The following is a 101,457-nucleotide window of genomic DNA, read 5'->3' on the forward strand; positions in this document are numbered from 1 at the left end:
CGGAGCCTGAAACAAGGAGCGAGGATGGCACATCAAAAAGATAAATTAATTCTTGGGCTGGAATTTCTCTCTGATTTTTCTGTGTAAAGACCAAAGAGGTTGAGACGAAAGGGGTGCTAGAGCCTGGTCAGAGCCTGCCTGAAGACAGGTGTTTGCAGTGCTGCCTTCACTGCATAAGGACTGAACCTGACCAACCCAGCACCAGAAACAGGCTGTTTACCTTGCTTAGGTCCTCCCCTTAGCACACCTCCCCTCTACTCTCAGAGCCAAGCCTGCCTTTTCCATTTCTGTCTTCTGTTTCACTTTCCCTGGGCCTCCAAAGCTCTGGACATCACATCCCTCCCCCGGAAAGAGGATAGAAAAATACTGGGAGGTTGCTGCTCTATTATAACTTGGCAGCTGCTAGCTCTGTGCGTCCATCTTCCTCCACTCCTCTCTCCCCCACTGTTAGATTTGATTTCATAAATAAATACCCTGCATATTGACGTCAGTGTAGGCCTTGAGAAATAATACTCCTGCCGCTTTCCTCGCTAAGCATGGGGAACGGAGGGGAGCGGGAGGAGGAACAGAAGCAACAACGTCTTGGAAGATGAAGTCTTAATATTCTCTTAATTGCCTCCCTCCCTTTGCAGCTATGCCCCAGCTGTGAAGAAAACAAAGATTACCATTATCGGTGTGCCCTTCTGGCTTGAGACAGGAAAATCAAGCGTCTAGAATTCCTGTTCCTGGTGGGGTGGGGTTTTTTCAGTGAGGGAGGGTGATGCGGAGATACTCTGTCCTAGACGTTGGAGGCGTACTCTTAGAGGTCCCTGTGCTGCTCACCTGGAACTCAAGAAAATTTTACCTAAAATGCTGGCAGAGCTTGGGTTAGTACCTTGTTGAAATGAAAGAGACAGCTCCTCCATCCAGGGAGAGAAGGCAAAAGACAGGGCTGTCATTAGAACAGGTGCCATCACGTCTGGCTTCATCTGGTCATTAGGAGATGTTTTCTAGCCACCAGAAGTGGTAAGACAGCCTTGGCCTGCCAGTAGAGGCAATGAGACAAGAAATCTGGATGCTTTGGGGAAGATCTCTATTAATAAACTATTTACATTTTTTTTATAATGTTTGTTTGGGATAACAAGCTTTATATCAAGGGCCCTGGGTCTTGACTGCCTTCCTAAATCAGTTCCTTTCGAGTTTGACATAGCTGAGGCATGTGGTCTTGCACAGGAGCATGGCCTTCATCTAAACAGACCGGTGGGAGGACAAGGAGGCACTTTTCCCATGGAAAAGCAGGGAAATACTTTGCTTTACATTGTAGTAATTGATATTATTTCATCTCACTGCCCTATAATCATGAGCTATGCTCTTTCTACAGCTGGCCAACAAAGCAGCACAAACACATCCCTGAAACAGGTGAGAGCTTTGAAAAACCAGTACAAACTGAATTTCTCTCTAGTCATTTTGAAAAGCGAGGGGTGTGTTTTATTGCTGGTGAAAGGGTGCGAGTTCTGCACTGATCTCTGTGGCTGCTACCTGTGAATTACTCAGATATTTGAATAGTGTCTTTTTTCCATCCAAAACTGTGGTCTGCTTAATCCCTTCTGGCCAGTGCTGTCCTTTGGAGAACGCCCACGGAGATGGATGCTCTACCTGGGTGCTCACCTCCAGTCACTGCTGCGGGCTGAGCTTGTCCTAGAAACCCAAACCCAGAGCTGCGAGCAGCCAGCTCGAGACCAGCCCACTTTGAGTGTCAACTTCAACCTCCCATGCTGACTGAGCCAAAAACCACCCTAGTTCAGAGATTTCCTGCCCGGAGGCTATTGCTGGTGGCTGAGCCAGTGCCCGGCAGGTTGGAAACCTCAGTCTAGTGTAGGCAGATACAAGGAGAAGGCAGGGAAAGAGGTTCTCGCAGGGCGCTCTGCAAACGCTGACATGATTTTAATGAGCAAGTGCATTCCCTGGGATGTGCGCCGCTGGAAGCGCAGCAGTGAAGCGGGCTGAGACTCCTGCCAAGACCCGTGCCTTTCCAGCAGGTTGAAGTCATGTCTGCCACAGCGTGCTGCCCACTGACAGCCAGAGCATCCTTCAGCACCCTGGGGGGTGACTGCCACCCCTAGCCCCTCAGTGGCAAGGACAGACCCCTTCTAGGACACGCCATCTTTTTGTCCTTGCAAACCAGGGGTCTCCCTTCTCCTGCACTGGGAGCTCTGGAATTGCTGTTCTACCCCGTGCTTGGGGTATTTTACAGCTCACCTGCTGTTTAAATAAAGTGGGTGGAAAAAAAAAAGCTATCAGATGCCAAGAGGTGGTTATGACTGCTTTGCTTTATTGATACTACGTTACAAATGAGAAGTACAATAGGTGCAGAAATTGCCTGAGTCTTGCCCACCACTGAGTGCATGCAAGTGAAATAAGCCACGTTACATCAGCACCTTTCCCAGGCCTCCCACAGCCACGTGAAATGTCAGTGGACGGTAATACATGCAACAAGGGAATCAGGTATATTTTGAAAAATAACAAACACAGTTCTTCCCTCCATCTAGTGTGGCTAGGTACATCACTAAAAGACCGAGCTTTTGAGAGCAGGCAGAATGGAAGGGGTGAAGCTGCTGTGAGATACAGAGGTAGAGCAACCAGGAGGCTCAGTCCATCCCGATGGCACTAGTACAACTCACTGAAAGCTAGGAAAACAGCTCAGCTGCTTTCTGGATAAAAAAAAAAAAAAAAAAAAAAGCTAAGAAATTATGCAGAAGGGAGAAAAAAGGGTGGAAAGTATATGGTGGTTAGTGGTTTTTTTCCCCCTGTATCTCCCTTTATCCGAAGCCAGAGACATTAATTTACATACCTTGCGAAGACTGTGGCAACTGCCATACAGCAAGTTGCACCTTCCCTCTTTCCCAGTATCCCTGTGTGTTTCCCAGACACACTGGTAAAGTGCCCTCTGAAGAGATGCTTTATGCAAAAACCATTTGCCCTTTGCTTCCTGCAGAGCTGCGCGATAATACTGTGACCCAGGGTCCAGAGCTGGAGTTGGGCTAGAGTGCCTTTCCCCATCCTTCCCACGGCTCTAAGCAGCATTTAAGACTTCTCTGCTGAAACAATCCTTTGCCTCCCCACCCTCTTGCACGTCAGCAGAGCAGCAGGTGGAGGTCCCTGGACCAGCTGGTCTAGACATGGAGGCATGCTGGGTGCCCAGACCTGCCGGTTGTCCCTCCCCAGGGATCCCAGCCGGTCACTGGTGCAGCCTCCTGTGTGGCTGTAATCCAGCAGCTGAGCACTTGGCACTGTGTCGGCATGAGAGGCACCACAACAAAAATCGGAGTCAATTCTGCCCATCCATCTGAGCAAACACGGCATCCTGGGTTTGTTCTCAAGCCTGCAGCCTGAGATTTCTAGGCTAAGCCTGTGATCTACCTACCAACCTGCAAAGAGGCTTCGCAGGCAATACAAGAAACAGGAGCTGAAGCAAAGGTCCGGTTCAATCCAGCCTCCCACCCACTGGCCAGGACCGGGGTCGGAGGTCCCTGTGGATGCTTGGGTCTCCTCACAAGCGAAAGCAGTCCTTGCCAAGCCAAAAGGCAGGATGGCACATTTTGAACAGTCTGCTGTTATCTAAAAACCTACTGAGCTGTGCTGGTCTGGCCTCATGGTGGCCCATGACAGGATAAGGCAGAAAGGAGGGTCAAAGCTGAGCTGTGCTTGGAAAGAGTACCATCACCCTTACGGTACTTCCAGCATTGCTGCTTTGCTCTCCAAGGGATGCAGGCAAGAGGTTTAGCTGAAGTGTTGCTTGGTTCTTAATCATCTCTAAATGTCCCCCATGATAGCGGTTTACACAGCAAAGAACAGAAAGGGACCAAAGCTGCCAAAGGCAGAATTTCCAGCAGTGGCCACCAGAAGCACTGACAAATCCAGTCCTTGCTGGGCACTTTTTAGCACAAAGCCAGCCAGACGTCTGCAGCAGGCGGTGGGACAGGGACACCCTCTCTCCACCTGCAAAAAAGGACATGTCCAAAGGAAGCATCCAGCCCTGTGTCTGTACAAAAACCCTCCTGACCAACCACAAAAATCCCACGAGGAAAAACTCTCTGAAATTTTTTGTTTGTTTGTTTTACTGCAAAACTTAAAAAAAAAACCCACCTGGTTTAAAACATGCATTGAGTGCCTAAACCAGCAACTGCGCTTTTGAGGTAGAAAATCTTTTCCAGGCCAAGTTGTCTGGGGCCGGTGGATGGGCTCAGCGAGGTCCGTGCTCAGGTCCCCGACCCCACAGAGAGCCAGAGGTGCTGGCTGTGCCAGTGGGACCGCGCCGGCAGTGCCCTGTCCTGCTGCCTGCGGGGGTCAGGCACCCTGGGGCACTGGTTTGCCCAGCAGCCGCTCTACCATCAAACTGGAAGTGTAGTTTTTTACCTCCCATTTGCACTGGTGCACAATGGTAATATGTGATGAAAAGCAGCTGATCAGGATCCCTAAAATCTTAGGAGAGGCCAAACCTACCCCCAGAAACCAGAGAAGCACCATCTACCAGGAAACCTACCCCGAATACTTTTTTTTTTTTCTTTTTGCTGTTGGTTGGTGCATTTTCAGCTCCCATCCAGCTTTCAGGTCTCTGGGTACAGCCCAAACCAGTACAAGCTAAGCAAATCCCAGCAGCCGCTGGGACGCACCCCCAAATCTTGCCTGGACATACTTTTCCTGGTGTGTTTTGGGGGCACCTGCCACAGGATCAAGGTTTCATGATCCTGTTTAAGGGCACCTCACCCCCTTTGCAGGTTTGGGCCCCAAAAAGAGGAGCTGCAATGTACTTTGTTCTTCCATGAAGAGTGGCACTTGGCATGGCCTTCTTTCCACCCAGCTCTCACCCCAGGAGCAAAAATAAATGAAAAGTAAAAGAAAAAGTCAGGCTTCATATTCTGGATGGATATTTATTTGCTTAACAGATTTTCTTTTCTTTTCTTTTCTTTTTTTTTTTTTCATTTTTTACTTTTTTGGTACAAAGCATCCAGGAAAGCTTTTACTTCTCTTTTTAAAAAATAAAACCTAGGTTTCTTTTAAAAAAAGACACATGAAAAGGAAAAAAAAAGTCAATTATCTGCAATTGCTCTGTTTTTATTCTGCCTTCCCCACCCCACCCACTTCCCTTCCCCATACCCCTTAATTTGGACCAATTTTCATTCTTTTCCATATATATTTAATAAAATAAATAAAGGATTTTCTTTGTTGTGTATTGCAGTGCCATTTTTTTTTTAAACAAAGGCTTCATGGCTCAACATTGCAAGGTAATAACAAACAAAAAGATTATACATTAAAATCCTCCCCCTCTCAAGACTCCCCCTAGCCCTCCCCTTCAAACCACGAAATAGAATACAATTCAAGTAGTCTTTTTTTTTTTATGTTTTAAATGTATGGATATATAAGACAAAGCAAGTACAGAACTGGTTAACAGAGTGTCCCCATTTTATTAGCAAGTGAGAGTATATTAGGGAGATGTAATTGATTCCCCCCCTTTTTACGGTTCCTAGACAGATAATATATATTATTTTAAAACCAACCTATTTTACAGCCCTCTGCCCACCTCTCAAACCCATCCGCTCACCGAGTCCCGAGCCTCAAGCCAGAGACTTGCCGTCCCCCATCCCATGCGGCAGTCCCAGCCCTGACCCCCCCGGGGTGCAGCCCCCCTCCTCCGCAGCCCAGGGCGGGGGCGAGGGCAGGAGGGTGCGGGACAGGGAGGGGGGTCCAGCGAGAAGGATACAAAGGGCAAGAGAAGGAAAAGGAGCTGGTGGGGCGTGGAGCTGATGCTTCTGCAGGGGCTCGGCAGCGAGGGCCGCCCGCTCACCGGAGCGCAGTGTGAGTGAGGTGTCAGGATGGGGAGGGAGCAGCAGGTCCCCCGTGGCTCGGGACGCCAAGCTCCACCGGGGGTCTGTGCAGAAGCAGGGCCTCGAGTTGTAACTGGCAACACCTTCACCATTCAAAATGAGTTTGTCTCTAGAACAGTTCCCTTTTAGTCTAAATTGTGGTGGTTTTGTGTTGTTTTGTTTTTTTTTAAAAAAAAAAAAAAAAAAGGATGCGTGTGGATGTATTTCTGTGTGTGCGTGCATCTGTGTACATGAGTAACAGCCAACTAGCTCATATGGTCATGACCAAGCTATATTTCAGAAGAGAAAAGAAACACATTTATCACACTTTTCCTAAAACGAAAAGCTAAAATTTCAAGTTCAGTATTCGCTATCTTGTCCTTCCCTCCCCACCCTCCCTTGCTATTTCTGGGTTTCTTCCCTTCCAACTTACTTTAGCACCATAACACATTTTAAACATTACAATCCCTCTTCAGATACTACACAAAATGTCCCATAAAAATAGTGCTTTTTTTGCCAAAAAAGTTATATAATATATTATATATATAAATCAACTAAATCCGTGGCAAATGTGCAATGCAGACGCCTCCTCCATTTAAAGTGAGCATCAGCTCACTTTTTTCTTTTTTTTTTCTTTTTTCCCCTTTCCTTTTTCTTCTCTCTTTCTCGCTTTCTCTCTCCTCTTCCTCTCTTTCTCACGTCATCAATGATTTCAAAAAGGTGCAAGTCGATTTGAATCTTGTAATGAAGCACACACACAAAAATGCAGATGGGGGCTCCTCCTCAAAACTTCTTCTCAGGTATGTTTTTTCTTTTAAAGGTGCAACAGAAAGTTATAAACATAAGAAAACCACAAGAAAAAAAAAAGAAAAACAAAGAAGAAAAAAGTGGGGCGGGAATGAGGCGAAAAAAATATGTCCCTCAATATTTCTCCCCATTTTATTTTTTTTTTCACTTTATTGTCAAGAAAGACATGGAATGGACTCTTCTTCTCAAGAAAAAAAAAAAAAAAAGATTAAAAAAAAAATTAACTTCATATCCTTTTTCCCTCTTGCTCTTTCTTTTGTCTTCTGGCGTTGGCACCAGGGATGTCACGCAGCGCCCGGCAGCAAAAAGTTCAAGTGCCAAACTGTCCCTTTGCAAGTACAGGCTTGGAAATACTGGGGGCATGGGGGAATGAAACAGGCCTGGGACATGAAACAACCCTCCCCCCCCCCAAAGGACGATGCCGCGGGAGCGGCGCTGCTGGCTGCCGCCGCCGCCACCCCTCCTTGCTGTGTCTGTTGTTTGGTTGGGGCCGGAGCGGCATGAGGGTGCCCCGCCGCCCCGCTCCGCGGCTCGGGGGCCCCGGGGACGGAGGGGCTCAGGGGCCGGGTCTCACCAGTCCTCCCGCCCTCCCCCGGGAGATCAAAAATCGAGATGGCTGGTCATGGTTCATTTCTGGGGGCCAGCCGTTTCGGGGGAGGCTCGTGCCGCCAGGGGCCTCTGGCTGGGCAGGGAGATGAGGGGACGGTGCAGTGCCTTGGCCTCCTCGGCTGCTTGCAGCCCCTCTGCCTGCCACCGGTACTGGCGAGCCCGCAGGATGCCGGGCACCTCCCGCTGCAGCCGTTGGGAGTTCTTCTTCTGCCACACATCGTACTTGGAGTACTTGGCGTGCGAGGGCTTCTGGAAGCTCTCCTACAAGTGGATGGGACAGGAACATCAGCCTCACCACAAGCCTGCCCACCCTCCGAATGGGGGTTTCCCTCTCTGAGCTCCACCCATCCCACAGAAACCTCGCCCCATCCCTGGAAACATCCAAGGTCAGGCTGGACAGGGCTTTGAGCAACCTGGCCGAGTTGAAGCTGTCCCTGCTCACTGCAGGGGGGTTGGGCTAGATGACCTTTAATGGTCCCTTCCAACCCATTCTGTGATCCTACGATCCAGCCCACCTCAGTCCCCCACCTTCTTGCAGGGCACTTGGAACAAGTTGCCAATGGTGGCCATCCCTCAAAGGCTCTGCAGAATCAACAGACCCTGCAGCTGGGGTTTGTCCTCTCCTACCCATGGCCTTCCCATCTTTTCTCTTGTTATTTATTTGGTAAGGGGCCACCACCCTGGCGCAGCCCCCTACCTTGCTGAGCGCTGGCAGCCCTGCCAGGGAGGTGGCGGAGAGGTCACGCTCGGACTTGACGGACTTGGCGCAGTAGGTTTCCAGCAGAGCCAGGTCACAGCTCCGAAAGCAGCACTCCTCCACGATCCCCCGGTTGATCCGTCGGTTATTTCGTCCCACTGGTCTACCTGCAACAGCAAAGACCCCAGTGTTAGCCACCAACCTGGATGGGACCCTCTCCCCGCCTGCATGGCACCCATCCCCTTGCCAGCATCCCTCCACCAGCCACCAGAGACCGGTGATTCCCACACGCTTCAAAAATAGCAGCGATTCTCCCAAACAAGCTGACACGCGCCTGCAAACTGGCCGAGTTTCACGTTAAGACTTTCCCAGACAAATGCCGTTGACGCCAACAGGGCTCCCCGCATGTGTGCGGCACTAACTCCAGGTGTTTCTATGGCAGTGATTTACTCCCCTCCGATACCTCCCGTGTGGGCAGCCATTTCGGGCACAGCTAACGCGAGGAAGCTCGAGCCCAGCCTGGCCGCCAGCACTGCGCCAATTACTGCGACCGTCTCTGATGTTGATCCTGGCAAGTGAATTTTATTAGAAAGAAGCAGCGCGGCGTTGTGGCTGCCAACCTCCCTCTGTCAGGTCGACGCTCAGGCAGGTGAAGCAAACCAAGGCGGCTAAATTTTACCAGATGGGACAGCTCTGAGACAGCTGCAGAAAGAATACAGGCTCCCGCACCTGCCAAGAATAGCTATTAAACTTAATCTTTTAATAAGAGTTCCTCTCCTGTTTCTTCCTGCAGAAGGATGAGAAAGCCTGCGTCCAGTGCAGCAACAGCTGAGTGCATTTCATATCACCTCCTAACGATGGCCAAAGTGCTCTGAAGGAAAAGCTTACACCAGTTTTACTTGTTTTCCTCCCCCTCTTGACGTAAAAGAGATGGGGAAAATTTGAATTTCTGATGCAAAACAAATTTGCTTGGGAATTGTGACTTCCAAAGCGTAAACTGGCCCAAAATGAAAGGATTTTCTCCACGCTTTCACACACGGCACATTATGCGCTTCTGCTGACATGGGGTTTGCAGCCAGGGTTCCGCACGCTGCCCTGAGCAGCAATTCCGAGCGCGAGGTGCTTCGCGGGAGGGGAGCGGAGGCCAGCACCAGTGGGGCTTGCAAACAGTATCCAGAACGGCATCCTGCCCAGGACAATTTGGGCATGGGAAAAACCAAGAGCAAGCGGTGCAAGCACGATGCCTAATGTTGCTCGCCACGCCACGCCACGCCTCCACCTCCCAGCTGGCCTGTGGGAATGCACAAAATGGTCCACATTGGCCCCGTGCACAACCCGCGATCACCCCCCCACACGCCAGATGAAGCAGGCACTCCAAGTATTTGGCCTGGGTGAAGATATAAAGGCTCTGGCTTGCAAGGTGCTGTCCAATTTCCCCGAGGGGTATCCCATCTGGGTGCCCACCCAAAGTGCGTTGGGACAAACTGCAAAGCAGAGTTTTCCGTGCCCGCAGTGCAACCCCACATGTGCAACATAGACGTGCATGTGCAACGCAGCCCTGTCTGCGCAATGCTGGCATGGAAAGCCCCACAGCCATACCTCGCCATGGGCTCTGTAACAGCAAAGCCCCTGCAGCAGGGCACCTGCTCCCCGTTAAAATCAGCCATGCCCCTACCAGGGGGAAGCTGCTCCTCGTGCTGCTCCATGCCGGTGCATTGCCCCTGCAATGGTCATGAGAGCAAACACAGCATTGGGGTGCGGGGTGGTGGGGCAGCTGACTCACACCATGCAGCCCGCTTTCAGGAGTCATTTCAAATGCGCTGTTTTCCACATTCATCCCCTCTGTGCCACCACCCTCCTTTTTCTTTGGAAAAATTTCAGGCATGACCTCTAGCCAGCCCCACGGGAAGGTGAGAAGGACAGTTCCCTCCCACTCAGTGAAGGGAGCGCTGTTAAGCATTTATAGAGAGAAAATTAAACTCCTATGGCCAACAAGCATGCCGGATTGGGCCCTCCCTTTAAAGACAGTGCAGGTGTGCTGGGTGCCTGTACAAGTGATGCTGATGCAGGCAATCCAGGCAGCGATGCCCAAGGGAAGGGAGATGGGGGTGAGGAGCCAGACTGGGGGCAGGTGCGTGTATTCTTCTATATGTACAAGATGCCCAGCGAGGTCCACTGGAGATGTGCACTGCCACCGACACCCCACACCGTATACGGCCCCCGCTCTGCACCTATTTACCGCAGTGCCCACACCTGCATGCATAGCAGGTTGCTGAAGCATTAGGCTGCTCCAGATAGGCACCCTGAGCATGGGCAGAAGGAGAGTCTGGAAGGAAAAGAGAAAAAATTCAAGTCACCCCCTATTGCTAGCACATCCCCAGGGGGCTGCATTCACACTCCCGCAGAACAGAAGGTTGCACAAGTGACAACATGCACGGTTCAGGAAGAAGCTGAGGTTTTGAAAGGTTACATGTCTCCTCTCAAAAACAGAAGTTGCCCGCTTGCAGCTATGTGTTTGTTTGGAAAGCAGAGGCGAGGCAGGGGGGTGGGGAAACAACAGGCAAAGTGGGACCATTTTCACTGCCTCGCCATCCAGGGCACTTTCTGGCACGGGAGCATGCAGGAAGATCACGGCAGCACGTGTTTGTAAATGCCCAGGTGTGGCACAGCAGGGTGAGCTCCCCGCAGGGACCACTGCGGCGGCACAGCCCCTCCCGCACCTTCCCACCCCTGCCCAGCCAGCAGGCACACGCGTGGCCCCCAGCCCCGGCGCGCTGCCCCTTCTTCTCTTGCATAAAGCTGCTGCATGCCGTTCCCCTTGCGCCGCTGCCAGCTCTGCTGCGATGGCCTGATAGGGCACATTTCCCGTTACATAATTGCTCATACGGATCTCGCCAAATGCCAATACAATCCTCTGTGGGAGAGTTACTTTAGGAGGGGAAAAAAAAAAAAAAAAAAATCAAACATAAAACCCAGGAATTTAGTTGCAGAAAGTACCTGGAGACAACAACTCCAGGAAGAGCTGCCAGGACGTTGCTGGTTAACAGCAGTATCACTGCTGACCTGGATTGGGAAAAGCATTTGTTCCATAACATGATTTACACACAGACTAAAGGTTGAATTTCCTGACTTTTGCCCACTGGTGACATCTCACTTTGCCACCACTGCCAAACCCAGGGAGGGTTTTGCCATCCGTCCCTTGCCCGCAGGGGCGAGCTGTGCAGGCAGCAGGCTGTAGCACCACGGGGCGTGCGAGCCACTTCCCATCGCAGCGATGACTGCCTCCTCCCGAGGAAACGCGCTTCCTTGCGGCCTTCGATGAATGGCCACGCTCTCCTTCTCCCCACACTGTGCTCCACCAAAACCTCCCACCGCTCTTCCAAGGGGCCGAGCCCCACAATGTAAAGCCCAGTGATGCAAAGCCCTCCGGCTGCCTGGGGTTCCTCCAGTCCGGCAGCAGGCTATCCCGACAGGGAGAGCTGGGCATCCCAGTGGCGCTGCAAAGCCAAACCCGCTCCCAGGAGAAGCCGGAGGCTGCATACCTGCAGCTCAGCGATGCCTCTGGGCCAGAGGCAGCAGCATTGCCATGGCCATGGGGCGACAGGAGGGTCCCTTTCCCTGGCATCACCACCCTGCTGCTGCGGACTCCCCACCCTCGCTGGGGCTGCAGGGATGCTGCGGGGAGGGGTGCATGGTGCCGGTGCCACCCTGGCCGGGTCCCCTCTCCTCCGGTCAATCAGGCGGCAAGCCGAGTGGAAGGGGACTTTGGGTGTAAACAGTCCCCGCGCCCCTGTCGCAGGAATGTCGGGAGCAACAAGGGGGCCTTTGTGCGGCACCGGGCCCCGTCCCAGTGCCCCCGGCCTGGCCCTCCCCCACCCCGGCACCGCACTTTCCCCCCTGCTTTTTCCTAGTATTATTCGGAGGAGCGGCGGGCGCGCAAGAATGTGCCCCGTCAGCACAAGCGGCTGCAAAGAGCTAAATTCTTATCAGCTGTTGGAAAGGAGGAAACAGGAGCTGTTGTTTACAGAGAAGTCGGACGCCTCTCCCCCTGCAGCCCCTTCTCCCCTCCCTGCCAGCATTGCATGACAGCAACTTCATGGCCCGGGCTTCCTCTCGACCTGCCCCACTTTTTTCACTTGGGGCTGCACTCAGCATCCCTCCGAGCCAAGCTGCCATCCCCGGGGTGGGTGCCAGGGAGCAGGGAGAGGGGGTCCCAACCTTGCCGCCGAGCCACAGCAGGATGCCACCACCTTGCTGGCACCTGCAGGCCAGCCCCAAAAGCCTTGGAAGTCACGGAGGGTAGGAATCACAGCAGAGGTGGAGAGGAGCAAAGCACTCACGGCTCCAGCTGCAGCTCGCCCAGGCACCCCAGGGACATAGCGGGCTGGCGTGGTGTACATCATCATGCCCAGCCTGCATTCTATGGCCCGGTAACCCCGGCACTGCCGGATCCTGCCCTGTTGGCCCAGTTCTCTGGCAGCCCCAGCTCTCGGAGGAGGCTGCAACATCCCCAGCCCCAGGTGCCTGCCAGCCACAAGACCTCCAAGGGCACCTGGGTGCCGGGACTCACTCCTTGCGCCAGCGGGCAGATGGGCATCCTGGTTATCAGGGGGTGCACCCTCCTCAGTTTAGGTTGCATATGTCCCCATCACCAGGTGCCAGGTGAATGGAACACCATCAGTATGCTGCATCCCCTCACACGGATGAAAACTGCCATGTTTCAGAGCTAGCTTTGCTAGCCAAGTGCTACCTTGTAAGAATGCAGAGCATCATTTAAGTACTTTGATCACCACTGCAGCAGAAAACTGCTAACAGATTTTCATACCATTTTTGGTTTTTTTCAAGATTACCATTCGGATGCTTGCAACAAGCCCCATTCAGCAAGCAGAGCCCACCTGTACCTGTGGGACAAGGCTGCCCAAGGCATTTACCTCCTGTGCAAACAACTCCGTTAGCACAGGTTGCTCATCAGGTTGCATGTCCCATGCTGTGAAGTGCTCATGACAAACCCAAGCGTGATTTTAAGGCATAAACCTGCAATCATGCAACACAACAGTGTCCTGTTGAGCCTATACGGTGACGAGAGTGTAGCCATGAGGGTTTAGGAGTGAAGACAAATACGGCCAGGAGAAGTAATCACGTCATAAGGCCAACTGATGGAGGCAGAGGTTAAAAATGAAGCGAGCTGGCAATGTCCAACCCTTGATCAAGTAGAGCCATTGCCCAAACATCATCAGCCCTGCATAGCACAAGCTGGTTAAATGCTGAAGGGGTTAAAATACGGGACTAGGGGGGACTTTGCTTCATCCCCTGGCACCTGGGCTTTCCAGAAGTATTCAAAAAGAAGAAGGGGGAATGGGAGGGGACAAAATAAAAGGCAAGAATCCCCTTGCAACCACCAGACTGGCCACTTGGCACCAAGCAACTTGTCTGCCTTCAAAAGTGTTTTTATTTTGGCTTGGGAGGCTGGGTTATTTGAGGTGAAAGGAGGTCAGTTTGTCCGTAAAACAAAAGCCCCATTCCCTTTCATCCCCAGAGAGGGGGAGGAGGGAAGAGAAACCACGGAAGGGAGACGGATGCTCTTCTATATATAGAGGGAGAGGAAGAGGTGTGAGAGCAGGAGAGGAGCTCGCCTCGCCGGTAACGCCAGCCCCGGATCCGCTGCCGTGGCCAAGCTCCGGCGCGGGGCCCGCTGGCCAGGGGAAGGTGGAAGGGGGAGATGAGAAGAGGAAGGGCAGCTGACATGCAAACCCTCGCCACTCGGCTGGGTCAGAGGAAGGAAGCATGCCCAGGGTGTCCCCAAAAGCGCCGCCTGCCCGCAACACACGAGGGGGCCATGAAACCCCCCTGCTGCTCAGCCAGGACGGGGCAGGGAGATGGCCCCCAGCTAGCTGCAAAGCCCCCTGCAGCCCAGCTGCCAGCCCAGAATCACACAGCACAAACCCTGGCTGCTGCTGGATGTGGAAGCCCTGTGCCTCTCCCTGCCCAACCTCAGCAGACAGCATCAGCCAAGCCTGGCTGGGCATCCAGTTGGGAAGGACATCCCAGTTGGGAAGGGACATCCTAGGTCATCTCCTAACTTTGCAGCGCCCTGTTCCCTGCACAGGCAGACTGGGATAAAAGGGAGCCTGGCTCTGGACTCCACTGCTCCAAAAAACACCCTGTTACTTAAAAGTGACTTTTTAATTCCTTTTCCCAGGGCAGAGGCACAACTGCCAAATGCATGGCACCATGTACAGCTGGTATCTCCATCCCCTTCCCCCCACCTGGCTTTGCACCTTCACTGTAGTCAGTTCCTCTGCGGTTCAGTCCTCTGCATGCAGCAAGACACCAGGTCTTCCCTCTCCCAAGCAGAGCAGGGGACCGAAACACCAGAAGATGTCACACTCGAGGCACCTTCGCCCATAGACTACTGAGCATCCATCGCTACTGGTTTACTCCTCCTCCTCCCCGTTTACCAGCTAAGCTAGTGCCAGAGGTCCAAATCCCCAGAGCAGCCCGGCTGGAAAAGCCTGCTTCAGCCAACTGTCCTGAAGCCACCAGCACCCTGTGGACAACAGCAACGCTGCATTTTTTTGCACTAGATGTGCTTTGAAAGGGTAAGACATCACTCTTCAGCAACAGGTTCACCAGCAGGTAGCCAGGAGGCCACAGAGTATTTTGGGAGCAGCCTAGAAGCTGCTGCTAGACCCAAGCAAAGCCTGCTCGGAAAGGCTGGGCGCTCATCTCCCTGCCTGCTCTCAGGATGCAGCACTTGGGCAGCAAGGTTTAAAAATGAGCCAAGGCCCCAGCTCAGCAGAGAGCTGCCTGCAGACATCCTCGTTCTGCTAACGACTTGCCCACATCGCAGGTGAGCCAGCCACCTATGGCTCCCCAGCAACATTCAATCTTCCCAAGCATCAAATGCAGGATCCAGTTCCTCCATGGGGCTAGACAGTCCCCAACATCGGCGCGAGGTGGGTGCACGTCACCCCGAGCATGCCGCTTTTCTCGCCCCTCTCCTGCCACGTATGAGGCAATCATGAGAGCACCAGGCTGAGAAACCGGTCCTCTCCCTCCCAGCCCTGCTCCACCAAAGCAAGGCGTGGGGTGGGGGCAGCATCCCACCCGCTGCTGGCAGCTGCCTGGCACTTACTGAAGTAGAAGCCCCTGTCCCCGCAGACAAACTGCAGTGTGTCCACCAGCTCCCCGCCGCAGAGGGTCTCCGCCGTGCCGTATGCCGCGGCCGAATCCAGAGCATAGGCCAGGAAAGCCAGCAGCAGCAGCAGCATCCGCCTCGCCGCACACATCCTCTGCACCTGGGGACAGAGGCACAGCGTTAACATGAGAGACCCCTCTCTGCCACCTCCCACAGGCAATGCCCCCCGCCCACAGTGCGCCTGGGGTCTGATGCCCAGGCATGTCAGGATGCTGCAGGCAAGGACCGGCAGCACAGAGCCGGCCACCGGTGCAAGGCTGGCTCCCCGCGCTCGCCCCGCCGCTCTGATCGGGTAAGGTTTGCACTGAAGCAGTTTTTCCATTGGAAAATCCCACTTCAGCCTACCTCTGAAAGGTTTTTATTCCCCCTTTCTCTTTCAACCACATGATTGTTTTATTTTTTTCCCCCCTTTTATATGGGCAATCATTCAAACAATTATCAGGAGGTGTTTTTAATTTCATTTCCTATGACAGGCTTTCAGGCCCTACCTCAGCACACATTCCCCCGAAGCAGAAACAAGTGAAAGTTTCAATCTGTCCTCGAGCTGCTTTTGAGGAAAGCTGGATTTTGCCAGGAAGCGGCGGCCTTCAGCCCGCGCACGCAAGACACTGGCATGGCCGAGGCTCAGGCAATCAAAGGGCTGATTGCACAAGCCATGTTTGCTGACGAGAGTTGGGACCGAGAAGACATCCCTCAGGAGCAGAGCACTCCCACGGGAAATGCACCTGAGGCATCACCAAGGAGGGCCAAGGGGGTATCAGCCAGTGCAGAGGAATAAAAAAGAAACTCCCTGGATATTTTCTAACTAACCCCAAGATTTCCCCTGACTCGGCTCCAGCAAACAGCTTTACCTCCCTGTCAGCTTTGCAGGTGTAAAGCGAGGGTGCTATTGCCTCACTGGGTAAGGTGAAACCCATGGATGGCTCAAGGCGTTACAGCCCCCCAGTGATGAGCATCACTGTATAGATACAGCCAAATAATGATGGTGGCCAGACCGGCCAGCTCAAAATGAAGAGGAGAAGTGTGGCAAAACAGCAGCTGCTTTGGGGCAATGCTACATGTCAAGCAGAGCACCCCCTCTCCTTGCTAATGTTCAGCCAAGACGCTGGGGTTCACATCCAGCCTTCATCACCATAGCATCTGAGCAACTCGAGAATAATATCAGTTAATGAATATTACCTCACCCCCCCGGGATGCTCGGAGATGGAGCCGAAGCCCAGGATAGATTAAATGACTCGCCCAAGGTCACGGGGGAAGTCTGCAGCGCAGCCAGGAAATTAGCCCAGCTCCCCCGGGGCACCGCTACAGTCCTGCCAGCAATAAAGCCACCCTTGCTACCAATCTTTTACTAGCACATAGCTCAAATCGTCGCTGCTAGCAATGCACCATGCTTACAAGTTGTGAGCTCTTCTGAGCAGCAGGAGGGCAGGGATCAGTAGCAAGAAAAGCCAAAACAGAGGCTGCAAGGTCTGGGTAGGCTGAGGGAGGCATCCCCCCCCCCCGGCATGAGCTCCGAGGCCCATCCTATTGCTCAGTCTGTGCTGGCAGAGACCACCAAGGCTGGCAAAACCCCTCCAGAGCTCTGGACAGAGAGAGGCAGCAGCCCTGGGAACAAACTGCACTCAAACCAGCAAGTGATGGGACCCGGACCAGGTTTTCCCGTAGCACCAGTCCCTTCGGCATGGCTTTGGTCTATATCACACTAGGAGCAGGAGGTCAGCACCGGGTTATGACTGCACTGTGCTGCCAGGCTGCAGTGTTTTGCCACCGACACCTTTGCACCTTGATTTTTTTTATCAAGTGGCTGATGGGTGTTCTCCAGGCCCCCCGGCATGACTGCAGCATCACCCTCACTGCTTGATTCTTGCTGGCCCTGGTGCAGCAGCATCAGCTGCCAGATCTCCACCTGGTGAGAGACCAATGATCCCACTCCCTTTCCTCCCCGCCCCCACAGGCCCTTTTCATCTTTTTGTACATGCAGCTCCTGATTGCTGGTGTCCCATGGGCACAGGTAGCACCAGCAGCTCGTTGCCGGGGTGGCAGATGTGTGCCAGCCAGCTCCGCCATCAAAGCTGCTGACGCGGGACTTCAGGACACCCAAATAATCCCCCATCCCTGATTAGGCTCATGCTGGCTGTGAGCACTGTGGCTAATGAGCAGGCTGTGTGCTGAACACCCCCAAGCCAGAGCCAGCTCCCCAGAAGGGACTTGCTTGGTGGCATGGGTGACAATCACAGTCTTTCCTCCACATTCAGTCTAAAGGAAGGGGTGAGATGCTCTGAAGCAAAAGGAGAGTGAAGTTTTGTCAGCGAGGCGATATCTGATGCTGGGGAGAACTGATACCTTCTGTGGAAAAAAACCTGTGCTCCTCAGAAAATACCTGCCCCTGCACAACCCGCACCGCAAGCCCAAGGCAGCCTCCGGCAGCCTTCCCTGCCTCCACTGAGAGCTATTTTAGGGTGCCCACACACCCCATAACTCTGGCCAGGAAGCCCCCCTGAAGCCACGAGGACAGGAACGGCCCTGACGCTGCCAACCAGAGCTGGGCTAACGTGGAGGTGCGCGATGCAATGAAGTGCCCCTGTGCCCAAAAATCAAGTGCCGGCCCTTTTCACCGGTGTCACCTTGGTGTCTCCTCACTGCCTCCAGCAGCCATGTAATGAGAAACCAGGCAGCAAAGCAAAAAGCATCTTTATTTACTACCCGATGCAGCAGTTCCTCTCCAGCTTGATGGAGCTGCAACCCAACCCAACCCCACAAGCCCTTCCCTCTTGCTTTGGCCCTACTGACTTGCAGAGAAAAGCCCCCAGGCTTCACCCAAAGGCTAGACAGGCTCCCAGGGTGCCATCACCAGCTCGGTGTATCCCGATGACCTTTCAGTCAATCCTTCGCCCCTCCTGGTCCTCCTTAGCAGGGATGAGCAGCACCCATGCAGGAGAGCTCACACCTGCCCCACCGCAGCTGCCGGAGACAGCACTGCTCCCTGGAATGAGGTGGCACAGCGTGGCTGGGTACCCACAGCCCGTGACCCGGCACAAGCACAGGTTGCACATGGCTTCACCAAAGCCAGCTCAGCAACGTGAGGCAAAGCCCTGGGAACCGCTCCTAGCCTTCACTGGAGACGTGGGACAGCACTGCTTTTGGTTTCTAGTCCAAGCATCAGGGCAGGGACAGCCCCCTCAGCTGTGAGACAGGAGTAAATTCACACCAACAGCTGGAAGAACCTTCAGTATTTACTAGAAAGCCTCTCTCACAAGATGTCAAAGGGATAAGGCAGCAAGAGGTAAGTGAGGCGCTTTCCTAAAGGACAAGATCCCATCTCTGCTGAGAGAGACGCTACGCCCACCACAGTTTCCTTCTTGCCAAAGCAGGTTGAATCAGCCGTGCCGGCTGCTGTTCCCCCTCACGTGCCTGCAGAGAGCCCGAATGCCTCGGGATGCTGCTGTAACCAGGGCTGGTAGGAACGGCAGCGCCAGACGTGCCAGGTGCCCAACAACCCAACCACCAGATTCCTCCTAACGAGGGCTCAGACCCCACGCAGTGTGCACCAGGGTGATGCAAGAGGAATTTCTCGGTTGCACAGGTGCCCTGTACCATTCTGGGAATTGCACCTGAATCTCCCCTGAATAATCCACCCCTGAGAGCAACCTTCTGGGTGCAGGAGTGGCTCAGAGGAGCCATCAGAGCCTGCTGCTGGCCTTTCCTTGCCTGGAGAGAGTCTGCTTTGCTCTCCATGCTTTGTGTACCTCTCCTGACTTCTCCGGTCCCCCTGCAAAGCCAGGCTGCTGCTGGAGCCAGCTTGCTGCATGCGGGATGCTGCTGCTGCCCTGGGGCTCCTGTGTATCCCCACCTCGCAGCAGGTGCTGCTGCACCCATGGCCGGGGACACCCAAACCCCTCTCAGCAGCCCCCAGCCAGTGGGGATGCACCAGCAGAGGGTGTCCTCTCGGGCTGGCTGCGGAGACAGCCCGAAGGCAGGTCTGCAGGGAAACCACCCTCCCACCCGAGACCATTATAGGATTTTTTTCAGGATTTCCTGCAGAATCAGCTATCCAGATTCCTGCAGATCTCTGTCCAGCTGCCGGGGAGCTGGGGGCCAAGAGGCCACAATGCGCTACAAGGCCCAGTTGCCAATCTCAGAGGACAGCTTAAGCATCCCTTGCATCCAGGCTTGCACTGACCCAACGAAACCACAGTGCCTCTCTTGGGCAACAAACATCTCCCCAAAAATGGAGACTAAACCTCCTGTCTGACCTAATTCCTCCTTCAGTCTGGCCTTCATTACAATTTAATACGAACAGAACAACGTAGGAGGGAATTGACAGATGGCCCAGTCTGCAAAATTTGGATTTGGACAGCAAAAAGAAAAAAAACCCCAAAAACAAAAACCAAAAAACTTGCTTCTTTGTGGAGCAGTGCAGCGTTTGAAAGGGAGCAGGGCAAAAATTCACTGGCCCAAACCCAGTGGCATGCACAGGAGGGGAAAACCCCAGTTTGCACATCCCAGCCTCCATCACCCTCCGCCCCTCCAAAAAGAAGCGGGCACGCTGCTGCTTCACTGCTCCGGTGATCGCCTGTGAGAGACACTGAGCATCCCTCCCTCCGCGTTACTCCTCGGTGGGCAGCCCCGGTGGCGTGGGGAGCTGACCCGGTGTGGAGCACAGCTCTCCCGAGAGGCAGGACATGGGTGCGTGCCAGCCTCACACGTGCTGAGCGAATGCCACCCCTGCCCACGGGCAACCTTGCGTGGGGCACCGGGCCACCGTGCCCCAAGGTGCCAAGCAGCACAGGGCCAGCAGGGAGAGGCAGGTGCCTTGGCAGCCAAAACCCACCCAGGGGCTGCACCTCGGGCAGAGGCGCAGGGCTGAGGCACTCAGCGATACCCGAAGGGAGAGGAGCCACCGCGTGCTGTGCCGCAGAAGAGCCTCCCTTTTCATCTTAAAAAGAAAGGAGGAGATTTCCAGCCCACGGCTTGGAAGAAGCAAGCTTCAAAACACAAAACTTTCGACTGCCGAGCTGTCAGGCGAATAAAAGCGACCCAGGACCAGGGGTTTTGCTGTTTAGCTCAGGCTTGAAAAAGATAAAACCCTCGTGGTTCCTGGCACCTGGCTCGCATGACATTCATATGGCTGAGGTTGTCAATGCTGCTACTATTTTTAGCCCTCGCTTTTTTGTCTTCACTGCTGGTCCCCATCGCCCACTCTGCCCCATGCCGGGGGTCACCTTCCCACCTCCCACCCTGCGAGCAGGGAGAGACACCTGCCTCCTGTGCCCGCGGACAGGGGCTGGGGAGCGCTGCCCGCGCCCCCGTCTCTACGTGCCACAGCAAGAACTACCATAGCTGTGGAAAATCAAGCTGAAAAAGGTGAATGGGGTATTCAGTACCATTTACTCACCCCACTGGGGAGTAAGGGTGTATTGCACAAATTTTGGTATGCAGCCCAGAAACGTTTGATTTATTGCATAAAAAAAAGGAAATGCAATCTTGCTTAACTCTTCTAAAGACAGCTGGCAGGACCCAGCGAAGGGATTTAAGTCCATTTTAGTAGCCTCACTTAACTCCTCTCTTTATTGTTCCTCTCTCCCTTCTGTGTTCCCATCCAAAACCTAGAGTGTATCAGGGAAAGTTAACAGCAAGTTAAGCTGTTAAATCAGAAATTGTGGTGACTGGAGTCTACTGGCAAGTGATATTCCCACAACACGTTGAACTTGCTTTACGTCTTGGCGGAGTGGCTTAACCCTTTCAGAGCCGGGCTGCAGCCCTGAGGCAGATTTCTTCCCCCAGTGCTCCCCACCTCTCCTGATCTGTCACGCAAACTGGTCGAGGGAGGCTGGTAACTCCTTGGCCCGCTAAGCCACACAGCAGCCTTTAAAAGCGAAGACAATCCAAAGAAGGTTTGGAGAGGTCAGTCCCAGGACACGAGCAGGGAGAGAGAGTGTGGGACACTCGTAGTGCTCATACGCACTGCTGGAAACACACCAACTCCTTGGTCCCTCTAAAAATAAGACCTCACCTGCTGTGTTTGCTTTATTTAAATAAAGAAAAGTACAGGAACGCTTTTCTCTGGTGGTCCACGAGGCAAGCCAGGCTTGCACCAAAGCCTGTAGGAATCAATGGGAAGACACGCACTGACACCTCCGGGTTGCCTGGTCAAGGCAGCAGCCCTCCAGCCGGGCTGCAAAAAGGATCACCTGTCAGAAAAAGCGCTGGGACACACACGCAGACACATTTCAGCTCTCAGGTTTCATGCAGCAGTGGGAGGGGACCCACGGTGTCAAATCTTTTATCCCTTAATGAATTTTCACAGGAGCTGGGATAGCCCCTTTGAAAGGCTGAGTGAACTTGTGTGGGTGTCAACAACATGGAGCAAGATTTACAGCTCTGACCCATTCACCCCCACCAAAATTGTCAAGTTGGGTCCAAAACAGCTCAGTGAAGCTCAAACCAGAAATGTCAGCTGGTTTTATTCCTCCAGATGTCCTTAGCACAAAGTCACCCTCACAAAACCCCACCACCCAGGCTCCTCAACTCCACTTTAAATCAAGGCAAGAGGAGGAATAAAAAATCCCAGCACGCTGAACCCTGCACAGCAAAAGGAAAAACCACACACACACGCACCCACAGATGCAAACCGACAACAAATAAACCCGAAGAAAACCAGGCCTTCGCCTCCCAGGCACATCCCTGCATTTGGAAGAAAACTACACACTTTGTCTGGGAAGCCTTGACTCGGGTTGAAAGCAGCGGTTCTCCCGAGGTGTCTATTTAAAACCGCCCACACAAACGTTGTTTTTACACTCGATTGCTCCACGCCGCCCGAGTGAGACCTGGCGTATCAGAAACCCGCTCCAGTGCCACTGGCTCCAGGCAAGGCAACCACATCTGCTGGTACAGTTACGCTAAATCCGCGTTTCCTCATGTGCCCCAATTCCCTACTGCTCAACAGAGTGCCAAAACCTTTCCAAGTTGCGCTCTTAAAACAATTACTGTAGGGAAAAGCAATTGGGAAGAAAGAAGAAGAAGAAAAAAAAAAAAAAAAATCACACAAACTCGAAGGCTGCATGCCAACCATTAACTCTCACTCCATTTTGGCTTCGCTTTCTTGTTTTTCCTCTCTGTATTTCTATCCCTCCGAGACCGAACGCACCGCAGTGTTTTGCAGAAGCGAGTTGGATGCTCTGCCCGGTGTCCGCAGCTGGCGCCCCGTCCGTCCCCTCCCGCTCCCACGGCCACCCCGCCTGACCCCGCGCCGCCCGGCCCCGCACAGCCGCCCACCAGCCCCGCACCCCCCGCCGCCGGGACGCGGAGCCGCGTACCCCCCGCACCCCCGCACCCCCCCGGGGCTGCCCCGCGCACCCCCCCGGCAGCGGGGCCGCCCCGCCAGCCCGCCGGCCTCCGCTGGGCCGGCTCTCGGGGTCCCTCTAGCGACACGCGTGGGAACGGCGCGCAGCGGGCTCGGCGCGGCACGGCACGGCACAGCGCGGCTCTGCCTGGCACGGCAGGGCTCTGCCCGGCACGGCGCGGCACGGCTCTGCCCGGCACGGCAGCGCTCTGCCCGGCACGGCGCGGCACGGCTCTGCCCGGCACGGAGCCCTGGGGCTGTGCCACCGCGGGCAGCGCGGAGCGGCGCGGAGCGGCGCTTACCTTGGCGCTGCCGCTGCTGCTCTCAACTTGTGGCGGCGGCGGCGGGCCGGGGAGGAAGGCCGGCTGCCGGCAGCGCTCATCCGTGGCTGCCCCGGCGCTTGACATGCTGCTCTCCTGCCCCGGCAGCGATCGGGCTCGGCTCGCCTTCCCCGCGCCCTGGCTCGCTCTCCTCGCCTTGCCTTTTTGGTATGTCAGGTCCCTGCTGGATTTTGTCTGAAGGATGTTATTTTGTTACGATCAGGTATTTTGTTATTCTAGAGAGCGAGCGAGCGCTTTCCTTCTCTTTTTTCTCCTCCTTTCCCCCCCCTTTTTTTTTCTTTTCTTACCCCCCCCCTTTTCCCCCCCCCCCGCTCTTTTCCTTCTCTTTCTCCTCCTGCTTTGGCTGCCCCTTGGGTGGCGCTCACTTTTGTGTTTACTGACTGCGTCCCCCCGGCCGGGGCGCGGGGCCGGCTGCCTGGCTGCCCGCTGCTCCCGGCTGGCTGCCCCACGAGCGCGGAGACAGGCAGGGCGCTCCGGCTGCCCCCCTTTTATACCCCCCCAGTGGGCATGCTCTGACTTCCCCGGCGAGCACCAGCCCGGCCACGCAGCCAATAATGTTGCAGAGCGGTCTAACCCCCTCTCTTCCCTCCCTCCCTTCCTTCTTCCCTCCTTCTCCCTCGTAACCCTCCGGAGTCCAGCTCGGGGAGGGAAGAAGGGACAGAAAGTTTCTGCCGCACGGTTCCTTCGCGGGCTGCTCCCGGGTGGGGGGCTCTGACCCACCGCGGCCTGCCCCGGGGGGCGGCGGGGGGCTGCGCGCATCCCCTGCAGGTGAGGGGAGGAGGAGGGGGGTCCAAGCCCCAAGCCCCTGCCCGCAATGCTGGGGGGGGGCACCCGGGGGGGGGCACCCCCGAGAGCCTCTAGCTGCCCGAAGGCGAGCCCCCAGCCCTTGGGGAGGGGGGGGGACCCGGGGGGTCGCCCAGCCCGTCCCGCGTTCCAGGCTGTCTCTAGGCGCGCCCGGGGCACAGGTGTCCGCGCCGCCCGCCCGGCCCCGCACCGGCCCCGCACCGCTCCTCAGGGCCCCCCGGCTCGCCCGCCTGCTCCGCAGTCCTGGCCCGCCTCACTCGCCCCGGGCGAGTCCCCGCCTCGGCAGAAGCGAGACCCGCATCCCCCCGCCGCCGGGCAGCACCGCTCGGGCCCGCACCCCGCGGTGCGCTGCCCGCAGCAGTGCCCGCCCGCACCCACCCCGCGGAGCGCTGCCCGCACCCGCGGAGCGCTGCCCGCAGCGGTGCCCGCACCCGCGGGTCCTGCCCGCCGGCGCTGCCGCTCCGCCGTCACGTCTGCTGCACCCAGTGCGGCTCGCCTGCTCCCACGGCCCTGCCCGCCCCGCTGCAAGGGGCCCCCTCGCTTTCCGCAGAGGCAGAGGCAGCCCCACGCGTGCCCGCAGCCCCACGGTGCCCCGCTGGGTGCCCCCTTGCAGGGACACGCCAGCCCGGCTGGCCCCGCCGGCTCGCATCCTCCCTGGGGCAGAGCTGCCCGGGGGCGGAGGGCAGGTTGGTTTATCTCGGGCAGCGCTTGCCGTAGGTGATGGCATGCGAGGGCAAGGATGCAGCAGCCCTCACCCCAGCGTGCAATAAAGAACTTTTTTCCTCTTCTTTTTTCCCAAGTTTGTGCTTTTTCTTTTCAAGGATGGGGGGCTCGGTGCACCTCTAAACAGTCGGGGTTGCCCTAAACATGCCCAGGAGAATGTGGGCAGGACTTGTCCTGTCTCGGCAGGGTTTGGCCATCCTTCCCTCCCCAGCATCCCTCCGTTCCCAGCCGCCCTCTGGGCTGTGCTTCTCTGAGCTGTGTCGCTGTGTGACACACCCCACAGACCTGGTGTCAGGGCTGCGGGCTTCGGCTGAAACATCGGCACAGCTGGGAGAGAGGGGTGATGCTGAGGAAGAGGTGCTGTGCACACCGGACTCGAACACAGCCATCAAATCTCAGACCTTGCGCTGATATTTAAGCATGTAAAGAAGTGGTCTGGCTGTCAGAGAGACTTGAGCATCTGCCAGCATGTGTCAGGGCTCCAGACTTCTCCTAAAAAGAGACATCTCCATCGATGCTTGCCTTGGCCTTTAGGGGTTTCTCCTCGATGCCCAGGGCTTGGTAAATCCCAGTCCCCGGTCCCTCCAAACCGCTCAGCAGAGCTGGTCTCCCTAACAAAGGGCAACCACCTTTCCTGGCTGCACGAGCAAAAGCCCATCAAAGGAAAGGACCCAACCTTGGCAGGGGGCAAGCAGGGCTGTAAGCTACTGTCAATAGCTGAAGGAGCCCAGCTCCCTTCCCTTCCCCCAGCTCACCACAAGGACCTCCTGAGAGTAGACAAAAGAAAGCTTGGAGGGTTAATCTCCCTGAGAAAAACAAGTGATTTTCCAGTAAACAACTGCAATAGCAAACAATGGGGGTGAAAAATAGCGATCATAAAAAAGTCTGCTTGGAGGAAGAGGCGACCCAGTAAGAGAGGTGTCCCTCTGGCTGGGGGAAAAACAAGGCAGCAGTTTGGTGAAGCTTCAGCAGAAGCAGCAGCAGCAAAATAAACCCCACAAGTTGCCACTGGATCTACTTGTGTTTGTGCCTTTTGATCTTTTAATTGCTTCTTAGTTATCCTTCAGTGCAAATAAATAGTGCATTGTGTCAAGAAAGAGGAGGGGGCGGGGAAGGGAAGAAAGAGACACAAAAGAAAGAGCTGTCACCCAGAAGAGAAAAGGAACAGGTTCTTTCCCCCCACCTTTAAAGGAGTGAATATATCTGTATTGGGGGGGGGGGGGGGGGGGGGGGAAGGGGATAGGATTAGAAATCAAAGTGAAATTGGAGAGAAGCACATTAAGCCTCGGGCATCCTTACAGTAGGAAGAAAAGAGGGAGGTGGTAAACCCCCCCGGGACTTTATTCGGTGAGTTATGAGAGGATCCACGAGTGTAATATTGTTAAAGGTCAGCCTAAACCTAATTTAAACTGGGGCTGTGTGACCTCCGCCCTTCATTTAATACAGTCATAAGGAACATTAGGCTGCAGATAGCTGGAACAATAGCTGCCTCCACCCCGAATTCCAGCCCCTGGCATTGCCTGCAAGGAGGGCTTGTGGAGGAGAGCAGGAGGAGGACTAGTAAAGGCAAGGACATGGCTAACCTGAGGATGGGGCAGCAGAAAGAGAGGGAGGCCTCTGGACCACAGCACTGACTGCCAAGGGGCTTGCAAAACCACAGCATCCCTGGAAGCATGTTGGTTTGAAAGTGGATGGGGCTGCAGCAAAGCATCACCCAAAACCATTGGAAATGCAATAAAAATAGCCCACCGCATCTTGTTTTTCTGACTGCTGTGGTCATCGGCTCGGCTCAGGAGAGAGATCGCACTTATGGGTAGCTGTTAAATTCGAAAGAAGCAAGGACAGTGTTCACAAAGCAGTCAGCCAAAGCGAGCTGAAACTACAGGAATCTGAAGCAGAAGCTGGAATAAAAGCCACATCTGAAATGTGCCCTGAAATGACCAGGGGATGCCTGGGACTCGGGGGGGAACCTCTGCGGCTGCAGCGGCTGTGGAAGCGGCCAGGCAGACTGCAAAGCCCCCTGACGGCGCTGCCCATCTGAGCTGATCAAAGTGGCTTGTGGGTGGCCACCAACACATGGTGATGGGCCCAAAAGCTTTCCAAGGAAAAGGGGAAGAACAGGGAAGCTTGGGCCAGCCTGGACCTTTGTAGGCAGGGATGCGAGCTTCAGCAAAGGCAGAGGAATTTAAATAGCTGCAGAAATGCAGTTCTCATGGGCCGGGGTGGATGTTAGAGATGCTCTGGGGAGCTGAGCTCTGCCGATACTTCCAGGGAAGGGGGTGTTTACATGACTTTTCCCTTCCTCCTCATCTATAATCCAAACAGGGGACAGGTCACCTAATCCCAGCTCAACCAGAGCACACTGTGATGCTCATTTGGCTTATTTCACATTTATGCCACAAGCAGCAAGGTGAGCTGAACGGGGATCTGAGGTGCGTGGTTCAGGTGCTGTGCCTACAGCATTACAAAGGTACCCCAGTTTGTGAAGCATCTTCTATCCCATACGTCTAAGGGTGAGGACAACTGGGAGAGATCAGACTGCTTAACCGATGTGCCCAGAAGATCTGGTCACCGCAGGCTGAGATGTCCAAGACGAGGCAAAAGGAAGGTGAGGGTGAGGGTGGGCCGTGGGTTTGGGTCTCCTGTCATTGAAGACTAGGAGAAAAAGTCATCCCCAGTGAGAATGGAGAGTGATTAGCCAGAGTCCTATACCCAGCTTCTTAATGACAGAGGAATAATTGCACTTGGCCCAGAGTGTTTTTCAGTAGCTTTAAGAAAGTGATACCTTCTGTTTTGCACAACCCAGGAACCTGGCAATAACACCATGTCCTTGGATGCTGCTAAAATATATTGATCCTGGGGCACACTAAACTGTTGGAACAGGGGAGATTCATCAGTGGAAGGGGATGTGATATATGGAAGGTCCCTACCTGAAATTCAAGTCAAAGAACTAAGAGTAGGAGAAATAATTCACCTGGGGCCCCTGGTCAACAAAAAGCAAACAAGAGCAGAGGCCAGGCAGGTCTGCTCAGGGCTGCTGGCACGCCTGGGTGGGGAGAACATTTTGGGCTGTGCTCCCAGCCCAGAGGGTTTCTGCTACAGGATTGTTATATGGGCAGGGGAAGAGCAGGATGCCCTTAGGCATCAGCAGAGGACATTTGGTTTGGTTTGGTTTGGTTTGGTTTGGTTTTGCATTTTCAGAGAGGAAGAGGGACTTCTGTACCAGCTCCTGCCCAGATCTACCAAAGCCTTGGAGCACTCATTGGACTTAGGTGTTCAGGAGTGGTACTGGCAGGTGCGTCCAGAGGACCTGGAGGGTGCTGAGCATAGCAAAAATGAAGTTATTCCAACATAAGTTATTGCACTGTGCCAGAGGAATTTGTGACAGCAGTAAAAGACACAAGTGTTCTCACCCCTGTTTATACAGAGGACAAACTATGCATTTTTTGTGGGCTGGACAGACTTGGTATTCCTGTAGCACCTTTTAAAAGTCAACGTCCCCAGTGATTACAGAAAAGCTCCATCCTGAGCAGCCTCACTTGGCTCGAGAGGCTGCAGGAAGGAGAACGCAGAGTAGGGAGATGTCATGGTGGACAAGTGCAAGGTAGGAATTGCAAAAGTACAAATGATGTTCAGCGAGGGAAACCCGGTGGGTCTGTTTGTTGGGATGCCCAAAAAAGTGCAGCCCAAAAGAAGGAGGCCAAGGAGTCCCGTGGGTCAGACAATACCAGAAAGGGAGAGAAGCGTCTCCTTTCTCTCCACCATCTGTGGAGCAGCAGACATCTCTTGGTCATCCTTGGCTGCCAAAGTGGACCCCAGCTCGACTAACAGCTTCCTAAAAGGATTTCCAAGAAGGGTGGAATAGGGTAGATAAGGAGAAATGCCTGCTCTCTCCCCAGCTTCCTTTCATTGCAGAGGGAGCCTGGAAAGCTCCAAGTTTTGTCTGATTGTGTCAAAAATGCACAACAAATAGGGTAGCAGAGGAGGAAGATGGGTCTGTGCCTATATTAACAGCTAAGCACATCACCATTTCCTGTTTTCCCTATTTATTTTTTTTTAAAGCATTTCTATGAAAATACTCACTGGATTATCATGTGGAAGAAGTTCAGGCTCATTTGAGGACCAGCAGGTCCTTAAATGCTCCAGCATTTAAGCTCCAGCAGGTACAATTAGCTCTTCCAAGCACCAGGGGATGAAGTTGGCTCTTTACGGCACAGTGCAAATATGGGTCTGTCTCTGGTGGAGCAAGCTCTGGGTCAGAACAGCCTGCAAGAGACATGTTGTGGGAGGCGGTGGGGAACCCTTTGGACTAGAAGAAGCTCGTTGGGGCAAACCCTGCGCCCCATAGCTGTGTCCCTGCTGGGGGGGCTGGTGAGGATGCTCTGGGAAGGCAGCACTAGTAGTGGGTATCCTTGTGTCCCTGTGGAGCTGAGCAGCAGGAAGATGGGCTGCAGGGATGCCATCCACCTTTGAGCAGGAGCACACCGTGCCCTCTGAGTGTGTCTGTATCTCACTCCTCAGCATGGTACCCTGAGACCCACCACTTTGTTCTGCCCTCACTTGGAAAACTCAGGGTTCACCCTTAGAAGTGTTTTATCCTGCTCCTGGGAGCATCAGTATGGACTGATCAGTCTGGCTGTGTGTTGCTGGGTTCAAGCTCTTAACAAATTCTTCCTCAAAAAAAGAGACACAGCAGTTGTTGCTGAGATCCTCTCCAGCAGCTCCAACAGAGCAGCCATCGCTGAGCAGGCCGGTGGCAATGCCTGCAATAGGCCGTGCCAGAGCCGGATTCAGTCCTTGCACTGATTTTTCCTTGGTGCAGCTTCTTTCAGAGCTTCCCTTTGGCCTCGTCGTGCAGTCACCTTGCTCAGCAAAGCTGCCCAGGTGAGAAGGGCAGCATTTCCAAGCCTTTGGTGCTCGCTACTGATGCAGCTCACGTGTTTCAGGCGTGCCCTTTGGAGGTGCACGCTTTGAGCGCCTGCTCAGTACTCTGCAGAAAACCAGACACAAGAGCCAGCTGGAAATTGCACCCTGCAATGGGTTATTTTTCCAAGTGTCCGAGAGAGGCAACGACACTGCGCATGAAGGGCGATGCATTTTAGGGAATATACACGGGGCCCTTACTTGCCACAGAGAGGTGGAGTGGTGCAGATACATCTCTGTTGTGTAATTAATGGCTTTGAAAAAAAAAAACCCGAGCCTGTTGGCTAAGCCCAAATACCTCTGAGGGGTTCAGGAATCCCAGCTATGTATCTTTCAGGCGTTTCTTCCTCTGTTGTTTTTTTTCTTTTTCTTTTTGCATTGCTGCTGTGCTTCAGTGCAGGTCTTTGTTTGCAGCTCTCATTGTCTTCGGGCAGAGGGTTGGGGGGCAGCATCTCCCCCAGCCAGGGCTTCATCCTAATCAGGAATCCCTGTCTCCACCTCCAATTACCAGCCCAGGCAGGGCCACACCATCACCTCTTCAGGCTGGGGGCTTTTTCAGGCAGGGCTGCCAGGCCAAACCACCGGTGCTCTCAGGTCTGAGCTGAGCAGCGAAGACCCCAAAGGAGGATGTGGGGCTGGGGTCCCGCAGGTGGGTGGCTGTGGACGTGGGGAGAAGGGGCAGAGCAGTGCTCACACATGGCTTCTGCACCCTGAGCACAGCTGCCTCTGCCACTGCATCCACACATCACCTTGGGCAAGTCACTTAATTTCCCTCTGGTTTGCATCCCCATCCATCAGCTTGGGGCGGGAATAAATCTGTCCTCCTTTGCCTAGCTCCTTTAGGAGCTGGGACTACCTACTGGTAGGGGCCTGGCAGTTTTCAGTAAGGTTCCCACTGCTCATACCCTCCCCTCATTCCCACTCCTGAAGCAGGTGACACAGGGACACTTTGTGCTGCCAGCATTCCCTCCAGACCACGCTGCCCTCCCTGTGGGTGATGGAAGCCCGTGAGGAGGTAGGAGGTATGGGCAATTTGTTTTCTCGCTTAAACAAAACACTCTCTCATAATCGTAACGAAGGAGGGGAGGCAACCACACTTGACAAAGCAGCTTACACTAAGAACGCTTCACTAGAAATGTTTATACTCCACTGCTGAAAAATCCACCGAGCACGGCAATAGTGTGGCACAGCACTGGCAGAGCAGAGGCAGCGAGCTGCGGATTGTGCCCTGAGCCAGATCCCAGCCAGCATGGGCTTGGGGATGTCACCAGCTTGTGCTGGCACAAGGCTCCCAGGGTCTCTCACATGGGGACAGCAGGTGGGGGGACCAGGGAAAGTACACGGGGATGGCTTTGGGCTTCCTGAATGTGGCTCTGCCTGGGATCATGCACCCTCAGAAGCCTTCTGTCAGTCGTTGGGGGCTATTTAACCTCCAGGGAGAGGTGTATGGATGGGGTTGGCATCTCCAAGGAGGACTGCAGGGCAAATAGGTATAATGTAATCCTGTGTAATGGGAGGGGAAGTTTTTTTTTATGGTGCCGGTTATGCTCCAGAAAGGCTCTGGTGGGAGAAGCAAGGGTGGTTTCGTAGGGATCCCAGCGCTCCTGGAGCAGCAGACCTCATGGGGTAGGACCCTTGGTAGGATCCTTGGTAGGACCCTTAATTAGCTAAGGTAATTACTAATTACTAGGGAGGTAAGCCCCACCAAAAAAAATGCATGTAGCTTTTCAAAGCAGCAGGTGGTATGCTTGTGTAGCATGTGCAGGCGTGAGCGTGTGTGCACACGTGCATTTTTGTGCTGAGGGGGAAGCAAGTGCTCAGCTAAGTGGACAGAGCCAAACGGCAGGTGATCGAGATGCTACCCCCTATTTCTGGGGACCCCACTTGAGTCCCCGTCCCTTCATCAGCCGAAGGTAACAGGCTCCACAAAGGCCCTCCATGAAATGCCGCTGCAAGCCCCGAAGTCAACAGGCAAAGGGTTAACCGAATTCCCAAGGCAGGTGGGAGCACGAGTCAGGCTGGGTGATATCACAGACATGTTATTTGAAAAGCTAAGAAATTGTGGAATTCCTCACCTAATCCAACTTCCCCACAGTTTAAAGAAAACTGCAACACAAGATATCGCAACGGCCAAGGGAGACCCCCCACGAACCTTCCCCTGTGTGATCCAACCGTGGATGTACGCGCCATCAGCCGCCTCCCATGGTGCGAGGCTCCCAACCTTCAGCGTGGGATGCAGCCCGTGGGATGCAGCCCCTATAAGCAACCCCCTAACGCCTTGTCCCATCCGAGCTGCAGGTGGCTCCTCCATCCCTGTGGCACTGCTTGTGTGCGAGGCATGGCCCTCCCTCAGCCCGCGAGGGATCCCTGCCGTTCCCTGAGCTGAGTGCCCGGGCACGCTGCTCACCCCACAGCAGCCAGAGTCATTAAAGCACCTGCGTGAACGAACGTTCGATAAGACAACACAGAAATCGGTGGAAATAACGCTCTTGACTTCAGCAGGCCCTATTTAGGGCATTCCTAGTTATGAGAGGGGGCTGCAGTGAGCCTCTGTAGCTACGCAAATACCTGGACATGATTAATGATGAGCAAGTGTAATTACAGCAATGGAAATTGCATCCGTGGTTCAAATCTGCCTGCCACTCCTCCTTTATTTTTCCAGATGGGTCTCTTGCTGAGCCATCTCAGTCCACCAGGTAGCTCTTCATGCAGAAGATTTTTTTGTTTGTTTGTTTGCCTGGAAGTTGTGTAGATTTTTGTTTAGATTTTTTTGCATTAATGGTAACCATTTCAAATATGCACAGATCACACGGGTGTTTTTTAGTCAAAACAAGCACAGTAACCACAAGAGGTGCCAGACTGGAACAACCTCTTCTCCACTAACCTAATCCAAAGGGAAAAAAAAGAAAAAGATGCTTTCCAGAGATAGAATGAATTCCTTTGTCTCTGTGCTTGAAATAAGGAGAGAGAGAAAAATCAAGCAGTGAATAGCAGGCATCCCCTAAAAGGGGCTTTCAAGGGGAAGTTGCTTTCCCTCCAGGACACCTCAGTGTTGGAGCTGGGGAATTATTTCAGGCCAGACCTGCTGGGTCCCATGGCAGCGGACGTTGTCGGAGGCGATGAGCGCCTGCAACTACTGCTTCTCACAAGCTGCTTCGGTACTCGTTTCTGGGTGACCCTCTCTGCTTGCAGTGAGTCAGCCCAGGGGCTCCAGGCTCATCCGGGCAGGCTGAGTACTGCCCTCGCTCCCTAATTAACTTACATGAGTGTCATCTCATATTTGCCCGAGTCACTGGCATGTTTCAAGAGCTCCCAACCCAACCCCTGGTGAGACCCCACTCACCCTGCCCCATGCCAGAACCGTCTTGGGGAGGGAGTATTTCTGGGGATGCCACACTGGTCCCCCCACACGCAGTAATGCAGTCGGGGCACAAAACCCCTCCAGTGGCTGATGCCTGTTTCGTGGACATTTTCTCCCACCCACTGCCGCCCTTGCCGTTCCCGTTCCCAAAGACCCACATGAAAAGCAGTAATAGCATTGCCGGGATATACAAAGTAAAAGATGACTCACTGCAAAGCCCTTGCTCCCACCTTCGGGAGGCAACCAGATAGGGAGCAGTCTCCTGGGGAAGGGGGATGGAATTTAAGTCAGACTGATTTTTTTTTTTTTTTCTGAAAACCTTTCATTTAGTCTAAACAACCACCCTGGGTTGTCGGCTTTTGAATTGAGCGAAATTTTCTGGGCACAATTCTGCCAGGATAGCAACAGCTGGAGCCAGGTTCTGGTCTTCAGAGTGGAAACAGCCCCAGACCCCCACAATAATATGGGAAACCAGCTCTTGAGCTTCACTAATTGCTTTGGAGGGTCCGCCCTGGCTGATGGGTAACTCATGGGGGGGGGGGGGGGGGGGCCTCAAGAGCCAGGGAAGAATGGTGCTACTCTGCAAAGGGGCTGCATTGGTCGCACAAGGCCACCACAGGAGGCTGAGGCAGAGGAAGGGTTTTCCACCGTGCTTGGAGGGGTTTGGCAGTGATTCCCACCTTCTGGGCTGCTCTTCTCCCTGCCACTGGCAGGTGGCCTCCGGCTACAAAACATGCCAGCCCCTGTGACCTGCCTCTCTCTGCTCACCGGTTTCCCGCACCAGGATCGATCCTGTGATGCTTTTAAAAGACCACTTGCTCGGGGTGAGAGCGTTGTGAGCTCTTAAGCCCAGAGGGAGGATGGAGCTCCCTTGCAGGCAGCAGCATCCCTGCAGCCCAAACCTTGCAATGCCCCAGGCATGGGGCTCCCACGGCTGTGGGGTGGGAGGTGGAAGGTACCGGCAGGAGGATGCAGGAGCTACTCCGGCCAGACACAAGGGGCCGTGGGGTATGAGCACTTCGCTCGGTTTAACCTGGCCACGCTCCAGCTGGCTTCGGCGTTCGGTGCCTGGCTGGGAAAGCAGCGCTGCCACACATTTACCCGAACAGCGGCTACTTTCTCACCTGCCTCTGCTCCAGCTTTGCCACAGGAGCCAGCCTCCCCACCACAGCCTGGTGTTTTTATAGTAGGAGCTGCTGTGGGGCTCTCTGACAGCCACTTCCCCCCGGGGCGTCCTTCCAGGGGCTATTCCAGGCTCTGCAGCCACCCTGCCACAGCCTGCGACTTTGTGACTTTTGTCAGGAAGGAAAGAAAGTGATGCTGAACACAGCGATGCTGGTGCTGCTGATCACAGCTCTGCGATGAAGTCAGGGGACCTTCGCTGGTGCGTTGAAGCTCACTGTGCCCCAGCGAGTGCCCAAGCAGGGTGCATGTGCTGGTGACCGTGTCTCTGTGGGCTGCCCAGAGGATACACTCTTTGGCAATCAGAAATAGTCAGATAAAAATGGTTTGTAGCACAGGTTTTGTTTACAGAGGCATGGTGTGGCAGTCAAGGGGAAAGGCATCGCCCCAGGGCTCCCACTGCTCTGGGGGATGAAGTCTTCTCCCGCTTCTGTACCGGGCATGGGGTTCTGTCAAAAAGGGAATTTCTATCAGCACATGTGGAGAATATTACAGACTAAGGCTGATTTTAGAGAGCTGCTCATATCTAAAATGGGTTTGCTGACAGCTTGGTTGTGCTTACTGATTTGGAGCTAACCGTAACAGAAGTCCAAACAAATCACTGCTTGAGCCATTTTGCATTAATTTTTTTTCTTCTATTCCATCACAGCTTTTGCCATCCCATCTTCCTGAAGGCCTCCTGGTCCTGGTTTGCGTGAGTAAGGTAGGCTCAGGCTTTGAAGGAGTCACCCACATTGCAAGGAAATGATGGCTCTCTGCTCAGTTTTTATTTTGAGCAGCTATAAACTGGAAATACCAGGCTGTCTTGGGCCAAGGCATCACCACCTGAAAGCTGGAACCAGCTAACAGCACACAAGATAGTCGGAGAGGCAGAGAGTGTCTTCTGCTGCAGAGCTGCATGAGATCTCTCCTGACCCGGGAGGAAGATGAATTGGAGAGCAAGTGCAGGGAGGAGGGAACTTTTCCTTCTCGGGGATTTATTCTCCTTATTTGATCCTGGCTTTGGGAAGGGAACAGTAACATCGGCAGGCTGCCTGGGCTGGTGGCAGGGTTCACTGCCACATCTCAGCTGTGAGAGGGTGTGGGCTGCAAAACAGGGTTGTTTTCCAGCAGAGATCTTCCCTGCTCGTGGCTCTGCCTTCATCCATGTATGCTTGGCCCTGCAGAGGAGCCCCTCACAGCAATAGCATCACTCCCTGGTGGCTCCCACACCCCCTCTTTGTAGGGTGTAAATGCTTACTGCCACCCCCACCTTCTTCTTAGGGGAGGGAGCAGAAAGAGGGGTCTGAGGCACCAGCGAGAGCATCAGGCACAGGAGAAGCTTCAAACACAGGTTTTGAGTGGAGAAAAGGGGATTTTCTACATGCCATGGCCAGAGAATGGCACCCAGCTGCTCCCAGAGCAGGCACCTGACAGTTGGCTGAGCAACCAGGTCCCATTGAACAAACTTCATCTTCCACGGGTTCAAGCGGTGCAAATCTCCCGTGTCGACAGCTGAACTATCCCGCTGAGTAGTTGCCTCTTGCTCACCAACCACCACCCCAGACCAGACTTAACTTTACCTTCCAGACGTTAAATCTCATAAGGTGTTTGGCTACTGTGCACCATGAGGATTCTTCTCACACCCACCATCTCAGTTGTGACCAAGTCTCTCTCAACCCTTTTTCAGTTTAGTAGGGTGAGCTTCCTTGATCTCCAGTAGACAGGCAGGTTTCAGGCAGGGCAGGGCATTCCTGCTGCTCTTTTCTGCCTCTTTCCCCAGCTCCCTTTTATCCCTGATACATTTTGCAGTGAAAATGTGGCCCATTGTCTCTTATCAGGCTTGCAATAGGCTTTGCAAGTGGTGTTAATCAGCCCGTGGCTGTGCTCACCATACACATCTTCCCAACACCCAATGCTCCGCTTTCCCTGTGTAACCTCACTCTGCAAGTGATTTAATGACATATTTATCTGATCCACATCAGGATTCCCTCCTGGGCTTGTCCTAACTCAATCCTAGGGACACCTGACTTCGTTACATTACTCTCTCCAGTTGCTGATCTGCTTAAAGACAAGTTGCAAAATTGCCCGTTGGTGCTTGAAGAGCCTTCGTTTAAAAACCTGGGGGATCCACACAGTTAGGAGGGGACAGGGCACGAGTCTTTGCCTATGTGTATTTGGGTAACTAATTATATTTCTATTATTGTCTGTGAGTGGAGAGGTCCCCCCACCACTGAGGCATTTTATGGAGAATAATTTAGATCCTTTTCCTAAGATAAGAGGCTGTTACAAGATACTACCAGATGTTAAGTCTTTAATTCACTAACGTAATACAAATTAGCTGTGTGTTGCTCCGTTTGGCCTAAATTCAAACAAAGCTCTGCCTAAAACCCTCAGCTGGTGGGCAGAGCCAAGCCCAAGCTTCCCACGCTCCCAGCCCACCAAGTCTCTCCCGGGTCCAGCACCGACGTGAGGCACAAGGACTGAGCTGATGTTGGGATGGAGGTACAAATTGCTTTGGAAATAAAATGCTACAGGAGTGATTCCTTAATAATTGAGTTGCAGCAATGACTTCGGTCGGAAAGCAATTGTAAGAGCTCAAAGCCAGACTGAATTAATAGGGGGATTTCGCTTGACAGCTTGGAGCAGGCACTGCAAAATGACCCGGTTCTAAGAGGCTCAAGCATGTCCCTCGCTGGGGATCCTCATCTCTGGCTCACCCAGAACCTGAGATCTGCAGGAGGGTTCGTGGCAGATCCATTCCCCCATCCTCTCACAGCTGAGCATCACCAGGCTGGTGGCTGAGCCAGGGCCAACCTTTTTTGTTCCTGTGCCCTGTCGCTCCGGCCAGGCTTTCACACATTTCCCCAGCACTTCCCAAGCCGTGGTGGTGCGTGGCTGAAGCTCTGAACCCTCCGCTCCCTCTGCTGGCTACAATATCATTTCATAACCGCTCGTGAGGGCCTCATCCCTGCTGGGAAGAGATGCCAGCTGGGGCAATGGGTATCCCCAACAGCAGAATAGCTGATCAAAGCTGTGTCACGGCTAAGGAGGACCGTGTTCCCATGAAATGCCTTGTGAGCCAGGCAGGAATGAGGGTTTCAGCACCAGCCCAATGGTAATGCTGGATGGGGAGACATCCCAGCTTTGTTTGAAACCTTGATATTTATATATTCAGGATATATATGGCCATTCTTCAGTGCCAGGGTGATCTGGGAGAGCCCAGGGTTTTGTTGCATAGCACAGGCTCTTTGGGCCAGGAGGTTACTGTGGACTGAAACCTAGGTCTGCTCAGAAGAGGACTTCTGACTTGAAAACATGTCTATCTGACCCAAAACACTCCACAGGTACATGCTGCATCAGAGGAAATATGGGGCAGGTAAAGTTTCCCCAGAGCATACAGCAGCGAGGTGCACGGCAGGGTGGGAGGGTGAGGGTGCCCTGGGGTGGGAGAGCTGGGCTGGTGGTCCCAGCTTCAAGAGCCCAGAGGAGCAGAAAGGCAATCAAAACTGTCCTTGGAGCAATGCCACCTTTAAACAAAGACCAGAGCAAGAGCAGCATCAACCCACTCGTCATCACTTCAGGCCACTGGCCATGCCAGTGAGGGCTGGCATCCCCGTTGGGAGCTGCCGGGGGGCTGGTGGGCACTTTGCTCGCATTGCTGCAGCCATCTCCCCACTGCCCCGGCTCCGCGTGTCCCATGGCCTTGGCACACAGTCTTACTCCAGCATCACATCTCCAGCGAGCTTTTCTCCAACACCCTGCACAGCCTGTATTTATTGTCCTTCCCCCTCCCTGACCTGGGGGGTCCCTGGTGCCCAGGCCACCTTGCCCTGCCCCAGGATGCTGTCAGGCAGCTGCAGGCAGGGGTGCCGGGTCCAGCTGTGGGTACCCTGCACTCCATCCCCTGGACGGGAAGGCCGTCGCAGGAATCTGGCTTTAACAGATTCCCAGCATTTTTGTGGTGCCCTATTTTGGTGACAGAGCCACAGATAATTGCCTTGCTCTGAACAGATATGTGAAACCTCAGGATCTTTTCCAGGTTGTGAGGACTGTGAAGCCCAACAGGAGAGGATGAATTCCTCAGGAAAGGTTCCAGAAACTAAAACTACACACAGGCCAAAGGAAGAAATTGGGATGTAAAAAACCTTTTTGGAGATGAAGAAGGCACAGCGATTCAAGGTTAGCAAGGGCCAAGGTGAATGGCTTGGAAGTCGCTCCCAGTCCTATGTTCTTAAATGGGATGCGCAGCGAAACGGGGCAGTCAAAGCAACAGCTCTGCGGGGTAAAGATTAAGGGCAAGCATCTCGAGAATGACATCGGGGCTCTGTAGTCAAAACCATAAAGGAAAAACGGGCATGACGTCAGTGCTTGGTGCCGCTCGGCATCCCCAGGGTGAGGTCAGCGATCTTGCAGGAGCAAAGGAGCTGCCGGTGGAGCATTTTCTGAGGGAGGGGGTTGGCCTTTGGCAGTCCTCCCACCTCCTTGGTGTAAGCCAGGCTGGGCCAGGTGCCCGCTCCCTACCCCGGCTGCATGAGCCAGAGGGAGACCTCATCCCCTCCCACCGCAATCTTCTCACCACCGAGAAGCACGGCTGCTTTGCTCAGCCAGAATGCACGTGGGTGCAGGACACCTGCCTCGTAACACCTGCACCGGCACTAGGGCTGAAAAATAACCTGCCTGCATTTCATCAAAATGTCGTGGGGTCAGGCTTTTTTCCTCATTTGGGGTTGAAATTCACTATTTCAGGACAAGGTGTCAGCTTTTGGAAAAATGTGGCCCGTTTTAGGTTGCAGACATTTAAAAAGCAACTGAAAAAACAATTTCAGAAGCGGGAGAGAAGCACACTGTGGTTTGCACCCTGGGCATGCTTTTCCCAGGCGTGGGTCAGGTCTCAAGCTGTTTCACTGTGATTTTTCTCTCACCACTGAAATCAGCGGAAGCCCAGGGTCCAAGACAGCATATACTGGGGAGAAGTTTTAAAACTCCCCCCAAACGTTCCCATACCAAGTAGGAAAAGCTGGAAACTCGGGTGTGCAAGATCTGCTGGCAGGCATGTCTGCAGAGCCAGGACCCTGCTGGGTCCCAGCCTCCAAAGCGGAGGAAGTTTCTGATAAGTGGAAAAAAGGGTAGAAATTGTTTCCATTGAAACTTTCACAGAATGGTTTATTGTCAGTGTAGGGTGGGTGGTGTCATTTTTATTTTATTTTCCATTTTCTGATTGGAAAAGAGGAAGCTGCGTTATTTTTTGACAGAAAAGTTACATTTCAGAAGTTGGCAGTTCTGTAAAACACCCTCCCACCCACCCAAAATCCAGTGTTACAAAGCACAAATGGCGACAACCTGGAAATCAAAAGCTAAATTTGTTTCTGTTATCCATTTTCTTTCGAAATCTGAAAACATGTCATGGGCAATTTTGGCATAGGCAACCACGTGCATCCTGGAAATCCTGGCATTTGCCAGACAGGAAAAAAGTGCCGTATTTTGGCTGGCTCTTCCAGCAACAGAAAGGAGGCTGGAGGAGCCCAAATGGTTCATCCACCTCCTGCTGCCACTCCTGAAGATGGCTGAAGATGGAGGGAAGGGATTAAGGCTCGGATAATTTCCTTGTGCGCTCCTACGGGCTTGCCTTGCTTCCCGTTACTGTCCCGGATCTGCTTCTCCTTGCTCTTCCCAACAGGACCCGGGGGGGATGCGAGAGCCAGCCTGGCATTGGAAAAAAACATCCTCCTTCCTCCCGGTGGCATGCAGGAATAATTCACCCAGAGGCAATGTGCTGGCAATGGCTTTCCAGATCAATTTATAGCCTGACCTAAAGCTTTCTTCCTGCCCGGGGTGAAAGGAGAAGGAAGAAAGGCTATTTTTTGTTCAGAAAAGGTGTCTTTGGTGAGGTCAGTCTACATCAGAGGGAATTTGAGGTGTTAACACTGAATCTGCTCAGTGCGTGCTTTCCAACTCGAGTCATCGTTGCAAGCCAGTTATTAAGGAATCAAACTGCAGATAAAGAGAGAGGCTGTATGCAGGTTTAAAATTTCCTAAAAAGCTGATAAGACGGTTTAAAAAAAGAAATAAATCCCAAGGTATAGTCTGGCTATTTCTTTTATAAAGTGAATCTATGAGGTCCCAGGGGTAATAGAGAGCATTCTTCTATCTGTGGCTTCCTGGAAAAGGAAATAATACAGTGGGATTAGCTCCTGGAAAGTGGCAGCCTTCCCTTCCTCTCCAGATAAGCCAGGGCAGCACAGCCCATCCAGCAACCCAGAGGACATGGTCTGTCACCGGGCCACCAGGCAGCCCAGCAGTCAGTGCCTGCAGTGGCTCCCCTCCATTCCCGTTCTGGAGCACATCGCTCCCCTTCCCTCGGAGCCGGGGCAGAGCTCTGTCGGGTAAGGGATGACGCACGCAGGATACAGGGGCAACTTTGGTCCTTTTTTTCTAGGCAGTGTCAACAACTCAGCAGCCCAAAGAATTTGTCTTGCAATCCCCTCTGTGGCTCAGCTTTCAATTCTCTATTCAAGCAGCATGAATGAACCGAAGCCTTTATTTGCATTCTCTTCAAATTGCCCTCCACCGCTAGCATGAGACCTTTGGAAGTTTGTTGCAAGAGTAGCAGAGCCAAGATATTTTAGCCGGGCATGATGCCCCACCGCTACCGCAAAAATCACTTCAAAGCAACTGCTGAGTCAGAATAAAGGGGGCTGGATGAATTTCCTTCCCAACGATCACAATGCAAAGCCCGGCAGGAGGAGGAGTGGGGAGGGAGGTCAATGGATGTAGCATTCCCTGTCCCTGAGTCACTTCTCCTGCAGGAATTCACAAGATCTAGCATCTCCCAAGCACTTCTGAGAGCAAGGCATGGCCTGGACAAGGGCACAGGGATTTGAGGGAGACTTTGTAAAGAAATCTCATCCTGGACCACAGTTAAGGACACCCTGCGCTGTTGCCCATCCTCAGGTTTGGGTGGGGTAGGGGTCTAAAGCTGCCTTCCCTGCCGCAGTGCAGAGTCAGCGAGCCAGCAGCATCACGTTTGCAAGCTGAGGAGCCGTGTGCTCTAGTGTGGAAAGTGCGTGGGGTTGCCTTCAGGCTTCCTTCCCTGGAGTCCCACAAAAAAGGGGGAAAAGAACCTTTGTTCTTTGGCCTTCACCTTGCTGCAGCTTTTAAAAAGTGAAGAGCTGGCCCTTTATGTTATTTTCAGTTCTGGAAAGCAAAGCGTATTCATAAGGACTTTTTTTTTAAAGATTTTCTACAGGTTTCAAATTGATGTGGTATTTTCTCCTGCACCTCCTGGGGAGCGGTGTAGCTCGTGGTATGCCTTACACCTCCAGGACAGCTCTAGCTTTGGGGAGGAAGGGAGCAATGGCAACCGCATATTTTCTGTAGAGCACTCAGACTGCCAGCATCCCCAAAGGGGACATGAGGCCATCTCTTCCTCCCCGACCCTAGGTGGTCACCAGCCCCTCCCCTTCTCCACCAAGGGACCTGCTGATGCCTTTTCCCAGGGGGCACAAAGGCAGTGGAATGGTGGAGAATGTCCATCACGGCCCCTTTCTGCTCCTCACACTTCTCTCTTCTGCTCAAGCCCTGGGTAATCACCAGCTGGGCCCCTGGTGCATCCAGACCCCCACCTCACCAAGTATCCAAACCTGCCGAGGAAATACTGGACCGCATCTTGAGCTGGGTACAAGAGGATGGTCCTGCCCGATCTTAAGATTTCAAAACAATTCCCACTCTGCATTTACTGAAACCTCCTGGAATTTTTCAGCAGAAGGAGAAGAGTCCACCCCGGGGTAGCCCAGAGCCTGGCAGTTAGTGTGTGGTCTTGGGCAATCGGGTGCAGAGGATGAAATCACTGCTCTGATGATTGCAGAGTGGCACCTGAACCTCCTGCATCCCTTCTTCCCTTCGAATCCTGCCTTGCTAAAACCAGTCTGGTCCTGTGGGAAGTGCTGATTTCGATGAATCAACATTTTCCAGCAAAAAACGTGGCATTTGGAATTTCCCAACCAGTCCTAATTGAGAGCATTCAGAAAAAGCAAACAAACAAACGAGCAAACCAAACAATGGCAGAGAGCAGGAAACGAGCTGGGCATCTCCGAAGAGCTGTCCTTGCCTGAGCATTGCTGCTGGGGCTGGAGTGCCAGCAGATAAACAGTCCTGGGGGGGGATGCAGGAATCGCACCCTGTTACAGCAAGTGGCTGCTGGTCCTTTTGGTGCTGAACACACGCAGGCTCTCTCTGCAAGGCAAGGTGAAGCTCTGATATTACAAATGATGGCTCTAGACTGCTCCAGTCTGTGCCTGTCCTTGGCATGACACATGTGCCCCATTCCTGGAGAAGCCGGAGGTATCTCCACAGATGTGGCTATGTCCCTTTTCTTCCAGCTGTTTCCATCACCACTCAGCATCACTTGGAGAAGCGCTAGCACCAGGCTGGCAGTAGTTACTCAGTTACTCAAGGCTCCTCCTACACCACCTCTTTCTCTTCCAGTAGTCGTACTTCCAACCTTTCCCATCAGCGGACCCGTACAATTTGGTCAGGTAGCTACAGATGGAAATCTCAGATTTGTACTAGAAAGTCTCCGTCTTGTCTCAGAAGGACCCCTCTGCTCACCTGCTTTCTGTGGACCCCTGACGATGAGTGCAAGATCTTGGTCCTAGGTGATGCAGGACAAGTCCAGGTGACTCCAACAAGTCTTGGGTATTTGGCTGTGGAGGGCAGCACTTCTCTTGGATGAGCTTTCCCTCCAGACCATGCAAGCAGACCCAGCACTCTACTTTTGGGATCAGGGTGGCATTTCCTTGGAGCGGATGGATGTGAGGGATTGTTGGAACTTCATTGCATGCCTGAATATGACAGTGGCCTTACCATGAGCAACAGATCTACTGTTTTCACTGCAGTAACATCAGTGCTGATCTCATGGGGCACCAGGACAGGCAGAAGAATTGTTTCTAGGGACTCCCCTTTAGAAACCACCGGGGCTATGTGCTGTGAGGTTTGGTAGGAGCCAAGTAGCTCAGAAACAGCAAACCTCTTGCCATGCTTTCATAACTACAGGGTTTTGGCCCAAGACTGCCTGTCACAGTTGCAAGCTCTGCTGCTGCTGGGAATATTCAGCAGGGCCCAGAGGAAGGGCTGATGGAGAGGGATGGAAGGGTGGTTGCGGGGAGCAACACCAGCAGGGCGACACTGGTGTGGCACCTGCAGGAGGGGGCCCCTGTCACAGGCTCTTGGATGCATCAAGGGACCCCGTGGGGAGGTCACTGTGGGGAATCGCTGGTGCTTCCTGATTTCCTGTTTGATGGCTGTGTCTCCTCAGCAGCTCCTCCGGCTGCTTTTCCCAGCCCTTCAGTCTGTGTTGGTTTTGCCAGTTTTGTGCTCATGATCGGAGCAGGCCCAATGCATCCTGGCAGGGATGAGATGGCAGCTTTCATCTGCACGGCTCCGCTGGAGGCAGTCAGTTCTGGTTTGGGAAAAGAGGCTGTTAAAACCACAGCCTCCTCTCAGACCGGCTTTCAAAACCTGCCAACAGCAAAGTACAGGTCCCCATGGGGACCTCCTGAACGGTTTCCACCACACAGGCATGGGAGTCCCTCGGCAGAGGGGACATGAGCCTTCCCTTCACGCGCTGCCAACCCAGCCAGCTGGCATTGCAGTGGCACCTTGTCCTCCCAGAAAGCGGCAGTTTTGGGGACAGATATTTGGAAGGGGTTTGCAGCAACAGGAGCGGGGATGCTGCCCTGAGATGCCCAGCTCATGGCCAATACATTCAAAACTCCTTTTGGATCAAATCCACTTTCTGCCTGTGACTTGTCAAATACTTGTGAACGACAAGCACATCCCACAGCAGGGACTCTGCCTGGGCCTCCACAAGCAGAAGGGGGAACTGGACACACTTTCTAAATTGGTCGTGGCGGTCATCCACGATTTTTCTGGGCACAATTAATAGGTGACTTAATTCTTTGCTTAATCTGAACTGTTTCCATTACGCAGCTGAGGAAGTTTGGTCTCCCAGCTGCCTGGCTATATTTGGGCTGTGAGCTGCAGGAAGTTGATTAGCATGACATTGCCACAGATATTCCCCTGTAATGTTTCCCTGAAAAAAGAAATCTCATTCAGTCCTCCCTGCCTTCTCCTCCTCGTGCCCCGGATACTGGGGGTACCGGCTGCTCTGCGTACCCACTCTGGTGCTGTGCCATCCTCCTCCTTCCCTCTTTCCCTCCCTCCCTCCCAGGGACTTCATTTGGATTGCAGAAGGGTAGTGTGAAGTGATGGATGGCTCCAGGACCTTTTAAAACCGCCTTACCCAAGCATGGAGAAGGACACCCTAAAGCACACATCACTGCCCCTTCCCCAAGATGTGGACACATGACTGGACACAGTCCTTTGAATAGATCCACAACATTTATTCAATCACTTTGAAGGTGCAGTAGTGTAAGTGCGTGTTTCTACTCGTGGCCCACGAGCTCCCTGCCACTGGTCTTGCTGCTAGTTGCAGTAGTTTTCCAGTTGGTAGAGGGAGCACGTGTTGTGGCAGCATTGCTCAACGATCCCTCGCTTCACCTTCTCAAACTCCTCCTGCTGGAAGGGCAGCTCTCCGGCCTCACCGTGCAAGGGACTGCTCACTGCCAGGGGAGAAAAAGGTAAGCCATGGGACATCACACAGCAACGGCCCTGGCTGCTGAGCCCGGCAGACACCCCCTTTTCAGACACCAGATTTTTAAGCCAGAGTTGGCTGGGAAATGGGGAGGGAGTTGCAAAGGGTTCCCCGGGCTGATGCTGCTTGTAGTACCTTCAGGCTCTGTATTTCCTCTCCCAAAATAATCCTGTGGTGCTCAGAAGGAGCCAAGCCGAGTGGACATCAGCAGTGTGAGGGACAAAGCGATACAGGGGCTTTATTACAGAAGGTGTGTGGAGAAAAGAAACCCTGCATGCTCCCTGGGGTGAGCAGCTACTAAGAAAGATGATAAAATGGGCTGGTTTGCTCCAGAGAGATGAATTGCTTGGGACTGCAGCCCCCCTCGGGCAGTTACCCACTCTTCTGGAAGCCTGGGCACACAACTGGGAAGTCCATGGAATTGCAAGGACGATCTGGTCCTGGGGCTGGATGCATCTCCCAGCCGGTCCTGAACACCCTGCTTCTGTTGGCTGCCTGGATGTAGCCTCGAGCTGATGGCAAAAATGTTCATATGTGTCCGTGTTCACAGCTGGGGACAAGTTTTTAGGAGGAACAATAAACTGGGGTATTTGGACACAGGCAAAACTCAACAGAATGTCTCATTTGCTGGTGGGAACTTAAAAACTTGTGGACAGAACTGTTAGGTTTTAGTTGCCCAATGAAAACATAGAAAATGGCAAATAAAACAGTGATTTTTCCTGTAGGGAGAAAAGAGCCCTTAACAACAAAAAGAAAATGCCTGGAAAGCAAGAATGAGATGTGGTTTCTAGGGCAATATGAAAGTACAGCACAAGATGCAAAATCCCCAAACCCCCAAAGTGTGACGCAATGAACGAGGCACAGGAGTAACAAGAAATCATTACGCTAGTGTGCTAGGAAGAAAATTTAGGAAAGATTTAGTCCAACATTAAGTAGAAGAGGAAATAGCTAGTCAATGTTTTGTGATTTACTTGTCTTCATTCTTCAAGCCAGCTGTAAGCAGACTGTAAACACAACAAGTTTGTGTGACAAAGTGGTGGCTCCGGCAAAAGTCCTGGATAAAGAGGTGGAAAGTCCTTAGATACTTTCAAACTGGTTGGCCCTAATGAAATACTCCATACAGCATTTAAGGAATTTGGATAACAAAACTTCCAACCCATTCATGGTGGTCTTCAGAAACAAATAGTCGGAGAATGGAGTGACTACCAGCCCAGCTGGCCATTCAAAACAAATCATGGCCAGCCCTCTGCTATGGCATCACCTGGTTTCACCTTCTGAAGACCTCTAAGGCTGGTTACATCTGCAGGAGAAGGAATCGGATACACATGAAACCAGTGTGTGATGGAAAGAGAAATGATGGGAGAGGTGTATTGTAGTCAGGGGAGGTTAAGTAATGGTCTGTCTTGAAACAAGAGGGTTGAAATGACTGGGATTTAGCTGGGGTCTCTTTGGCACCTATTCAGTCTCCATTAGTAGCTTGGAAGACAGAAGAGAGGGTGTGCTGGTTGGGTTCATGGAGGAGCCAAAGCTGAGAGGAGCTGCAGGTCCCCGCATCCAGGAGAGACATTGTCCCTGCGTTACAGGTCCTGGCCCCATCTAGATACAAACACAGTGCTGAAGGGCAGCTCCCTGGACCGTCATCCCACCTGCACTGCCATGCAGGCACACAGTGCTGGACCGGGGCAGTGGCACAGCACCACAGGGTGTGCGGGCAGGACTGCCACCTCCTTCTGCCTCCTGGCTCCTACGCTCCTCAGTGGTCCAGGAATCCTAAGAAGGGGAACCAAGGTAGCTCCACCAGCATTTCACCACCATGAAATAAGAGGTGATATAAAGCTGTGGGGGCTGCGAGGCCCTTGAAGGGCAACGTTACTACTAAAAATTACCTTTGAAACTATACAAATACTGAAAAGATGGGAGGCTGTACAGTAAAAAATGGGGAAGATGCTAAAGGTAGGCAGGAAGACTGTGTTGCGCCTCCAGGATGAGGGTTTGACTGCAGTAGCACTCCTTTAAGGACTGCTGATCCACCCAAGGAAAGGTCAATACATCCAAGGGAGACAGTGATCACTGTCAATAAACAGTGGAGTGCTGCTTTGAAAAAGGCAAACCACCTGGGAAGACAGGAACATGGTGTGAAAAACACGCAATATCGTTCTTCCAGTTTGCTCGCTCTACTTGGCACCGGCAAGGCCTCAGCTGGGGTCCTGTGTGCATCTCCAGGCATCAGCAGTAAGGATATGGACCAAGTACAGAACAATTTGCGTGGACAGACATCTAGAAAATATGACCTAAGAAGGTAGTGGCAGGGTGTAGAGGGGATTTAGCTGAGAACAGGTTAAAATTAGGCATGAGAACAGGCTTCAAATATTTTGAAAAGCAGCCATAAAGAAGAAAGGAGTAGACTTTTCCCTGCATCCACTAAGGAGAAGACAAGAGATAATTTATAGCAAGGGATGTCCCGGTTAGATATCAGGAAGAAACACTCAAAAAGAAGGTCAGTTAAGCACGGGAACAGGCAGTTTCAGAAGGCAGAAGAAGCTTTCTCACTGGAGGTTTTTTATGAATGTACCAGATGAGCATGGGTCGGGAATAGGATGGGGGCAACTAATCCTGTCTTGGGGCAGAAGGAAACCTCTTGGGTTCCTTCCACCTTTGTTTTCTATGAGTACTCCCTGGCTGGTGTAACGGCCACACAAAGAAATAGACAGGTTTGAGCTTTCAGGCACAATTCCTTTTGCCTCATAAATTCTCTTTCCTGCCTGCCCTCCCATCTGGCTTTTTAACCTGAAGATCTTTTCATTGGCAATGTGGTGCTGTTGGTATGTTAAAGGTATTCCCGGCATTCCCCATCAAGGACATTCCTGGTGTCACTGTCAAAGATAGGCGGTTGCTACGTGTCACATCACATAGCAGTCAGCCTTACTTACCTAGAGGCTGCTCAACATCCCGGCGGGCTTTGGGGGAGTAGAAGAAACCCCTCTCTCCACACACCAGGTAGAGAGCCTCCACCAAGTGGGAGCCACAGAGGTGCTGGGTGGCAGCCGCGTGGCTGGTCCCGGGGCCAGAAAGAGTGAGAAGGGCCAGGAGAGGCAGCGATCGGATCCAGAGAGCCATGGTGAGCAGGGTGAGACCTGGGATTAAGAGGTAAAGGAAACACAGGGAGGTCTAGGAAAGAGAAATATGTTGTCACCAAGCACCTTATGTCCTTCGGCTCCTTTGGCATGAGAATGGGACCAAAGTAGCAGATGGACCTTCTAAAGATGCCCTAGCTTGGGAGGGAAGGAGAGCTTCCTGCATCAGGGTTTACAAGTCACAGTAAATGACAAATTACTATAACCAGAAGTCCATCTCCATCCACATCTTCACATCAGTCCTGGCCTCCCTGCTGACTTCCCCCAAAAGGTCAAACTAGACTGGAAAAGCCATCCCACCGAGCCCTGTAGCATACCACCCAGCAGAGCCGAGATCAGCAGACACCTCCAGAGGAAAAACCCTCTCTGCCAAGTCAAAAGGGGCTGTTACATATGGTGATGGTCCCAAAACAGCACAATGTGCTCAAAGACCTGAGGAACCCTCATTTTCACAGACTAGCAAACCAGCATTTGTCACCACCAGCTACATCAGCCTAAGGAAACAGCTCTGCAAAACAGGTGGAAGCTAAAAGGGTGACAGTCGGACTTACCGAGAAGTGGCAGCAAGAGATGGGGAGAAGTTTGCTCTGAGAGATGAAGACTGTTAGGTTGGTAGCAATATCGCCATTCTCTCTTTCCCTTATTTATATGCTTTACATTAGCCCAAGTGACACAAGGGCTAGTGCGAGCCCCACCTCCTTGATGACACTCCAGCCAAAATTTTTGCTGCTTGTGCACATTAATTTCCCTCTACGTAGCACCAGCGGGTCTTTGTGCAAGTTAAGATAGAAGCATCAGTTTGCAGTTTCCGTCTCATTTCATCTTACCTGTTTTTGCTTCCCTGAAGCCATCAGTGACCCTTTTAGCAGGAGATAATGGTGCTATTACAGCTGCAATGATTACTATTGACACTAATGCTGGCAATAGGCACTGCTGGCATTGAGGTGGCTCAGCTGTTTCTAAAATGTAAAATTAAAGGCAAACATGTTAATCTGTTTGATTAACATCACCTTGGAAAGTATGCAGCCATGGGACCAAGTTGTCGGTGAGACCATGCTACTGTCAGGTGGCAGAGGGAGGAAAACACATTATTGCGCTGAGGCTACCTGCAGCCCCACTCGCCGGCCACGCGGCACACGGCGAGACACACGCGTCCGCAGCTTGGCCTGCGGGAGGAACAACATCTGCATTTTGCAGGACACCTTGGGTGGTCGTTTTAGCTCAGCATGGGAGCAGAGTATTAGAAATTTTGTAGGGGAAAAAACTAGCCTTGCCCCTTCGCCCACTGAAAGGCAGGTCTCCTCCTCTGTCTGCCAGGTGCCCCTTGGAATTCCTGGGTGGGACTAAGCAGAGACTCAGCCTCTGCCATTTGCAAGTGAGAGCTCTGAACACCTCAGCTCTTCTCTCTGGGGCTCTGCCCAAAATTTTGTCTTTGACACTGAGAAATGTTTCCAGTAAATCCCACTGAAAACCAGGACATAGCTGATTTTCTCCATCCTGACTGGGAATTTCACTTTTAATAGGAGATGATAGCCCAGGGTGGTCCACTGGTGTTCATGGGACTGCGTTTGGCATCAGACCCAGCTCACCCTCTTTCACAACATTACCCCATTTTTTGGATACTTCCATGTTCAGCTTTTCTGCCACCAACAGCATGTTTGTACCTTTCTCTGCTTAAAGTATACTTTTTTCTTTTTTCTCCCGTCTGAAAAAGGCCATTTTAAATGCTGGGGATGAGATGATCTTCCAACTTCTCATCACTCTAAATGTTGAGACTACAAGTGCTCAGCACCACCGAGGAGACACTTTCATCTGTTTGAACTCTGCTGCTTGTTTAATGTGGAACAAGCCCAATTCCCCATGCACAGTATAAATCAGAAGGAAGTTCACCGAAATCAGCAGAATGCCTGGAGACACGCACCAGACCCTTGTTTTTTTGAGTAGCCAAAGCAATTCCATCCATCAGCATGTAGGAGGTAGGAAGTCCCATATACCCCGAGTGTAAATTACATGTTTGCTAAATGACAGTGATTGCAAAAAGGCTCACTGAGAAGTGCTAAAGCTCTGCTGAGGGTGCGGGGAGGGGACTGAGTCGCTCACGTTGATGCGAGACAAGGTTATCGGTTACATCCCCTGCCATGTACCCCTTTCGGTCTCCTGCCAATAAATCCAAGTTGTGATGCTCTAACTACAGTTAATAGCATTTCTGCACAATGCGTAACACTACCTCTGTCTCCCTCCCCCTCAAAACCGATATTGGGTGTACTTCAATGACCTAGTGGTGTACCCGAGAAGATAGTCTCAGTTTTCAGCAAAATATGAGTATAAGGAATTCATTTACTCAGACCTTCTTTCTACTGGAGCAGATGGGGGACTAGCAGCTACACAGGATAAAACCTGGCATTTTACCCCAGCTGAAGTAGGTCGTCAAAGCCAGGAGCAGCAGCCTTGTGCCACCCACGTTTCCTCCAGAGCAGGGACCGCCGGCCGGCATCTCACATGAGGGGATCGCCTTGCAGAATTACCCTGCAGCTCCCCTTAGCAGGTGTTTGTCCCGAGGTCACCAACTGCCTGAGGGCTGATGGACCTCAGTCCAGCGGTCACCTTGGAACGGCTCCGGTGCAGGGTGTTCCCCAGGCTGATCACACACTGAGATCTGCCATTTAGGGTTTTCCTTCTTGCGCTTTTGAATGTTACCTGAGCTCACCCAAACTCACGTTTTATTGATGGTGGGACTTTGTAAGGAAGCTCCTCCATCTACTGTCTCCCTTCTGGGTAGCTTCCATGCTGGGCTTCCCCCTTCCCCAGGGCTTATCCCACAGATGCAGCAAAAAAAAAGCTTTTTTATTTTGTGTTGGAAGTGCTACATTATTAGTCTGTTGATTGTCTTACTTTTGGCTATTCAAATCCTGGATGTAGCTCCTAAAAGCTCCTCATGGCATTTCAGCAGCATGCCCCAGCAGGGGAAGGGCTGGCTGTACCCAAGCGTTCAGGAATCCCTCTTGGCTCGCCGTAGTCTGTGTGCAGAAATAAGCCAGAAGATTTATTGGAAGGAAAAAAGATATCACACCGGCTCAAAGTTCAGCATAGACCAACATTTTTTGCAACAGTTTCCTACTATGATTTTTTTCCCCGCTTCCAAAATATGATCACTTTGATTATTTATTGGAAACTCTATTTTCTTACCATAAATGGTCCTTTGGAATTTGAAAAATACTAGCAGTGATATAAATGGGTATAAAATGGATATAAACTGTGGAAAGTTTTGTCTTAGGGGGAAAACTCCCATGTCAGCAGTAAACTGAGAGAAGGGGCCAACGGGGGAGCCTGCTTCTCAACAGAAAAGCTTTTTCCACAGAAGAATCTCATCTCACTCCTTCCAGGTTGGGCTTCCCCATGATTTTCATGTGATTAGGCAGCGATGGCCCAAACACTCATCTATCCTTTCAGCTATGCGTGCCTCCCGTGACCCCACCAGATCCTCAGCTCCATGTTGAGGGTGCCAAAGGGTGGGAGTGGCTGGGTGGGAGTGGGCTGCCCCTGGCTCCTGCCCTTCGTGCTAAGCCACCTCCGGACGTGACTTGAAGCCACCTCCCTCACTCACATCCCCCCAACCCCAAGCAGTTGCATCAGTGGGAATGAGGTTTAGGCAATCCTCGGTGTCATGTAATCAAGTTTTACAGTCCGTTGGCAGCACAATAAAATCTTTACTACTGTAGATGTCTAGCATTTTCGAACCCTGTCCTGAAAAAATCACAAGCCCACTACAGGGGAACCAGTTAACAATTACAAGTTTGTGCAAGTTTTACTGACAGCACAGGTCAGGTCTGGAGGCGAGTGAGTTCTCGGAGAGCACCGAGGGACCCCAAAATGCCACCCACATCCCCGCCACTGCTCTTCAGCCTCAGAGCCACCGCTGGGGCTGCTCTGCCTGCCCCGACTGAGCATTGCCCCAGAAGCAGAGCAGCGAGCGGTGACCGGTGCCTCCTTTTCCCCACAGGGTGAATTTGGTGCCTTGTGAAACAAACAGCCCCGGAGGAGACGGCGCCTGCCAATGCACCCCTGTGCTGTGCCAGCAGCCTGCCAAAACACAGCCCTGAGGCACCTGTGGGGGTCTGCACCCCCAAGAGCAGCTTTTGGGGGTGGCCCAGCCCTGGGAGGTGCCCCAGTATGGTCACTGGTAGCTGGGGATGTGTAGCTGGGACAATGCATTCAAGCACATGGGCCATTTGAGCTACAGAGTTGTAGCTTTTCGCTCAGGATGGGGAAATGGGGACCCCCGTGGGGCACAGTGGTTGCCACCCCAGGTTTTGCCCCACTCCCCATGTGGGGTGCAGCAGTAGCTGGCGGCATGGCATGAAAAGGGGAAGCCAGCATCCTCAGTGCTCCTTGTTTCCATGTGGTTTCCAGCAGCTGTGCTCCCGTTGGTGTGTCCAAGCACCCGTGGAGCAGCAGCGTGCCACTGCCCCACCAGCGGGCAGGGTGAAGGTGAGCCTGGCACCAAGGATGGTGCTTCGCCATGAGAATGCTTGCAACCAAATCCTGCAATGCTGGCAGAGATGCGTGGCAGGTGGGACAGCCGCCAAGGGCTCAGCGAGGAGAGGGGGCTGCTGTAGCGAAGGGTGAGGCTCTGTGGCTTATCTGGAGCCACACAATGAGAGATGCCCCTGCTTCAAAAGGGGCATTGTGCAAGCAGAGAAGGGGCCACTCACTGGGATACGAGTAATCTCTGGTGCTTCTATAAACTAATCCAGGCAGCCGCCCGGGTGCAGGGCATGTGAGCCATTCCCATCACACTGCTGGCCACCAGGCCCAGGGGAGTCACCTGCAGATTTCACAATTTTCCAGGCTTTTCCAAGCCCAGGACATTATCTTGCCACTTTGAGCACAGTGTTGATTCATAAAATGGAGGGTGTAACCCAAAGCCCAGTGTAACCAGCCAGGTCTGGTCCATAGGTTTCCGCCACCACTGTGTTAGCTGCTAACAGCGGGGAAGGTCGGGAGGATGTCCACACCTCTGGAGATGCAGCTCACTGCTAGAAGATGTTCCAGTGAGCAACTCTGAAGAGCCACTGGCTTTCATCAGAGTACAAGGGAGTTTCCCAGGAGTGCTGTAGCTCTGAGAATGGCCGCCTGCGACCCAAACCCTCTGGCCACCCCTCCTCAGCACATTGTGTCTCTTGATAGGGAAATGCTGACCCTTGGCCAGCCCAGCTCACCAGGGACTGTGGAACCAGCGAAGTGGTTTGGCTGCACCTTACTCAGGCCCCCCTGGCCTCTGCAGGCTCAAGCCTCTACACAAGTACGGCTACCCAAGCAAAATAGACCAAATTTAATGATCTCCAGAGTAAAACTCCCAAAAATCTTTCCCATCCGCCTTGGGAAAAGCATAGCGAGGTTATAAATATAGATGGAAAAAAACAGGTATGCTCCTTTTAACCCCATTAAAATATTACCGGCCACATATTTTTGAGAAGGTAGAGGAGAAAATAGCACCTAAGAGCTGCTAATAGTTCCTAAACACAGCTATTAGCAGATGTAGCCGAACAAATTAGTTTGTTTATCAATGAGCAGAAGATTAAATCTGTGGCTATTAATGGCCCAAAAGTAATCCTTGGCGTAGATAGAGAAACATTAGAAGAGGTGACGACACTCTGCTAGAGGGCAAGCAATGAACAACAAAAGTAACAAATAACTTCCAGAGTGGAGAAGCGCTGGAAAAGCAGCCTGATCAGCACCAATCCAAAAATACACACTGATGCCACATCTGTCCTTCTTCGTGTCGTGGAAGTCCATGAGAACAACCGAAGAGTATCTTGACCTGATCCTCAGCAAACAACCATGAGAGGGGCCATGGAGTCCATCAGGGAGTTTTCTCCGGTGTGCACAACTGTAGGCACTAAAGTTTCATGGTGCCACCACCATGGCTTCCACAGCAGGTGGCATCACAGGCTCCACTTGGAAAGCAAAGGCATGGATGACCTGGAGAAGCCTTCGGTAAAATAGAGAAGAAAACGACCTGGTCCTTGGCGGTGGAAAGCACGGGCAGGCCACCAGAGAGCAGCAGACATAGCAGAAAGTGATGGGTGTAGTAACCAGCCAAGGCAGCAAGGGAGTAGAGAGAGAAACGCCAAAAAATGAATGCATGTTTTTTGCTGGCTCAGACTGGATTTGTCCCCTACTGCAAAGTGGTCTCATGGATTGAAAATAAATGATCATGTCGTCACATGCTCCTGTGCTTTCTGCCACCGCTTATCTCCACAGCTGTGGGCGCACCACGGACATCTACCGTGGTTTCCCTGACGATAAAATTGGGGGCTGCAAGCGATGCTATACGAGGTCATTGAGGACAACTCATCCTTGCACTGCACTTTCTGCTGAGTTTAAATATGAAGCTTTGAGACCCCGTCTTCAAGAATAAACTTTACTTTTAAAGCCCCCGTTTTGCTGTTAGAGTGGTCTTGGAGATTTCGGCTAACGCTGCCCTGATGCCCCACTTTTCTCCAGGACATGTGGCTTGCCACCTGCAGGTGCCACTCGTTCCTTCACCTTCACCGCATGCTCCGGGCTTGAGCACTCCAGCTACCTCCAGACCTGAGACAGGAGCTGTGATTTCTTCCTCCTTTCCCCTCACGCCCACAGCGTCAGCACTGCGGGAACTGGTGTTTCACCGAGTGGCCCAGCTCTGTGCCGAAGGGCCTTTCCTAACGTGGCACGTGGCAGCAATCAAACCCAACCCACCATTGCTCTTGCAAGCAGCAGCTGCTCCCAGACATCCATCTCCCTGGCACGATCGCCGGCTGCCCCTCGCTCCCGGGATAGTCTGCCAGGGCTGGGGGCTGCCACGGACCTGCAGAGGGGTCCTCTGAGCCCTCCCTGCTCGCGGTCTGCCAGCCCCCGCTGCAGAGCGCTCTGATCTCCCCTGCCAGGGCACGTGGCCTCCCGGGTCTGATATCATTAATTATCACTGGGTAAGTGGATTGTTTTGAGCGCTTAGAACTGCTTTAGGGATTTGGATGCACACTGGTAACCGCTCCGTAGGCTTGCCTATGGGTTGCTAGACAAGGAGGTGTAAATCCTACTGATAAGGCTTGTTAGTGTTAGGGGGCTGGGGAGGGGGAGGCAGGGGGGGTTTGGTGCCAGGCACAGGGATCTCTGGGGGCTGGGAGGGGTGAGCCCGCTGCTGCAGCCCCCTCCTCTTGCCAGGGAGCCCCTGGCCGGGGGCAGGCGCTGGGGTGCTGCGGGCAGTCGGGGTCAGGCTGATTTACAGCAGCAGAGGAACCGGGGCTGTTAATTCAAAGTTGCCGCTTATCGGTGTTTAGAAAGCAAGCTCCGATCTGTTGGTTAGCGATTTGGCCTTTGCTGTAAATAGAGGGGCCCCGTGCTTTGCTCTGACATTTTTGTCCTTATTATCTTGTCTCAGCCTCCAAGGGAGGTGGGAGAGTTATTTAAGGCTGACCTCAGTGGAAGGAAAATGAACAACTCCCTTACCCCACCCTGTTTTTCTCTCGGCAGTCCCGGGTAACAACTGTTGCATTGAACTGTGTGAGATACTTAATCCTTCACCATCCCTAAAAATATTTTGTAGATCAATGCACCCTGCTGTGCCCAGAGAAAATAATTGCTAAGAGACCAAGTAGAACTAATGTCAGGAGTGCAAAAATGGATTTTGCATCATTATCCCTCCAGGAAAATGAGTGAGGATGGGCCTTGACGCCATCAGGCACTGATGCTTACCACCCAGCCTGTCTGGTCTTGCATCGCTGGGACAGTAAATCGAGTCTAATTCAAACCCGTGTTTCAGATAAGTTTCAAAACCAGTTACTCCACCCCAAGCTAAACCTCTGAACATCACATACAGAAAGATGTGGTAATGGCTGCTGGGGCTGGAGGGAGTATTTTGGATTTGGGTTAATTAAGATTGGGACCCATACCCTCTGCAGTACCAGGGGAGAGTATTCGGGGATGCACAAGGAGCCTGGGTAGGTCCCGTCCCTGTTGGGGCATACACGGTTTTGGGAGGCTTGTGGTACAGAAGTCAACATGTGCACGGGCTCCAGCTGCTCCTGCGTGATAAACGCTGCGTATGAGATGGCTGAAGTGAATTCATAAACAGAGACATGAAGAGAGCCTCGTTCATTTGAAGCACAGCGCTTGCAAGTCTGAAAAGTGTTTAATCTCCAAACGCTCGCTTCATTCACCTGCCACCGCCAACCCTACCAGCTGCAGAGTGCTGCACGGCTAGGGTAGCGCATCTGGGGTGCAGTCACACAGGCTTTTAAATCCCCTGCCTAATCTTTGCAAACCTCTCTATTGAGTTCAAAAAACAAAACACAACAACAACCACCGCCTCCTGGTCAGTTTTCAAGACAGTTCAGCTACTTTCCACTCTCAGCCATGCCAGAAAATTTTCAAAAAATCGTCTTTTCCCTAGAAAACCCAGTGTTTTCCCAAACACTGGAATGAACAAGTGTAGAAAAACTGAAAACAAATTCCTTGCAGTGGAAAGTGCAGTACCTTTTCTGGTCCCTGGGGAAAAAAACAAGTCTGTTTTGAGCTGGATTAGCAGTACAAATGACAGCTCAGGTCAGCCGCAGCCTTACCCGAATCAATTCCCCTCTCTGGGGGGGGTGGCGCATGTGTGTGCACATACCTGCAGCTATAGAATTTGTAAATAATTGAGTTCTTCCGATCCGTACCATCACAGCACAAGAAGAAAGATTTGGTCCTGAGGGGGCTGACAGAGGTTCAAGCCCCAGATCTGCCACTTAGATGCTTCTTCCCAAAGCTGTTTAGGCATGTAATTACTTTTCAGGCTCTGGTCTGAGCCTCTCTGATTCTCTGTCTCCTTTTATCTGTCAGCCTTTTACAGGGACAAGAGTACTCCTCTACCTCCCAAGCGTGTAATGAAGATGAATTCATTACAGCTGTAACACTTTAACGAGCACTGTGAAGATACAGAGTATCGTTACAAGTCCTAAATTAGGAAACTCCCTCTCAGAGAGTGCTGGGGTGCCTGGATGCGTGGTCCAGACCAGTGCTGACAATACGTGAATCCACCTGCATCCATGATTCTGGAAGGGTTTTAACCAGAGTAAAAGCCTGGCTTTCACGTAAAAGCCAAGCGTGCAGCAGGGACTGGAATTAGTATCCTTAAACATAAGGATAACTCTGGAGTAGGAAACACATAGGTTGCCTTGGTCATCTTTCCTGATCTCTGGGGGTGCATTCCAGTTCCTGGGCATCCTGTATCCCATCCACCACTCCCACGTGGATGCAGCAGATGCCTTAGGTCATCTGAAATAGTCCCTACCCTTAAGCAAACAGAATCCACCCCTGATTACTCTTACAAGGGTGTTCAACACATTTAGGTTTGAGGTTGCATAGCCCGGTTACACACAAGCCAGACAGCATTACCAGGCACAGTGCACACGCTGGTGTTCCCACGTGGCCAGCACTACTGGAACTGAACAGAAATAGTGAGAAACACTGGGAGAGAAAGCAGGTAGCACAGGCAAGCCCCCTGGCGTGTTAATATTTAGAAGAGACCTCCGAACTACTGTTCCATGCATAATTGTGCAATTGGCAATATCCTGGCAAAGAAAGGCTTGGATCAGCTCATCTGCAAACAAGGGACCATTTTCCACTTCCAAGCTAACATTTTGCGTGAGCGCAAGTTGTGGCTCTCCTGCCACATCGGGCCCTCGGCTGGATTCTGTGTACTGCCTGCAGGCAAGGCGGCCGGCTTGAATCTGGGTAGTGGAAGGATGCAAGAGCCAGACTCAGGATGCTAGACCAGAAATAGATTGTTTTTATTCTTAATAACATGTCAGCAGCAGCATGATTCCAAAATGAAAAATAATTCTGTTTCGTATTTCTTTATGCAGCAAGACAGACAGACAGATCCACCCACAGCAGCAGCAGCGACAACAGCGAGGGGCTGCTCAGCGAGGCACGGGACACGCAGATACCGGGGGTGCAGTGGGGCCTGGCTCCGAGGAAGGCTCTTCTCCTTTCTTCCTCCCTCACCAGCCCGTGCTCTGTCTACGGGAGCGTTTAACCTGGGCTGACCCATCACCTTGGCTTTCTCCAGGTCACTTTTCATAGAGCTTGCAACTACCTTTGGTGAGGTCTGAAGAAATGGCAGGAGGTTCCCATGACCCACCCAAAGGACATGAGCTCGTGCTTAGCTCTAAGCAGCCACATAATCCTACAGATCTGCTCCATTGTCAGGAAAAGGGAATTTATAACATCTTTTGGTGGAGGGTGTGACCGGGTAGATCCTCAAAGTCTTTTCCTCTGAGCGATCTCATTCAAGGCTACTCCACAAATCTGACCAGCCTTGTGCACAATACTTAAGGGATACTTAAGACAAAATCGAAAGCATGGGAAAAATCTAGGACGACTCAGGAAAAAGCCTAAAAACAGGAATAGTGGAGGGCTACAGGAAATCCCAACAATATCAGAGATTACAGCGGGGGCTGCGGGCGCCTCTCCAGCCCACAGGAAGTCGATGGGTGATAGAGACCAAATGTTCTCCGATACGGGAGAGCGGATGAAGGGAGACTTGAGGATACACTGTCTCTATTAGCGGGACTGGTATGGGAAGCAGCAATAATCCGTGCCAACCGAGCCAAGGCAACACCAGAATATCTGCTGCTTCAATGGGAAAATTGTGTTTTAAACGACTCTATCAAGTGGCTTCAAATAAGTTTGTCTTTAGAAAAGGAATACCATCTAGTGGCCCAAAAAGGCAATAAGGAGGTGCAACAGCAATTAGAGAAACAGATGAATTTAGGAAAATGAGAAGGAAAAACTGCAGAAATAAGGAGAGGAATTAACATATATAGTGCAGTGATTCACCCTGGAGCAAGGGAGAGCTCAAAAGGGACCTGATCATAGTAAATGCAAAGCTAAAATTAGACACTTGCAAAAGCAGATTGGGATGCAAAAATTAAAAATAACTGCTGTAGCTGCTGGAAGTGGTGGAGAGAACTGGATCGGGAGCCATCAGAGGAAGATGATTTCAAGGATGATACAGGCAAATGGGAAAAGAAAGAGAAGTTGAGAATAGCAGCATAATGCACAAAGACTACAAGTGCCGTCCCGGGGCAGACAGGTACAGCGGACCAAGCCACTGTAAGCTGTTAAAATTTTTTAAAAAGTGACCCCAAGGCAGGTAGCTGCAGATATGAAGCACTGAAAGAAAGCACAACAGTAGAGTGGAGCAGAGGACTTAGAGAAGCCGCTTCAAATTTTGAATTAAAGGGCGATTAAGCAGTAAGTTGATTAGAGCTGTGCTCCACCAGCTTTTATTCCTTGCACATTGGGCACCTCCTTGATGAACATTTAATCATGCCGTCACAGGCATTTAATCAAATTGCCCAGCAGAATGGTAAGGCAATGGTGCAACTGGCAGCATTAGCATCAGTCTGTACACTTGGGGAAGATGGAGAGTCTTTAATGAACTAATGAGCTGCTTGAATGTCAGCAGGACACGAATGACACCGTGCACCACCCACACACTCCCAGCAGAGCACAGGTATCTCCATTGCCCCTGGCAGCCACGGGGCTGAGGCAGGCTCCTCGGACAGCAGATGAATTAGGAGAGCTAGCAGCACAGATGCACCCCCACGACTCACAGCAAACTCCCACATGGCAAAATGCAGGGGAAGAAGCAATTTACAGGGCTGCTTTCACATTAAGAGAAAAACAATATACTTTTACGTGCATCCCACAGGGCCGAGCACCTGTCCTGCTGCACATGCTTGCATTAGGAAAGTGCTTGAATGATGGTATCTGGGGGACAAAGAAAAGAAATTGTCTTATGCGGATGATATTTGAGGGACTGCAGCTGCAGAAGAAGGGGTACAAAAGAGAAGTATCTGGGTTTTAAAATTAATAGACCAAGTGGAATTTAAAGGCAATTTGAATACGGCACAATTAACGCAACCCCAGGTTAACTGCTCAGGAATTGGAATTGGTGAAACGAGAAGATGGATAGATGCTAGAAAGGTTAAGCTTTCTGTGAAATAAAGACTCCCACTAATCAGTCCCAACTCTGCAGAGTGCTGGGAGGATTTCTTTTCTTATGGCAGTGTGTCCATAAGTGTGCTAGTATCTTATGGCAGCGTATCCATCTTTGCTAGTACTTGCAAAGTGTTATGGAAATGACAGAAAAAGAATTAGGAAGAGAGATGGAGCAAAGAGCAAGACTGTGCTTTATCTAACGTGAAAGAAGCTGCTTGAAAAGCTCCTGCACTAAAATTGCCAGTCAAAGGAAAATTATTCGTTATAAGAATTTCAACACGAGCTGATTCTGTGGGAGCAGTACTGTTACAGAAAAATAATGAAGGAAAATGGGTACCAGTAGCATATGAGCCCTTGCCCCTCCAAGGGCTGGACCAAAATTTCCCTGGCCATGAGAAAGCCTGGTTAGAGGTAGTCTGGGCTGTGGTGGTCTTCAAGGCTTTCCCCTTTAATGGTCCAGTTATACCCCAGTCTACCATACTCTCAAGCACAAAGGGAAGAAATGGATATTAATGTGGAAAGGAAAGGAAACCGGTAATAAACCAAAGGAATTGTGCACTCATGGGGGTGCTAAATTTGAACAAGAAGGAAAAATAAACCAAGATACTGCTGTTAGTGGAATGAGGGGACAAATAGAGGGGAAACTAGAGAAAGGATCATGCCAAGGAGCTTACAGGCTGTCAGTAAAAGAAAACCCTTCTACACAAAATATCTCTATAGATAGCTGCTATGCTGATAATGGAATGGAATACTGGATGCATGATAGAAGGAAAGGCAATGGCAAGCACATAACAGGACACCCATGAAGAAAACAGGAGGCTTATTTTACAAGCTTAGAGGGAGAGTGGAAATAAAATATAAGTAAAGGATGGTAAAGTACATGGGAAGACTGAAAGCAATACTGAGAAACAATTGAGTGAGCAAGTAGATAAACTGACTCTGTTTACTGCAGCCCCACCAGGAATCAGCTAAAAGAGAAGATGGGATGGATACTGTGGCTGGCTGAATGAGAGCAAGTTATCTTAGGTTGTCATAGTAAGTTATGTAAAGGAGTACAGGGTACTCTGAAAAGAGCACACAGAATTTATGTTTAACCCCAAATGAAGCAAGAAATAGATGACATAAATGAAAACTGCACGAGGTGTACAATAATGCAGAAGTGGACTGGTAAAAGAAAGCTGCCAACTCTACTGCCTTGGCTAAATCAAGGACCTTGGCAAATACTGCAAAGGGATCATCCAGATAAACTGTCACAGTCTAAAGAAGGGTATCAGTATCTCTTTGTCACTGTGAATATCTTTCCAGGATGGGCTGAGGCTCTTTCACCTAAACAGAATATAGCTGCTGGAACTGTAAAAATGCTTTTAAAGAAAATTGTGCATAGATACGGAACAGCAGCTGAGATAGGATGAGATGAGGAGCAGGGGGGTTATAAGTGAAGTAACTCGAACCTTAATAAGTAACCTAAGGATTAAGCAAGGGCTGCATGTACCCGGCTGCCTGCAGTCCTCCAAACTGGTAGAAAGAAATGAGTCAGTCTATTAAAAATAGACTGAAGAAAATTGTAGGACAATACCCAAAATGATGGGCTGAAAAGTTAACCTCAATATTAGTAGCTTTAAGAAGCAGTGACAGATTAGGGACTGGTTTATAACCCTACCATATTTTGTTTGGATAAGCCTGTTCCTTGGCCCTCTGTCCAGGACCGTAAAATATTATGGCAGGATAAAGAAGAAAACAAGGCTCAGGTCAAAGAAGCAACATGAGAAAAATAGGTAAAATTACAAAGGAAGAATCCAATTCATATATGGTTTATGAAATAAGGGGCTACGTAATGTATTTGAAATCAGATAAGAAGGAACGAGTCTTAGAGACAAAATGGAAGGGGACCTATTATGTTACTAATAGGATAAATCCTCTGAGCTATTAAATAGATGAGGGCAATGGTAATTAAAAATGGGTTCATGTTTCTCAGATGTCCCCCTAAGGGGCCAAAAAAATTCTGGAATCTGTCATGAATTTGCCAAGAACAGAGACATAGTAAATGGTGCAAAGAGGAACCTCCGGCGCCCGTTCAGCCGGAGCCTCCCGCACTCACCCGTGCCCCTGCACAACTGCAGTGCTCGGAAGCAAGAGGTGCAGCCCGCGTGGTGGTTACCTCCCACGTGGCTGCAGTAGATCTGTTTATATGCTTGCCTACTAACGGGGCTGGTTTATGCTTCAAGTTTCGCTTATTTTCTATTTTTGTGGGGCAACAGATTTTACTACGTCTCCTTGAAGAAGCAACAGCTGATGGAGTCATGGAGCAGTGATGCAGGCTCTGAGGCAAGGCGGAGGAGCTGAGGGCTCCTGCAGTTGCAAGGATTTTTAACTTGGCTTTTCAGTCCATAATAATGGCTTTGGTTCTTTTTATAAATTGCATTAATTTTAGACACTTAGCAAGGCAGATAATGACTATGAAGTGCTTTGGAGAGCTAGAGGAGACAGCCTTCGGACCTTTATGGGTTTTGAGGCTGGACCAGAAAGTGAACACCTCCACAAGACTCTCTGCTCAGTTCTGATCAGGAGCCTGGCATCACTGCAGGGTTTGCAGCATCCTTCGGCACTCGCAGGCAGCAATCCAGGAGCTGGAGACTACCAAAGGAGAGGGGGAACAGCAACCCACAGGCCAATAATGTGGCCCCGCTATTGCTAACAAGGTCATAAGCTGTGCATTAACTCTACAGGCTTCATTGTAACATCTTGCCTGTTTGGAGCTTTATTTTCTTTATTTTAGTCTGTTTTACTGGAGTCACCAATATGATTTTCATGGCTAGATAGCTATCCTATGACCTAACCTGCCCGAGTCTTGCATAGCTTGCTCCAGCTACTTAATCTAATAGTAATAACTTAAGACTCCAAATTAAAAATTGTTACAGCTCTTAAGAGAGCCTTGAGAGTTGCAGCTCGAGATCTGGATCCACCCAGGTTGGGAAATCATAGCTGAAGCTTTGAAAAAAGTGCTTTAAAATTACAGTAACTGAATGAACTCAGTAGTTCTATTCATTTATGGGACAATCCAAGGAGGAGGAACAACTTGAGGAGAAGCGGCAAGCCCTAGCATTGAACTGCTGATATCAGGGATGGCCTTTTAAGCAGTTGAGGAGGAATTTAGGGGGGGGGGGGGTGTCAAATAAGAAAGGAAAGAGAAAGGAAGGACTGAAGCAGGTGGGAAACTAAGTGCTGTCAGTAGCTAAGTAGTTAAAATTTGAACGAGCTGCGGGTTCACGGTATGTATGTCAAGGTCTGAAATGGGATAAAGCAAAATGGATTGTAAACTATTATGACTGAGCCACAGTAGAAGTAACACTGGAGAATGATGGTATATAAGTATTGGAAGATATTTACACCCAATAGCCAAAAATTAACTGCTAAGACTTGCGTTTCTTTGAAGAGGAAATTATAAAACTCATATATAGGGGATAAGGATGGTAAAAGTCTATACAGAAATGTTATAACTGATCATGCAAACAACTATACGTAATTCTCCCCTTCGCTGTCCCCCACAGTTGTTTAGCTGCCTCCACGCATCCCAAGCCCAGGTCTGATACTGCACAGCTGCATAACCTTGGGCCAAAGTTCTGAGCAAACCGCTAAGTTATGAGACAGCCTGCAAGAAGATAAGAAGGGCAAAAGCAGGGGGAGGAAAACTGAGAACTTTGGGTCAGATCAAGCCATTAATATCTGCAGTGAAAGCTGGATGAAACTGGGTTTGAGCATCCTAACCATATGTTACCTTCCTCAGAAATGGCCAGCAATAGCATTAATCACACACCTGAGCTACATCGGGTGACAGTGATATTGGGATATCTAAGAACAAGATGATGCTGTACCTGTGTAGTAGACTGAGAAAGTGAAAGCATGTGAAATCCTCCCAAGGACTGGCAAACTTGGGACACCAGTGGCCCCACCCAGTCTGCAATTACCAATACACTCAATAAAACCAAGAGACCACCAAGGGTGCCCAGGATCACCAGCACACAGGAACATCAATAGCTGTAACTGCAGTTTGCTGTGAAGGGTGACAGCTGGGCTCTTGAGCTGCTGTGGGAGCTTTTTTAAAAGAGGGCCTGAAGGGGGTGCCCAGGCTCTGGTCTGGGGTGGCCAGGGCTTGCTCCCTGGTCCTTGTGCTGGGGAGGGTGCAGGTAGATCAGGGCTGTTCTATGCCTGGCTTAGGCCAATTTAGATGTTCAGGGGTTGTCACCAATGGTTATCGCAGCCTGGCAGGGTGGTGCAGCTCAGGGGTTTGTGCCTAAGCATCCCCTTGCACGAGAAGGTGAAATTTCAAACCTCTTTGGGTTGGTTCAGGCAGCAAAGCTTCTAGGGCAGCTCTGCATTTCTCAAATGTATGAGGCTGCAAAAGCCGGGAGATGGTGGGGACTGAGGGTCCTTCATCAAGTTGCCATAGGAGTTGCTTTGGGGCTAAAAAAGCAGACTAATTTATTCTCTCAAACTGCAAAAAATAGATTCTCTCTCTCTCTTTTTTTTTTTTTTTTTTTTTAATAAAGAAGCCTTTCTCCTGTTTCTTGCACCCAGGAGCCTAGCACACAGCTCTTGACTTCAACTTTGTAGCTTGGCCACGCTTTTGGTCTGCGCTAAGCCTCTTTCAGCAGTCAATAGAAAAGCTACCCAAAAAGCCAGCAGGCTTTGGGTCCATCCCTCCGCCCCCCTCTGAGCTGGCCCTACATACGGAAGTGAAAAGCTGTTGGGGTCACATGGTGACAGGCAGCGGTGCAAACGTTTGGAGAAGACAGGTAGGCGTTATCAGCTGGGAACTAGGCAAGGGCAGAGCAGGCAGTTTTGGGGCTGCAAGGGAAGAGGGGAAGGAAAGAGCCCAGTTCTTGTATTAACTGATAACATTGAGCGCATTAATCAGCGAGTGAAGCTCATCCCTTACGCTTTCCAGGGAGTGAGAGATGGTCTGAGGGCTGTCCAGGAGCTCGATGCTGTGGGTGTAGGGTTCATATTTAACCGAGAAGGGCCGCTTGATGTGTGCCGCATAGCTCCTGCAAGGAAAGGGTGCAGAGGGCTTGGTACAAGAGATGGGGCCTGAGCCTCCCTCGTACCCATCACCATTTACCCACATCACAACAGGTTAATACGTCCTTTAGGCAGAGTCTTTAAGCTGGCACAAAAGTTCTGGTTTCACACCTTTCCAGCTCTGCAGGGCCATGGCAGTAGTTGAGGCCCCTCCTGTTCAACAAGAAACACCATGAGTCTGGCTGCAGGTTTCTGTGGGCTGAACACGTGAGCTTGCACCAAACCGGAGGGTACGCTGAACTGGTCACTTCCATGCCAGGCAACCTCTGCTTCAATACCTTTTTTTTTTTTTCCCCCTCCAAAAATGCCAAGGAGATTTAGAAGCTAATTACAGGGAAAGCCCATGGTACTATAGTATTATATTCTCAAATCCTTTCTGACATTCATTTATTGACTAATCTCTGCTTGGGGAGGGGGGAATTAGCTGCGAGCCGTCTTAAGGGTAGATTTGACAGACAGTGGCTCAGGCCTGGCCAAGAGGATAGGAATAGCATCACCATGAGCTGGAACGAAGCTGCAGTACTGTACCCTAAGCCAGCTGGAGCCTAGACCTCAGCGAGGAGCTGACCTTACCTGATGCCTCCCAAGAAGAAGTCCTTGTTGCTACCTTTCTGATGGAGAAGTGCATGGTCAAGTGACAATGAACAGAGGGTAAGGCTTCCCCAAAGCTGCTCTTGTTCACCTCCAACAGTAAGATTTGTACACTTGGCAAGGCAGGGTTCTTTGTTTTCTTTAGCGGCGGTGTAAGTGTGGAGCTGGGACTCTACGTTTCGGTATTCAAGGCTACAATCGCATGCTGGGACAGTGAGGGGACAAACAGCACTAGCGACAGACCTGCTCCTCGCCTCCGCTGAGGCTGCACCCTTTCGCTCCTGAATCGCTTGGCTTAGGGTACCCTCTTGTGGCTGCCGCGGGGCTGCCGCTGCATCCAGCGGGAAGCGCATCCCGTTCCCGGGCCGATGCTGCCCTGGCTGGTACCGCCGGCGGCGGGGCAGCCCAGCCCCGAGCCGCCAGGGTCCGGGGGAACCACCAGACACAGCCAAACAGGGGGGTTACCTGCCTGCCGGGACACAAACCCGAGCGCGACCGGGGAGAGGGGGCGGGGGGCTGGCTGCACACTCACATGAGCAGCCTCCTAAAGGATGCGGCTTGTCTCAGCTCTGCCCGGTCAGGCCCCCCTCACCTCGCTTATTAACACCATCAGCCACAGGGGTGGCTCCCAGCACAGCTGCTAAGGGTTGGAAACTTGCCCTCCAGCACAGGGGTGTTCACTTGACACCTTATTGAGGCAAACAAGTACAACACGGGTGTCTGAGAAGGGCACTGAGTGGGCATGTTCACCCTGGAAAACTGGTAGGAAGTTTTCTTTCTGGGAGAGAAGCTGTTTTTGAGGGATAACGCTGACAATCAGTTCTGTGGTGGCAGCTGCTAGTAATGCAAAAAATATAGATGTTTTAATGTTTTCTCCTCATAGGGTAACATCTGTGCAGTCTCTGAGCTCTTTAAAGAGCATCATTTATAGCACTCATTGCTGTCAGAATTCTCTAGCCTAATCTTGGCTGTCTATGTGGTGTATTTTTCCTTTTTAAATGCAAGGAAATGAGTCATTAGGCAACAGTGGGTTTTTTTAAAGCAGCCTAGTGTGTGAGAGGATGGGCTCCCCAGGTTCTTGCTTTTGAGCAGTTGGACTCCAGTTGTATGAACAGGGCAAGTGAGAGTAATAAAAGCAGAAGATGAAATATAGCAGTACGTGCTACGTTATGTACCCAATATACCCCACTTGCAGGAACTGCAAAGTCATGTATGTTGTGTAATACTTTGCCTCATTCTGTCCCTTTCCTAATCCAAGATGAAATAGTACAGGCAAAGTTTTCCTGTCAGTGTTAAAGGACTGAGCTTTCCTCTTGTGGGCATCTCTGAGCATGACCAAGAAAATACTCTTCTGAAAATAGTCCATGGGTAGAGATGCCCCTCTCCATCCTGTATGCAGTCCCATGGGGTGGGGAAACCCAGTTGCATCAGTGGGATGCTGTCTGGGGTCTGCTAATTCATGTTAACCAGTCTAGGAGGCAAAAGTTGCTTTTTTTCCATGGATAAATCTATCCACGTCAAGCAAATCTTTTTTGTTTGTGTAAAAGCTACTAACAATGCCTCAGGGTTCCTCTGCTGGTTGAATGATAAATGGGTAAGTTGCCCAGCAGCTCTCAGAAAGACAAACATCTTTCTGCATCCTAAATGCAGAGACTGGCACTGTTTTGAGAAGCTCTTCACCCCTCTCCTAAAACTTTCACCCACAGAGCAAACCTTTACGTGATGAAGAAGCTTGTGTTTCAGGACATGAGCTGGTGAGATGCTGCCGTGAAGGACAGCCAGTACCTGACCTGTATCAGTTGGCCCTTTTGCAACAAGGAAGCAGAGGGGGTGCTGGTAGGTGGCTTGGTTCTCCAATTTCTGGACCGCCAGCCCTCTGCTATGTTGCTTGGCTTCCCCTAGGAACTAGTGGGAGACAGTCTGTAACTCCTTCCTGGGAGAACCGGGCAGACAGGCTAGATTTGTCCCTGCTCTCACTCCCGGAGCCTTGGTCCAAGAGTGCCTCCCACCCCAACCCACTCCTCCACACCCACATCACTGAGTTCAGCACATTTGGGGGGGCTCCTAGGCAAATCCAAGGGACCAAATTTGGGCCCTGTAAGAACTGGAGAATCACTTCACTATGAAAGACCTGACAACAGTTTCCAGAATACTTCTGAGACCTTGAACTGAAAGCAGCCACGGTGTCAAGCCCTTTTTCAGTATATTACAGCTTCATTTCCTTCTGTTAGGATCTCTCTCACTGCCCAGTCCTACCTCAGTTTACTTTTGGCATCACTGAAGCTCTCGGACACAAAATATACGGGCTGGTAGTTCTGGTCCTGGTAGGGCTGAACAGCAGCAGCATCAGGGTCGAAGTCCCGGACCTCCGGTTCATCTGACAAGGAGTGCTACGGACACAGCAGAAAAATGCCAGCATGAAATTCAGGGGATCAAAGAGCACATATGTGATAGACAGAGGTGAGAATGAATCGGGTAAGGTCATTGGAGCTGTGCAGAGGAAGAAGGGGTTTTGCTGTGTAGGGTCCAGAGCAGAGAGGCAAGTTGTGCTGAGACTTACTATGAGCTCCCCGTAGGAAGACAGGAGCCCGGCTCCATAGGCTTTGACTATCCCGTTCTGTCTGCAGAGCCCAAACTCCACTGTAAACCAGTAAAGCTGTGAAAGGAGAAAGAAAAATGCATAGAAACACAGCTCTTCATCTTTGTCTCACTGTCACTTCTGAGCCCTTGTGTTGCGGCTGGGGTCTGAGGTTGTTTAAATGAAGGGGCATCTGGCACTTTGTCCCCTCTCCTCACCCTGCACCCATTTGCCAGAGCAAACTGTGAAACTAAGCTGCTGCCACGCCGTGACAGATGGGAACAGTGTCCCTGGGCTGGTGCCCTGCGTGCCCAGCTGCAGTGTGGTGCTGCCCTTCGGTGCCCTTGGAGCAGGACAGGTCACCTTGTCGAGGGAGAGCCAAAGCAAGCAGATGTCATTTAATCCTATCCCAAAGACTCCCAGCAGTGCTGCTGTTAGAAATACGATGCTCGATGATATTCTGGTGCCCAAGAAAACTGGGTTAACGTGCAAGCGAGCTCTGCTCTTTAACTGATCTCTGCTCTGCGTGATCATTGTAAAAGGGCAGGGCTGGGGCAGCTCGGGCAGGGGCTCTGGGGCTGCAGATCTGCGGTGGTCAGGCTGGACCAGTCTCCCTGCTACTGCAGAAGGGCTGCTGGAGGGCTCAGGGCCCCCATCCAGCAAAGAGGAAAACTTACTGTAGCAAGTTTCTCAATTTCTTCATCAGTTGCTCCCAGAGATGCCAGCCCAATGTCCTGGGAAGAGAAGAGGGGCGAGCGTCAGGACAGGTCGGGTCCGAGGCCCGCTGTGCGGGTCGCTCTGCTTTGTTGCCTTGAGACAACAGGCTTTGTTGCCCTGCATTGCCATGCACCTGCTGGGGCTCCACCGTGCTCACACTAAAAATGCTTTGCTGCAGAGTCTGATGTTTTGACTCTGTTTTAGGGTTTTTGTTCCATCATTAGGGCTCCTGAACATTGTGTTTAATACAAATAAATCCTAGAACAAGAAGGGTTTAGGTGGTGACACTGGGGTCGGTTTGGGTTCCCACCTCATGCCCTGCCCTCTCAGGGGCAAGTGCACAGAGAATCCCCTTACCTGAGAGAACTGGGCAAACGTCTTGTCAGCCAGCATCGGGACATGCCCCAGCAGCTCGTGACAGCAATCCCTGCCGAGGCCCAGGGGGAAAGGAGGAAAACACAGTCAGCAGCAGACAGAGTTTGTCCATTAGAGAGAAAAATTAATTGCTGGCCAGGTAGGATGCACGGGCGAGGGAGGCCATGGGGACTGGGTGATACTCACGGCTCAGGGGAGTGCATGGGTGAAGAAGCGTGGCGAATGTACTGCGTGCACTGGAAGACGCGGAAGGCCAGGCTGGCGAGGAAGTCCCGTGCCGACAGCAAGCCAGCCACCGGCCGGAGCTGGAAGCCAGTCCTCTCTGAAACAGCACAGACCGTCTCCGCAGGGGTGCATGGCCCACAGGCTGTGCCAGCATCCCACGTTCCCGGCACAGACAGCAAAAGCATCAGTGCTGGAAACTAAAGGGCTTCTGCTGTGCCAAATCAAATCTTTTTGCTCTTTTTGCTATTAGGGAGCAACATCTGCTCTTTACGTGCTGCAGTGGGATCATTGACGGGCTTGACCTTCCATTGCACTGTATTTAGCTGCAGTCCCCCCTGCCTGGGCTCTACCCCTGTCTTTTCTGGGCAGTGCACAAGCCTCCACCAGCTCTCCCCCCAAATCTCAGCTCACACCTTCCTCCTCTGGGTTTGCATTTCCCAGCTGCAGCTGCCACCACAGTGGTGGAGCCCCGGCACGTGCTGGACCTGGATCCCCCAGACTCATACCCACCTTTCAGGAAGCGGGAGACCTCCTCCAGCTGAGGGATGTTGTTCTCATTGTAGCCACAGAATTTCTCCAGTAGATTGAAAGCTTCAAGGTACTCCTTGCAGGCATGGGTGGGGTACAGGCTCTTCAGGGTGCTGTACACCTCTTTCCTTCAGGACAAGAGGTGGCAGACATTCAGTGGCTTGATGTGCCTGGTCCTCTCCTGTCCTCTGGTTACACGCTTTTAAGGACTCACTCCTCTAGGTTTCTTGCCCTTTTGCCTTTCTCCACCGCTAAGTCTGTGTCTATGTGTGCACTGACAGGGGTGTGTAAACATACAGACATATATTCAAATGACCCTGTAAAGTCGGCGGTTGTATCTCCACAGACCTATTTCCAACCTTGAAGGTCAGAAGACTGTGTAAAATGTATTAACTGGAATTAAAATATTCCCTGTAGGTTAGCTCCTGAAGTTGTACTATGGAGACAGTCAATATAACCAGGAGATGCCTTGTCAGGAGCCTGTGTACTCAGCTCCTATGAGCTGGTCTTGTTTCCAGAAACACTCCTCAGTGGCACTCCTGGAAATAACCAGGTCCAAAGGAAGCATTTTCCTAAGTGAGGCTAGTGAGGTACCATGCGGATATTCACCACGGGCCTCATACATCTTTCTGCAGCTATGATAACTGCCCTTTTTTTTTGGAGGCTGCTATAAAGCAGGTCCCCTGAGGGAAGCTGAACTCCAGATCATCTGCCTCAATCTCTGGAGAGGCTCCTCTGGAGGAAAATCCTGGGGGCTGAAGCATGAAAGTGCTCTCAGTGCCGCCACAAGAGAGCAGGAGACAGAGCAGCACTGTTTTGGAGGTAGCTTGCTCTCCCAAATGCAGTCCCTACCATAAAACACCATGCAATGAGTTACTGGTTTTTATAACAAGCCGTTAAGTAGGGTGCTTGCATTCCTGGTACACTTTTCAATAGGTCACACTCTAACTGTTCACGTTTTGATTCCCAGCTTCTAGTGGTGAAGCCAGTAAAGGTCACAGACGAAATCAGCGCTCACCAGGTAGCTGTCTCCTCTGCCGTGTACTCCACGTGAGGTATCGGGTCCCCACTGCAAGGCAAACACACTGTTACTGACAGCAGCAGAGCACAAGCGAGGCTCCTCTCCTCTTTGAGAAGGAAGCACTTTGGAGAAGCTCTGCAGGGCGTTGATCAATCCTTAAATCAAAAATCAAACACGGGGGTGACAGGAAAGACAAAGCCTTAGTACTTGGCCATGTGTACAGGTGCCACAAATAGACGCAGAGGAAAGCATTAGTCTAGCCAGAGCTTATAAATGAACAACGGATGAGCAAAAGCTTAGCAGGCATATTTTCCAGGGGAGGGGGGGAAATGGTTTTCACTGAAAAAAAGGAAACTTTGTGTGAAAATAAATTAATTTCATGTGCCTGCACTTCAGGGGGCTGATGGTTCCAAGAATGAATCAGTGGCCGGGAAATAAAAGCAGCTAATAAGGAAAACGAAATGCATTTGAATTGCAGAAAAATATGTTAACAGTAAGATTAAGGACTGCAGGAAAATAAAATCTTAACATTGATTTAAGTAGGAACTAAGGAAGACTGACACTTTTGCCTTTTCTCCATCATAGTTAGCAATTGTATTTCCTAAATCCTTCTGTTCTGTATTTGAACAAATGAGATATTCAGAATTTACAGAAAAAAAACATAGCTCCTTTTCCATTAACAGCCTGAAGGGATGCTACACAGTGGCTCATAAATGCTACCCTGCAGGTGAGGTATGAGAGAAGACATCTTAAATGGGTGCATCATCTCGGGACAGCATTTGTTCCTGTGTCCCTTGGGACTCTCTTGTTGGCACGGTGACTTTCTGTGCATTTAGTATTAGTATAGGATAAAAACATCAATGTCAATATTCTGGGCTTCAAATCAGCAAAGAACATGAAGCCTAACAGGACAGAAAGCCATGCCAGGATCACACTGGTTGCAGGGATAGCTCAAGAAGGTGACCCATGTAATTTCCATAGTCTGCTTCCAGCACACCTCACTACAGAAATCTACATTTAAAGTCCTCAGAGATGGAGATGCTATGGTAGAAGGCAGTGTTACTGAATAGGGTCTATGGAGTATTTTACAAACCCAGCTGAATATTAGAGCTCTGTTTGATGTTGGAGCGAAGAGGCTGAGTGCTATCACTGCATATATCAGAACAGGAGTATTAAGTAGGACTACAAGAGACAGTCTTAAATCTATATAAGACAATGATGAGACCATTACTGGCATCTATTTAATTTATCAGACAGAGTTAGGAGGTGAACCATTTAGTCTATAAATACCTTCATAGCAAAAAATAATAATCTGATAGCAGAATTCAATCTGGCAGATGAAAGACATGTATGATCCATTGGGTGAAAGCTAAAGCTATCAAAACTCAGTTTAGAAATAAACCCCACATTTTTTCACAGCCAGGATAATGAACCATTGGAACAAGTTTTCTGGGCACATGGTAGCTTTTTCAGTCATTGAAACATCCATGTCAAAACTAGATGTCATTCTAAAAGAGATGTCACATTTCAAAATGAAGTTTGATGTCTGGTGGAATTGTACGTGGCTTTTGTTATGCAGGAGGTCTAATCTGGCTTTATCAGTGTATGAATTAATGGTCACAGACATTTTTTAATTGAAAAGAGACTGGAATGCATAGAGAGGAGGGACACAAAAAGAAATGTCAAGGCTGAATGAGGAGACAAAACATAAAAAAAGAGATCTCATACAGGTAGCACAATGACTTCCCAACAAGTTGCATTAACATGTCATTATCCCTGCATGGATGTTATGAAAGAGACTTACTGCTTATAGTGAAAAGCAATTTCTGCTATTGATTTCCTTCTCTGGCGGTATACTTGGTCAGAGTAGCCCTGTGATGACAAATAGGAACAGAGACAGGATTTTTAATCGGTTACCAAAATTTCTTACCCAACAGAATTCATCACTGGCTGGAGAAACCTCTGTCATGGTGCTGCTTGCACTACAGTCCCCTGAGCAGCTGCACTAACAGGTGTTCTCCAGCTCCCTGCTTCCGAGGGAAGGCTCAGGACTCCGGTGTGAGGATGTGCCCCCTCAGACTAACTCACCGGGTGATCCAGATCCAAGTCAGGGTCAAACTTGGTGACCAAATGGTGGCACTTGTCCAATTCGCAGATCCTTCTGGGAAACCAGTGAACTGTGGGGAGAGAGAAAGAGAAAAAACAGCTGTGGAAGTGAAGACAGAGCATCCCCTGCTGAGAAGGGGTTGTGAGGCTGAATAAGATACATCTGACCTGGGGTACCAAATGCACACACACACCAAACAGGACAGGACACAGCTGTGCCCTCCAGGCAGTAGTCCCACACTCTCAATGCTCTTGTACCATGATCTGCATGTCATGACTTCCCTGCCCATCCATCAGCAGAGTATTTTGTGACAGAAGTAAACAAGAAGCTGAAAATCAGGTTTTACTTGAAGATTCCAGACTTCACATTAAAAACAAATCCAGCGAGCCATCTGGTTGCAGAGCAACCACTGCAGATCTCTAAGGTTATTTTACAATAAGAATCACTGTTTTCATAACAGGGTGGCAGAGGGAACGTGTTGTAGTTCAGTGTTGGATCTGTATAGAGTTCTTGACACATAGGTAGGAAACTGCTTTGCATCTATAATATAGCACACTGGAGTGGGAATGGAGAACTCTGTAGGAGAGGTGTGAGAAAAAGCATGAAAGTCCATCTCCCATTTCTATTTTTTTTCAATCTGGCACCAGAAGGATGGACTCTGGAGTCTGTTGAGAAATGGACAAGGAGGGAAGTGGCTTTCAGGACCCGGCTGTCCCAGCAGCAGCCTTTTCCGCTTTGCTCAAATTCAGCTGTTCCCCTTTCCTGGGAATAACAATCTCCCCCCTGTTTCTACAACTCAGCCTCTCTGCCATAGCGAAACAGTTTATAAATTCCTTACATTTGTCTTCCTTAGTGGTCCTCACATCTTCTGCGACCCTCTTGATGGAACTAATGAAGGTATTGAGGTCAGAGCTGTGGACTTCACAACGCACGAAGTACTCCAGTTCAGCAGTCCCTTCGCGGGGCTTCCGGCTAAGCCTGGTCTCCAGGTGGTGAATTTTGGCTTCAAATGTCTTTTGGGACAAGGAAAAGGAGAACAAAAACATGAAGCAACGCTTGAAACACCTGCTGGTACTTCCCAAAGATGTCCATATGGATACATTTGGGAAAGATTCCCTCTGGTCTTTCTCCCCGCCCCCCCCCCGCCCCGGGACACACACACTCACCCCTGAGTCCCGCAGTTCCTCCCGGACGGCTGGTGCAGCCAGTCAGGAACTACCCGCAGACTCCACGGGGACAAAGAAGATCGTTTCAGGCGGGGAAACCCTCGTGGCAAAACGCCGCGTCCTCGGACCCCCCTTTCCTTTCACCCCCCCTCCCCCCGAGGCTCCCCGCGGGGCTGCGGGGGAGGGGCGGGGGGGCGGGGCTGCCGGCGCGTGGCGCTGGCCGTGGTGCTGAACCGGCCCCTCAGCGGCGGCCTTGGCGCGGCGCTCCGGGCCGGAGCCGGCACCGTGCGGGCCCACCGCCAGCAGCGACCCCGCTGGGGCTCGTCATCAGAACCGACCCCCCCACACACACACACACACCCCCAAACGGAGCCTGCAGCCTTCCCAGGGCCCTGCTAGATTTGTGGGTATTTTCTTTAGCCCGGTGAAAACTGGCAGTAACGAGCCCGAGTCCCTGGGCAATGGCCCAACCTTTGCAAAGTTTCTTCAAGATCTTTGGTAGAGGAAGAGACATGATTTCTTTTGTTAATCAGAGGCAGAAAGATGAGAAGGAACAGATGTGATGCCACAAATAAATTAAATTTAGGACCATATGTTTTAATGTACCTACCACCTTCACTATTACATTGTCCCCTCAACAATCAATACCTTTGCATTAATCTGACAGCCGTGATTGCATTACCTATGCTTTGGCTGCATGTAACACATACAGAAGGGTGAAATCAGATTCCCTGAAGCCTGGTTCATGATGAGGCAAATGTCATTATGCCCGTCTGCTTTCATATCTTGTTGTACCTGCATTGCCAGAGGGATCTGGGAAATGAATCTTCCTCTGTTGTGGCTTGACATGCCTGTCTTTTTATTATATTTAAATCTCTATCTGTGCCACGCTCAAAGATCTTTATAACTAGGAAAGCTCTTGATGCAGCAAGTAAATTGCTCCAGGAAGAAACAGACAACATTTGAACATAAGCTGCACCTGTTTCTTGCTTGGTGTTTTAAAAATTGTTTACATTATAGACTTTAGATGCAGCATAACATAAAATCTACCAAGTACAAGAGCCTACACTTCTATATTCCATACCTGCTAAGCAGTGTGTTGTATTTGAAATGTTACACTGATGCATTTTTTCATGCCTTATCTGGCACTGTGTGCTTCTAGGAAGGAGATGCCAATCGTGGCAACACCAAGGCTTTTGTCTGATAAGCTTGTCTTAAGAGATTCTTTCAGTCTTGAGACAAGAACAGAAACATATGTTGCCCAGAAAACAGCTTTTCTTGCAACAGTCCTCTTAAAGGAGATGCAAGATGTTTTGTGATTGCTGAAGATCTTAAACACTTTTCATAAGATTATCAGAGACAGTACTGCATGGGCTGTTAGGTAGTGGGTTTGCTGTATAGTGTTGCTGTTGATCTGGTTTTACCCCAGAAGTGGTTGTATTTCATGGGGAAGAAGATGCTATATAATTGTTATGTGTACTAATACGTGAGCTAGCAGCATGCCCTTGTGATGAGAAAGGCCAACCATGGACGGAATTGTAGTAGCAAGACTGTAGACAACAGGTCAAAGGAAGTGATCTCTATCTGGGATGAGGAGACCACATCTGGAGTACCATGTCCCATAGAAAAAAAATACATTGATGTGCTGTAGTGGGTATAGTGGAAGGCTGCCAAGATGTTTAGGGGACTGGAGCACAATGCTGTATGAATAAAGACTGAGGGAACTGGATTTGTTCCACCTTAAGAAGTGAAGGAGCAGAGGAGGTCAGTTCACTGTCTACTAGTACTTGGTGGGAGGATATAAAGAAGACAGAGCTAGACTCATCTGAAAAGTAGACAGTGGGAGGACAAGAGGCATCAGGCATAAGCTGGAAGCAAGGACATTGAAAAGAAAAATAAAAGCGAAAAATCTTTTTACCATGAGGGCAGTCGAACATTGCTCAAGGGGTCCAAGGAGACTGTGGATCTCTGCCTTGGTGATATTCAAAATGTGTCAAGCACAGCCCTGAGCAACCTGCTGTGACTGGACCTGCTCTGAGCAGGCGGTTGGACTAGAGACCTCCGGAGGCCCCTTAAAACCCACATGACTGATTAACAGGAACAAATTGTCCTCTCCTTTCACTGCTGAAGTCAATGAAATTAAACCACTATAGATAAAACATATCTCAGAACCTCAGTTTGCAAAACACTTTTTTAATCATCCTGGATGAAAATGTACTATATAAATGCAAGTTGTCATGTTTTGATTACTGTTTAAACAGGCAGCATTTATCTCAGTTTTTCCATTCATGGCACTGAGATCCTAGATAATGCAACATTATATTGCTGGCTAGGGGGAGAAAGCTCAATTAGTTACCAGTTTTCCTTGGTATTAAATCCATATACAGGGCATGTCTCTGGGGGGAACCAACAGAACCTTTAATATGTGGATTAAATTCATCCCTGAAGCAGGGAGGTAATTTTGAAATCAATATTCCAGTTTTACACCCAGGGTGAAGTTGTTCCTGTAACTCTTTGACCAAAGACCAATGTGGCAATGCCATTCAGAGTCTGCCAAAGCCTTGACCCACAAGTAAGGCAGGTTTGGCCTGTAGCCATGCAGGATGCACAGATTGCTTTGAACACGGCATTGGAGCCCTGCGCATGAAGTTGGAGGGGACTGTCAAAGTACGCTACAAACCAGAAGGGTGTGGATTGTAGGTGTGAAACTGTGTGGTTGGATCCAGTAGCAAAGCAAAGCTAAGCCCAGAGCTTAACAGCACTACCAGACAGAGGTACAGCTCATTTCTAGTGATGGAAAGTGAGGGCACGCTGGGGCATGAGCAAAGCATGACTGTGGGTACATCAGACAATTAGCTGATAACTTGCAGTAGGCAGACCTGGTCTGAGTTTTCTTCAGTAGACTCGAGTGATATTTCTCACAGAACAGTCATGAAACCTGTAGTGTGTTCCTTGATTCCCATACAACAGGTTAAGTACTCACCTCAAATACCTTAAGTACACGGGACAGTGGTGATGTCTTCGCTCCCTTGAGCATGAAGAAGAGGTTCAACATGGCTCTTCCATCCTTCTCCTCGAACACGATGGTCTCTGTAGACTCTGCCGCATCAGTGGCTGCAGCTGCAGCCTCTCTTTCCTTCCTGGCATCTTCAATAAGGCTTTGACGTCTACCAATGAACCGCGGAGACTGAAGGCAGAACAGAAATAAATATCACTAGTGATAGAGCTGTAGGAGAGATCAGAGGCATCCCTGATAGCTGGATGAGGTTTGACTAATGTGTGTCAGCACAGGAAGAAGGCAAAAGGTTGGACTGACTTGCCTGGCTTTGTAGAGGAAGATCTGGTGATGAGAACTGAGGTTTTAGAACTGAACTTTTGGCAATGTGGAGCTTTAGGAAAAGTCTGTGTAAAATATCCTTGTAGCGTGACTGGAGGAGAGTGGGCTTGCCCTCTCACCTTCCCTAGCAACAGTTTTCAACATCCTTCAAAAAATAAAAATCAGAAACAATCTTATGCAGTTTTCAGTGTCTGATGAACTCAAGTGGAGAGGCATTATAAAAAGTGAAGTCATCTGAGAAAAGATTCACTATGAGGGACAGCTGAAACCCACAGCTGCCGTCTGGCCAGAAAATGTGAACTGTTTGCAGGTGCATTAACAAGGGCAGCTTAGCTAAACTGCTCCCAGGATCCAACACAAGGCTTCTTTCTGACATTAAGTGGATGTTTGCCCATTGAAGTGTAATTGGAACCACAACCACATAACCCAGAAAATAAATTCCTCCCACTGATCTATAGATTTGTTTTGTCCCAACAAGCTCCTGCAGATTTCTACTTGGAATTGCACCTAAAATGCTGCAACTCAGTGCTGGGGGTCATGTTAGGTCACTCATTTATATTTATAGTGAGCTACAAACTATTTCGCTCACTGCTGTTTCTTGTGTCAGACAAATAGCTCATATACTAACTTGTTTGCTCTTGGTCTTTTTACAGCCAGTTTTCCATTTAGAGGCAGCTCAGGTGATTCTAATTTTCTGTGCTCAATACTCAAACTAGATGACAAACCCTCAGAACCGGTTAAAAGAAACCCTGGGACAAGACGGAAGAAGGAACAGCACATAAAGCCATCCAACACCTGCATATAGAGCAGGACCGGTTGCCGTTTTCTCTCTGATTACATTGAAAATACCTCAGAAAGAGATAGATGCTAACCAAGCAGCGCCTGCTCTACCTTGTGAAAGTTTGGGAAGTGTTTCTTTTTTAAAAAAGCAACCTGCTCAATTACTAAGCCCATTTTCTCCCCTGCTTTTCAAAGCCCCACCGTCAGTTACTAATGTTCCTTGTGAAGATCCTCTTGGGATGCTTTAGCTGTGTAAAGCTGACATTTTAAACACAGCCTGAAAAATGCAGCACTTCCAGGCACCAGCCCACATGCTTCTACCCAGTCCTTTTTTAACAAAGATACCCCTCTGAAATTATATTTGCTGATCCTCAACGCCTTCATTCCTTGTGGCACAGAAAAACACCTTCTAACAAATCAGCACGTATTGCTGCTCGTCTGAATCGATGGTGTTCACGCCCAGGGAGAGAAGACATCTAACAAGTATCCTCAGCCATAACTTTTGAAGTCTTGTGAGCGTGTGCTCAGCTTAAAAGTGTGTTTTGTATCGCTACCGTCTTTGAAGCTAAGTCGGTGTTTACTTGAAGGTGCCTGCAGTGAGCAGGGCAGACAGCCCTGTGCTGGCTGCTGTAACGGGGCTCTGCGGTGGCCCCAAGCCAGGCAGCGCTTTAGCTAAGGGTGGTTTGTCACCCTGCGCCCCAATGCGCAGAGCTGCAGCAGGATTTTACTTCGGGGTTGGAGCCCGGGGGAGGAGGGAAATTAGACCCTCATGTTTAGGCTGTAAATAAGGTTAAAACCCACCTGGGAGGAGTTTAAATAATGAGAAGACCTGTGTGACTGGAAAGCTGCACTGGGAGAGGCAGTGTCGGGACCAGTCAGTCCCATGTGTTGGGACTGGGTGGCCCCTGGCAGCAGGAGTGGGGGGATTTGGTCCCTATTGAGGGGTCCTGGAAGCTGCTTAGCTCCATGCTGGCATGTTTTGGGTGGGTAAATTAAAAAATAATTTTAAAAGGAAAAAAAGAAAAAGGCTGAATTTTGCTTGGGAGAGGAGGCTGGCAGGGGTCTGGCTGCTGCCTCCTCTGCTGGGTAGGGGCTGCCTGGCTGTGTGCTCCCCTTCTCATCCTCCTCTCCTCTGCCCTTCACATTTATGCTCATTGGGGTATTACCTACTTTTGTTGGAAATTAGGGATCTGGCATACAAACTAACCACGCTGACCTCTCACAATAAATACCTTCCTTTCTTCGGAAGGTGCCGTTACATGGTATTTCCAAACTGCCTTGCAGACTAGCTCCCTGAGTGCCTAGCTAGCTACAGTGAAAGCTTTAATTTGATTTTGCAAGCATTTATTTGACTAACTGGGGTCTGAGTCTGATACGGCCATTCACCTCTTACGAAGGGTTAGTTTGCACCTCTTATGAAGGGTTAGTACATCTTTCCGTCTTTGAATTTTGCAACTCAGAGCGCCCAGCCTGAGCAGTGTCATTAAAAATACTGTGTTTGGAGTTAAAGTCCTTTGGCTTTTTTTTCCTGGCTCATTACTTGCAGCAAGCAGGAAGGATTGTAAAGACTGTTTCCTTCACTGCAGTGTGGGGACAATAACATCCCACCCCTGCTTCCCTGGGTGCTTCTTCCTGCTGGTTTGCTTCCAGCTTCTGTCTCCTGCCTGGCTCTGCTTGTGTGCTCTGTAACCAAATCCTGCTCCAGCCACAGTCCCAGGGCACCTTGTAAAAACCATTAGCAGCAGAAAAAACTAAATACATAACAAAAGATTTTTTTTGCCGTGGGAGTTTGATGTTTGGCTGGCCCAGCCAATATGTAAAATACCTGCCAGTGTAGATGAGTTCTGGGATTGCAAAGGTCTTTTTTCTTTCCCCCTAGTTTGCACAGCTGCAACTTCCCTTGCAGCAGGGTGCTGGTCCCTGGCAAGGGAACACTTCAAACCTGCTGGAGCTGGTGTGGTGGTGGGCAGGGGCTGGGTGGCTGTTCGGCCATGCTCATGCCAGGGAGGGCCAGGGGCACATGATGTCTCATACAAATGCAGAGTCATGCCTCTTACCTGGTAGAAGCCAGCAAACTAAGTGACAGGGATGTGGAGATCTCCTGTACTAAGTGAGAGAAAAGATTTTCAGGCAGCCCACTTTCAAAGGGATCCTCACAGGACTAAGTTGTAATTGTTTTTTTATTTTTCTGAGAATTTCCATTCAAAGAAGGGATGCAAAGGCGCCCGTCTGCTTCCAGCTGGAAGAGCCACTCACCCAAGCAGGCTGCCGCGCTCCTGACAGCACACCTGGTGAGCCCGAATTCCTCTGGCCCCTTTGTTCCGTGGCCCCATTCCCATCCAACAGAAGCAGCACCCCAGAGTGTTTAATAACCAAACACTCTCCCCTTCTCCAGACAGCAATGAGTATCTCAAATATGATGAGCAGCCTGGAAAATACCAGGTTTTCAAGAACCACTGAAGTGTTCATTATTTTGCCAAAATGAAAATGGTTGTGTGAGAGGGAAGCCTTCCCTGATTTCCATTCATTAGAGAAAGCAAGCTTACCTCCTTGTTTTCTAAGTGTTTCCCTTCCTTTCCAGCACACTCCACTCTTCAAAACACCTCTTGCTGTCGATGTAGTGGCTGATTTTATCGAGTCAGAGCATCACACAGGGTGAAGAGGCGAGTGGGTGAAAAAGGCAATGGGCAAAGGGGAGGGAAATGGGGAGCTCTGCAGCTGACCTGCTGGAGTCACCCTGCAGTTGTCTGCCAAACACATCTGCTCCCTAACCCAGCCTGATTGCTGTGTTTCCTCCTGCTGAGCACCCCGAGGGGGTCCTCTCCCGGTGTACCCGCTGCCACCGGCTGTTCTGGCTCCTCCAGGGTCACCCACAGCCTGGCCGCATCTCTGACCTACAGGACTGTCCTGTGCTGGGAGTCTCTGGGCTCCTCTTGCCTGCCCTGGCATTTGGGTTAGGAGGTGAAGTGTCCCTGTCCCTACAGCTAGTCCAAGGGGTTGGCCAGACTTGGCTTTCTAAAGGCAGCTCAGCAGGACGTTTTCCTCTCCTTTCGCCGACACCTACAAATCCGGTGTGTGCAGAAGCAATCCCTGGGCTGAACCCAGGGCTGAGACCACATCAGGGAGGGCTGGGAACAGAATTGGGGAAGGATGTGCTGGGAGAGAGCGAAACTGCAGACACAGCAGCAGCGAACAAACTGATTAAATTGCCTGTGCCTCGTGTGTTGTCTGAAATAACAGCCACACTTTTTCATTATGCTAGAACAGGTGAAATCTCTGCAGTTTATTGCTTTGAAACCAAGGGAGCATTAAGATCTTCGAATTGGCTTTCATGCTGGGGATTCCTTGTTCTTCCTGCCTGAGATCTCTGGGTTATTTACCTTGCTTTTGGTTGGGGCGGTTGCATTACTTGGAGTGTTCATCCCCCTAAATGTTTGAATTTCACATGTACCAGTGAAGAGTACTGTCCAGGTATTGCCCTTTGCCAGCCAGGAGCCCCCGGGTGCCCATGTGGGCGAACTCCCACGGAGGCAGTGTTGGTCCATCTATCCCTGCCTGCTTCTGCCTATAGCTATGGAAGAGGCTGTGGTTTTCAGAGGGGGAGGGAAAGAAGTGGGGTAGGGTTGTCTTACCATGATGGCCTCGGCTTGCTTGGAGTCCAGCTCCGACACCGCCCTGCGGAAGCCTTTGGCTGCAGAGGTGGAGATGTTCGGGGTTGGCATCTTTGCTCTTCCACAAGCTCTGCTCTCCGCTTTCCAGCTCCTTGCCAGCTTTTTATAGGGCAGGGCTGACGTCAAAGACTCTTTCAAATCTTCCTCTCCCCGCCACCTCCCCGTCACCACCTCCCTCCTTTCTCCCCCTCAGGCTGAGAGGAGGAGGGGATGTGAATGACAGAAACGTTTCTGTCCCATTAAATCTAATCGCTACAAAGATTGCAGACGCCCTGCCTTCGCAGACCAGACGCTTCCCCCACCTGTTTGCCTGTGCCCAAAAGATTGCTACTCTTGTTTTTTTCTCCCCTTTCTTCTTGATGAAGTTTATTCTCATGCCGTGTTTCAGTCCAACACATTTGCTTTCCCAGCTTGGTAGTTACATGAAAGGATTTTGATCTACGAGAGGATGAAATAAAAGGAAGAGATTCACCCCTCTCTGGCCCGTTTTTCCCCTTGTTCGCCTTGTCATCAAGGCAGTAAAGGAATAGGAAAATAACACTGATTCCCCCAAGGCAGCCGTGCGACTGGATGCTGTTCTCACGTGTGCACCTCCCAATGCTCCTGCAAGCGCTGTGCATTTCTTTGCTCTCCCACCACCTCATGGCTTGGCTTGGCCGTGTAATGCTGACAGCGGAATGGCAGAATCAGACCCCTTGAGTCCTCAGAGATGAAAGGGGCTTTAAAGAAAATAACCTGGAAAACCCCTTTGCCTTCCAAAAGGCTTTGCTCCTCCTGCAGTAATTCCTAAGAGACCAAACACCCCAGGACAGCTGAGGCTGTGGCAGCAGGTAGCAGCTCAGGATCTGTCCAGGACTCTGTTTTGCTGTGAGTGAAAGTGAGCTTTTCCTCCTGGGGGATTTGCAGCAGCTCTGCCACCCCAAACAAGTGCTGCGGGAAGGCACAGGGCTGCTGCATGTGAGCCACCACCATGCCAGGGCTGGCACAAATCCCTGCGGCAGGGCAGCCGGTGGCGTTTCACTGGGTGGCTGCCAGAAAGCTCGCCTGCACCCCTGCCCACCACAGCGCTGCTTTGGAAGACGTCTGCTGGACACCTGGTTAGGGTTGGTGGCTCATCCTTCCCGTGGCGGGGCAGCTGAGTTCATGACAGTGTGCTGATGATTTTTGCAGTGCCTGAAGCCCTGGAGGATCAACATCCCATTGACCTCCTCGAGGCTGCAAAGCTCCCCATGTTTGCCATCTCCTGCAAACACCAGGGAGCAGACAGCACAATCAGCGCTGCCAGCCCCACCAAGGCAGCTCGGGAAGCCCTAGCTGGCTGGAGACTGGTCGAAGTTGAAGCTGAAGTAAGCAGTTGGCAGCAGCTAAAGATTTGGTCCAGTAGTAAGCTAAAATTAATTTTAAGTCAGGTAGAGCATCTTCTCATCGCAGGTGCCGCAGACACGCTGCTCTTCAGTACAGTGGAAACCAGAAGGAGTTAAGCGGCCACCAGGGCTCCTCTGTCCCCAGCCTCTGCGTCCTCAGGTGTGGTATCACCTCACATGCTGAGAGCAGCCCTTGCTTTTGCTTTAATTTCATCTCTAATCCCCTCTGAGTCTCCTAAACCTTCTGTTTGCCCTGTGCTAAACCCTGGATGCTCAAAACAAAAGATAAAACCCCACGAAACTGATGGAGGGTAATGCTGCCTGGTGTTGCAGAAGCTTCTCAGAAAACATTTTGGGAGCAGGTCCCAAGTCACCCCTGCTGCCCAGCGGCTGGGCAAGGAGCAGCGTTTCAGGCTGAGTCACCTCCTAGCTACTGGGGTGGCCTTGGGGACCCCCTCACTGGGGCATACAAATTAGCACAACCCTACGGTTGATTTTTTTGTGCCACTGGCTGAGGTGGACAATGGCAGCCGGACAAGCTGGGGTGTGGGGAACACTGCTCATACCGGAGCTCACCCCCACGCTGCTGCCTTATCGCGGCGTCCCGGCTCAGCCCATTTTTTCCAGCAGGTGCGCAGGACAGAAGATCTTCAGCATTGCTTTGTGCTGCCACCCAGACCGCTGCCACCTAAGGAGTGATGGGCTGCCTTCAGTGGCCAGGCTTGCTGACCTGCTCCGGAATGGATTGCCTCCTGGCTAAGGGAACAAAGGGGTTTGGGGATGACTGTGGGGCAGCACTGATTTGAAAGACAGCCCAGCTCCTGCTTAAGTCAAGCTTTCCATGAAACTTAAGAAGATTAGGATCTCATGCAGATTGCCACCCATACTGTCTCATGTTTCTACATTCTGTCCTGAATTTCTGAAGCAAGGTTTTTCTTGAAGGATCTCGCAAACAGGACTTTCAAGCAATTTGATGCTCATTCCCCTGCTGGAACATTTCTGTCTTACTCCACTCACAGCCACAGAGTGTGAAGAGGGATGCCCATCCCAGGTAATCCAGCAGAAGTCAATCAATCACAGCAATTCATCCTGATTTTTACCCTGCAAGGGATCTGTTCCTCTCCAGAGAACAAGGGAGGAAATTCCTGGATTTTTGTGGGGTTTTAAGTTTATTTTCAGTACCCTTTCTGATATAGGGGGAATTAAAGGCAAGTAGCAAGTCAGTAGACTGTCAGAAACAGCTCCTTCAAACAAGCAGGAGTCTGTCCCAGGTTGCACCCTTGTCTTCCCTTAGGAAGCTTGAATCCACTCTGCCGTTAGTGCTTCCTAGTATAAGAAAGTAGATCTCATACCGAAATACGTGAGTTAAAAGCAAACTATCGGTAATCTGAAGACAGTCTATGAAGACTGGTGGGAAAATGAAACAACTCCAAAAGAGGACACAAAAATAAAACTTACACATCATTCATGTTATACATAATGAAGAGCCTTCACTGAGGATTCTGTAACTCTATTAATGCCAGTAAAGGAAACATAAGGAAAGCAAAGAAGGTCCCTCTTGCAGCCATTGCCTGTTTGCTTTGCTGAAGTTGTCTCGTGCAGCCGTGCAGCCACGCAAGGCCATTTCATGCAACGGTGATGTTAGTCTACGGAGAAGCTGCAAAGGCGTTAAGAAAGCCATACTTAGGCTGAGTACTCAAGAAACAAGAGATGTTTAACTAAAACTATTCAGAGACTTTGCTAGTGTGACACTGTTACAATGTGTCAGTGGAAGGCCTTGCTGAGGCTGGGCCAGCTCCACCAGGATTTCATTGGAGAAGGTAAAAGGGACTTGGGTAGGAGAAGAGTTAAAAGAATTGCATTGGAATATTTTTATCAAAGAGACTTCTAATTCTGGATGAACTCTTCTGGATTGTACTACCTTTAAAACAGTATGCAGAATATGGAATTTCAGCATTTTTTTTTTGAGATTTTCAGTTCAATTTTAGTACAAAGACAAATTTCAAATTATTTAACAAATTTAATCTCTTTTCCTTCACACTGGTTCCTTACCTTAAAATCAGAAAGAGAAACCATTTTGCTAGACCTTTGATTTTTGGTAACCGACTCTAGTTTAAAGGTCTTTCTACAATGGCATTTGCCAGGGACGATAAACCTGGAATCAGCCATCAAAGCAAGTTCCAGTTATTCAAATTTGTAATCAATTTGCTGAAAGGGTAGCCTTAAAATGTCAGTTCATGTCAAGAATTGTGAAAATTGGTAAAGTACTTTAATAAATACAGGAACAGAACAAGTTGCTCAGCCTTCCTGCAGGCTGTAACATATTCAGAGATCACGTATGAAGGCTCCGCTGGCACACAGTAGCTTTAAAAGGTGTCGATAACATAAGACAAGTTTTCAGAACTGTTGCACGAATAGACGGAATTTCTTTGAATATATTTTCTGTTTCTTTTTGTCTCATTACATATTGTACCCCTCCTTGTGAAATCCAGTACTTTATTTAAAGCTCATCAGCTCTTCTGCTTAGTTAACTCATCCCAAAGCTCTTGATTGTTAATCCCTCTTCTTTATACGGATGACAAATTAGGCATACAACTCTTTTCTTCTTTAATCCCTGCTAATCCATCGCACCCCCATCCCTGTCTGGTGCCGAGAGTCCTGCATGTTATGGAAGTGCTCTCCACCCACGTAGCCGAAGTGAAGGTCTGCTTTCCGTGCAACCGAGGGCAAAACTTCCAGATTGCCACAAGTGATGTTTAGACTTTCTCCCTCTGGTAAGAGTGAAGAAATCAGGTTGGTTCTCCCATCCTGGAGGAGCTGACAGAAGAGGTGAGCTTGGAGAACCCATGTGGCAGCAGGTTCTCCTTTGGGGCAGGAGAGGACAGGCTGGTCCAGTGTAAAGCTCCTTGACACATTTTCCAGCTCCTTCCCAGGCAAAGTCCCACCTTTTTGGAGACCACCCACAGCTTGGACATTTCCATCTCTTCGTCTGTCTACATCTCTATAAACCGCCTGTTTGGCTCCATGCTTAAGTCCTGCTGCTATCAGACAGGACTTCTGGAGGGTGTGAGCCTGTTCAGTTAAACCCAGCCGGGCTTGTCTCAGCTTTTGTCATGTTTGACTATCAGATCTGCTAATGAGGAAGAGGAGCCTTTAGGAAGCTTTATGAAGGAAATACAAAAGATGGATGGGTCTTCATCACTGCTTTGTTTCTCACACTCCAGCCACAGAACCACCCTTGGATGTGTGTGGGTGCCATGTGTATCCAGCTGTGTGTTTTAAGGCATTAATCTGACATAAAGCAGAAACAACAAACAGTGTTGGATGATGCTTTGCTGCAGTAGTCCTCAGACAGAAAAGCCCATAAACTGGGCAGCTCTGACTGTGCCTCCCTCAGGGGCAGACCCCAAAAGAATCCAGAAATTGCACTAACGTGCAGTGCTGCTGGTCCTCAGGAGGCTCATGTCACCTGCCAGTGGATGCAGGATGGGCGGTGCAGCAAGAAGAATAAGATATTGTCTTCTTTGGCTGGATCCATGTGGTCATTTTGTGCATCCTCGAGCACTGGTTGCAATAATCACCATTACTGAGCACTTCAGGTATGGGGACCAAGAGGAAAGCCCCATGTACCAAACCACTGTCCTTCAGCGTGGGAGTTGGAAAGATCCCCATACAACAGCCTGTGGTCTTGATACAAGTCCCAGGGTGAATCAGGAACAAAGGCACTCAGAGCCCAGCCTGGCGAGGGTGAGGGTCTCTCTGGTGGCCCGGGGAACTGCAGGGACAGGGTTTGCACGTGAGAGTGCCCCACCAAGGGCCACAGGAAAGGATGGTGTACACTGATGTGAGGGTGAGCTGCCATGCCCTATCACCACCAAGGCAACTCTGATGGCCGTGTGCGGTGTCCAGGTCCCCTTGTTGCTCTTTGTCCCACCCACCCACTCTGCCTCCCTCTTCCCGTCCACAGCGTGAATAATTACAGTCTGCCACATGCAGCAATTGCAGGGGGGTTGCCAGCTCCATCAAGAGATGGGTTATTTCGCTTCTCACTTCACGGTTCCTTTCAACATCCCCGAGTGCCACAGAGGAGTTTAATAACCCATAATGACACCTCAGGTCTACACGTCATTGCAGCCTCCCTGCTACTAGGGCAGTGGCAGGAGGGGATAAAAAAAAAAAAAAAAAAAAAAAAAAAAGAGAATTAAAATCCTCATCTCTCTCTTAACTTTGCAGCCTCCTATTATCTAGAAAACACTGACTTTCACACTCACGCTCTCTCTCAACTGACCAGCCTGGGGGAAGGGGGGCTGCAAGACGTGCTGCTAGCAGAGATGGGCAGCGAGATGCTTTCTGCCACCCTGGGAGAAAAGCTCTGCCAGATCAGGCGGTCCTGGCCCTCCATTTCCCCCACTGCAGAGGCAGCCACTGGGACATGAAGAGCCCTGGTGCAGGGGTTGTTCTTCCAGCCAGTAGGTAAATTCAAAGGCAAAATCAAAAAAGCCAATATGGAAAAGAAAAGAAAAGAAAAGAAAAGAAAAAGACAAGAAAAGAAAAAGAAAAGAAAAGAAAAGAAAAAGAAAGGAAAAGAAAAGAAAAGAAAAGAAAAGAAAAGAAAAGAAAAGAAAAGAAAAGAAAAGAAAAGAAAAGAAAAGAAAAGAAAAGAAAAGAAAAGAAAAGAAAAGAAAAGAAAAGAAAAGAAAAGAAAAGAAAAGAAAAGAAAAGAAAAGAAAAGAAAAAAAAGAAAAGAAAAGAAAAGAAAAGAAAAGAAAAGAAAAGAAAAGAAAAGAAAAGAAAAGAAAAGAAAAGAAAAGAAAAGAAAAGAAAAGAAAAGAAAAGAAAAGAAAAGAAAAGAAAAGAAAAGGCAGAAGATACACTTTCCTAGAGAAGATGGAGTTGGGCTGTGCAACCCCCTCCACTGCCTTTTGGCTTGGTATGTGCCAGTGTGTTTTCACAGGGTAGTGTACAGGATAGATCTGTTCCAAGGATGCAAACCAATGACTTAAGGGTCAAGGCCAATACCCTCAGCAGCTAAATGCAAACCTCTGTGTCCACAATTTCACATTTCAGAAGGCCAGATTACTCTTTACTTAAATCTGAGAATATTCCTATTAACTCCCAAAAATGCCCTCCCATCCCCAGTTTTGAAGCATGGGGTCAAGTGGTCTCACAACTGTGTTTTCATCTCTGCATTCAGATACAAAATTTTGTATTCATGCTGCTCAAATTTTGCCTCAAAATCCATTGAATCTCCTCTTGTTGGTCAGCAATGAAAATAAAATTCTGGGAAGTTTTTACAGCAATCAAATTTTCAAAGGAAAATAACCTGTTTTCCGGCAAAATAGCGAATGGTTTGTGGAAAGGATTTTCAGAAGGAAGGGAGGAAAAAGCTCAGCATCTCCCCAGGAACTGAGAATTTAGCCCTGAGGTTTCAGAAGCAAAACCAGCAGCAAGCCCTCTCTCCTTCAGGAAATGGACCTGGAACAGGCAAGTGAAAATGCAGAGATATTGTATTGATGATTAACCTGCTGCTGCAGAATCCAAAATAACCATCTTGTCTTGGATCAATGGGGAAGCACTTACAAGCAATTTTCTGTTTGGAAGTGTGGGCAGCAAGCAGACAGTCAGGAGCGGGTGGCGGAATAAAATGCACCATCTCTTGGAGCACGGTATCCTGCAGGGTTGTAATATTCATTGCTGACACCTCTGGCCCACTGTATTTCAACTTGTAGACATCTTTAAGAAAGTCATAAGGGAATGTCACCTTTATGCAAAAAGTAGCCTACATGTATTGTAACAAGCCTCCTCCTCCTCCTCACTACCAGTCCTTGTGATTTAGATTTATGTCTGTGATACCCAATATTTTACTCTCAGCTCCTGGAGTCAGCTTTCTTTAAAAAATTGTATGAATTAAATGCAGCCCTCTTGAGAAGGGAGAAAAGACTGAAGAGGCGTCTAGAAACTCCCAGAGAGGTGGAGAAACCCTGCAGAAACAATAATTATCATATGGAGGTCTGGCACAGTATTTTTGAACGTTGAGTTCAACAGTGAATTTGCTTTTCTGGGGGGGGAAAAAAAAAAAAAAAAGAGTTACGCTGCCTGAAAACATCAGAAACATTATGACAAGAAAAATCAAATGTCTGGCACTAATCCTATTGACAACAACCAGCACAGAAAACACAGGGCTGCTTTTCTGACTGCTCACCGCATGGCCGTGGGCAAGTTGTTTCATCCACTGTCTTTGTTTCCTGCCTTCTGTCTCAAGGCTGGTAATTGCTGTAACCTTTAGCTCAAAACCCCAATTAATAGTGGGAAATAGATGCAAAAATTGATGGAAATATTTGACTCTTGCATCCTTTCAGTCCTCCTGCCTGTAGTCTGATTGCCCATCAGGCCTCTGCATTGCTGAATACATGTGGAAAAGGGACTCGTGCTACTGTTTATTTTTTCTCCAGACCCTTGGAAGTCCCAGCTGTAAGAGGTTTGCAGTGACCTGGATCTTCCAATTCTTTCTCTAGATGTAAAAAGAAAGTTGAGGGCATGTCTGTGTTTTATTGCCAAGTTCATTAAGTCCCAGTCCTACTGTATAAAGTCATTCCTGAAAGTGGGCTTTGGGGCACTTAGTCTCTTCACTGCTAGTGACCATGGTGTCTGGCCTAATGTGTTTAACCCTCTTGCTCATCCACCCATGCCATGGAGTGAGCCATAATTTATCTAACTCACAGTGGCATCAGGACAGAGAAAGACAAGCTGTGGTGAGGGACGAAAAGCAAGTTCCCATGACCCTTTCAGTAAGACTGGAAACACTTCACTGTGCGTTGGTGTGGTCTTAGCATGGCCAAAGCTTATGGCATGGGACCAGAAGGGACTCTGACCAGTCCCCTGTGACTGTTAGGACCTGCACTGCAAGGCTGCACGGTGTGACTAGGACAGGTCTGGACCCCACAGCTGCTCTTGGGTCATTCCCCTGCGTGTTGTTTTCTCCTCAGTTTCCCGGCCACCCTCCCCTCACTGCTCTAGCCACGGAAGCAAATGACACTAGAAGCAGCCAAGGATTTTCCATCAGTGCTTTGCCAGTGTTTGCCCACCACTCTCCTCTTTCATGAACATGTCACTTCTGTGACATAGATACATCTGTTTCCTCCTTATTTTACCTGCTTTGTCACCTTCCACAACAGCAGCTGCAGGTCAGCAAGGTGGACCAGCGAAACGCAGCTCAGTGTTGCTTCTGTGTGAACAGAAAATCACCAACTTCTCACCCACTCGGTTCCTCCTCTCCTCAGGCACTGGAAGATAAAAAACATCCACCTGTCAAACAAAAGGTCTGATGTGATTTTAGCATTAGGAGTCACACAAAGGGTCTCAGACCTATGAAAATGTCACCATATTGACTTCATACAAATGTTTATTCATCATTCTGTTTACAGGCAGAAAGGTGTTTTGCATTCAGCATCGAATGCATGAGATCTATTATGGAGACAGAACCAATTCTGGACTGGAAATTGACATCAGCATTTCATAGTGAAGTCAATGCTTTCTTACTGATTCACATCGGCTCAGGATCTCATCTGTTATTCCTAACAGGTAGTCATCAAGTAAATACATGGGAAAGAGCATGAGAAAATATTTTCCTCTCCTTTTTAGAGGATGAATGTAAATGTATCACCCATGGCAAGGTTCATTCCACCCAGCAGGCTTAAGAGGATGACTCATCAAAGCCCTGTGCTTCTCTTCTGGATCTTCAAGGTGTATCAACAACGTTTTATTGATCCACAGTCATGGAAAGAAAAGCAAGAAAAGAACCTGAGTTCTACACTGGTACGATATGCAGAACTCCAGTAATCCTGACATTAAGCTACTGGGATGACGTGATGGAATAGCAGGGTCTACGTGGTTGCACTTCCTGTCCTCCCAGTCATAGGACTTGCCTCTACACATACAGGTCCTTCAGTCTAGTGGAGAGAGAACAGAAAGATCAGTAGCTGAAAGTTAGGCAAAGAAGAAATGTTCGAATCAGCAGTAGGACATACTTTTTTAGTAGTGACGGTGAGCAAGCCCAACGGGCACTGGAAACCACATTCCCCTTTGCTTCAAGTGTCCTAACAGGAACAGGTGCCTCACTGAGCGATTGTGTCCATCGGACACAGACACTGGACAGGGTAAGGCCAATGGGGATGGCCCAGCCCATGTGCTGTGCAGGCGGAGATATGGCTGTAGTAACCCATTACCACAAAGCACAAAGCTGGAGCAGGGACACCGACTGTCCCCAGCCAGGGAGGCAGCGTAGACCCCTACCAACTCCCGGCAGCACAGCGTGGCTGAAGTCCTTCTACCTCACACCCAGCCAAGATCGGTTTGGAAACCTCACACGGTTAATGAGGCAAGACAAGTAAGAGAAAACATCCCTGCAGAGGAAGCCTTTAGCCTTCCCATGTGTACCAGCTGGGAAAATGTGTGTCTTTGCATCATTTAGGGTGGTGAAATTGTATGTTTTGAGTGCTCACCCTTCCCCCTTCCCCTGCTGGTGCAGGCAGTGCCTGCCTCAGGAGAGTTAATAGTACTTTCACTTATTTAATTTAAACAGGGACGTGCTAGACGGCAACAAGGCCTGCTGGTACTGGAGGAAAAGCACCACAGAGAAGAGGCTAAAAGCTCCCCAGATCTTCAGTGTTCTATCTCCCTTCTCACTCCTACCCCCAAAACATCGCCAGAAGCAAATAAATGCTGCTTTTTTTTTTTTTTTTTTTTTTTCGGGGGGGGAGGGGGGAGCCAGTACGTGATTTTCTCCAGCAATCTCTTCTTTCTCATATTGCTCCTCTGCCTCTCCCGTGGGTTTGCCTTCCCCCAGCTCCCCATCCCTTTCCTCCCCACCTACGTCTGAGCACAGCAAGGCAGCAGGAGCCTGGCCGTAGCCTGAAGGGATTTGCCTTGTGCCTTTAGTGGGATGGCGTTCTTTTCCCTTATCTGTCCCCAGTAGGGCCATGTGTTTTGTCTCCACTCCCCCTCCCTGCAGATGCGTGGTTGAGGGCAACGAGAGACAAGGGGTCCTTGTAAGTGCCTTATGATAATTGCAGAGCAGCAACTGCTCTGAAAATCTAAATTCCTCCCTGACATTTCCAGTCTAAAGCTCCCACTGACTCAGCTGCTGCTTGTGATATTTAAACAAGGATTATCTCCTTTTTTATTCTTTTCTTTTTGATAATGGGATGGCAGAAGGTTAGTTTAACACTTTCCTATGGTTTGTTTGGCTGTTACAGATCCAGCGCTCTTCAGGACTGTAACCAAATCTTCACTTCCCAAGTCACTTGTTTGGCACGACTAGGGTGAACAAAGGCTCCCATGATAAAAAACAGAAGGATCTTTCCCTGGATTGTCATCTTTTCCAAATTTTTCTTCAGCACAAGCTTTAGCATACTGGAAAATTTACTGCTTTGGGTGTAAAAGGACTTACTCCATTTGCTTCAGCCCAACTGCACCTGACTTATCCCTCCAGGTCCTTAAGTATTCCATCTCACAGTAGTTTTCCGTATACTAAAATAGGTTTCATTTTGTAGGGATGCTGAGAAGTATTTCCAAAAAGGAACTTTAAAGAAAGATCAGGACATTTTTTCATTCCCGAGAGACAGAAGTGCAGAGCGCTAGGGGAGAACATGCACTAATCAAAGCTCTCCATCAGTTCAGAAACTACCTGGCAGGTGAGGGACAGCATGGCAACAAATACCCCACCAGACCCCCCAGTGCAGTGCTTCAAAAGGGCGTCCAAACTGCAGAAAGTCAGCTCGTGACAACACAAAAGAGACATCCAGCCCCCAGTCTTGGGTCATCCCCAGCGAGCCCTCCGTGCCTCGAAGGATGCCTCAGGGCATTCCTGGGGCACACAGGCTCTGGGAGGCTGCCATGGGGCTCGGTCTCTGGGGGCTGCAGGATGCTGTAGCCTCCTCATCAGCACTCAGAAATGGGAGCAGGATCAGTGTGCCTGATAACCTGTCATTACAGCGTGCGCTGAGCCAGATCAGCCCTTCCAGTGCCCTGCCACTAGCCAGCCGCTTATTCCTGAAATTGGCCAAGAAATTGCTGAGGATGGGGTGAGGGGGAGCCAAGGTGGGGAGCTGGGGGGGCTGAGGCTGGGATGCAATACTTGCACCTCGTGCAGGACCAGCTTCTCACCCTGGTGCTGGGATTTTGCAAACTGAGCAAAATCTGAGCACTTCTCTCCGTTATTCAAAGAGATGGAAAGGTTAGGAGGTGGTAAGGGGGCTTTCCCATGTCCGGTGGTGGAGATTAAGGTGGGATGGGCTGCACAAATTTAAGCAGTGCAGACACATTTGAAAGCATGGAGAAGATGGACACATGGACATGGGCTGGACTTGGTGAAGGTTTGGAACGGGAGCAAGGGTCTGCCTGTGCTCACAGGCATCCGTAGCACTGACATTGGCAGCGGAGGATGGCGGGGGCCCCCATGGCTTGCCACAGGCCCTATCGCACTGCCGCAGTCAGGCAAAGCAAACACATCCCTAAATGGAGATGCTCCCGCTGCCCTGCCGATAAGCAGCGCAGGGCAGGTGCAGAGGCAGCTGCCTGTTGTTCCCCACGCCTTGTGACGCAGGGCTGCTTTTCAGCCCCAGCAGTGCCTGGAGAAGGTCTCCGTTAAGCCCCTGTTTAATCAGAGCCAGCGCTGTTTGGACTTGCATCCCTGCTACGGCAGGCCAACACCTCTGGATACCTTAAATGAGCAAATGATGCAGAGCTGGTGTGGCCCTGCTGTGTGTTTAGGGTCACCATCCCACCCCCATCATCCCCCCTCCCAGTACCAGACCTTCCTCATGTGGCAGCCCATGGTCTCAGGGACATCGTCCAGGGCAGGGGCAATACAGGTCACACCAGACCTCAGATGGGTAGAAAACCTGGTCTCCATCTCCATCTCGCAGTGACCTCTCAGTGATGGGAAGCCCTGCCCCTGTAGAAGAACAATCCCATGCACAGTACATACTGGAGGCCAACTGGCCGAAAAGTAGCTTTGCAATGGAAGCCCCTGGGGTCCTGGTGGACTCAGCCCCATGCAGCTGCTCTGCCTGAGCCACCTGAAACACCTCCAAAATGAAAAAAAAAAAAAAGAAAAAGAAAAAGAAAAAGAAAAAGAAAAAGAAAAAGAAAAAGAAAAAGAAAAAGAAAAAGAAAAAGAAAAAGAAAAAGAAAAAGAAAAAGAAAAAGAAAAAGAAAAAGAAAAAGAAAAAGAAAAAGAAAAAGAAAAAGAAAAAGAAAAAAAGAAAAAGAAGAAAAAGAAAAAGGAGTGTCTCTTTCCAGCTGTTAACTGATGAGTTTGCTGGGAAAATTTTTACATAAGGACCACTTTATGCCTTCTCCTAATCGCCATGACACATTGGAGTTGCCACAGATAAACTGCAGGGCTCCTTCCCCGGTGCCACCAGGTCCCTGCTGCCTGCGGGCAGCCATGAGCTGGAGGGTCAGAGTGATGGTGGGGCCAAGTGAGCACAGGAACAGGCAACTGGCTGCTGCTTGTGACATGCCTGATGGCCTGTCATCTCTGCTGGCAGTGGCACAGAGTGACTCAGTGCTCCAGGCTGGGTCCCACGCTGAGTCATGGCCTGGGAGCCGCCCTCCTTCATCCTCCAGCCACTGCTGGCACAGGCAGACCAGGAGAAACGGTGGCTCGTGTGGCTGATGCTATCTCTGGAGAAGACTCCCCTTCTCCTTCCAGAGCCTCTCCAGATGATGGCTGATATTTGTCCATCTCTGCAAGGTGCTTTGGAGGTCCTACAGCAGAAGATGCTGCATTTCTGTTCAATAGTAACATGAAAGGTGATATTTATGTCTTTTCTAAGGCTCTTCCGTAACTCTGACACCACATGCTGCTCCCTTCCCTGTCGCCCGTAACGGTTACCCCATCAAACCTCTGATACACCATAAGCAAAACAGGTTGTGTTTCCTGCCGGTGCCTTTCTCTGTTATTCTCCCATCTCACTGTAGGTGGTAGGATTGACCATGGGTAGGTCAGCCTCTGGGCTTCTGTTCTTGCAAGCAAAACCTGAAAAGCAGATCCCCTTCTCCCAGACCCCACAGCTGTGCAGGACACTAGAAATGTTTCATTTCTGCTCACATCCCTGCATCCATGGCTGAAAGGAGCTCCATTCTTGTGTCTTCTTGAGTAGTGGAGGCCTGGAGATGTCTGCAAGATGGTTCTGAACCTGAAACCTCCTTCTGAGGGCCAACTCACCTTAAAATAGGAGCTAGAGCTGGTCTAGAAACCTCCTGTGCCTATTTTGTATGCAAAGCAGATATAAAGCCCCATAGCCATCTCCATCCTGCCTTTTGGTCAGTGATATCAAAACCCTGCTAGGTCTCAAAGAATTATAACCAGCGCCACGGCTGGGAAGAAGAGAAATCTAAACCATCCTTTCAGCTCCCTTCTCCACTGTGACTCAATGTCCACCAAATGAATTCATCATCAATGTGCCTGGTGTTGCAAGTCTCTCCATAGCCGCCTTCTGAAGCCTTGCCCCAGTGTGGGTTGCTGGTGGTCAGCCAGGAGTTGAACTGGGAGGCAGAAAACCGGAGCTGCTCCCATGGATCCTCATGCCAGGCAAGCTCTTCCTGGTGGGAGGACATGTCGAAGGAGGATTGCAAAACCCCAGCAGCTCTCAGGTCTGCTCCTCAACTCCTCTCCACCGACAGCCTCTTCTACTGGGAGATGTCTGCAAGGAAGAAGTGGTTTCCTGAAACAAGAGGGGCTTGGAACATCTCTCCTCCTTTCAGTAAACACTCATTTATTTAATGGGTGGAGATGGGCACGAGGGAGCCTGAGATCTTACTCCGCTGCTGAATTTCCAGGAAGCCAAGCATGCCGACTCCAGCTGGACATGCAGCTCCAGCCCACAGAAGCCTCCTGCCCCTTGTCTGCTCATGACAGCGTGTTTGCTCAGCCTCTTTCTCCCTTGTTTTTACCCTTTCATTTGAATCCTGCTTCCCTTCAGGGTGACTGCGGGTAAAGTCTGTGGATGGGTGTCTGCCTCTCCCTCCCCATCAGCCCCACTTGCAGCCCCGGGATGTGTTATGGCAGCAGACAGGGAACAGCTCCAAAGCCAAGCGTGCCCCATGCCAGGAAAGGGCTTGCAGCCCCTCCGCTCCCTTTCTCCATGGTCAAAATCCAGGCCACCCAAAAAGGCTTCAGCTACGACATCTATACTGAAGTGACTGAGCTGGGGATGATTTTTGGAAAAGCTGAACACTTAGGTAACTTCCGAAAAATTATCTGTCTGCTGTGAAAAATGGGGTCACAGACATCACCCGTAACTGTTTCTAAAAGGTCTTAACCCTCCTTTTCCTCTTAATGTATTTTTTAAAACCTGCTTTTTCCCTCCTTCCTTCCCTGTTGTCCCTATTTTCCTTTTAGCTGGAGGCATGGGGCAGTCCCCCCTCACCGCATTTCTTTTCAGCATTAAACAGTGACTGCCTGAAGTGGCTCAGGGATGTGCTGGCATTTTGCAGCCTTTTATTAGGCAGCAATCCACTTCCAGATGCTGGAGAGGGCTTAACCACTGCGGCTGTCAGGAGGCGAGGGAAGGTAATTGAGGGTTTAGACAGCGCCTCACTCCGCGAGACACCTGCCATCAAACCCAGGCAGGTCTATCGATCTAGCTCAAGTGGTCTGCCTCTGCGATCAGCCCGCGGCTGGGCCATGCGCGGGGTGTTGAAGCAGTATGGATCGGTGGCTGCACTTCGCAGTGACACGGGAGGCAGCTGGAATGGGGAGGCGCAGGAAAATGGGAAGGCATGATCCCTCTGTGGCAAAAAGACAGGGCTGCCACCCCAGTGCAAGGGCAGGTTTCCATGGGACCACCGCCTTGTGGGGGGCGGTGCAGCCGAGCTGGTCTGGGACAGTCCCACAGCAAATCCCTTTCAGGTAACGTCCTCTTCATTCAAGGAACCCAAATGACAGCCTGAAAGCTTTTCTCTTTAGGGAGATGAGGAGTTAAAATGCAAAGAGGAGGTAGCTTTGCCATACACTAGCCATGGAGAACTAGCCCAAAGCAAAGCACACTTGGTAAAAGAGAGGTCGGCATCCTCTCTGGCCGATGCTGTTTGATATCTTAACCAGTGGTCTGAAAGAAAATGATGATGGCTGGTAAACTTTGCAGACAGGGAATGAATGGGTGGTGCAGTGAATACCGAGAGATCTGTAGTTTTCTGCGCAGTGTGGTTTAAGATGGAAAACAGATTAAATGGATGACCCTTGCAAGATAGGGGTGATCTCTGTGTGCCTGAGGCTATCAGGAGGACTTCGGCCGTGATGAACGAGGTACACCCTGAGGCACTGTGAGGTGCAGGGGAAGGAGCCGGTTTTTGAAGGTGCCATCCCAGCAGTGAGATCTTAGCTAAAATCCTGCTGCTCGTGTGGGCTACTTGCCTTGGCCGGCATCCCCAGCCTGTTGCAAGGCCAAGGCTGCTGTGCGAGCGATCTGTGCGCTGCTTCAGGGCAATGCTGCCAGCACTGGGGCCTCACATGCTTTGTCCAGGTGGAGATGGACAAAGGCAGAGGAATGTTTGTGCCAGGCAGGGCACGGGCAGGAGGGATGTGCTGGGGCACAAAGGGGAGAGGTCATCATCTTGTGGCCTCCACAAGGCACTGGACATTAGGATGACTCAGTGCCACCCCTCAGGGCTGCTGAGCTGTGTCCTGTGTGCCTCAGTACCACACAATCACAGAAACATTTAGGTTGGAAAAGACGTTTAAGATCGAGTCCGACCATTAACCCAGCATTGCCAAACCTGCACTGAATCATGTCCCTGAGCATCGTATCTACACATTTTTTAAATGCTTCCAGGGATGGTGATTCCACCCCCTCTCTGGGCAGCCTGTCCCAGTGCTTGACCACCTTTTCCATGAAGAAATTTTTCTAATATTCAATCTGGCATTGGATTAGAAATTAGAAATCTCCCCTGGCACAACTTGCTTTCTTCTCATCCTATTGCTTGTTGGTTGGGAGAAGACACTGAACCCACCTCACTACAACCTGTTTTGGGGCAGTTGTAGAGAGCGAGAAGGTCCCCCTGAGCCTCCTCCAGGGTGAACACCCCCAGCTCCCCCTGCTGCTCACCCATCAGGCTGGTGCTCCAGCGCCTTCCCCAGCTCCATCGCCCATCTCTGGACACGCTCCAGCACCTCAATGTCCCCCTTGCAGTGAGGGGCCAAACCTGAAGGCAGGACTCGAGGTGCAAATGGAATCCCCGTGGCAGGGAGGACCCTGTGAATCAGGAGGGGACCAGAGTTACAGGAAGTGTGGTCCCAGGGGGCACCCACCCGGCGGGGCCTGCTGGGGCCGAGCTGGGCAGAGCGGACGCAGCACGGGTGCAGTACGGCTGCAGCACGCTGTATGGGTGCAGTACAGGCACAGCATGCCGTTCGGGTGCAGCACCAGCACGGTTCGGGTGCTGCACCACTGCTGCACTGGCGCAGCACGGGCACAATTCAGGTGCAGCAGTGGTGCAGCTCGGGCACAGCATGGGCGCAGCACCGGTGCAGTTCAGGCACAGCACCAGCACAGTTTGGGTGCAGCACCGGTGCAGTTCAGGCACAGCACCAGCACAGCAGTGGCGCAGCATGGGTGCAGTTCAGGTGCAGCGCCAGTGCAGAACCGGTGCAGTTTGGACACAGCACTGGCACAGCATGGGCGCAGATCAGGTGCAGCACCACTACAACAGTGGCACAGTTCGGACACAGCACTGGTACAGCAGTGGTGCGGCATGAGCACAGCACTGGCACAGTTCGGATGCAGCATGGGTGCAGTTCAGATGCAGCACGGGTGCAGCATAAGCAGAGCACTGGCACAGTTCAGGCACAGTTCGGGTGCAGCACTGGCGCAGTTCAGGCGCAGCACCAATGCAGTTTGGGTACAGCATGGGCGCAGTTCGGACACAGCACGGGCGCAGTTCAGGCACAGCACTGGCACAGCACCGGTGCAGCGCGGGCGCAGTTTGGGTGCAGCACTAGCACAGCACTGGCGCAGTTCGGACGCAGCACGGGCGCAGTTTGGGTGCATCACTGGTGCAGTTCGGGTGCAGCACTGGCACAGCACCAGCGCAGTTCTGGCGCAGCACGGGCGCAGTTTGGGCGCAGCACGGGCGCAGTTCGGGCACGGCGCAGCGGGCGGCGCTGCGGCCCCGCTGGCGGCCCCGGCCCCTCCCCCGCGCTCCAGGCCGCTGCGGGTCGCTGCGGGGGGGGCGGTAGCGGCGGCCGGGCACTGCCGAGCCGTGCCCCCGCACCCAGCCTCGCTAATGACTTGCTAATGACAGAGGAGGAGCCTCTGCAGAGAGCAGCGCCCCGTGCCGGAGCTGGGGACAGGCGCGGGTGACACCACCTGGGTGCCGCTGTCTGGGGGCTGCAGCTGCCGTCGCTGCGGTGAGGACAAGCCCCCCTCCAGGCCCACACCGCAGCACCTCACGGTTTACTCCCAGACGGAAAGACGGTGCTTTTTCCCTTTGAATTCACATGCTGTGGACGCCCCAGGGAGCAGCGCAGGATGCTTTTCCCAGGGAAAACCACCCCAGGATGGAGTTTCTCACTTGAAGAGTGACAGACTTCTGAAATATAATACAAGGTATCGGTAATCCTGTGGCAGTCCCCTGAGGTTGACAGTGATCTCCAGTTTGTGATAACCTGCCTTAATGTCTCTGAGGAATTTGATCTGAATTCAGTTTAACCAAAATTCCTGCAAAATTCCGCCTGCTCCTTCCGCTCTTCCCGCTCCCCAGGCACCCCATGCCGTTGCTGGGCTCCCATTCTGTCTGGTGACTAGGGACTTGTGGAGAGATGGGTGGCACACAGGTGACAAGTTGTTCAAGAAGGTGATGATTTATAGCAGTCCCTCCCCTGGATGCCAGGTGACACCTCCGTTAGCCCTGAAAGGGAAGGTGGGTGTTTTGGCACCGAATGGCTCCCATCACAACAGCCTGGCTCCCTGCCCTCCCTTGGGGCAGGCGGCTTTGAGGGACTGGGCCATGACAGCCAGTTCAGGCTTTTAGGAGATGGGCACCCATGTCTATGTCTCACGCCCCCCTTGGTCCCTTCCTGTTGGCTGTCACAGCGGAGTCCCCCGTGTAAGGCTGTCACTGGTGTTTCAACACTGGTCTAGCACTGCCCCGATGAGGCCAGCTGCCAGCTGCGGGAGAGCAGTCCCAGCCTGGGCACATCCCCAAAGGACACTTCAGGGACAGCCAAGAGCCATGCCTGGTGCTAACTGTCCTCTCTCGATGCTCCTGGCCCTTTGCACCCCACTCTTCTACCCTCTGAACCCCAAGAAAAAGCAGCCTGTGCCTGGAACATGAATATTGCCGGTTTCTGCTCTCTTTGGGGCTATGTAGCTGCAGCAGCTCCCTCTGCCAGCACAGTGGGACGGGCCAGTGCTTTGGAAATGCGTTGGGCAGATGCATCCACCTGGCAGGGTACATTTTCCTGCCAGGATGCTGGCAGAGGTGCCAGGGCTGCTATTGGCTTCAAAGTTCTGGGGTTTTTAAAGACGCTTCAAAGTTTTCAAGGCTGTTTTAAGGGTTTGGATTTCAACCCAGCAGCCAGGTCTAACCATGCACCCAGTCTGTCCCATGCTGCTGTTACCACTGCAGGATTCGAGTACTTCTTACTCACTGATGCATTTCTCAGCCCCTGCTATTGCGCCACGTACCCCTGTCCCTCACTGGCTGCAGCATCGTCCAGTCTCAGCCCAAGGGCTTGGAGGGTTGTAGGAAACCCCACCATCACCATTGCTTCTGGCAGACAGACAGATTCGCAGGGCTGTGGCAGATGCAGGCTGCTTCCTTTGCATCTCTATATTTCTTCTGCTGGAGCTATGGGGGGAGCACAGCCCGTTCCATGAGATGCAACTTGCAGGGAGGCCAGGGAGGAGGGGAGGAGGGGAATCAGGAAAGGAAAAACTATGTCAAGTTTGCTGCAAATGCGATGGTGTCACGGTCTTTTCTGCTGAGCAGAGGACTTGCTGGGGAGCATGCAGGTCCCTTGTCAGACACCCAGGAGAGGGGACAAACAGTCACCCCATAGCATCAACTCCAGCTGATGAATGTGCATCTCCTCGGGGAGCGGTGGATGGGGGTCCCCGCCGCATCGTCACCCCGGATTCCCCTGCCCCCAGCACATGCTTCTTTGTTTTACCTTCTCTAGGGGAGAGCAGAGAGCTCAGGCACTGGAAAGGAAAAGGCTGCGGTCCAAATATAGCCGTTGCTCTCGCTCTGCTCTTGCTTTACGTATTTGCATATAGAGTGTCT

General features: G+C 50.9%; 3 protein-coding genes across 3 annotated transcripts; all 3 read right to left on the bottom strand.

Moving 5' to 3' along the window:
- Window positions 1-5,424: 5,424 nt before the first annotated feature.
- Window positions 5,425-23,312, bottom strand: IGF2 (insulin like growth factor 2). Its single transcript, XM_055722595.1, has 5 exons — window positions 23,203-23,312; window positions 22,799-23,011; window positions 15,092-15,254; window positions 7,957-8,123; window positions 5,425-7,520 (listed from the first exon to the last, which is right to left on the bottom strand). The coding sequence occupies exons 2-5, from the start codon at window positions 22,901-22,903 to the stop codon at window positions 7,278-7,280; spliced, it is 678 nt and encodes a 225-aa protein (XP_055578570.1). The 5' UTR covers window positions 22,904-23,011; window positions 23,203-23,312; the 3' UTR covers window positions 5,425-7,277.
- A 20,949-nt stretch (window positions 23,313-44,261) lies between these two features.
- Window positions 44,262-48,225, bottom strand: INS (insulin). The gene is given in 3 exon segments (XM_005439113.3): window positions 44,262-44,431; window positions 47,394-47,599; window positions 48,149-48,225. Coding segments are annotated over 3 exon segments (420 nt in total). The 3' UTR covers window positions 44,262-44,294.
- A 16,001-nt stretch (window positions 48,226-64,226) lies between these two features.
- On the bottom strand, window positions 64,227-81,853 carry TH (tyrosine hydroxylase). The gene is made up of 13 exons (XM_005439114.4): window positions 81,764-81,853; window positions 76,998-77,201; window positions 73,687-73,861; window positions 72,830-72,918; window positions 72,546-72,613; window positions 70,739-70,789; window positions 69,703-69,848; window positions 69,154-69,289; window positions 68,950-69,019; window positions 68,553-68,609; window positions 67,858-67,953; window positions 67,554-67,687; window positions 64,227-64,672 (listed from the first exon to the last, which is right to left on the bottom strand). The coding sequence occupies exons 1-13, from the start codon at window positions 81,851-81,853 to the stop codon at window positions 64,513-64,515; spliced, it is 1,476 nt and encodes a 491-aa protein (XP_005439171.1). The 3' UTR covers window positions 64,227-64,512.
- Window positions 81,854-101,457: the final 19,604 nt, after the last annotated feature.

This window comes from Falco cherrug, chromosome 10, assembly GCF_023634085.1.
Source record: "Falco cherrug isolate bFalChe1 chromosome 10, bFalChe1.pri, whole genome shotgun sequence".
NCBI lineage: Eukaryota > Metazoa > Chordata > Aves > Falconiformes > Falconidae > Falco > Falco cherrug.

Bases quoted from the DNA above. Each gene is read 5' to 3' on its own strand.
- IGF2 (XM_055722595.1), bottom strand. From the start codon at position 22,903: ATGTCAAGCGCCGGGGCAGCCACGGATGAGCGCTGCCGGCAGCCGGCC. The intron at 15,255-22,798 runs GTAAGCGCCGCT...CTCTGTCCCCAG, and splicing joins GCAGCAGCGGCAGCGCCAAG to GTGCAGAGGATGTGTGCGGC. The intron at 7,521-7,956 runs GTAGGGGGCTGC...ATCCACTTGTAG, and splicing joins GGCTGCCAGCGCTCAGCAAG to GAGAGCTTCCAGAAGCCCTC.
- TH (XM_005439114.4), bottom strand. From the start codon at position 81,853: ATGCCAACCCCGAACATCTCCACCTCTGCAGCCAAAGGCTTCCGCAGG. The intron at 69,020-69,153 runs GTGAGTATCACC...GGGCCTCGGCAG, and splicing joins CCCATGCACTCCCCTGAGCC to GGATTGCTGTCACGAGCTGC. The intron at 67,954-68,552 runs GTAAGTTTTCCT...CTCCTTTCACAG, and splicing joins AAATTGAGAAACTTGCTACA to CTTTACTGGTTTACAGTGGA.